Here is a 114285-nt window from a genome sequence, read left to right as displayed (position 1 = left end):
TTTTTTTTTTTTTTTTTTTTTTTTTTTTTTTGAGACGGAGTCTCGCTGTGCTCCCAGGCTGGAGTGCAGTGGCGTGATCTCGGCTCACTGCAAGCTCCGCCTCCCGGGTTCACGCCATTCTCCCGCCTCAGCCTCCCAAGTAGCTGAGACTACAGGCGCCCGCCACCACGCCCGGCTAGTTTTTTTGTATTTTTAGTAGAGACGGGGTTTCACCATGTTAGCCAGGATAGTCTCGATCTCCTGACCTCGTGATCCACCCGCCTCGGCCTCCCAAAGTGCTGGGATTACAGGCTTGAGCCACCGCGCCCGGCCGCCAAGCCCACTTTCTAAGCAGGAAAACTATCACATCAGGGTGAATTTAGGCCACTTCGGAGGAGTTGCCTATAAACATCCAAACAGACCTTCTTAGGCAGCAGAACTGGTCCAATTCCTCTCAAAGCAGTTTGACACAGCCTTAACCACATCAACCCAAAGCTTGAAGTTAAGTCAAAAGAGCATATTGGAGCAAAAGTGAACAGATGTGTAAACTCTAGCACATGCTTATTGCTGTATTAAGTTTGAAGATGAGCACGTCCTACCCACAACAGTATTGCTCCAGGAAGCAGGGTAGGAGTAGTGGTAAATTAGAAAATAGACTATTAATTGCACAATTAATAGAAAAGTAAAAACATGTTCAAAATCTGGCCGGGCGCGGTGGCTCAAGCCTGTAATCCCAGCACTTTGGGAGGCCGAGACGGGTGGATCACAAGGTCAGGAGATCGAGACCATCCTGGCAAACACGGTGAAACCCCGTCTCTACTAAAAAATACAAAAAACTAGCCGGGCGAGGTGGCGGGCGCCTGTAGTCCCAGCTACTACTCGGAGGCTGAGGCAGGAGAATGGTGTAAACCCGGGAGGCAGAGCTTGCAGTGAGCTGAGATCTGGCCACTGCACTCCAGCCTGGGCGACAGAGTGAGACTCCGTCTCAAAAAAAAAAAAAAAAAACATGTTCAAAATCTACAATAAACCCGTATCCAAAGGAGTCCTATACATCAGTGATGTGCTGGACTTTGAATTCTGTGGTACAGCTTTGCACTGGACTGCCTCCGGCCTACTGGTCTGTGTATGGCTTGCTTCCTGCCTGTTAAAGGGTGAATACGCTACACAGAGCTATGATGGTTTCTACTGAGTGGTAAAATTCACAGAAGTTCCAGGTTCATCATGTCAGGATCATTCCTTGTGCAAAGTTTGATGTAGATGAAGATAAAGTAGTTTCTTGGTCAATAATTGTAATTTGTTTCTTTTAAAGTCAGTGGGTTTCTTGTATAGTTCTATTACCATTGACCCAGGTTTAATTTCATCCATCTCCATGAAAGCAAAACACTTGGTGCTGGTGAACCATTTTTTAGGCTTGTAGTGTTTGAGTTCAAAGAAGAGAGCTGCACCTTTGATTAATTTTTCAACATGTTTCTGGAGCTCAATGTCCACATTAAAATGAATGTATGTGTCTTCTTTTCTTGAAGCCACAGGAGTATCTTGCACAGGAGTTAAGTCTATGCCATTCAGATCCTTTATACTAACTGTAATATAGGGATCGATGCACTGCCCAGCATCTTTCAAACCAATTTTCTCAATTCTGATAGTGAGTAATGTCATTCCTGGTTCCAATGGCAACCTTGGTAATAAAGTACTGGGAACTCTAGCAGGAAAAGAATCAGGAGACCCTGCTCCAGCACCACCCTCTTCTTCATCTTCTTCAAATTCCAAATTCTCTTCTTCACCAGGTGCCAAAATTCTTCTTAATGGGACAGGCTGAACATCAAATGGGAATTCTTTATTATATGTAAGAATATTCTTTAGGATTGGTTCTAGCTTCTTCGGGTCCTCCGGTTTAAATTCTTCTTGAGACTGTGTGGACTGTAAAGCTGCACTTCGCAATTCCAAGCATGTTGCAATTTTGCCTATGGTTTTCTTTTGTTCTTCTGTAAATTCAGAATTATTGTGTTGAGCTTCGGCCTCTTTTTGTAGATGTCTTGTGAATATCTGATCCCATCTATCGCCTCCACCAGTTAGCCCCAAGAGTCGAAGTCCGCGCCTCTCCTAAAACTGGTGCCCCATTGCTGCAGCAGACTCCAAGTCACCTCCGACATGGCCGGTCCCCACCCCGTCCCCTCCCACGCCTACCCCAGTAAGGCCGGGTTCTAGGGTGCCATCCTCCCCGGGCCTGGCGTCCACATTGACAGGGCCAGGAGGAACCACTAGGGCCACCACCACTGCCCGCTGAGGAGCTGCCCAAGCCCATTGTCAAGGCTATCTTGGGTGGTAAGGGCGTCTCTCTATAGACCCAACCAAGTAGCTTTGGCTTCCAGTGCAAAAACTCATATATGTGGATCAAGTCCTTTGAAGAACCATCATGGTTGTAGAGCTATTTTCTATGCACTATTCTACTTTCAAATACTCATGATGGAAAGTTTAATAACCAAACATTTCACATGTTCACACACTATGACTAAAGGGTATTATCACAATATACATTACTATTTTTTATATCTATATCTGCATCTGCATCATTATCTAGGATATCTGTAACACATTTTTAATATCTGTGTTCTTAGTATTCATTTCTAGGCAAAGGCAGATTATTACTACTTAAAGCAATCAGTTCTGCTTTGCAGTTCTTTCCCTTTCTCATCACATTGCCGTAGAGGGACAGGCCTGTATGGGCAAAGGGGTTTTTTTGTCACCATGGGAAGGGAACCTCAAAAACTGAAACCCTGAAGGCTACATGGGAGCAGGACAGCTCCCCCTCCTCTCCAGAAAGACAAAGAGAAACCCTATCTCCCTAATGTGAACAAATGCCTTTTGGGAAGAGAAAGGGAAGGTGTCTAATTTCTTGCCCATTGGAATCAAAAGAAATGCCTCGGGGTTGGGAAGGGAGATAAAATAAGCATTTCAGAGTTTATAATCCAGAATTTTGCATTTATATGTAATCAAATGAATAGCTTCAAGCGTTGCCCAGGTGGGAAGAACATGTTTGGGATTGGAAGGAAGGTCCAACAGACAGGATTCTAGGCCTTTTACACTGCACTTGCAACTATTGGGTCTGTGTTTTTATCTGCTGAAAAAAAGTTCAGAGCCACACATTTACACCCCAACCCCAGGTCCACGGACCAGTACCAGTCCATGGCTGTTAGGAACCAGGCTGCACAGCAGGAGGTGAGTGGCAGGTGATCCAGTGAAGCTTCATCTGTATTTATAGCCACTCCCCATTGCTCACATTACCGCTTGAGCTCCGCCTCCTGTCAGATCAGGGGTGGCATTAGAGTCTCATAGGAGGGCAAACCCTACTGTGAACTGCGCATGTGAGGGATCTAGGTTGTGTGTTCCTTATGAAAATCTAATGCTTGATGATCTTTCACTGTCTCCCATTACCCCCAGGTAAATAAGCTCAGGGGTCCCATTGATTCTATATTATGGTGAGTTGTATAATTATTTCATTATATATTACATATATAATAATAATAGAAATGATAATAATAATAGTAATAATAATAGAAACAAAGAAACAAAGTACACATCAAATGTAATGCACTTGAATCATCCCCAAACCATCCCCCCTGCCACATCCCCAGACTGTAGAAAAATCGTCTTCCACAAAAGTAATCCTTGGTGCCAAAAAGGTTGGGAACCATTGCTCTAGACGAGAAGTCAGCCTAAAACCTCTGTGGCAGTTGGAACCCCTCTGTGATACAAAGGGGCATACTGTCTTTATACTGTGGCTTTCCCCATCATTTACACAAGCCATTTTCATTTCTGAAAGCCAGTTTCCTCCTTTACAAGTTAGTTCTTGCTGAACATAACTTACAGGACTGTTGTGAGGATTAAATAACATAAGGTAGATGAATGCTTTCTGTAAAAAAATACAACCAACCAACCACTGTATTAACATTGCAGGATATTACTAATAGCAAAAATCTGAAGGTTGAAACTCAGGTCTGTTTTTGCTATACCTTTTTCTCTTCACTTCTCTTTCAATTTCTCATGCAGTAAGCTTTGTGACTTTAGATTTTACTCTTCTAAAAATGCCCCTTGATTAGGGTCATCTCAGGTGATAGGATAGACACAATTGCTGTTCTTCAGGGCAAGTTTGGTGATTATAAATACTGGAATAATTCTCAGTCCTAAAAAAATATTTGTTTTAGGAAGTTGTGCTTCACTTTGTCATTTACCTGGTGAATTTATTATTCTATTAATCCATTCCTGTTTGAGAACTCTGTATTACAGTTCTTACTGACTTTGAAGGAAAAGTAGATTCAAATTCAACCTGCTCTGGCCTTTTTGTGACATTCAGGGATCCATTAAACGTGATCTGGAGCAACATGAGTGAAGTTTTAAATGAGTAAGTCATTTTTGGGTTACTGGTGCCACCAACCTTATTCTCAGGATTGAAAACAAAATGGCTCTCTCATTCTTCCAACCTACCATCACACCCCTTTATTTCATCAGTAAATTCACAGGAAGAAAAATGTTATAGAATCCTTGAGTTGGATTTTCTTGTATGGTTCCATAATTCTAATGAGAGGGACTCAAGATCCAGAGTTGCTAAGTGATTTTACCAAGACTGAGCTCTTTTAATCAAAATGGGGTCTAAATAAAATAACCTAGATAATTTTAAATCAGTGTTTTCCAAACATGTCCCATTGCTACTTTGACAGAATGTTCCTTCCAGGATAGTGTACTTGGTTGATATTATCTTTCCAAATTCCCAGTACTAATAACAGAAAGTTTTATCAAATAAAAAAATGAGTTATGTGTATTTCAAAACACAAAAAAGTACCATGACTTAAAATTAAAAAATATTTTATGATGCATCATAGAGAGTATCCTCCAATGGCTTTGCATGAAGAAAAATTTCATACTTCTGTAGGTGTGAGTGGCTGCTCCTCTGCTGATTCTCATTTCTTAGTTTCCACTAAAGTCATTGTTTGCCACATATCACTAGTTTGGTCGATTCCTACTGGGCAGATTTCATCCTAATTATTCTGTTCTCTATATCCTTGCCTAGTGTAATCCACCCCTAGCCTGAGGCATTTGCACCTTGAATATTGACAGTGGGAGGCTGAAGCCTACTCAGTTGGGAGCTCTCCCAGCCATTTTCAAAGATCTTGCTTCTTTTTGGAGGCTTACTCTGCTGTTGATAAGATAGTTATCTTCTGCTCATAGAGTTTCTTGCCTCTATGCCAGCCACTGATTTGTTTTTTGTTTTGTTTTGTTTTGTTTTTGTTTTTTGAGACAGAGTTTCGCTCTTGTCACCCAGGCTGGAATGCAATGGCACAATCTTGGCTCACCACAACCTCCACCTCCTGGGTTCAAGCGATTCTCCTGCCTCAGCCTCCTGAGTAGCTGGGATTACAGGCATACTCCACCACGCCTGTCTAATTTTGTATTTTTAATTGATATGGAGTTTCTCCATGTTGGTCAGGCTGGTCTCAAACTCCCGACCTCAGGTGATTTGCCCGCCTTGGCCTCACAAAGTGCTGGGATTACAGGTGTGAGCCACCGGGCTTGGCCCTGGATTCTTAATTATTAGTTAATACAACAAAGGCTTTAAAAAGAAGATGTTCCCATTTACAAACTGAAGAAATCCAAAGGCATGGTTTGGGTGTCGGAGCTGGTGGCAAAGGTGTTTTAGCAGCTGCAGAAGTGGGAGGAAATAGTAAGAGAGACCATTATTAGTTACAGCTTGGAAGAATGTTTCCACATGAAAATGATAAATGTTTTTTACCTGTGACTTTGAAATGTAAAAAATGCCTTTCCTTTGGTGCCTTAGTCATTTCCATGTCTCTCTCCTTGTCTCTTCTTAATAAAAGTAATGAAGGAGCAGGAACAAAGCATTACACATATACTATGAATATAAATATACCTGAATCCTCTCCTGCAGCTCCTACAAAACTCCTTTAAAATACTCTTCTCCATCTTCATAATCCTATAATCAGTGGGAATATTTCCACATGCTGTCAAAATTTCAGAGATTCTTCTCTTAGGCTGACAGAGTAGTAGCAGCTGCAGAGAAATGGGCAGTTTTAGTAGTAACTGACATCAGTGGGAAGACTATCATGAGATGGTAGACAAAATTTGACTTTTATTTCTTTGAGGGTACAGTAGGGATATAGCCAAAGATAAACTCATGGCAAGGGAAAATAAAATTAATGAACTAACATTTATTGAATAATTACTAACAGCCAGGTAATGTGAAGTAGCTATTTTTATCAATTCTTGACCATGTCATCAAAAAGCACACCAAAAACCACAAAGGGAGAGAGATAAGTCTGCCTTTTGAGAGCTACGCAACACAATTGAAAAAATAATCCTAAAAAGAATAGGCCTACAAGACTTGATTGTAAAATAATTGAAAGTTATATGCCTTTATTCTGAGCAAACTATCACAAGGACAGAAAACCAAACACCGCATGTTCTCACTCATAGGTGGGAATTGAACAATGAGAACACTTGGACACAGCGTGGGGAATATCGCACACTGGGGCCTGTCGTGGGGTTGGCGGAGAGGGGAGGGATAGCATTAGGAGAAATACTTAGTGTAAATGACAAGTTAATGAGTGCAGCACACCAACATGGCACATGTATATATATGTAACAAACCTGCATGTTGTGCACATGTACCCTAGAACTTAAAGTATAATTTTAAAAATAATAATAATTTAAAAATTAAAAAAAGAAAAGCTGAGGAATTTCAAACTACTGTTAATTAAAACTGTAATCATTTCCTAAATAGGCATAAATAAAAGGGATGTTCTTGATGTTAAATAAAAGAAAATTATATGCCTTTCTTCAAATATTGTGTCCATCAATAGGGAAGCTCATAAAAGTAGGGGCTTAGAGAAAGACAAAACATAGAGGCAAATATCGAGAATGCCCATCTAATACTCTTAAGCAGGAGCCCTCCAGACTGGCCAGAGTATTATGTCTATATGACAAATGTAGCTATGTGGAGAAAGCTAGAGTTATGTTATACACCTAAGTAAATAACCAACTTTCCTTTTCAAATTCCTCACTCAACAAGAACCTTTCTGTTCAGTTGGCTTTCCATATAGCGCATCTTCAGGGAGAGATTGCAGCAGACAAGTTCACATGGCAGAAAGCTCTCCTTAAAATTAATGCATAGCATGGTGACTATAGTTGATAATACTGTATTACATACTTGAAATTTGATAAGAGAGTAGATCTTAAATGTTCTCACCACACACACACACATACACACACACACAAATGGTAACAATATGAGGTGATGTATATGTTATTAGGTTGGTGCAAAAGTAGTTGTAGTTTTGCCATTACTTTTGATTAATGGCATTAAGTACATTGCAAATTACAGTTACATTCAAGGTCTTGAACATGACTGCACAGTGCCTTGCATTACTTCTAATAATGATGCTTCCAGTGTTCAACCAGATCCTCAGCTATAACTTTTTCATATCAAAGATAGAGAACAGTAAGATTTAGTAAATTGTCAAAGCAACATTCTAAATTGAGTCCAAGGATCATTTGCATTCTGACTAGTTAGTTCCTCAGGAATTTGAAACATCACCACAACATGGACTATTTCAATGGTTTTACCTATTAATTAGCTTGATGGCAGTAATAATTTCACCATGTGTACCTATATCAAAACAGTACTATGTATACCTTAAATATGTATAATTTTTATTTGTCAATGATATATCAATAAAGCTGAAAAGATTAATATTAAAAGGGGAAAAAACCTTAATGTACAACAACGTATACTTGTCTACTGTGTTTTGATAGCTTGATTCAGGATTGCTGAGGCCAGTCTACTCTGGGGCCCCGGTGATTTTTCCTTTCTGAGCTTCCAGGACTGAAGGTCAGAACTTGAGTATAGCAGAATCATTGAGGTCAAAGCCACTTGCGGATACCTAAGGGGGAAGTTGGTGAGGATTGACCTGGTGATGACTCCTTTTGTCTTATTTCACTCTTTCTTTGAACTTCTATAGGCATGACTTTCTCCATTTTACAGACAAAGAAGACATTGAAGCTCGGAACTATAACGTGGCAAAGTCTACCCAGATAACAAGTGGCAGAGCTGGAGTTTAACCCATGTCTATAAAATGTGAGAGCCTATTCTTATCAGTCACTACACTGTGCACCCTTCCATAAATGGTACTGAGGTATCCAGAAGCAGGAAACGGCTTTACATCACTCCAAAGTATTATTCAATGTGGTCAACTTTGTCATACCTTATTAATCCTTATCGAGTATAAGAAAAGCCCAGTTACTATATATTATAAACAAATCGAAGTGAATATTCATCAGAGAAAATATAATATAAAAAATCCTAAGCAATACAAACACAGATGCTACGGCTTCATGCTTAATCCCAATACATGCAGCAAAGATAGAACATTGCTTAGAGTAACCATTAAGTTGTGCTACTTACGTTTATATTTTCTAGGATAATGAAGTAAGTAAAGCCTCTCTCCTAAGTACACTTGATTAGAGCAATGAGCACACACTAATGAGTGCTCGATGCTACAGCACATTAATTAACATAACAATGCTTTCATTTGCATTATTTCCCTTGTTACTCCAAATAATCCTGGGTGCTAGGCAGGGCTGGTATTTTTCATTTTCATTTTACATTGTAAAAACTGTTTTAAAGTGTCAGAAATTGTTCTCAGACCCTTTAAAGAAACCCGGATGTGGAATATGGCACAAGGCAGTCTGAAAAATTTTTTTGAGTACTGACAAGTACATCGTCTTTCTTCTGTTGTGACTTTAACATGCATTCGACATATTTTTATCATTTCAGCTGTTGCTTTTGCTTTGTTCCTGCAATGCAGTTTACCCAATTTGGGATCTGGCCTTTTGTCTTCTGGGATCCCAGCTTAAGCACTCATCTTCTGCCTGTTTATATGAAAAGTCTCTGGAACTTTCCCATTCTCCTTTTTGTTCTTTTCAGCTGTCTGGCAAATACGGCACCTTCATAATAGATGAAGAACCCAAGGCTGAAAGAGGTTAATTAAATTATCTAGTGACACACTACTAATAGGTGAGAGGATTGAGACTTTAGCTTTTGTTTCTCTGACACTGAACCCTGTGTTCTTCTCATTAACTACACTGCAAATTATAGTGGTGTTCAAGGTCTTGAACATGACTGTCTGCATGGTGCCTTGTATTAGTTCTAATAGTGATGCTTCCAGAGTTCAACCAAATCCTCAGCTGTAACTTTTTCATGTCAAAGACAGAGAACAGTAAGATTTAGTACATCATCAAAGCAACATTCTAAATTGAGTCCAAGGATCATTTGCTTTCTCGCTAGTTGGTTCCTCAGGAGTTTGAAATATCACCACAACATGGAGTAGTTCAAGGTTTTTGCCTAATACAGATGAACGCAGAACATACAGCGTAGGCAACCCTATTGCTAAAGGAAGATGTACTTACAGTGAAACAAGATGTCTGCAAATAAGTGCTATTAATTAATTTCCCCTGACACTTAATTTTTCTTTTTCTTTTTGTAAATCTTTTAAGTGTTCAAAATGTTAGCAGTACTGCTTTTGGAATTACATATTACAGAAACATAGTTCTCTTTTCAAATATTTTTTCTACTCCGAAGAAGTTTGATCCCCATTCGAGAACTTTGATTTTCCTTGTGGTTGGCTTCATATTGAGTCAAGTTTGTGCAGATTAGTTTTGTGCTTTGGAAAACTATAGAGCAAAAGGGTCAGTCAGTATAATCTACTCACTAAACACACATTTCACATGAGAAAGTGACATAGCTTTAATAAAACAATCTCCTGAGAGCAAAGCTTTGAAATATTTATCAAACACAACTTTCATAAATCCTGCAGAGAAAAACTACTTGAGCAGGACAGATACCACAAAGCACTGCTGCTATTTGCCTCACCCAGTAGAAGTTAAAGGCTGTTCTTTGTAAAAAGCTGTCAGTCTTTCAGGCTTATGTTCTGTGAAGAAAAGTGCTATAGCGAATGATCTGATCACTAGTTCTATTCGTGTGTGGGTTGACTTTCTTTCCCTTTTTTTCTTTTCAGAGACAGGGCCTGGCTCTGTGCAGTGGCACCATCATGGCTCACTGTAGCCTTGACCTCCTGGACTCATGCGATCCTCCTGTCTCAGCCTCCTGAGTATCTTAGACTACAGGTGCGTGCCATCATGCCCGGCTAATTTTAAAATTTTTTGAAGAGACAGAGTTGGTTTGCCCTTTATTAAAGGCATTTTGGGCAATAGCGTATTTGATTTTATTAAGTATGATAGATATTGTGTATCCATAACGCCTATATGCCAAGAGCAATATAAGGGTAAAAGCATAGACTTTGGAGCCAGGCTAGCTGGCTCTGGGCTTTATTAGCTGTATGTGCCCAGGCAACTTACCTTTTTGTGCCTCAATTTTTAATCTGTAAAATGGAGAAGATGAAAGTAGCTATGTCATAGGCTTATTGTGAAGATTGTATTAATAAGAGAAAAGCATTTGAGACACACCCTGGCACATTTGTAAGCACTCAAAATGTTCATTACTATTATAGTGAATGTGCCAGGTTGATATGGTCACAGAAATTAAGAAATAACAAAGATATATTGAGTATACCCTGTATGTATCCTGAGCTGGCCTCACACCATGTAGTTTGTCCCTTGATTGTGTTGTTTTTTCCTCTTGCTTATGGATTTAGTAGGACAGGAATGAAGCCCTGTTATGGCATATGACTAGGGGAGCTGCATCAGAGGATGATACAAGGGACAAGCTCCATACAGTGTCCAACACCAAATCCCAAAGCTATTCATCTTAGTCGTTTTTAAAAATAACTTTTAGTCAGTTCTTTGAATAAAAGACTCATATTTCTGATTTTATATTTTTCTTTTTTAAAGAGGGGTCTTATATTATTGGCCACACAGTTTTCACTAACAATCCTTTACTAGGAAGAGTGAGAAATGGGGTGGGGCTAGCCACAGAGGAAGTTGGAAACATCTCTGCTCTTTGCCACAGAAGGACAAAAATGGTGCAGATGTGTCATCTTTGTTTTATCTGATCAAATTCTTAATCCAGAGAAGCGGACTGCTGAGCAAAGTCAGAACAGGGAATAATTACCGAATGAGGACCATGAGCTTTCTCTCTGAGCCATGTCCATCTTTTGCTGAAGATATCTTCTCTCTCTGAAAAAGAAACAACAAAAGATGAAAAGAGACAACCCACTAGGACAGGAACACAGCAGATTTAATTGAAAAGGATTCTGAGATTCCTAGAATTAAAACTGGAAAAGGATTCTGAGATTCCTAGAATTAAAACTGTAAATTACTAGTCCCAGTGCTTCCCCTACAATGTTTTTGAGCTCACTCTATACTCAAACATAATATTCAGTTTCTTGTGAACTCTAGATGCTATAAAACAACAGAAAAGAACCATAGTGAGTAAAGGCTAAGAATACACATAAATGGAATAATTTTGTAAACCAGAGAGTTAGGCAATCTTAGTTTTAAATATCATTTCCCAGTAAAAGGAACTAGTCCTTTGAAGAAAGAATTGATTAAATGTTGGGGTGAGAGAATGTACAAAATGAGTAAATGTAAAAGAAAGCCAGGAAGTGCATAAAGACTAATGGAGGCATTAAGGGGCTTCTACTGTTCAAATCTGAGAAATTAAAATATATTTAAAAATGAATTACAATGGATTTTAACACATTGAACATCATCGTCAAATGGTTTCCACAAGTCTCTGGGAAAGGAGAGGGCAGACAGAAGGAAAAACTTATTTTTACAGAAAAATGCTGGATAATAAATATACAATTAGTGATAGATGTACAAGATCACATTTTTGCAACTACTGAAAAAATAATTTATCAGACAAGAATCATCAGTGGGTGCTAAAGCCACTGGGTGAAAGCTGGTTGGGGAATAGGATATTAGTATGCTCTCAAAGTATTTTTTAATAATGAATGAATCTGGTAGAAATCACCTTAATCAAATTATCAAACTCAGTATCACCAGTAATGGTATCAATGCGACATATACCTCTTGATGTGATACAATGTGAAGTATACAACAATTCAGGAAATATTAACCTACAGATAAAATTGAAAAAAGTTTGGTTTAAAGGATGTGAAAAAGGCAATGAACAAAGTTAATTTAATGGGTATGTGCTAAGTTTAATAATCTAAGAAAACTTAAGATAATCTTATTTCTAAGCTTCCATTAAACATTTGTAGAAATTTATATTAGTGCACAAAAGCTGCTATAATATATAAATCAAAATTATAGGATATTTTATAAGACAACAGGTCTGAATTCTACTTTTAAAATTCCAGTATCATTAGAGACAAAAAATTTAAAAAGACAGGTATTGAAGGAACAACTAAAAAACTGTGATAACAAAATTCAATGTATTAAGTCTTGAATTGATCCTGGATCAAAAAGATAAACAGCTAGAAAGGACATTATGTTAACAACTAAGTTAATTTAAATAGACTACCAATTAGGTATCCATTGCTGTTTGATACACTCAAATTCAGTGGCTTAAAATAAATAATTTATTGCTTCTCTGGAAACAATAAATTGCAACAGGTGCTGATGGGTTTCTCTTCTGGTTTCACCTGCACTTAACCATGCAGCTGGAGGGATGGCTGAATGGCTGGGTTTCCCTGTTTGTGTGCTCTTATAATCTCAAGGAGACTGGCCCAGGTGTCCTCTGGTAAGAGCATTCTTATGATCTCAAGGAGACTGGCCCAGATGTCCTCTGGTAAGAGCATAGGCTTCAATATGCATAGGTTTATCTAGTCTCTACTTGAAGCATGTTCCTTTGTTTATAGTGGGTTGGATAGTGGGACGAGATATTCATCAAGGCCATTAATGTAGCAACCAACTATAGAGAGTATATTAGATAATAGTTTTGAATCAATATTAAGTTTCTTGTATGTAATAATGACATTGTGATTGTGAAGGGGAGCGTATCCTTATCTTAAGCAATAAATGCTGAAATAGGTAAAGGTAATGTGTCATGATGGGTAGATTTACTTTCAGGTTATCTCAGGGAGAGTGGGGAGGAGTGAGAAAGGGCAGAAGGGAGGAAAGAAGGGAGAGAGAGATAGGAGGGAGAGGGAGACGAATAAAGGAAGCAAAATGCTACCAGTTGATACAATGTTTATTTACTGCTTTTTCAACTTTTCAAACCTGGGTTTGTGCACAAAATTTTAATAGGTTTAAAATTTTACAAAATAAAACTTGATGGGGTTCAAAAGATCCTCTGGCAACGTTGTTAAAGAGCAACTCTATGTCTTCTCTACCTCTGAGATACTGATTTAGTAGTGGGTCCAAGATCTACTTGTGTAACATGAGCTAAAAGTGACTCTATTCATCCATCATTCACACTTTTAGAAATACTACATTATAAACATTAAGATAAGCTCATACACTTTCCATTTTAAAAAAAAAATACGTGAGACAGATGGCTAGAAAACACAGGTCAAATTTAAAAAGAAGGAGAAAAGGAAATGGTTAAAAATTAAAAGACAAAATAAGATGGAGGAATTGAAATCAAACATACTGTTGATAAGGATAAGTATAAATAAGAAAAATTCATTTATTAAATAAATAGACTCTTATATTAGATCAAAAACCAAAACTAAGCTATTTACTGCTAACAAGAAAATCATCTAAAGTTAAGTGGGAAAAAAAGGTATGACAATGGACAAAGAGTGGAACTTTATAACGATAAATTTTGCCCTCTCTATTGAAGATCTAATTGGAATGAATCTTTCTAGACTAAGTAATATAATATAAAAATTCAAGAAGCAAACCTACAGGGAATACAAAAGTAAATTTAAAAATTCAGGAAATATTAACTGACAGATTAAATTGAAAAAAGTTTGGTTTAAAGCATGTGAAAAAGACAATGAACAAAGTTAAACGGTGTGTGCTAAGTTTAATAACCTAAGAACACTTAAGATAACTTTACTTCTAAGCTTCCATTAAACATTTGTAGAAACTTATCTTAGTGCACAAAAGCTGCTTCAATAAATTTAAATAAATAAAAATATATTAATGATACAAAAAATAGAAATTCTAAAAATAAAAATTTAAAATCTCCAGCCACCGGGAATTTTTAAATGCTATCTTAATTATTCTTGTGTAAAGCAGGATATTAAAAGTAATAATGCAGATATTATCTAGAATATATATCTAGAAAACGAATATATATATATATATATAGAAAATGAAAATAAACTCTAGACACCAAAACTAATAACATGTCTGAAACTATATTTGTAGAAAAATTAATAGACCTAAGTACTCACATTTACTAAAATATGGAATAAAATATTGAATTAAGGACTTAACCCAGGTAGATCAAAAATGAAAAAAAAGAAGTCCCAAGACCAATAGAGAAAATCAATAAAAAGTTGGTTCTTTGAAAAGATCAATAATTTTGATAGGTGGCTAGCCATGTTAATTATGAAAAAGAGGACACAATATTCAAAATAAAAGAGAGGTCATAACTACAGAGCCTATGGACATTACAATGATACCAAGGAATATAATATGAACAACTCTTATGACCACAAATTTGATAACCTAGATGAAATAGCTAATTCCTTGAAATATATAATCTGCCACAACTCACACGAGAAGAAATAGATATGAATATTTGAATATCCCTTTGATATATTTGAATATGTTATATATGTATTTAATAGGCCTGAATAGGTCTGTATATATTTTAAAGAAATTGAATTAATAAATAATAACTTTCCAAAACAGAAAGCACCAGGCCCAAGAGAATACACTGGTGAATTTTACCAAACATTTAAGGTAGAAATTATACCAATTCTCTACAATCTCTTTTAGATATAGAAGCAGGAGGAATAGTTCTTAACTTATTCTGTAGGGCCAGCATTACCCTAATACCAAAATCAGAGAAGAAATGACAAGAACAGAAAATCACAGGTCAGTATCTCTCATGAACATAGATGCAATAATCCTCAACACAATGTTAACAAATTGAATCCAACAATGTACAAAAAGAATTACATACCATAACGAAGTGGGATTTATCCCAGATATGCAAGGCTGGTTCACCCATGAAAATCAATTAATGTAATCTATCAGATTGACAGGCTAAAACAGAAAAATTACAAAATCATATCAATAGATGAAAGCATGAATCCAAAACCCATTCATGATAAAAACTCTCAGTAAGCTAGGAATCAAGGGGAGCTTCATAAACTTGATAAAGAATATTCACAGAAACCCTACAGCTCACATAATAATCATGAGAAACAAATTTTTCTGCTGAGATCAGGAACAAAGTATGCTTTTTCTGCACTGCTCTTCAACAAAGCTAGACCTATAGGAAGGTCTAGCTAATGAAATAACACAAGACAAGGAAATAAACAATATGCTGATTAGAAAGAAAGAAATAAAACTGTTTTTGTTTGCAAATGATATGATCACTTATGCAGAGAATCCAAAAGAATCAACAAAAACAAACTCCTGGAATTAATAAGTGATAATAGCAAGGTTGCAGGATATAAAAATCAATATTCAAAAGTCAACCACTTTTCTGTTCCATTGATCTATTTGCTTATTATTTTGCCAGTACCACACTGTCTTGATTACTATAGCTTTATAGCAAAAGTTTATTGCCAGCAATAAACAAGTGGAATTTGAAATTATAAAAACAGTAAAATTTACATTAATGCCTTCCCCCACGCCACAGAAAGTGAAATACTTAGGTATAAATCTAACAAAATATGTATAAAATCTATATGAGGAAAACTACAAAACTCTGAAGAAATAAAAATCAAATAAATAAATGAAGAGATATTCCATGTTCATCAGTAGAAAGGTCAATAATATTATGGCGTCAGTTCTTAACTTCATCTATAGATTCAATGCAGTCCCAGCCCAAATCCCAGCAATTTAGTTTGTGGATGGTGACAAATGGCTTCTAAAGTTTATACGGAGAAGCAAAAGACCCAGAATAGTCAATGCAATAAAGAAGGAAAGAACAAAGTTGGAGGACTGACACTACCTGATATCAAGACTTACTAAAAAGCTATAGTAATCAAGACAGTGTGGTACTGGCAAAATAATAAGCAAATAGATCAATGGAACAGAATAGAGAGTCCCCAAATAGACCCACTTAAATGTAGTCCAATGATTTTTGACAAAGACACAAAATCAATACCATGGTGAAAAGATGATCTTTTCAACAAATCATGCTGGAACAACTAGATATCCATAAAATAATTGAATCTAGATACAGACCTTACCCTTCACAAATACTAACTCAAAATGGATCATAGACTATTTTGCAAATGTAAAATGCAAAACTAAAGCTCCTAGCAGATAACATAGAAGTCCAAATGGCCTGGCATTTGGTGATGACATTTTAGAAACAACACCAAAAGTATGAACCACGAAAGGAACAATTGACAAGTTGGACTTTATTATAATTAAAAATTTCTGTTTTGCAAAAGACACTGTCAAGAGAATGAAAGGACAAATCAAAGACTGGAAGAATATTTGCAGTGGACATAATTGACAAAGAATGGCTATCCAAAATATATAAAGAAATATTAAAAACTCAACAAGAAAATAAATGACACAATTAAAATATGGGCCAAACACCTGAACAAACACCTCACAAAATAAGATATATAGATTGCAAGTAAGCATATGAAAAGATGCTCCACAGCAAATGTTATCAGGGAAAAGCAAATAAAGACAACAATGTGATATATCACCACACACCTATTAAAATGGCCAAAATCCACAACACTGACAACACCAGATACCAATGAGGATGTGGAGTAACAGGAACTCTCATTCATTGTTGGTGGGAATGCCAAATGGAACAGCCACTTTGGAAGACAGTTTGGCAGTTTCTAACAGAACTAAACATACTCTTACCATGTGATCTAGCAATCACACTACATGATATTTACCCAAATGAGTTAAAAAGTTATGTTCACACAAAAACCTGCACTTGGATATGTATTGCAGATGTATTCATAATTGCCAAAAATGTCCTTTAATAAGTGAGTGGATAAATAAACTGTGGTATAATGGAATATTATTCAGCACTTATAAAAAGAGCTATCAAGTCATAAAAAGACAAGGAGAAAACTTATATACATATTACCAAGTGAAAAAAGGCAATCTGCAAAGACTACATACTATTCTATTCCAATGATATGACATTCTGGAAAAAACAAAGCTATAAAGTTAGTGATGGGTGGTTTCTTGGGGTGACGGGGTGTGAGGCAGGGAAGGGGATGAATAGACAGAGCACAGAGGATTCTTAGGGCAGTGAAACTACTCTCTGTATTATGGTGGATACATGTCATTATAACTTTGCCCAAACATATAGAATGTACTACATCGAAGAGTGAACCCTAACGTAAACTATGGACTTTGGGGGATTAGGATTTGGTAATGTAGGTTCACCAATTAATTGTAACAAATTTAACACTGGTGAGAGATGTTGGCAATGGGAGAGGATACACATATGTGAGAATGAAAGTATATGGGAAATCTCTGTAGCCTCTGTTCAATTTTGCTGTGAACCTAAAACTGCTCTAAAAAAATAGTCTTTCCAAAAATGGGAGTAATTACAGTACTGAGTTTCAAGTATCAAATGAGACACCAAAATGGTAATCATGTATATGCTGTAAAATGACAGAGAAATATTGGTATGGGTATTGGAACTTCGTGATTTTCTCTGGGATAAGTGTTGCAAGCAAAAGAGATAGGATTGAGGTAACCAGATCCCTTTTACCAGGAAGACCTTCCCTGCCAGATGTGAATATTCTCACATCTGAACCCTACAGCCTATTTTACACACTTCTCCAACTCATTTGCATGAAAGACATTTCTCTTCCTGTGACATTGTTAGACTGAAAGACAGGGAAGAGGATTTTTTAGCATTAACCACGATGTGCCAAGAACTGCATTGACTATTTTAAATATATTACCTTAGAAAAATCCCCATATTTTTGTTAGAAAATTTGTATATGACTTTGAAATGGAAAGAAAAAGAGATGATGTTGGGTGTCCTTTCTAGTGCACTCTGCAGTTTATCTGATTCTGTTGTATCAGGGGAACCAGCCCCCAATATTTCAACTTAGGTTCTTTCTATTTTCCCTAAGTGTCAGCTGGTCTGAGAAATACAGAGAAAGAGTACAAAGAGAGGAATTTTACAGCTGGGCCTCCGGGGGTAACATCACATATTGGTAGGTCCATGATGTCCCCTGAGCTGCAAACCAGCAAGTTTTTATTAGGGATTTTAAAAGGTGAGGAGGTGTACCAACAGGGAGTAGGTCACAAAGATCACATGCTTCAAAGAGTAATGAAGATCACAAGGCAAGGGCAAAATTAGAATTACAGATGAGGGTCTATGTCCCACTGTGCATATATTGTCTTGATAAACATCTTAAAAGAAAACAGAGTTCGAGAGCAGAGAACCAGTCTGACCAAAATTTACCAGGCTGGAATTTCCCAATCCTAGTAAGCCTGAGGGTACTGCAGGAGACCAGGGTGTTTTTAAATCGTTATCTCAACCACATAAGACAGACACTCCCAGAGCGGCCATTTATAGACCTCCCCCCAGGAATGCATTCCTTCCCCAGGGTATTCCTTGCTGGGAAAAGAATTTAGCGATATCTCTCTTACTTGCATGTCTGTTTATAGGCTCTTTGCAAAAAGAAAACTATGGCTCTATTCTGCCCGACCGTGCAGGCAGTCAGACCTTACGATTATCTTCCCTTGTTCCCTGAAAATTGCTGTTATTCTTTTTTTTTTTCAAGGTGCACTGATTTCATATTGTTCAAACACCCATGTTTTACAATCAGGTTGTATAATAGTGGTCCTGAGGTGACATATGTTCTCAGCTTATGAAGATAATGGGATTAAGAGATTAAAGACAGGCATAAAAAATTATAAGAGTATTATTAGAGAAGTGATAAATGTCCATGAAATTGTCACAATTTATGTTCAGAGATTGCAATAAAGACAGGCATAAGAAATTATAAAAGTATTAATTTTGGGAACTGATAAATGTCCATGAAATCTTCACAATTTATGTTCTTCCATGGTTCCAGCCGGTCCCTCCATTCGGGGTCCCTGACTTCCTGCAACACTTTTGGGGCCTGTGCTTTTCATGGTCTTTGAGCTGAAGTGGTCTTTTATAGCTCTGTAAGTTGCAGAAAACTGATATTAACACAAATGATTCTTATCTTTAGAGATGCAAGTAAAGTGCATCTGGTGGAAATGTAGTTGATTATTGCCCAATGATTATTGATCAATTTTGCTGCTAAGGTATGTATACATTTATATCAGTTTTCCTTTTTCTATATATGTTAACTCTTTGAATTGTCACCGTCAACTGGATCTTCCTGGTTTCTTCATCAGCTAAGGAGTTCAATGAACCCTTTCACATGACAATTAAAACAGAAATATAAAAATTCGATAAACAGTTGCACTGACAAATGAAATCAAGAACTGACGTTTTCAAACAATGGTAATAATATAATAGAAAACTATGTGATAGTATAATGAAAAAAACTAACAAAAATGTGGAAAGATATTGAGTATTTTTGAATAGGAAGACTCAGTAATTGAAAGATGTCAGTTGTCCCTAAGTTAAATTTGCAAATTCAGATGATGTCCTGTCAAAAAACCAACAGATGTTCAGTTGCTCTTATGTTTGTCTGTTTGAAATGTAATTGTCTTATTTTAAATTCATCTGGAAAAGCAAAGAAATAGTAGCCTAGAATAACCTGAAATAGAAGAATAACGATAGTGGAAGAGGTAAACAATTTTAAGACATTATTAAGACACAATAGGCGCCGAATACAGTGGCTTGCACCTGTAATCCTAGCTACTCAGGATGCTGAGGTGATTCCTTGGGGTCACAAGTTCAAGAGCATCCTTGGCAACAAAGTGAGACACTAATCTCTTAAAATAAAAATTAGCCATGTGTGGTGGTGTGTGCCTACAGTCCCAATTACTTGGGAGGTGGAGGCAGGAGGATCACTTGAGCCCAGGAGTTTGAGGCTGCAGTGAGCTATGGTCATGCCACTGTACTTTATATTGGGGTGACAGAGCAAGATGCCTCTTAAAAAAAAGAGAGAAAGAGAATATTTATAACTGTATGATTTTAGCACAAAAGAAATTACACAGTCCAGAAACTGATTCAAGTACCTATTATAATTTGAAATACATTAAAAACATTTTTTACAACACTGAAAAAAAGCGAGTTATTCAATAAATGGTGCTTGGTTAACTGACTAGGAGTTTGGAAAAATAATAAAGGTAAACTTTTATTCCTTATTCTAAAATTAACTCCACATGGATTAAATATTTAAATATAAAACATGAAAATAAAAGTATTTGAACAAAATAATAGAGATTAAAAACATAATTATCTCCAGAGTGTGATCAAAACCTGTTAAAAAGGAACATTTGATACATTTTACCATATAAGAACTAAATGCATGGTAATCATCAATAGAACCAAAATAAAAAATGAACTGGGAGAATATTTGCAAAAAATCATATCAGAGGTAAAGGAATAATTATTTTTAATATACAAAGAGATCTTACAAATTATAAGTGTACATTCCAGAACTTTCTAGAAAAAAATTTTGAGATGACCCAAAAAGTTACAAAAAAAGGAAATACAAGGACCTGATACACATAGGAAGAATTGATGATTCTGCTCACAAATTAACATATAGACACACTGAGGTGCTCAGATGCCATTTAAATCACATCACTTTGGGAAATAATTTTTAAAAATCATTTTGGCAAGTGTGTGAAGAATCTGTTAGCAGAACAAAAATTTAGTTACAACTTTTTGCAGGGCATTTTGGCAATACCTATCAAAATTTAAAATGTGTATCATTTTGTGACACAACAATTTTACTTCTAACAAGTTACCTTGTAAATATATACATGTATATAATATATATATGCAAAGATGTTAATGGCAGCATTTAGTTTATTTTTTAAATTGACAAATATTGTACATATTCATGGGGCACACGGTAATGTTTCAATACTCATATGATGTATAAGCATTTTTAATTTTGGTAATGAAATATAGAAAACAATCTCTAAGACCAAGCGTGCGTGTGTGTGTGTGTGTGTGTGTAAGAAAGAGAAATTGAGAGAGACTGGAAGAGAATAACTGTGGTGTTTAATTTTTAGTTTTATTTTTGTTTTTGTCATTGTTTTTTAAAACAAACTTGTTTCACTGATAAACAATAAACAAAACTACTTTAAAAATCTATGTGCTTTTCTAAAACGCTCAATAAATTCGGTATTGATGGAACGTACCTCAAAATAATAAGAGCTATTTATGACAAACCCACAGCCAATATCATACTGAATGGGCAAAAACTGGAAAAATTCCCTTTGAAAACTGGCACAAGACAGGGATGCCCTCTCTCACCACTCCTATTCAACATAGTGTTGGAAGTTCTGGCTAGGGCAATCAGGCAAGAGAAAGAAATCAAGGGTATTCAGTTAGGAAAAGAAGAAGTCAAATTGTCCCTCTTTGCAGATGACATGATTGTATATTTAGAAAACCCCATTGTCTCAGCCCAAAATCTCCTTAAGCTGATAAGCAACTTCAGCAAAGTCTCAGGATACAAAATTAATGTGCAAAAATCACAAGCATTCTTATATACCAGTAACAGACAAACAGAGAGCCAAATCATGAATGAACTTCCATTCACAATTGCTTCAAAGAGAATCAAATACCTAGGAATCCAACTTACAAGGGATGTAAAGGACCTCTTCAAAGAGAACTACAAACCAGTGCTCAGTGAAATAAAAGAGGACACAAACAAATGGAAGAACATACCATGCTCATGAATGGGAAGAATCAATATCGTGAAAATGGCCATACTGCCCAGGGTTATTTATAGATTCAATGCCATCCCCATCAAGCTACCAATGACTTTCTTCACAGAATTGGAAAAAACTGCTTTAAAGTTCATATGGAACCAAAAAAGAGCCTGCATTTCCAAGACAATCCTAAGTCAAAAGAACAAAGCTGGAGGCATCACGCTACCTGACTTCAAACTATACTACAAGGCTACAGTAACCAAAACAGCATGGTACTGGTACCAAAACAGAGATATAGACCAATGGAAAAGAACAGAGTCCTCAAAAATAATACCACACATCTACAGCCATCTGATCTTTGACAAACCTGAGAGAAACAAGAAATGAGGAAAGGATTCCCTATTTAATAAATGGTGCTGGGAAAATTGGCTAGCCATAAGTAGGAAGCTGAAACTGGATCCTTTCCTTACTCCTTATACGAAAATTAATTCAAGATGGATTAGAGACTTAAATGTTAGACCTAATACCATAAAAACCCTAGAGGAAAACCTAGGTAGTACCATTCAGGACATAGGCATGGGCAAAGACTTCATGTCTAAAACACCAAAAGCAATGGCAGCAAAAGCCAAAATTGACAAATGGGATCTCATTAAGCTAAAGAGCTTCTGCACAGCAAAAGAAACTACCATCAGAGTGAACAGGCAACCTACAGAATGGGAGAAAATTTTTGCAATCTACTCATCTGACAAAGGGCTAATATCCAGAACCTACAAAGAACTCAAACAAATTTACAAGAAAAAAACAAACAACCCCATCAAAAAGTGGGCAAAGGACATGAACAGACATTTCTCAAAAGAAGACATTCATACAGCCAACAGACACATGAAAAAATGCTCATCATCACTGGCCATCAGAGAAATGCAAATCAAAACCACAATGAGATACCATCTCACACCAGTTAGAATGGCAATCATTAAAAAGTCAGGAAACAACAGGTGCTGGAGAGGATGTGGAGAAATAGGAACACTTTTACACTGTTGGTGGGATTGTAAACTAGTTCAATCATTATGGAAAACAGTATGGCGCTTCCTCAAGGATCTAGAACTAGATGTACCATATGACCCAGCCATCCCATTACTGGGAATATACCCAAAGGATTATAGATCATGCTGCTATAAAGACACATGCACACGTATGTTTATTGCGGCACTATTCACAATAGCAAAGACTTGGAATCAACCCAAATGTCCATCAGTGACAGATTGGATTAAGAAAATGTGGCACATATACACCATGGAATACTATGCAGCCATAAAAAAGGATGAGTTTGTGTCCTTTGTAGGGACATGGATGCAGCTGGAAACCATCATTCTTAGCAAACTATCACAAGAACAGAAAACCAAACACCACATGTTCTCACTCATAGGTGGGAACTGAACAATGAGATCACTTAGACTCGGGAAGGGGAACATCACACACCGGGGCCTATCATGGGGAGGGGGGAGGGGGGAGGGATTGCATTGGGAGTTATACCTGATGTAAATGACGAGTTGATGGGTGCTGACGAGTTGATGGGTGCAGCACAGCAACATGGCACAAGTATACATATGTAACAAACCTGCACGTTATGCACATGTACCCTAGAACTTAAAGTATAATAATAATAATAAATAAATAAATAAAAAAGAAAAAAAAATCTATGTGCATTCTAGAGAGAATTTGGATGGAGAACATAAATTAACAATAAAAAATTAAAAAGCGCTAGCATCTTGTTCTCTAAGGAACTTTCTTTTAATGTAATTTTGAACTTCGACCAATATGAATGCATTTTTGTTGATGTGCTTTTCTGTATCATGGACAAGTAAATTGCATAAGAATAGGCCATTTAGGCCCTGCTGGATTTCCCATAGCCTTTTCTGAAAAGTTTGCCTAAATGAATAGTAAGTCAAACAGCGGGGGCTGCAGAATACAGGAAAACCACACAAAAACTGAGGAAAATGACATTTTCTTCCTTTTATTTATGATCTTGAATCATCTTTGTGGGGGATAAATTAATCTTATAAAGCATTGAAGTTAAGCAGTGATTAGATATTTAGAATTTTTGCAATAGCCATAGAAAAGGTATATATTTACATAAAATAGTACAGCATGTAGAGTCTGGTTTCTGAAAAAAAATCCCTCATATGAAAGTGTCCAATACCAAGTTGCTTTCCCGTCTCTCTACTCCTCATACACAAAAAATATATTAAAATATATTGTGAGATTTAGTTTTACATATTTTCTGACCTCGTATTTAATATGTCACATTCCCATATTAAAGTTGATGGTTTTATTACTAATACAGCACATACATAATATGATTTTGAATTTCAGACTTCAGATCCTCAATAAGAAGCATCGGGAGTAAGATGATATAAGTGAGGGGACAGGATTCTAAATGATCTTTAGTGTATAAATAAAGAGAAATAAAAATTCTGCAAAATATCTCAGCTTATGATTTGAACATGTTAGACATGTCCAATTTTCCTATTTTTGTGGAATTTATCTCATAGTGATTTTCCATTAGGCATTTCAGAGCTGAAATAAACAACAGGCTCATGTGCTATCCCACTTTATGTCAAAACTTTAATGTAGTAAAACATCATTCTGTGCTCAAAAAATAGGAATGCATCTTCCTCAATCCAGTCTACAAGTGATGGCAAATTCTGTAAGAATCTGTATTCAGTGAACATCCAATTACCACAGATGATTGACATAGTAGGCTATTGGGAAAACATTTCTGCCTTGTGCTTGCAAAAGGTCTTCAAAAATAACAGGGCAAATAGTTCCAGGTCTCTGTGACCTAAGAAGTCTAACGAAGCCAAAGAATTACTAGAGCATCTTAGAGAAACCCGAGGCCATTCAGCCTAATGATTTAGTGATGATGTCTTTGTTTTTAGGTCAGAGAATAATGTGGCTTCTAGCTTAATATTTATTGAGCAACACTCACTAATGTTGGTAGCACTGGCTGTGAGCCTTCTTCTATGTCCTGAATATTCTAGGGCAAGAACAGACTCTTCTGTTTAAATAATTCTAAAAATCGAATTGTTTTGTAATGTCTTCAACTTCTAGGAAATGATAAAGTCCAAATATAATAATAAAGTAAAAGAGTGTTGAAAACTCAGTGACTGAAAAGCAGACGTCACATTGACAATTAGACTGATAGCACAGGAAATAGCAAATAGGTTTCTTTTTTGTAGTTCAGATTTAAAAAATCTATAAATGGCAAAATATGGTCATATAAGAGGAGAGATACAGGAGAGAGAGAAGAAGGGAGGGAGGGGAGGAGAGGGAGAGAGTCCAAACTTAAAAAAAGTTTACATTTTATAATATAGACCACCACAGATTATCATAATTAACCCTATACTTCCCTCTGGTGGTCAAATTTGAAAATGTATTTACAGATGAATTAAATGAAAGATTAATAAGCAGTAATAACTAAAGGTAAGACAACCAGATACCTCATTTTGTGTGAACATTCCATTTTAACCAACTACCTCACTCCAACATTTCCCCTAGTTATTAAAGTTGAATGACTCTTCTGTGGAGAGGTCCCAATTCTCATAAACTTTCCTAACCTATGGCAGGGACTATACATAGCAAGTTGTATTGCATGGCACTAATTATATACTTAGGATGTGGATATTCATTTATGCTATAATTTATGCAAAAATAATAGGAAATAATATTTTCCTGGATTTCTTAAACTACTTAAATTTTAAGAAAGTAGTCTATGAATTATTTCATGCTGTATTGTGTCATGCGCATTAAAATAAAAATTTTAGGAACATAGAGACATACATTATTATCAGAATATCAGATTTTAGAATCTTAACCCAGCAACCAAACCTGGTGTTTTTGGGTAGTTACTGTTTGTGAATGTCAGATACATCTTACAGGTACTGATTTTTTTTTTTTTTTTTTCCTTAAGGGAGCAATGTATACTTAATTACAGCTTTAATAAATTTAATATTTTAAATTTCAAAATTACTTAGAATATTAATTTTTCTATTTAGAGAAAAACTAAAGCCTGCACCGACATGTTTTTCTTGGCTGTTTAGTTTTAATGTCATCCCTGATAATTTCATATGGGAGCCAATACAATTTATTTTCGTGAATGTACTCCTTGAGTCTCGAAGAAAAAAAGAAAAATGTCACTAATTTTATTTGGCTCCTTTTTTTATTCTAACCATAAAATATTCTTTTAACTGAGTAAGATGTGACAGGAATTACAAGTTTTACTTTTGTTCTTTTTGACAACTGAAGAGTATTTAAAAGGGTTTCCCATTATACTTTTTAAGCTTTATCCACTGTATTAATTGGATGTGAGCTATTATGAAAATGATTACAGAGTGGAAGTGTAAATTGTCTTGAATTTGAATGTCTTTTAATTAAGCAGTTTCTCAAACTGCTTTTTTCAGTGTGAAACCTAAATAGGAGACACAGGATAATTTTAGAACCAAATGAGGCCTTTAGGATTTAGCTTACTTTCATTTATTCAGTAAATACTCATTGTACTTATTTTGCAAAAATGTTATTTTGGTTACCTAAATCAGTGAAGGGAAACTACAAAGGTAAATCAGAAATGTACTGTGAGATCAAGAAGCCTGTAGCACTGAGGAGAGAAAAACGTGTTTAAAATAACAAGAGTGTGAAGTGGAGAAATGGGCTAGTATTGTAGGAGATAGACAAGAGGAGGAGAAGTTTAATCAAGGAAATGACATCATAAGCTGAATGTAGGCTCCTTTTGAGGGGTAGCGTAGAGCACTGTCTCTGTAGTTCTCTATCCCCCATGCCTCACACATGGTTGACATTTCATGAATATTAAATGATTAGAGTAGAAAATCCTGACTGATTTTGTCACATACTTGCAGCATGGCTAAAAATAAGGCACTGCAATTTCTTGAGGCTCAGTTCCTTTACCTACAAAATAATATGGATTTTAAAATGAATATCAAATGCATTTACACATGTGAAATACTTGAACACCTTTATAACACAGGTGATACTGTTGAATTAAGGTAAGTGTATGTGGATTTTATCAGTCCATATGTGAGTAGGGAACCCACACAAAAAAGTGTGGACCTACTTTGAGAGTTACATGTTAAAATGAGACTTTTCTTATTTTATCAGTATTGGGGTCTTCAATTTAAAGGGTTGTAAGTGCCCACACTTAGGATTTCAAAAAAGAGAGTGCCAGACTACCTTATCAGTTTGCAAAGGGGTGACTCTAGTCAATGTCTGGTGGGTCCCATCCCATTATGTACTTCAGGAGTGGGATACAAATATATAAGGCGAACCTTGAAGCAACTTGGGATACTATTAAATTATACCACTAGAATGTGTCCATAGTAACAACGTTTTATGTTTGCATAAATTTAGAATCCTTTAGTTGAAAACAACCATTTTACAAATATGAGGAAGTTAAAATACCTCACAAAGTGATGTTACCTACCAAGGACAGGAGGATCATCGAATTTTTTTGGCTCTCAGATCAGTAATCTCATTATCATATCCAATCCATCTCTATTTGCAAATTTGAAACCTTCTAAGACTCTAAGAGTGGGAATAATATGAGAAAACACCAAGTTTGTTTCTCTGTAGAAATCCAGAACAAAAGTTGTATTCCTTCTAACGTGCCCAAAGAAGAGGAAAAAGAGGGGTAGGGATGAGATAAATAAGTCATATGTGGAGTTTGAAACTTTCTAAGTTTCTATAAGATGTAAAAATATTACATTTACATTGAAAATTGTTATTAAAAAAGTCATGTAACTCTGTATTTCCATTGCTAGTGCAACAAATTATCACAAATTTAGTGGCTTAAAACAACACAAATTTTGTTTCTTATAGTTCTGTAGGTTAGGAGTCTGACATGAGCTAACACCAAGGGACTGGCAAGGCTGTGCCTTTCTGGAGGCTACAGGGGTAAGTCTATTTCCTTGTCTTTTCCAGCTTCCAGAAGCTGCCCACATTTCTTGGCCTGTGGTCCCTTCCCTCATCTTGAAAGTCAACAATGCATGGGTTTAGTCCTTCTCATATGACATCACTCTGACCTCCGCTTCCATCATCATCTCTCCTTCTCGATTCTGATTCTTCTCTTCCACTTTCAAGGACCCTGAGATTACACTGTGACCACCTGGATAATCCAGAGTCTTCCCATCTCAAGGTCCTTATTGACACATGCAAAGTCCCTTTTGCCAAGTGAGGTAAACCCTTCTCTTTGTGTATGTGATGAATATTTTATATAATATAAATATAACATTATATATATATACACACACACATATATATATATACACTAGTCTATTTTATCATTTACTACCATAAAATTTACATAAATCTATTATAAAATCTCCTGTTGCTATTGTGGTGAGCTCTAGTGTTGCAACTATCCACTTAAAGCACCATGTGATGCTAATCATCTTCAGATGAGCTGACCATCTCTCCGGTCAATTGACTCTGGTGGTTATGATCTCTTGCAGTTCTTGTATATTTTTCATCATTTTTATTGTGATAAAATTAAACCTTGTAAACCTTGGATAACACCATGGTACCCATACGGAGCTCGACTAGTGATGCTGGAAGTGCTCCTAAGAAGCAGAGAAAAGTCATGACATTATTAGGAAAAGTTGAATTGCTTGTGGTCTACAGATGCCGTTGCCCAACATTTCAGAAGATTCTTCTTGTAATCAGATGATGCAAACTTACAGTACTGAAAAATATAGTACAGTACTGTAAGTGTACTTTTTCTTCCCTATAATTTTCTTAACAATATTTTCTTTTCTCTAGATCACTCTACTGTAAAAATATAGTATGTAATACATATAACATACAAAACGTGCTGTTTATGTTACAGGTAAGGTTTCTGGTCAACAGTAGACTATTAGTACTAAATTCCTTTTTTTTTAAACATAAACACGTATTTATAGAAAATATTTATTACTTTGGTTACTAAAAATTTACCTAAATGTTATCATGCTATGCACATGGTTCTACAACTTACCTTTTTGCGATCAATGTGTTTTTTAGTTCTATCGATATTGAGACATAGAAGTCTAGTAGTTAGTAATTCTGAATATAAATAAATCAGTATAATAGGAATAAGAGGAGATTTGGTAGCTCAGGGAGATGCTGTACTATTAATCCTTCAAAATTTATTAGGATTTTCTGTTCCTATGGTAGAAAATTCCCATAATCTGATACCAGCCTTTTTGGCTGCTACTTCTACTGAATGTAGTGCCATCTCTGTACACAAGATGGCAGGATCTGTTTAGTACAGATGGGGTTGCCATTTGACAGAAAGCCATGCCAGAAAAAGGTAAAATAAACACTAGAATTTAGCCACACTAGATTAGGAAAAATAAAGCCTAAAAACCTCAAGGGAGTTAGGCATTCGCTTCCTAAGGTGAGCAAATAATTGCTCATTTAGATGAACCTCTAAATAATAAGTGGCTTTTTTGGTACCATTTTGAAAAAGCTTGTCTGGTACCAGAAACTATATACAGGTAATACGATTGATTTTTCATTTTTCTTCTGCAACTGCTTTACTTCACATTTAAAAGTTTGCATATGAATTGGAAATCCCAACTAAAGAATAAATAAAAGTTATCCAATGTAAAATTCTAAAATATATTTAAATAAGAACAATAGCTTTTGTATCACGATTTATTCAGTTTATCAGCATAATTTAATGACATTTCAGATTAAAATTGAAATGAGTATAAGAAGTTATAATCAAATATTTATTTGTATTAGCAAGTCAATAAACAAACATAAGCTCCATCACTTTTAAGTAGTATTCATTTAGAGGAGTAATAATTGTTTGGATGGGAAGGTGGTGAGCTCAGTAGCTCTTAAGTGGTATTCTACAATCTACAAAAACTTTTTTCCCCCTTCAAACAGCACATAGTAGAAGCTAACAATTACATAGTGTTTGCAAAGTATCAGATACTCATCAACATACTTTACAGATTTTAACTAACTTTAACAACACAATAACCATGTGAGGTAGATGCCATCATAAACTCTATTTTGTAAATGAGGGGCCTGACACAGAGGGCTTAGGAACTTGTCCAAAGTCACACAAATAAAATGAAGCAGAGGTGGGATTTAACCCATGCACATTGACTGCAGGGTATACACACAAATAGAATGCTGTTTTGTTTCTCCTGCATAGCAAAGTAATAAACAGTACTATCAGGTGGGAATGGGTAAAATTTACATTTGAATAGGGGTTATGTTATTTCAAAGTTTTAGAAATAATTGCAGCAAACATTGTACTAGCAGTTCTGTTTCAGTTTTCTTTTTTCTTACAAATTTAAATTAAATTTATTTTTCAGAGATGGGACCTTGCTATGTTGCCCAGGCTGGCAGATTTGCACTCTTGGGCTAAGTGACCCTCCTGCTTCAGCCTCCCCAGTAGCTGGGATTATAGGCGTGTGCCACCCTGTCTGGCTTAATTTCAGTTTTCTTAAAAAACAAACAAACAAAGAATACTAGCATGCCTGTCATTTTATTTTGCCTACTGGAAACCACCAGTTAAAACAAGAAGAAAACAGGAAAACCTCCAGTTAAGAGGGTTTTAGAAAAGTGTATTTCAGAAAAAAAATAATTGTACATTCAAAAGAGTGGTTGGTTCCTTTAAATTGTTACTGATAACCTAGAATCTCATTTTAGCAACATATCTGTGTGTATTTATGTACGTGCATATACTTGTGTATGAATGTATTATGTTATGCACATATTCTCAATGATGAAAAATTTTTGTTCTCTGAGAATGAACTTTATCTGGCGATAATCAAAAGCATTATGAGCTAAAATGGGTAGATGATGTAGAGTTGGGCAATATTAACTTGAAATAAACGTAAGTAGTTACCAACTATGCATTTACTTTATGAAACAAAGGATCCAAATATCTATGGAATCTACTTCTATTAGAAGGTAAGGCTCTCCCTCCTTGCCCAAGGTATTTCTGCCTCACTTCACTGGGATAATAGGTGAGAAATTTGGACTGTAACTTCTTTGCATATGGACTGTATACTGTGTTCTAGATTATGCAACACGAGATACATATTGTGGTAAAATGAGCATCCTCACATGTAATGCTATAATAATGTAGATGTTTTAGTCACCCAGTAAAGTACTACCTTCATAAACAGTTCATCAGAAGAAATTTTCATTTTTATACTTGAATGAAACTCAGTATTCCTTCATTCTCACATTTTTGGGGAAAAAAATCATTTACCCACTCCAACAGTGGCTGAGATCCGTTTGCTGTATGAAAATGCACTCTTCTCTCAGCATAATCTCTCTGCTGTCCCATAGACAGATTCGCTTAACCACTGCTGCCATCTGCTGGTCTTGTCATTGTTAGATTTTAGAAAAAGCAGTGCATAAGGCTCCAGTCAAGATGATGCAAAATGCAAGAATCATTAATAGGTAGTTTTGTAGACCCTAAATAAGAAAAAAACAGTAACAGTGATGAATAAAGCCTGAATCAACTATACAAAATGGACAGACTCTCAAGATTGCTAGGGACCTGACTAACCATCTGCTCTAGCCACCTGTATGCTTTTTTGCTACCCCTTCCAAGTAATCAGATTCTTACAAAACCCTGCAGAGCCTTATGAATTCACCCATTCGGTAAATAAATGTGGGCACACACTAAGCTTCAACATGTACCTTTATGCAGCCGATCATATAATATGGGAGACAGGAAGTAATCACAGAAAAGAATGTTACTATGTGACAGGGGTGTTAATAATAAAGCAATCCACCATGGTTGTTTGAGAGTGCGTTGCAGGAATCTTAAGGATGCTGGTTTGGAGGGTGGGAAGTAGAGCTTCTAACTACAAGTATCAGTGAATTGGCCAGGGGAATAAGGCAGCAAGTAGAGATTCCAGGTAGAAGGAATTTTATGTGCACAGTACATAAAATTTTCTTACAACAGAAAATTTTGTAAGAAAAAGCAAAATATTTCCCAGGGACTGAAGGGAGGTCAGTGTGACTGGAGTAATGAAAGTTAAGTGGAGCACGATGAGGTTGGAAGACCATGGACCTGAACACTTGTTATGCTTTGGGTCTTTTGGGTCCTTTTTTTTTTTGGAGACAGAGTCTCGCTCCATTGCCCAGGCTGGAGTTCAGTGGCACAATCTTGGCTCATTGCAACCTCTGCCTCCTGGGTTCAGGTGATTCTCCTGTCTCAGCCTCCCAAGTAGCTGGGATTACAGGCCTGTACCACCATGCCCAGCGAATTTTTGTATTTTTATTAGAGGCAGGGTTTTACCATGTTGGCTAGGCTGGTATTGAACTCCTGACCTCAAGTGATCTGCCCACCACTGCCTCTCAAATTTGGGTCCTGTTTTTTCCAAACAAAGAGGAAGACATTAAAAAAACAGGCAGCTGGCTGTGTTAAAATTTCAGACTTGCACTGTGTAAAGCTCACACTTTTCTGCAGGGTGGCAGACAGATTGGAGGGGACAGAATGGATGCAAGGAGACCAATTAGGAGGTGACTGTAGTCTTCCAGGGAAAAGATGATGAAGGGCAGATGGAGAGGTGGAGATGGATCTCAAGGGTGAGGAAGAAACGCAGAGAGGGTGTGAAGAATGACTTAGTTGGACTTGCCCGGTTATGTATGGGGTCACTGTTCTTAAAGATGGGAACCACTTCCCTGTGTTGCCCAGCCCATCTTTGAATTAACAAAGAAATATCTTCCTGTGTTAAGTAGAAATATTTCATTTCCTATAAGTTCCATCACTAGGAGTACAGATAGATCGATTTTAATATCTCTCCCACAAGATAAATCCTCAATCATTGAAAAATAACTCTTGTATATCCCCGGAGGCATCTCTTTTCCTGGTCAATATTTCAGCTCTTTGACCATTTTTCATATGGAATGGTTTCAAGCTTCCTTACTCTCCTGGCTGCTCCCCTCTGAATGACTGCCATTTTGTCTATATCCTTCTTTATGTTTAAAGAGTCCAATTTATTTATTTTTTTTTAGTGAAAGTACAGAGACTTGTTGCAAAGTGAAAAGTACACACTTGAGAAAGGGGAACATGGACATACTCAAGAGAGAATCATACAAGGGGGTTGTGGTTCCTATTTTCATGATTTCTTTAACCGACAGGTGGAATATTCATGAAGATTCCTGGATAAAGGTAACAACTTCTCAGAACTGTGGTGTCACTAATTTTTACAGCAAATATGGGTGTTCCCGGAATTGTCATGGTGCTGGTGGGTGTGTGATTTGTATGTTAATGAGTGTATAATGAGGTCCTACGTCAAACCTAGGGCAAATCCAGCACCACGTTGGGCTCAGTTGGTCTTAGCCAGCTTGATCCATACCCTGTTTTTCAGGGTGTTATCAGCCCATGGCCTCTGCAGCTATTTCAAGTTTCCTTTGGCTAGTCATGTGAAACTGCTGCCTGGAATTTTCCTAATCCGTGACCACCCTGTATTATTTCTGTCTCATCTCCCCGCCACTTAAAGATTTCCATCCCTATCCTTAAGGCTTGATGTGGGAGGAAGTCAGTCTTCTGCCTCTACTTCCTGCTGATTAAGGGTAATGGCTCTGCCATTGAGGGCATGGCAATCTCTGGCTGCCTGGTCTAAGGGTCCCAAGCATGAGTCATCAGGAGAGTCTGAATCCAAGGCAGAAGACTCCAGTATTCTAAGGGAAAGTTTGAACATTACAAGGTAAAACAAGACTAGCACCTCTCTAATTTTAGATATATCTAAGATTACAATCAGATAATCTAATTTATTTAATAATACTATTAGATCCTTTTAAGAAGGAAAAATAACAATGGTTTATGGGTAAGTCATTGTAGAAGACACATAAGGGCTCTGGAAAAAGTCAAAAGGAATGGAGAGGAGGCAACTCTAGGCAGCAGTTGGCATCCTGCCTGCTTCAGATCTGCAAGGAACAGGGCTGGTGGCCTCCCTCTCTGGTGAAAATTCTGGCCACTGGGGTCCGACAGGTTAACAGCCTCACACTACCCAAATTTGGGCAAAACTTCAGGAAAGGTAGTGGGAAGAGAATGCTGTGTCTTTGGGGCAAGAGTTGACTGACTTGTTGGGAGGAGTGGGTTCAATAAAGCAGGACCCTGGGCTCTGTTAGAGGCTAATCCTCAGGGCTAATCTGGATTCATGAGTATCTCTCCTAATGCTCATTCAAGGACTCAGTGAAGAACATGCGCCAAAACTTGGGTTCCTACAGCCAGGCCATGCAAAGTGTAGGCTTAGGGAGACTCATTTCCCCCTGCAGAGATGCAAGCGCTTAGAGGGTGGGGGGCGGTTCTGTCTTTGCTGCCTTGCAGCCAGATCAGCTTTGAGGGAAACCCAGAAAGGGAAGCTCTGAGTGGGCTCCCGCAGGAGACAGGGTTGGGGCAGGATAGACAGATTGACAACAGGAACACATGACTCTCCTGGCTCCACAATGAAATTCTCCCTTCAAAGAATGGACTTTTGTCTGGTTTCATTTTGTCTACTTCTCTCACACTTCCTTAAAGGTCTTGTGTTTCTAGTTTACTGGAAGAATGCAGAGATCAGAGGTAAATTTGTATAATAAATCTGAACAGAACAGAAACAAAGTCCAGGATGGAGGGAATGTGAAAACTGTCAAGGAAAGTTCTCTTGTATTATTAGTTCGTAAGATTAATGCTAACTAATATGTAACATACATGTATGTTATGTATTAATTAACAAAATTAAATAATTGTGTTACTAACTAAATAATATTTTATACGTGTGTGTGTGTGTGTATATATATATTCCCTTTCTTCGACTTAAAGAATCAGAGTAGATTAATTTGCCTCTGTTTGATGACCAGAGATAGGTCTTCGTAAGTTAGGTTGGGGTCAGTTGAATTGTCTGATTCAGTGTGACCCTTAGCACTAACAGAAGCCACTGAAATCCCAAATTCTACAAGAAGTACCCTAAAACCTTGCCAAGTGCAGAACAGCTTATTTAAACACACACACAGACACACACACACACCCCTGACAGGAGGCTTTGGATTTCCCAGCACCTTTTTTTTCTTAGTTTTTAAGACTGCAATTCTCACCTAGATCCTGGTACTAATGCAGAATAGGTATTCATAAATATTTGTTCAAACAATAAACACACTAAGGGGATTTTCAGATACACTTTGTGAATTTGAAATTGATGCAATTACTTAAATTTAAAAAATGGGTCTTCAATTACAAGCACTCTACAATCTAATTACATGAATACATTGCTAAGTGCTATTTTATTACCTATGTAGACAGAAGAATAATGTTTTCAGGGAACGAAAAATTTTTTTCCCCTTCAATGTTAAGATTCTGCCCAAACTGCCCAGTCTCCTCGAGAAAAAGACTGATTGTAGTTGGGCCACAGCAATGCTTTTCCTTCATCAAAGGTGGATGTTAACTCTTGGAAAGAGCATGCTAACATTCTTCCCAAAGCAGAAAGGTTTTCAACTTGGATTTCTGAAGTAGCTACTAAGATAATAGACCATCTCATTCTTCACTGGGGAGTAGCTTACTGACCTATACATTGTTGTGGTAATAACTGCCTGTGTTGGCATTACTGTAGACATACTGACTAAAGTGTGTTAGTAAAAATAGAATTTATATCTAGCTTAAAGATGTAACAATCTAAAATGAATTTCCCAATGAGTACTGGGAGATCAGATATAAAAGAATATCAGGGCCGGGTGCAGCCAACACTGTGAAACCCTGTCTCTACTAAAAATATAAAAATTAGCTGGGTGTGGTGGCGGGCACCTGTAATCCCAGCTACTTGGGAGGCTGAGGCAGGAGAATTGCTTGAATCCAAGAGGTGGAGGTTGCAGTGAGCCGAGATCGCGTCACTCCACTCCAGCCTGGGCAACAGAGCAAGACTCCGTCTCAAAAAACAAACAAACAAACAAAAAAACAACAAAAAAGAGTATCAGAAGTATGAAAACATTCAACTGAAGCACTGATGGCATTAAAACTAAATGGAATCAGTAAAGTTCTTCACACAAAAGGTGCTTGGCGCTCAGCTTTATTCCTCGCAGCTGTAGGTCGTAGATTCTTAAATATGCATCTTCAAGGACTGCTTTCAGATATATAACTGACAGCACCTATAAGTCCTGCAGATAACAGGTTTGCTTTTGTTTTCTTCTTTAGAGTTTAGGGGTTTTGTCTGGTTTCTACAAAAATACTTTAAAAATTATTCCTATGAGATTTACTGTTTAGTTGATGATGCTTTTCTAAACTGATTGGCATGTAAGCATTTACAATTTTTCTTTAAATCAGCTGTCAAGAGGCAATTAGGTGTCTGCAGTGAATGTTAAGTACCACTAGACATCCTTTAAATTTTGTTTGTAGATGACATATAAGATTTTTTATTTATTTATTTATTTAGTTAGTTAGTTAGTTAGTTAGTTAGTTAGTTATTTTGAGACAGAGTCTAGCCCTGTCGCCCAGGCCAGGGTGCAATCTTGGCTCAGTGCAATCTCCACTTCCCAGGTTCAAGCCATCTTCCCATCTCAGCCTCCCAAACAGCTGGGACTAGAGGCACACACGACCACAGCAGGTTAATTTTTGTATTTTTGTAAAGACAGAGTTTTGCCATATCGCCCAGGCTGGTCTTGAAATCCTGAGCTCAAGTGATCTGGCCACCTTAGCCTCCCAAAAGTGCTGGAACTACAGACATAAGTCACCATGTCTGGCCCCAGGTTTTTTTTTGTTTTTTTTTTTAACTCTTTGCTTTCATCTTGGCTCTCTCTCTTCTTTTAATACTTGTAATCTTATCTTAGTCATTTTTTTAAATAGAAAAGAGCAAACAGTCATTTTCTTAGGTTTAGAAATCCTTATTTTATAAGAAAACTGGCCTAACTAATCTAAATTGCACATTTCAGAAATATGGTACATGTGCTGTCGTGCTTCTTTTTTTTTTTTTTTTTGCCTATTTTTACATAAATAATTAGCCAAACTTTAGAACCTACTCTAAAAAATCTACACAGAGCTTCACTGGGATTTTACAGGAATTATACTGAAGGTAATTGGAGAGAACTGCCTAATTATAACAGTGAGGTGTTCCATCAGAAATGTGGTGAGTCTCCCATATTTTTCTGATCTTCTATGTCCTCTAGTAAATGTTTGTAGCAAAGTAAAATACAGCATTTTAAAAATCTGGCACATTACTTGTTAATTCTTTAATTAGATTTATGTAATTTTTGTGGTTACTATTAATAGCATTTATTTTCCTCTTTTTAACTGGTTTTTGGTGACAATATTGGAAGGCAATTGATTTCATATTTATTTTATATCTCAAGCCTTACTGAATGATCTTATTGGATCTTAAATTTTTCAGTTGATTCTTTAAAATTTTTATTTTAATTTTTAATTTTTGTCACCAATAAATTGAAATCACAATGCTTACATTTTTAAAAAATGTAATCTGCAAATGATAATCTTCTCATTCCTTTTCCTATATTTATTCATTTCATTTCTTATTCATGTGTTTCCAAACTAGCTAGATCTACAGAAAATATTGTATAATAGTATGGAGAAATCCTTGACTTCCAATATACAGAGAACTCTTACGTTTCACGAAACTCAGGTATATAATTGCTATTTTGTTTTGATAGACATACTGTATAAAAAAACAGCATGGTAACAGGCGGCTATTGCCATTTCCTTTTCAAATGCAAATGATGGGAATTTAAAATTGCATTCATCAAATAGTTCTAGTATAAAAAAACTTCCTTTTATTTCTAGCTTATTAAGGGGTTAGTATAGTATTATCATGTCCTTTTCTTATTTGATATGGTAGAGTAAATGAGATTAATTAATTTACATATTATGAACAATCCTTGCATTCCTGAATTAAACCCTATTGGGTCATAGTATATTAATCTTAAAACTTACTTTCCTATTTGATCTGAGGTGTCTTTTTAAAGATGTCTTTACCAAAAATAAAACAAAACATTCCTCACTGTTTTTCAGTACTCCTTTAAATAAAGGACTGTAAATAATTAATACTAGACTTTTTGGTTAGGGATTCTCTCTTTGAACAGGGTTCTTATATGTAGTTAACAGGATTTTCAATTCAGTATTATCATTGTAGTCAAGACCAAAATAATTTTCAAATGCTTTAATATAAGTCTGTACTTATATTACAGATTTATAAAATATGTACTTCTTTATACCTATAATTACTGATAAACTGTGATCACTAATTTGTGATTTTCTAAGGCTTCAGCATCTTACATGAGATAATAACCAATTCGTTAAAGTAAACAAATCATTTTTTGTGAGGTAGATGAAATATGTGTAGAGAGATTTACAACATATTTTGGGCACAGAGTTACTTTTTGTAGAACGAAACTCCGACTACAATAAATGAGAAATGTTCATGAAAGTAACTTACAGGTTTATAAATGTTTCAAGTTGTTCTTAGGTATTTAAAAAAATAAAAATTCTGATCACAGTCCACATATTTTTGAAACAAATTTATTTTTTAAATCTGCGAATGTTAATTGTATTATCAAATAATGGATTTTAAATCAAAATATTTCATTTACAATGATTGAAATGATGTTTTAAATCTAAAATTGAATAATCATTTTAAAGATCAGGTAGAAGTACATTCACTTTATGGTTCTTAGAGATTAGCAACATTAATCTCCTTAGAACCAGGAATTATTTGCTACTACAACTGCATATTAAGACAAGTCTATGATGCCTTGACAGGGGGAGAGGTCTTTGGATCAATATTGTCTTTAATAAAAATTCTTAGAAAAGAATAACAGAATTTTATTTGCATATATTCCTCAACTGAAGACTTTTTCTACAAGTAAAGGTAACTGGGAAAAGTTCTAAAGCAATTTTTTAGAAAAAGTTTAAACATTTTAAAATATTTACATTGTTAAGGAGACAGGGTCTCACTATGTTGCCCAGGCTGGATTTGAACTCCTAGGCTCAAGTGATCCTCCTACATAGTTGGACTACAGGTAGATGCCACCATGCCTGGCTAGAAGGGGAGAAGTTCTCTGATTTTGTGTTTTCTTATTATTTCTTTCTTTTTCTTTTTTTGAAGAGACAGGGTTTCACTCAGCTGTCCAGATTGCAGTGTAGTGGTATGATCATGGCTTGCTGCAGCCTTGACCTCCTGAACCCAAGCAATCCTCCCTCCTTAGCCTCCTGAGTGGCTGTGACTACAAGTGTTCACCACCACACCTGGCTAATTTTTAAATCATTTATGTAGAGATAGGGGTTTCGCTATGTTGCCTAGGCTGGTTTCAAACTCCTGGGCTCAAGCAATCCTCCCACAAGTGCTGGGATTACAGGTATGAGCCACTGCTCCTAACCTGTTTTATTTTTCTATCGACAGTTTGGGCTAGGTTATATGACCCTCACCCCCAAAATTAACTGAGCATTTATTGTGTTCTTGGTAGTGTTCTTAGCACTTTACTCATATTCTCACAGCTCTCTTGATTGGTTATCCCCATTTTCAGATAACGACTATATGCACAGAGAGGTTAAGAAACTTGGCCAAGGTCACACAGCTAGTATGTGACAGAGCCAGGATTTGAACCCAGTTGGACTCCTGAGACTATACCTTTTGTTGTTTTTGTTGTTATTTCCCAGACTGGCCTCAAACTCCTGGGCTCAAGTGATGCTGCTGCCTCAGCCTCCTGAGTAGTTGGGACTATAGATGCATGTCACCATGCTTGGCAAAGTGATTTTTAAAGAAAACACACACACACACACACACGCACGCACACACACACACACACTTTTACTAGAACTATTTGATGAATGCAATTTTAAATTCCCATCATTTGCATTTGAAAAGGAAATGGCAATAGCTGCCTGTTACCATGCTGTTTTCTTACAAAATTGCTGGTTTGACATGGAGGCCTTTGGGAGAGTAGGAACCAATATAAACATCTATTCCCAAGGACGATCTACCTCAGGGGATACTTTAACCTTTAGGATAAAAAAAAAAAATCTTTCATCTTGTTTATCTACCGTATTTTAAACAAATTTCCCACTCTCATATTTCATTGGGTTATTTAAAATCACTTCAGGGAAATTTAAGTCGACGACAGCATTTTTCCATTGGAGATGGGGTGGAGAGAGACACGATGTTATAATGATAATTATAATTATCATAGCTCTAGTATTTTCTTTCCTAATTAGGCATTATCACATTCTGAACGTTTTACCTGTCAGATCCATTCATGGGCTGTCTGCCCTGGACCTGGGTACCACAGGCAGTTTTCAGAAAATAATGCAAACATAATATTAAATACTTTACTTACCTGGATGCATTCCCATTTTCTTTTCTTTTTTGAGATGGAGTTTTGCTCTGTTGCCCAGACTGGAGTGCAGTGGTGCGATCTTGGCTCACTGCAACCTCTGCCTCCTGGGTTCAAGTGATTCTCCTGCCTCAACCTCCCAAGTAGCTATGATTACAGGCACACACCACCACACCCAGCTAATTTTTTGTATTTTTAGTAGAGACAGGATTTCACCATCTTGGCCAGGCTGGTCTTGAACTCCTAACCTCGTGATCCACCTGCCTCAGCCTCCCAAAGTGGCAGGATTACAGGCGTGAGCCACCGCGCCTGGCCTACCCCATTCCCATTTTCTAAGTCTGCCCTTTCTCGTACATACCTTTATTTCCTTAAACATGAAGACGCCCCACATTGCAGCTATAAATCCTGGACCCTTAAATAAAAATATAAACTTTAATTAAATTGGATATTTACCTATGACTAGATTCTATATAAATATAGTAAGTTAAAGACAATATAAAAATGTTTTCAGGGAAATCTACCCATAATATCAACCCTAACTCCACACTAAGCTAAACATTAGGTGATACTAAGTAAAAAAATGAAGACTTTTTTTCATTTCCTTTTCTTCATGGTCTTCATTTTTATTATTTTGATGATACTATAATATTTTGTGCCACATAATACTTTAATATGTTTGACATAAATTATTTTTATAAGCACATAGCTTATTTTTTCCATTGGCCTAGTTCCTTAGGATAGTAGAAATGGGATTAATAAGAAAAAGTGTGCACAAACTTCTAACTTTCTTTGGCATGAGATAATCTCGTAACTGAAGAAATTTTGGCATATTATTTTTGGCCTAACAAATAATGTACATGTGGAAGTAGCTCGTGCTTTAAAAAAAATTTTAACTGATATTACTGCAGAGCAATCAAGTCTGGCTAGCATTAAACACCAACGAATGCTAAAGAAAAGGTTTATGGGAAGGTTAAAATAAACATGTAAGGAAAAACAACAGGAGTTTCTGGGCAGGAGACAAAGAAAAGAATGAAATAACATAGGACAGAGGAAGTGAGAACAAACAGGTAAAGAGAAGGAATGATTCTGCAATTTATAAACTTTAAGCTATTCAAGTTTAGTGGTAATTCTTCTTAGCTGAGAAGAAGAAAATTGGAATGTGGGTTAATTGTGGTCTTTGTAGAGAAGGTGTATTGTATTAGCATTTTTATGGTTGCTCTTCAAACCCCGAGAAACTCTGGAAGAGTTTCAAATATATTCCAAAATGTTTTTCCCCTATCACTACTCCAACTGTCTAAAGAACTGAGTCAACGAAGTTTGATTCCACTCTCGGTATGTAAGTGAAGCAAAAGAATACACTCCTCTCTGTTTATCAGTATCTGGAAAGTCAACACCAAAAGAGCCAGAGAAATAGGTCAAAGGAACTGCCTTTTATCAATGATATAAGTTCCTAAGCCTCAAAATCCAAATCAAACAAGAAGCATATGGGTCTTTTGGGCAACCCCACACTAACTTTCAGCAGAATAGGAGGAAACAATAGAACAGGATACCATATGAATGTTATGCTAATCAATCAATAATTTTTAATCTGAAAATCCATTTCCCTTCAGAGAACATGGTACAGGACAATACCAGGGGGTATCATTCACCTTTGAAGATTCTTGTCTGATTGTTTTCTAAATATGAGTTTAGGCACGGCCTAAGAGTTATTGTGAGTAATGTGGTTATAGGAAGGGTGCTTTGGTAAAAGTAATGCAAGCGTAGGTCAAGGTATGTACTGACTCTTTGATTCAGGCCACGGAGAGCCAAATAGGAAGGATATCTTAATAGGAGATACAACAGTTGGTAATTTGGATTGTATATTTTCCTTTTGTAAATTAATGTATGTTAGGTGTAAATCAGCTTTTGAAAACAAAGTGAACTCGCTCCTATCTTGAGAAGAAGCTGATTCAGTTTAGAATTTTCAAGGAAGACGTGGAGCAGCTCCTGCTAGGTTACTTTTTTCTTTCTTTCTTTTTTCTTTTGGCTTTTTAATGGAATGTTATTTGCTAATAAAGAAAATGGATACTACTTTCAGGAAACTCAGTTCTAGTTACCACCGGATATATAACTATGGGAATATGTATACCTGGGAAGAAAAGCACTGCTGGGATATTAAAAATGTATTCTGATAAAATTGATTGACCATATTCATAATCGTTGAAACTAGGTGATAGGTTAGTTTGACATTTTATGTTTAAAAAAGTTTTAAAAATCTAGCCCTTCCAAAAAATAAAATGATGAAGACTGTAAGATTGTTGAGGGTAGGGACTAAATCTTTTCTGTCTGTAGATAAGGTTGTTCTTAGATAAAGTGACTAAAATAAAACCAAGCAAAGGCCTGGTAGCAATAGGGACCTACTCCCTCACCAACTCCAAATACCTGTCCTTCCCAGATAACAAGCACCAAGCGCACAAGGTAAGAAAGTTACACGTGGTGAGTGAGAAGGCTCTGCTTCCATTACAGTTTTTCAAGAATAATCTCTGTGATGGGCAGTTCGCCGAAAGCCACAGTGACCACTCTCACTGATCCTCTGCCCACACCCACCTACTTCAGTGGTTTATTTCCTTTGAATTAGCCTTTCATTTTGTCCTTAGTCTTTATACTAACTCAAAACAAGAAACAATGGTAGAAAAACCAACTCTCTGTCTACTATAAAAGTTTTGTGACGGATATCGTTTATTTGTTTTTCAATGTTGCCTTTAAGAGATCCCATATGATACATTCTACTAAGAATTCAATGCAAAAAAGAAATAATTGTTCTGTTCTGAGGACATAATATGCTGCTAATAATAAGAATTACTTACCCCATTGCATTATCCTTTTGAAAACACTAAGTAAAGTTTAATGTTTAATCACAGCAACTATTTGCTGTTTACACTATTTGCTCCCTTTCTTGTCTTTACCACGGTTTTATTTTTTATTTGTGTTTGTATTTCTATTTGTCTGTGTGGCTTAATTGCATCTGTGTATTTTAGAAAAAATTGCCTCAAAACCTTCTTGGAGAACTCACATCTGCTCAATACTATAATTTGAGTAAAAGAAAAAAAATCACTATCATATGATAAAGATAAAAGTTTACATTTGATGTAAATAATGGCTTGTTCTATTTTAATAAATATTATTCCCCCTTATGTGGTGGAATTTAATATTTTCAAATAACATTTGCATCTATAGCCAAGGGACACATCATACTGTATACTTTTCTCTACAAATTTGCTTTTGTGCATTTAACAGGTAAACTTTATACCCACTGCCTGTCACTTCTAACATTAAGTGTCCTTGAAATAAGGAGGAACACGTCCCTTGTTGGAAAGAATTTGGGTCCTTTGCCATTTCAATTGTGAAGAGTTTAGACCTACAGAAATTCTTCATAACTTGCTAGATTTTCCCTCAGCAGGATTAAAAATGTTAAAATGTAGGTTCTTTAAATTTTAAAGAAAAAACCCTTTATTATTTGAATTTAGTTGCATTTGAAAGTTAACTATTTTACAGAGTAGAACTGTCAAAATATACTGTTTGATACCCAGGGTTTATATCAAATTTTATCAATGGTTTTTAGACTAGATATTATTTCTAAAAATCAGTTTTCTAGCTTTACACAGGTATGCAAACACTAAAATGTTTTAGATAAATTTTGTTAGTGATGATGATTTTGGAAGCAGGGGATGCAGTTGAATGCTGGTTAGCAATCTACAATATCTAGGGTAGACCTAAGAGCCCAACATGAAAGCAGTTCCTATATGTATATATCAGTCCTAGTACCTTAGTGAACCTGAAACAAATTCTAAATTAGATTCCATGCTGATGGCAGAAAGTAGCACTGTGTACTGGGAACCCTGGACTTAAAAGTCTTCAGATTTTCCCTAGCTATGTGACTTCAGATATATTCTTAGCTATTGCCTCAATTTTCTCATCTTCAAAATGGGAATAATCTTATGAGTACTTATTTTGCCTATGTAAAAAAAAGTTTTTCTATTATCTATTTTTATATAATTGGCAGCTAAAAAAATGGATGAAGCAAATTGTATTAAGTATGCTGTAATAAGTGGTATCATCCAGAGACAACACCTTGCTTTAGCACTTTCAGAAAGTTTTACTTAAAAACAGTGACGTATCAGGAGGCTGAGGCAGGAGAATGGCATGAACCCAGGAGGCAGAGCTTGCAGTGAACCGAGATTGTGCCACTGCACTCCAGCGTGGGCAAAACAAAACAAAACAAACAAACAAAAAAACACACACGCACACACACACACACACACACAAAACAAAAGAAAAACACAGTGAAGTACCATAGGAAGAGGTGTCTGAAGTACTTTCAATCTCACAAAATTGTCAAGACATTGATGTGGTAATAGGCATAAAATCATTTTTTATATTTATAAACTTTTATATAAGGAGAGAATAATAGTTACAAATAGCAAATTACAATGTCTCTAACATGATATTAGATAAACCAATCAAACCAAAAACTGCAAGGATATTAAAGATTAAGGATTAATAGCCCTGCTAAAATGAGGTGAGAAATATTCCTTAGCAATCAAGCACATGAAGATTCAATAGGGTCACTTTGTCTGTCCGAATCCATTAATTGCACTCCTAAAAAATCAAACTCCATGACAGTCTTTAGTGATGCCCTAACAGTGCTTCAGAAAAATCAGGATTACATTTATAAAATGAAAATTTGGAGAAACAGTTCAGCTACTTACAGCAGTGATTATTGGAAAACTGACCACAGCACTCAGAGAGTGATTTGCTATGAACCAACAGCAGGTAGCTATTGCCCAAAGTACTCCTGACAGGAATCCTGAAATACAAAGACAACACACATTTGCAGACCATGTTCCCCTCCTGAAGAACTCACACTTAAACTACAACAGGAATATCAAAGTGCACATATAAATACATTCCGATCAATGTTGTTGGCCAATATGGAATTTTGAGCTGTGTTTTATTGTTATTTTAGAACCAGGTAATTTCTCTACTCTTGCCTACTATGGGTAGAGTGATTGATGCTTTCACATTATCGGCATTAAAGTATCCATAGTAGTCAAAGAGGTAGAGATTGGGTGGTGAAAAGGGGCCTAGGGGACATATTGAACCCAAACATTCTCTGCAAATATCATTTACTATAAACCATAGATATTAATAAAGTGAATCAGAGTGATGCTACAGCCAAGAAAACAAAACAAAACAAAACAAACAAACAAAAACCCTATAGTATTTAAGTAAAAATACCAGCTAAAACTTTCACAGTACTTTAGCTAGGCATTCGGTAAAGTATTCTAGCATTTTCCAAATGGTGGCATTCTTTAGCATAAATCTGTTAGGCATTCAGAATAAGTCTCAGACTTATGCTTTATTTTTGCCTTTAAAAAATTTTACTTGTGGACCTACATTCCAAATTGAATTATAATAAACTCCTAAATGAGATTTTTTTAAAAAAAAGATCAATGCCTAATGAATTAAGTCCAAAAGCATGTATGTTTAACATATGTCTTTTTTGAAGTCATCACAATCTCTTCTTACATTTTGTAGAAACTGTTTTCCCAAGTTACTGCATATTCCTATTTGTTGATATATGAACCCTTAGATAGTGAAAAAGAAATAGTAAAGAACGATGATCAATACAGAAGATATTTGGCACAGGAAAATATCTTATTAATAAACTTATTGTTTAAGTTTTAGGTTCTGTAATAATGGCCAACATTTCATATTCAGTTTCAAGGATTTAAAATACTTCATATTTGGTGGTGAACTGGGCAAAAGTAATTAGGGGGAATGAACACACACACACACACACACACACACACACACACACACACCACACATACACACAGAGGATGGCTTTGTTTCCAGAAGAAACGTATTCAAGTTAAATGAGTTGTAGATGATACTTTCACATAGTAAGATCTGTAGTACATATTCTTACCTGGTAGCACTGCTTCAGGATATAGTTTAGGACTATTTTTCATGGCTATGCAGTAGGCCAGAAAGTAGACAGAACTTGTAAGAAAGATGCCACTGAAGTGTGCAAAAACATAGTCTAAATCTGAAAATAGAGATTAAAACCTCTCAAACACCATTTTCATCATTCCAGATATATTTAGATTTCTGAAAATAAACTCACCAAAATTAACCTTAAAGGTAAAGAAACCATTAATCAGGCTGGGCGCAGTGGCTCACACCTGTAATCCTAGCCCTTTGGGAGGCTGAGGTGTGCAGATCATGAGGTCAGGAGATCAAGACCATCCTGGTTAACTCGGTGAAACCCCACCTCTACTAAAAACACAAAAAATTAGCCTTGTGTGGTGGTGGGAGCCTGTAGTCCCAGCTACTCGGGAGGCTGAGGCAGAAGAATGGTGTAAACCCAGGAGGTGGAGCTTGCAGTGAGGGGAGATCATGCCACTGCACTCCAGCCTGGGTGACAGAGCAAGGCTCTGTCTCAAAAAAAAAAAAAAACAACCAAAAAAACCCCCCCCAAAAAACCATTAATTATATTTACTCATCTTAGTTTTCTACATGCTGTTCATATAGAATTTTAATTAATATATTTAAAATCTAGATACATTAAGTAGTAAATTTGTTCCTATAATCAAAACTAAAGGCTAGTTTTTATGATCATCTGGTAAAGCTAAATAAGAAACAATGAATTATGTAACTATGATGTTAATACCTCCCTTTTAAAATAGGCATTCAGGCCTAATTTTACTAATGACAATAGAAATTATAGCAAATCCTCAGGTTGACCACAGTGAGGATGTGAATGAAAAAAACTGGGGGTGCTAATTTTATAGGATCCATTGATCAATCTGGAGACCAGCATCTCTGTTGCAGATGACAGCTGTACAGAAGGCTATTCAGGAAGTTAATCCAGACAGGGTTTTATTCAATTGTTGATTATAAACCTAAGTACATGAGGGAGTTAATATCACATGATGGTAGCCCAATCTCGGAAAAATTCCAACTCCACTGACTGTTTAAGCAGATGGGACTGTGGCCACACAGATGGGTGCACTACAGGTTCTTGGCTGGGAAAGCCATGTTGGACTCAATGTTTCTGTCCCCTAAAATTTTGACAAAGATGAGTGGCCATGTTTAGGAAGTAAAGCTTAACAGACAGGGAGTTTGTCTGTTGCTCTAAGTCTTAAATCCTACTTCTGGATCATGTAAGGGCAATACATCTGTATACGGACCACCACAAAGGAAAGCAAAATACAATTATTAAAAGCATGGGCCATCTGGGTACAAATCCTCATTTCAATACTCACTAACTTTGGGGCTTGGACAAATCATCTCATGTCTCTGTCTTAATTTTCTCCATTGTAAAACTAAGATAATAAGGGTATTAGTTGCTATGAGAATTAACCGAGTATTTATAAAATACTTAGGACAGACCACATACTACATATATGTTGTTAAATAAATGAAATAAAAAATAATCCCCCCTAATTTTTTTTGAATAAACTGGGATAAAGTGTCCCCATCACATTACATTCAGAGTTGTCACAAGCAAGACCCCTAAGAAGCCATTGTTCTCTTTGTGTAGAGATTGTTGAGGACATTGTTTATTATGTCCCTGTACCAAGAACATCTGTGCTCCTGAACAATTAGTTTTTTTTTATCTTGTGCTCATTGAATCATGAGGCTGATCTGATTTCCCTTGTGCCTACAAGGACTCTAAGAGCCAAATTTACGCCTCCTTTCTAGCAAGTATGCAAATATAGTACAAGGATTTTAGACTCATTTCTGGTTCCTTTTATACACCCACTCTTGTTTTTCTTTCTTTAGTGAGACCTTATTTTAATTTGTCCTATGTTATTCTATTTTTGTTAGTTTTTATCTTTTTGTAAAAATGCAAAAAAGGATTTGTGTAAAATTTTAACAAGAGAAAGAAATCAATAAAAGGTTTGAATGATATACATGGAGATAACTACAAAAAGGAAGATGGAAACTATGGCATCTACTCAGTCTATCTTTTCTGTTAAAGTTGAGTTCAAATCTGAACTTCTTTAATAATTATTCCCCCATGAATTTTGCCCTCCAAATTCTCCTTTATCTGAACAGAGGTCACATTAATTTTCTGTGCCATCTGATTTAGAACTTTATGAATAATCTTATTCTCTTATCATTTCATGGGTGTAAGTCATGCTGCAACATAATCAGAGGATCCCCAAAGTAAACACTCATTCATCTCCTTTTGAACCTGTACAAGGCTATTGCATATAGTATTGAGTTTACTCCTGGAGATTAATTCTATCAATGGAAACTCAGAGATTAACAGGAAACATTACGCTGGGCCTTCCAGTGCACGACTTTGTGCTTGAAAAATAATATCCTCTGACCATATAGGCTATACATTAACCTTTACCTGATTTTAAAGTACTATGCACTATACTTTAGCCTTTTTAAAAGAGCAGAAGTGTACATATTTTCCCAGAGATCATCTAACTGAAACATAATTTCCAAATCTTACTGGAAAGTCAGAAGCCATGTGTTAAGATCCAAGTAGTTGAAAAGAGTCCTGACTAAAGTTGGTTGCATTTGTATGTTAAAGATCATATGAAAATACTCAATCCTTTATTATTTTTGGTCTTCAGTGCCTTTCTAATTCATCACTTACAATGACAAAGAAAGATCGAATCGACCCATCAATATTTACTATTATCACAATTCTTTTTATATTCATACAAATATATATTAATAAAGTAAGATAACTTTTTATTCTCACCATATTGGCTTGCCCCTGCATATATACTATCATTTCTTTTGCTGTGGTCCTTGATATAGATGATTGGCACAAATGTAGATCCATAGAGTACTCCAGATATCACTGCAAGACTGCAGCCCCTTACAAAACAAACAAATCACTATTAATCTTGGCCCAAAGCAATATTTCTCACGAACGCACAAACGGAATCATAAACATGCTTCAAAAGGCAAATCACAAACAGGCAAAAAGCACCCATTTATCTCAAGCTCTGTGACTGACAGAAGTCACAGAAATACCCTGCACTATTAAAGTGGCATCAGGACTAGGAGGACAGCTTTAGTCCACCAGTGTCTAATTTTAGAAGTACATGATTTATAGAAATTAAAATGGATTATAAATTGTTATTACATGGATGAGAATATTGCTACAGTTATATTGTACGATCTACATAAATAAACTTGGCACTCTAATTAAATTGAGATATCTATATACTGACACCATGCTTTATGCTTTTTTAAAAATTTTAACAGGCCATACTATCCAGCACAGAACTAGGACAGACTAAGTACTAAATGCATGTTTGTTGAAAACAGCTATTGAAATCCATGAACTTGCCTATGCCTTAGTTGACAATGCCATGGTCAAGAGGAAGTGCCGATTTAATTAAATAATCTGGGTATTTCAGACAAAACATTCCTTTTTATAAAAAGAAAATGTTTCATTTTCAGCACTGGAGTTAGAATTGGGCCGTATCTGCATGAAGCAAGCATTTCCAATGATTGTAGGGGGAGGTGATTCATATTTTGGAACAGTTCCTTGAATTTAACACAAAGGACGATGACAGAAGACAGAAAACAGGCCAGGCGTGGTGGCTTTCGCCTGTAATCCCAGCACTTTGCCACTGCACTCCAGCCCAGACGACAGAGTGAGACCTTGTCTCTAAAAAAAAAAAAAAAAATTCACACAAAAAACCCTCCAAACCAGAAAACAGTTGTAGGCAAAAACAATTCCCTCCAAAGCTTAAAAACTAACTTAGTCAATTTAAACAGTACTATAAGTAATATGAGCCTGTACAAACTCACAAGACCACCTTGGCAACATGTTCTACTCATAGTGGAAATCCTTGTGTCACGTGAGGTCTAGACTTCATAGCCGTGGAGCATCCCAAACACAGAGAAGACTTTAGGCCTAGCTAATTACAAGACAACTAACAATATTTTTCTTAACAAATATCTTAATGAAGGGGAGGCTTTGTGAAAAAAATTTGAAAAAATTTTTTGTTTTAAAGATTGGTTTTATTCTGATGCAAAACCAGCAACATATTTATTTCTTCCAAAGGTGGTTACTCTTTCATTCATTCAAATTATTCAAATATGTATTATCTACTATGTGTCAGGTGCTGCTCTTTCCCCCTGTAAAAATAGTATATACACTATCAAAAAGAAGGTTTTCTATTCTTGAGTCAAAAGGTGCCACCACATGAAGTTTAAAGCAGCCATCAAATGTAAAATGCAAGCTATAGACTAGTGTGTATTTTCATATTTATTTGGAAGTCCAAAAACCAAAACAGAACAATGACCCAAAAAAAAAAAAAACACACACACACACACTATAAAGTAGAGGGGCTGATGTTGAGACCAACTCTCTGAGTCCTTATGGAGATAGGGGGAGTAGGACTCACACGGACACAGAATATTCCACTATGTTTGACAATGAATGTCTGGAATTATGTAACTGTCTAAATACAGGAGTGTGGGGATTCCCAGAGCAGGGTGGACATCCCGGGTGGTGCAGTGCTAGACAAGCTTATTGCCTAATCTGACTGTGACTGCTGAGAGCGGGTTGGTCACAATACTACTTCTTTTACTTTAGCTACACAAGTCATGCAAAATTAGGTTGCTTTTATTATCTACTTATCATTTGGAGAGAAATGCAATGATTTAGTAATTACTCAAAGCAGTTGAGCTCAAGGGCATCTGTACCTAAAATTCAGCAGGGGACAAACAAAACCTCGTCGCATGGAGATAGAAGTCAAAGCTTGCATTACTATTTTCTTCTTGAACTGAGATGAACATTACTTCATGCTGGTAATCACTGCTTTAACCAAATATGAAGCAGAATAATAGAGCAAAGAAGTAACTTCTCCTTACACTATGCGGTGGTGTACTGTAGAAAGTTTATCCACCCAGGAACAGGGGTCTTGAGTTTTGTTGATCACCTATGGAAAACATTGACCCAAATTACAACAAAAAGAGCATTCAATTGATAATCACACTGGTAATAATATTTCTAGTGTTTTTCTCTTCTCTTTCAAACATGCTTTAAAATATAATACACATGTCACCTATGTATTCTGATATCTCTAAACTCAACTATTTATAATTCTTTCCTCTTTCATTTAGGATGACTTGGCAGTTGGCAAATCCTCCATTTCAAATTCTCACATTTAATATGTGACTGTTGTGATACACCTATAAAAACTAATAAAACTTATTCACTCATGTTTCATTTGCATATTTTAATGGTCTGTATAATCTGTAAGGAAATTAGACTGTCCTCCTATGGAACGCTTAAGATCAATGAGCATTTCTTATACTGATTTTTTTTTACCTAATTAGTTAATAAAATATTCCAAGCCATGTTTCAATATGAGGCTGATATTCTAAGTCAGGAAAAATTATGAGCAAATTCATATTTCTACTATGGAATTACAGTATCCCTCCCTTATCTGTAGTTTCGCTTTCTGTGGTTTCAGTTACCCGCTGTCAACAGTAGTCCAAAGATATTAAATGAAAAATTCTGGAAATGAATATTTCGTAAGTTTTCAATTGCACACTGTTCTGAATAGTGTGATGAAACCCTGCATCGTCCCTCTCCATCTCACCTGGAATGTGAAGGAGTCCTATGTCCAGCCTATCCATACTGTATACACTGCCTGCCCCCCAGTCACTTAGTAGCTGTCTTAGTGATCAGATACAAAGAAATAGTATGTATAGGGTTTGGTACTATCTGTGGTTTCAGGCATTCCTTGGGTGTCTTGGAACATATCCCCTGTGGATAAGGGGAGTATATTATAATACTGCCTCTTAGCTTAAGTGTTCTTTTTTTCTTTTCTTTTCTTTTTTTTTTTTGAGATGGAGTTTCACTCCTGTTGCCCAGGCTGGAGTGCGGTGGTGTGATCTTGACTCACTGCAACCTCCTTCTTTCAGGTTCAAGTGATTCTCCTGCCTCAGCCTCTCAAGTAGCTGGGATTACAGGTGTATGCCACCACACCCAGCTCTTTTTTTTTTTTTTTTTTTTTTTTTTTTTTTTTTGTATTTTTAGTAGAGATAGAGTTTCACCATGTTGGACAGGCTGGTCTTGAACTCCTGACCTCAGGTGATCTGCCCACCTTGGCCTCCCACAGTGCTGGGATTATGGGCATAAGCCACCACGCCTGGCCAGCTGAAGTATTCTTGATAATATACTCTTACTGTTTTTGTAAGAGACAAGAAAGTAGGTTTGAATTCTTTGTTATGTGCTAAGTCAAGTTTTCCTTTGGCAATAACGGTTTCTTTCACCGTAAGGAGCTCATGATACGTGTTTGCGTACCCATCAATCATGCTGTTTATGGATCTTTAAACTTATTGCCTAGAAAAATCTCAGGCAGTTAACCTACCGTGTATCTTTTACCAAAATGCATTTGTTTTATTATTTTCTTCCATTGTTTTGGAGGATAGTTGGGCAGGAGGTGTCTGGATCCCTGAAGCAGGCAAGGAACCCTTTCCCAAAGCCAAATCCTCCCTTCTCCCTGAAACATTTCCCTGATTAGAGATGCCTGTGGATTAATAAGCCTCTTCTCTTTATACTTAAGCTAATTACTATTCAACTTTAGCATCAATTTAACTAAGGCTTTAGTTGATAAAAGTTTTGATAGGGGAAGAAGGAAAGGAGAAAAGATTAATTTTGAAGATAAGCACCTTGTGAAGGGGCAATACCCCATTGGGGGTGAGAAGCGCTGGATTCAGAGGGCAGCTGGATAGCACTGGCCCAGGGCAGACAGGAGAGATTTCTTGAGATGAGAAGGATTAGGGCCTGGGTTCATGGCAATGGGGCTTTGCCCTGAAGTCACTTTTGTATATGCAGCTGCTGACACTTGTGCTTTATCAGGTCCCTTTAAAAAGTTGCTCCTATTTCACTCAGATTTACTATTCCAGACTAATTTAGATTCTTCAAGGTCAAAACAGTGACTCCTATCATATTTTCTGTTTTTCACTTTGGGTGGAATGGGATACCAATTCCTACTCTCATACGACTTCACTTACCTTTCATGGGCTTCCTATGCTCTATTCTGCCCTGGACCAACTTCCAAACCTCCTTCCTCCTCCTTTCTAAAGTTACTTTCACATTCCTCTGCAGTATTTAGGGTTCCTCTATTGTATGAATCTTTAAATTATTACAAAACATGGGGAGATATATATATATATATCACCTAGTAGAGATCTGTTAATCAAAATAAATAAACCTGTGTGCTAGCTGAGACGCTCAACTGTGGAAATACTGATTGATTGCTACATAGACCTAGCCACAATAAATAAGCTTAGATATTTTACATAGCCAGGAGTGATGAGAAAATACCACTTTTTCATCTGTGTTTAAAATTTATGTATTTTCCATTTATCTTAATTTTATGTTTCAAATCAAGTTGTCTCTCATACTATACTCACAGGCTCTGTTATTAATGGAGTGGTATCCACGGAACACGTGTTATTTGGTATTTCACTTTTGATGAACAAAAATATGAAAGCACTGCAAGGAAAATAAAGTTTAGTGATATTTGTCATAATACTGGTTTATATCAAGCTGCTTGATTTTTAAGAAAAAAACACACATCTTAAATAATCGGATCCTAATGATACAATGATTACTTTCAAATTGCCCCTTCAGTGGTCCTGCTGTTTTGCCAGAACGCCTATTCTCTCAGATGTTTCTCATTTTCCTTAATTACAACGGGCTAAAGGCTAAACTCATAAGCTTTCCTTCCACATCAGATCTTTCCCTTAACTTTGAAATCACATTGTAAAAGAAACGCAAATGAAAACTACATTGTGTCCTTTGTAGGGACATGGATGCAGCTGGAAACCATCATTCTCAGCAAACTATCGCAAGAACAGAAAACCAAACACCGCATGTTCTCACTCATAGGTGGGAACTGAACAATGAGATCACTTGGACTCGGGAAGGGGAACATCATACACCGGGGCCTATCATGGGGAGGGGGGAGGGGGGAGGGATTGCACTGGGAGTTATACCTGATGTAAATGACGAGTTGATGGGTGCTGACGAGTTGATGGGTGCAGCACAGCAACATGGCACAAGTATACATATGTAACAAACCTGCACGTTATGCACATGTACCCTAGAACTTAAAGTATAATAATAATATAAAAAAACACCAAAAAGTAAAAAAAAAAAAAAAGAAAAAAGAAAGAAAACTACATTGAAATAATATTTCTTAGCTATTATATTGACCAACTTCAAAAGTTGAACATCCTCAGTTGGACAAACGCTAGGGGACAGATACTCTTAGATACTGCTGGTAGAAGTGCAGAACTGTATGACTCCCACAGAGGAGAATCTGGGGTGATCTACTGAGGCCACCAGTGTGTCCACTCTTCACCTTACCAATCCTGCCCCAGGACCACTCACACAGGTACACGCAAACTCAGGTGAGGTGGCCTACATGGTCATACAATGGAATACTATGCAGCTGTAAAAATGGAATGATGATGATATCTATGCTCTGATATGGAAAGATCTCCAGGATATAGTTTAAGAGATAAAAACATACATTTAAGTCTAGTGACATTTTTCCCTTTAACATCTCTCTCATAATATGCTATTGATGTCCTGTATCTTTGAAACAAATGCCTCACTTACTCTTGGCTTTTAAGCCTTGCAAATTTGTTAAAATGCGTCAAAAGATTAAATTAACTTGAGAAGATGAACAACGTTGGGATACTTTTAACATCTCTTTTGAAATACTTTTAAAATACATTTGCATGGTTCAACATTTCAAACAAAATAAGCTTTCAAAGCATATATGACACTGAAATAGGGTAGGTAGCTCGGTACAGAAGAGTGTCTATCATGTGCTATCTTTTGTGTAAAAATTAAAATGTTCTAGTTAGGTTTCTTTGTTCAATCTCCTACTTGCTTTAAAACATGAATAGTTTCCTATTCCTTTCCATATGAGATTTAACTTTCCTTTTTGATTTTTATGGCTCTCTGCATTATGTTCCACTCAACGTATCTCAACATAAATTCTCGTATGGGCTTCTATGCCTGACCACTGCCTGCTCCAAGCTCTCTACCAACCCCCTCCCCAATTTTTCACAATGACTTGCACCTGCTTCTCTTTCTTCCCTAGCTGGACACCCTACATACTCTGTGTCCTATCCAAACTAAACAAGAGTTGAAGTGTTGAATGTGGTTTAAAAAAAAAAAAACTCCCTTGGGCCAGTCCTCACTGAATCTTCCTTTTTGAATCCCCACAACACTAAGAATAGTTACCACACAATCTAGACCATTTGCCACAATGTAATCTTTTTTCTCTAAAGATTTTCTAATTCAACAGAAGCCAGTGTTGGGGTCCAAAAATGATACCCCAAATTACGGCACTTTGGCATGCTGAGTGCTTTGAACTATAGGAGATTGGAAGGCCTTAGAAGCAACCTCAGAAGGCAAGTCTCTCTCTGACTTCCTCGCGCCTTGATGGCTTCCACTCACCTTTCTCCCACAAAGCAGACCACAGAAATTAGAATTCCTCTTCTCCAAGATAAGTCATGGACACTAGAATCCCTCTTTCTCAAAGCCGGCCATGAAACCTAGATCAGTTACTCTAACAACTCCCAACCTTCCACTTTCTGTGTAGGAGCTGGCTATACAGAAATTCTCTGACCTACCTTGTCTAGATCATAAGACTCTCATTCCAGAGGGGTCCTGCTGCCTATCAAGGAGGAAGAAATACTACACAAAGAGACCAAGAAGAATCTGAACAGGCAGGTTTCGCTGTGTTTCTCCCCTCAGTCTGTTACCATTAGATCACACCCTTTGTGTAATTACATTTCTACATGGCTGTCAAATCTTCACATCTAAGCAGAAAAACAGATGTTTTTTTCCCTGCGTCTTTGGGTCTTCAGGTTCCCATGTCATGCAGAACTTTGATTAAATTTTGTTATGTTTTTGTCTCATCAACCTGTCTTTTGTTATAGGAGTGTCAGCCATGACCTTTGTGATAGGGAAGAAAGGTATCACGCCTTTCCAGTCCTACAGTGGAAACCACATATCTCCTTCAGGGTCCTCAAGATATTTAACACGTAGTAAAATTGAATGCATAAAGCCTAATTATATCAGTATATTTAAATGAGTTATATATGTGTGTGTTTTATACGTATTCTATATATATATATATATATTTGCACACATATATTTGTGTAAATATGTGTGTATTTCTGTGCGTGCATATTATATATATATATATTTGTAAGGTTAATATTATACATTAACTGGCATTTTGTTCTCAAAATTATACAATGAAAATCCTCTACTCTGTATAGACCTGTGCATTTTTCTAATAAACAATACAGAATGATATGTTAGAAAATACTTGAAAGCCACAGATAGGGTAGGTGGGACCAAGATGGCCAACTAGCAACAGCAGCAATCAGAGGGTCACATCAAAAAGAATGATAATCAGTGTGTGAATCCTTCACTGGCAACCAAGGTATCCAGATTCTCTCATCAGAACTGACTAGGTGGCTGACGTAATAACGGTCAGGAAGGAAAAGCAGTGTGGTCTAGTGGCCCACCTGAGAGCCACACAGGGCTGCAGGGCCCCCACCCCGCAGCCAAGGAATTGGTGAGTGAGCATGCTACCCAGCTGGGGAAACCATGCTTTTCCATGGAACTGTGCAGCCCACAGATTGGAAGATCCTACTTGCAAACCTACGCCACTGGGGCCTAGGGTCCCAACACTGGAGCCATGCGGATTCTCAACAGCCTCTCTGCTGGAATCTGCCTAAGCCTGCTGAGCTCCTGAAGGGAGAGGTGACCAGTATCACAGCTGCAGCTACCTGCTGCTTAAACCAACTGAGCTCCTTGGGGAAGCAGCCAGCACTGGGACTCATTACTGTCTAACACACTAAGCTCCCTGGGTGGGGGAAGGGTAGCATCCAGCTCTATAGCTCCAGGCCATGCTTTTTCACTGCTGTAGCCAGGGAGGCTGGAGAGCTTGGTCCCCAAGAAGTGTTCCCCAAAGCCCAGTACACTGGCTGTGGCAGACTGTGGCCAGAGCACCTGTTCAGGCCTCACCCTGACCCATCCTTTCTCACTGGACGGGGCCTCCCTGCAGGAACTCCAACAACTCTAACCCGAGGCTCAGGAACAGAACCCGAGCCTCCCTGGGCCTCCCTTAGGGGAAGGGTTGGCCACAGTCTCTGCGGACCAGCAGAGTTAGCCTTCCCTCCAGTAGTTCTGAGGAATCTGCATAGACCAGATGAGTGGGTTTCCCCCCAGCGAAGCTCACCCCCTCCAAAAAGGACAGTCAAAGCGCTTCCGTAAATGGATCCTGTTCCCCATGCCACCCAACTGGGTGAAATCCTCTGACAGGGGTTGTCAGACACCCTATATAGGAATGATCCTACTGGCATCGGGTTGGTGCCCCTTCGGGTCAGAGATCCCAGATGAAGGAGACGGCACCCATCTTTGCTGTTCTTCAGCCTCCTCCAGTGACACCTCTAAGCGCGGGAGCGAACCAGATGAACGGGGCATGAAGTGAACCCCCCAGCAAACCACAGCAGCCCTACAGATGAGTGACCTTGAGAGAAGAGAGACAGGCCCTCTCATATTGTTTTATATTGATTTATACTCAGAAAAGGAAAGAGGAGCAAAGCTAAAGGCAGTAGCCCGGCGCCTAGGAACCAGACCCGAAACCAAGGAACCAGACCTGAAACCAGGCCTGGGCCTGCCTGACCTAAGCCTGGCAGTTAAAGATCGACCCCCAGCCTAACTGGTTATGTTGTCTATAGATTCCAGACATTGTATGGAAAGGCATTGTAAAAAATCCCTGTCCTGTTCTGTTTTGTTCTGATTACTGGTGCCTGCAGCCCCCAGTCACACACTCCCTGCTTGCCCAATCGATCATGACCCTCTCACGCGGACCCCCTTAGAGTCGTGAGCCCGTCAAAGGGACAGGAATTGTGCACTTGGGGAGCTCAGCTCTTAAGACAGGAGTCTTGCCTGATGCCCCCGGCTGAATAACCACTTCCTTCTTTAACTTGGTGTCTGAGGAGTTTTGTCTGCAGCTCCTCCTGCTACATTTTTTGGTTCCCTGACCGGGAGGCGAGGTGATTGGCAAAAGGTGGAGGCAGCTCCTTAGGTGGCTTAAGCCTGCCCTGTGGAACATCCCTGCGGGGGACTCTGACCAGCCCAAGCAAGGCGGATCCTGAGAGCGCTCCCGGGTAGGCATTTGCCCCGGTGGTACGCCTCACCAGAGCAGTGTGTGGCAGGCCCCCGTGGAGGATCAACGCAGTGGCCGAACACCGGGAAGGAACTGGTACTTGGGGTCCGGACATCTAAAACTTGGTAAGACTGGTCTTTGGAACTTGCCTACTCCGTTTGGGTGGAAGTGTGGCCTGATCACCCATGGCGTGCCTTTATCGGTACTTTGGTTTAGTTTTGGTTTTGGTTTTGACTTGGTTTGAATTGCTTGATAGGACTGGTCTTGGGAACTTGCCCACTCCATTTGAGCGGAAGCATGGCCTGATCACCCACGGAGTGCCTTTATCAGCACTTTGGTATTGGTTTTGACTTGGTTTGAATTGCTTGACAGGGCTGGTCTTGGGAACTTGCCTACTCCATTTGAGTGCAAGCGTGGCCTGATCACCCATGGTGTGCCTGTATTGGCACTTTGGTTTTTGTTTTTGACTTGACTTGGATTGCTTGATACTTTGTTTTGGTTTTGACCTGGCTTGGATTTCTGGATACTCTGGTTTTGGTTTTGATTTTGGTTTGGTGTAAACTGCAAAAGTGTGTGTGTGTCCTCTTTACCCGTTCTTTGTTTTGTGGTGTGCGTGTGGTGTGAGCGTGATGTTTTGTCTCGAAGAAGCATGGGTCAGGCACAAATAAGCCCACCCTACTAGGAACTATGTTGAAAAATTTCAAGAAAGGATTTAAAGGAGACTATGGAGTATTATGACACCAGGAAAACTTAAAACTTTGTGCAAAGTAGACTGGCCAGCATTAAAGGTAGGCTGGCCATCAGAAGGAAGCCTGGACAGATCCCTTGTTTCAAAGGTATGGCACAAGGTAACCTGTAAATCCAGGGCACCCAGACCAGTTTCTGTACATAGATGCTTGGTTACAGCTGGTTTTAGATCTCTCCACAGTGGTTGAGAGAGGTCCAGCATAAGTGAGAAGAGAGAGAGGAAGAGACAAAGGCAAAAGGAAAGTCAAAGAAAGAGAGACAAAGTCGAAGAGAGAAAGAGAGATATATACAAGTAGTTAAGAAAAAAAAGTGTACCCTATTCCTTTAAAAGCCAAAGTAAATTTAAAACCTGTAATTGATAATTGAAAGTATTCTCTATAACCCTATACTGCTCCAATACCACTTTGTTGTCAGTATAAACAAGGGCGTATCCTGAAAGCACTGAGGCCTTCCTATCAAAAATCCTTAACCCAGTAACCCGCGGATGGCCCAAAAGCATTCAATCTGTAGTGGCAACTGCTTTGTTAACAGAAAAAAAATAAAAATAAATAACTTTTAGGAGAAACCTCATTGTGAGCACACCTCACTAGTTCAGTTCAGAACTATCCTAAATCAAAAAAGCAAAAAAGTAACTTATTAACTCAAAAATCTTAAGGTATGAGGCTATTCTGTTAGGAAAAATAAAAAGCTATCTATACCAATTCTAAATTAATTTGGACAAAACAAGGTCTTATTAATAGCAAAGGACAATTAAAATCCCAAACTTACAAGGTTTTCAACAAAAGTAAGGTTTGCTAAAAGTTAACAGTGTAACATGTATTATACTAACTTCTATTCTTGTGGCCTTAGGCAATCTAGCTCATAGACATAAAAGAAGCTCACTTTAGAAGAGAACAGTTATCATCTCCAAAAAAATAAAAAAAAAAAAAAAAAAGGAAAAGAAAAAAAGTGGGGGCGGAATTTATGTAAAAAGAGTATTATATGGTAAATTCTTGTCCTGAAATAAATTAACTGGTTGTTTAAAGAAAAAAATATTTGTAATAAGTCAGAAAGTTAAAGCATGTCAAAGAATTGTCTGTGAAAGTCGTGAAAGAGAAAAATGTTACAAAAAAGAATTTATGCAAGAAATGTAGTATAATTTAAAAGTAACTAGGCCTCCTGAATGTTAAACTAAAAAAAATAAAAGTTTATGTGCAAGGTGTATAAAGAAAATAAAATATACTTTTGATAAAAGAATAAGGAGGCATAATAATATAAATGTTTATCTACATTAAAAGGTTAAAAAATATGTATATTTTGTTTTAAAGGTTTAATCACATTTTAAAATATTAGAGAGAAAATTCTGTGTGTAAACATTGGCTAAAGTTATAGAGGTATCATCCAGTTTTTCTGTAAACTGGACATTAAAATAAAAGCATAGCAGGCTTTTTTTAAAGCACCAATCTGCTCTTTGCAAAAATTATAAAAGGTTAAAAAAAGTCTATAAAATCTTACTTTATGGTCAAACATTAAAAATTGGATAAATATGTCTACAAGATTTTATTAAAATTAAGTTTAACATTAATGACACACTAATATAAAGGTAAGATTTAGCTTATCTGGTATAAAAATCATACATGCATTTTGCTAGAGGATCATAGAAGTTAAAGACTTAAACTTTAGCAATTAAGACAGGATACCAAGATGCAAATGCCTGGTTAAAATGGATCAAATATTCCGTCTGCACATTAAACAAAAGCAATTGTTATGCTTGTACACATGGCAGGCCAGAGGCCCAGATTGTCCCCCTCTCCACTAAGGTGGTCCTCCAGTCAACCAGGCATAGGCTGCATGGTAGCTCTTTTCCAGGATTCTATAGCCTGGAGTAATAAGTCATGGCAAGCTCTCTCTGCTATATCCCGAAGTCTGGCACCCTGCGGGTCAGCCCCTGAGGGCCATCCAGCTTCCATCTCCCAACACTAAGTTCACTTCGTGTCTCTCATGACAGGCAGGAAACTTAGCATTCCTTGGAGACCTGAAGGGATGCTATGAGCTTAAGAATTTTCAAGAGCTTATCCATCAGTCAGCCCTTGTTCATCCCCGAGCAGACGTGTGGTGGTATTGTGGTGGACCTTTACTGGGCACTCTGCCAAATAACTAGACTGGCACTTGTGCTTTAGTCCATTTGGCTATCCCTTTCACCCTGGCATTTCATCAACCAGAAGGAGAAAAAATAAGACATTGTAAAGTGAGAGAAGCCCCTTATAGGTCTTTCAACTCTCACATCTATTTAGATGCAATTGGGGCCCCACAAAGAATACCAGATCAATTTAAAGCTTAAAATCAGATAGCTACAGGATTTAAGTCAATATTTTAGTAGATGACAGTTAATAAAAATGTAGATTAGATAAACTACATCTATTACAACCAACAGCAACAAGCTTTTCATGAGTTAAAAGAAAAACTCATGTTGGCCCCAGCCCTGGGGCTACCTGGCTTGACAAAACCCTTTACACCCCATGTGTCAGAAAAAAAAATGGCAGTTGGAGTTTTAACCCAGACTGTAGGGTCCTAGCCAAGGCCAGTGGCCTATCTTGCAAAACAACTAGATGGGGTTTCCAAAGGCTGGCCCCCATGTCTAAGGGCCCTGGCATCAACAGCCCTGTTAGCACAAGAAGCAGATAAGCTAACTCTTAGGCAAAACCTAAACATAAAGTCCCCCCATGCTATGGTGACTTTAATAAATACCAAAGGACATCATTAGCCAACAAATGCTAGACTAACTAGATACCAAAGCTTGCTCTGTGAAAATCCCCACATAACCATTGAAGTTTACAATACCCTAAACCCCGTCACCTTGCTCCCAGTATCAGAGAGCCCAGTTGAACATAACTGTATAGAGGTATTAGACTCAGTTTATTCTAGTAGGCCCAACCTCCGAGACCACCCTTAAACATCAGTAGACTGGGAGCCGTACGTGGATGAGAGCAGCTTCACCAATCCCTGCCAAGTGACTCTGAAGAAGACGACAAGCCCTGCTCTAGTCACACTTGGAGGCTGACTGGTCCACGCACGGCTGAAGCATGAGGAAACTCATTGCAGGACTCATTTTCCTTAATATTTGAACTTGTACAGTAAGGACTTCAACTGACCTTCCTCAAACTGAAGGCTATTCCCAGTGTATACATCAAGTCACTGAGGTAGGACAAAAGGTTGCTACGGTCCTATTATTTTATGGTTATTATAGTGTACTGAAACTCTAAAATAACTTGTTTGCATAATATTATTCTATACAAGGTATGTAGCCCGAGAAATGACCAACCTGATATGTGTTATGACCCATTTGAGCCTCGCATGACCAGTTTTTAAAATAAGATTAAAAACTGAAGACTAGTGAAGGCTCCTAAACGATACAAGTAAAGTGTTAGCCAAACCAGAAAAAAAGAGAGGTGCTCAAACAAGTCACCTTAAAATTTGATGCCTGTGCTGTCATTAATAATAATAAGTTAAAAATAAGATGTAGTTCTCTTAATTAAGAGGCTATATGATAGAAAATAAGTACATTTATCATAAATTAAGACTGTGTAAAAATAAATGTACATACTGGTCTTGTGTCATTTAGGCTACTTAAATAAAAAATGAAAAAAAATCCTGTCCACCTTCAAAAAAGAGAAAAGTGGCCATTCCTGTACCAGTAGTCAGTGGAACCCCTTAGAACCAGTAATAACTAACCCCGTTAATCCTCGCTGGAAAAAAGGGGAAGATGTAACCCTAAAAATTGATGAGGCTGGACTGGATCTTCAAGTAAATATTACAGTTTGAAGAAAAGTTTATAAACGCTGTCCTGAGCCAGTATTTCAAACCTTCTATGATGAACTGAATGTGCCAGTACCAGAAATTCCAGGAAAAACAAGAAATTTGTTTTTGCAATTAGCCGAGCATGTAGCCCAGTCTCTCAATGTCACTTCATGCTATATATGTGGAGACACTGTAATGGGACATCAATGGCCATAGGAAGCCCAATAGTTAGTACCTACAGACCCAGTTTCTGATAAATTCCTGGCTCAAAAAAAAATCACCCTGAGAGCTTCTAAGACCTAAAAGCCTCAATCATTAGACAATACTATACAGCAAAAGTGGGGAAGGACTTCACCCTTCCTATAGAAAGATTCAGCTGCCTTAGGCAAAAACTGTATAATAGTACTACAAAAACAGCTACCTAGTACAATTCAAACCATACTAAGAAAATCCATTTAGTAAATTCCCAAAGTTGCAGACCATTTAGGCCCACCCAGTATCCCTCCGGGACTGGACAGCCCCCACTAGGTTATACTAGACATGCAGACATAAGGCCTATGCTAAGCTACCTGAGCGGTGGACAGGTAGTTGTGTTATAGGCACTATTAAAACATCTTTCTTCCTAATGCTCATAACAACAGGCAAACCTCTAAGCTTCTCTGTCTATGCTTCCCGCGAAAAGCGAAGTATAGCCATAGATAATTAAAAAGATGATAAACGGCCTCCTGAAAAAAATTATACAATACTATAGGCCTGCCACTTAGGCACAAGATGATATGTGAGGATACTGGACCCCCATTTACTTGCTCAACCAAATCATATGGTTGCAAGCTGTCTTGAAGATCATCACTAATAAAACCGGTAAAACCTTGACTGTGCTCGCCCGGCAAGAAACTCAGATGAGAAATGCTATCTGTCAAAATAGATTGACTCTCAACTACTTGCTAGCAGCTGAAAGATAATTTTGTAGAAAATTTAACCTTACTAATTGCTGTCTACACACAGATGATCAAGGGCAAGTAGTTGAAGACATAGTTAAAGATATAACGAAACTGGCACATGTGCCCGTGCAAGTGTGGCATAGATTTGATCCTGAGACCATGTTTAGAAATTAGTTCCCAGCACTAAGAGGATTTAAAACTCTTATAATAGGAGTTATAATAGTAATAAGAACCTGCTTACTTCTCCCTTGTTTGCTACCTGTACTTCTAAATGATAAAAAGCTTCATCACTACCTTAGTTCACCAAAATGCTTCAGCACAAATGTACTATATGAATCACTATCAATCTATTGCACAGGAAGACATAAGAAGCAAAAATAAGAGTGAGAATTCCACTAATAAAAAGTGAGAGTCTTAAAGGGAGGAAACGAGAGAAGAGAGACAGACCCTCTCATATTGTTTTATATTGTTTTATATTCAGAAAAGGAAAGAGAAGCAAAACTAAAGGCAGGGTAGCCCAGCACCTAAGAACCAGACCCAAAACCAAGGAACCAGACCTGAAACCAGGCCTGGGCCTGCCTGACCTAAGCCTGGCAGTTAAAGATCGACCCCCGGCCTAACTGATTATGTTATCTATAGATTCCGGACATTGTATGGAAAGGCATTGTAAAAATCCCTGTCTTGTTCTGTTTCGTTCTGATTATCGGTGCCTGCAGCCCCCAGTCACATACTCCTTGCTTGCTCAATTGATCACGACCCTCTCATGCGAACCTCCTTAGAGTTGTGAGCCCTTGAAAGAGACAGGAATTGCTCACTCAGGGAGCTTGGCTCTTAAGACAGGAGTCTTGCCCAATGCTCCAGGCCGAATAAACCACTTCCTTCTTTAACTCGGTGTCTGAGGAGTTTTGTCTGCAGCTCGTCCTGCTACAACCTTACCATTGAAAGAAAAAATAACAGAAAGCAACAACAACAGCATCAACAACAACAAAATGTCCCCACAAAAAAACCCATTCAAGGGTCAGCAGCCTCAAAGATCGAAACTAAACAAACTCATGAAGATGAGAAAGAATTGATGAAAAAATGGTCAAAACCCCAAAGGCCAGAGTGCCTCTTCCCCTCCAAATGATCACAATGCCTCTCCAGCAAGGGTGCAGAATTGGATGGAGGATAAGATGGATGAACTGACAGAAGTAGGCTTCAGAAGATGGGTAATAAAAAACTCTGCTGAGCTAAAGGAACATGTTCTAATCCAATGCAAAGAAGCCAAGAACCTTGATAAAAAGTTGGGGGAGCTGCTAAGAAGAATAACCAGTTTAGAGAGAAACATAAATGACCTGATGGAGCTGAAAAACATTGCATGAGAACTTCGTGAATCATACACAAGTATCAGTAGCCAAATCAAACAAGCAAAAGAAAGGATAGCAGGGTTTGAAGACCACCTTGCTGAAATAAAGCATGCAGACAAGATTAGAGGAAGAAAGAATCAACAAAGTCTCTAAGAAATACAACACTATGTAAAAAGACTGAGCCTATGATTGATTGGAGTACCTGAAAGAGATGGGGAGAATGGAAACGAGCTGGAAAACACACTTCAGGATTTTATCCAGGAGAACTTCCCTAACCCAGCAAGACAGGCCAACATGCGAATTTAGGAAATACGGAGCACACCACTAAGATACTCCATGAGAAATCAACCCCAAAACACATACTTATCAGATTCTCCAAAGTTGAAATGAAGGAAAAAATGTTATGGGCAGCTCAGCTAAGAGAAAGGCCAGGTCACCTACAAAGGGAAGCCCATCTGAGTAATAGCAGATCTCTCAGAAGAAAATCCATAAGCCAGAAGAGATTGGGAGCCAATATTCAATATTCTTAAAGAAAAGTATTTTCAATCCAGAATCGCATATCCAGCCAAACGAAACTTCAAAGTGAAGGAGAAATAAAATCCTTTCTAGACAAGCAAATGCTGAGAGATTTCGTTACCACCAGGCCTGCTTTCCAAGAGCTCCTGAAAGAAGCACTACATCTGGAAAAGAAAAACCGGTACCAGCCACTGCAAAAACACACCAAAATATAAAGACCAATGACACTATGAAGAAACTGCATCAACAAGTGTGCAGAATAACCAGATAGCATCAGGATGACAGGATCAAATTCACATATAACAATATTAACCTTAAATGTAAATGGGATAAATGCCCCAAATAAAAGGCACAGACTATCAAATTGGAGAGTCAAGACCTATCAGTGTGCTGTATTCAGGAGACTCATTTCACATGCAAAGACACATAGAGACTTAAAATAAAGGGATGGAGGAAAATTTACCAAGCAAATGGAAAGCAAAAAACAGCAGGGATTGCAATCCTTGTCTCTGACAAAACAGACTTTAAGCCAACAAAGATCAAAAAAGATGAAGGGGATTACATAATGGTAAAGGGAACAATTCAACAAGAAGAGTTAACTATTCTAAATATATATTCACCCAATACAGGAGCACTCAGATTCATAAAACAATTTCTTAGAGACCTACAGAGAGACTTAGACTCCCACACAATAATAATGGGAGGTGTTAACACCCCACTGTCGATATTAGACAGATCAACAAAACAGAAAATTAACAGGATATTAACAGGGATATTCAGGACTTGAACCCAGTTCTGGATCAAGTGGATTTAATGGACATTTGCAGAACTCTCTACCCTAAATCAACAGAATATACATTCTTCTCAGTGCCACATAGCATTTATTCTAAAATTGATCACATAATTGGAAGTAAAACACTCCTCAGCAAATGCAAAATAAGTGAAATCATAGACAGTCTCTTAGACCACAGTGCAATCAATTAGAACTCAGGATTAAGAAATTCACTCAAAACCACAAGATTACATGGAAATTGAACAACCTGCTCCTGAATGACTCCTGGGTAAAAAAACGAAATTAAGGCAGAAATAAAGAAGTTCTTTGAAACCAATAAGGACAAAGAGACAATGTACCAGAATTTCTGGGACACAGCTAAAGCAGTGTTAAGAGGGAAATTTATAGTACTAAATGCCCACATCAGAAAACTAGAAAGATCTCCAATTGACACCCTAACGTCACAATTAAAATAGCAACAGAGGCAAGAGCAAACTAACCCAAAAGCTAGCAGAAAACAAGAAATAACTACAATCAGAGCAGAACTGAAGGAGATAGAGACACACACACACACACACACAAATCCCCCAAAAAATCGATGAATCCAGGAGCTGGTTTTTTGAAAAATTTAACAAAATATATACACTGCTAGCTAGACTAATGAAGGAGAAAAGAGAGAAGAATCAAATAGACACAATAAAAAATGATAAAGGGGATATCGCCATTGACCCCACAGAAATACAAACTACCATCAGAGAATACTATAAACACTTCTATGCAGGCTGGGTGCAGTGGCTCACACCTGTAATCCCTGCACTTTGTGGAGGGTGCTAAGGGGGGTGGATTACTTGAGTTTGAGATCAGCCTGGCCAACATGGTGAAACCCCATCGCTACTAAAAATACAAAAGTTAGCCAGGCATGGTTGCAGGTGCCTGTAATCCCAGCTACTCAGGAGGCTGAGGCAGGAGAATCATTTAACCCAGGAGGCAGAGGTTGCAGTGAGCTGAGATTGCACCACTGCACTCCAGCCTGGGCAACAGAGTGAGACTCCATCTCAAAACAAAACAAAACAAACAAAAAACTCCACTTCTATGCAAATAAACTAGAAAATCTAGAAGAAATTGATAAATTACTGGACTCATACACCCTCCCAAGACTAAACCAGGAAGAAGTTGAATCCCTGAATAAACCAATACCAAGTTCTGAAATTGAGGCAGTAATTAATAGCCTACCAACCAAAAAAAAAAAAAAAAATCCCAGGACCAGATGGATTCACAGCCAAATTCTACTAGAGGTACACAGAGGAGCTGCTACCAGTACTTCTGAAACTACTCCAAACAATTGAAAAGGAAGGACTCTTCACTCACTCATTTTATGAAGCCGGCATCATCGTGATACTAAAACCAAGCAGAGACACAGTGAAAAGAGAAAACTTCAAGCCAATATCCCTAATGAACATTGATGTGAAAATCCTCAATAATGGCAAACTGAATCGGAATACTGGCAAACTGAATCCAGCAGCACATCAAAAAACTTATGCACCATGATCAAGTCAGCTTCATCCCTGGAATGCAAGGCTGTTTCCACATATACAAATCAGTATACATCATCCATCACATAAACAGAACCAAAGACAAAAACCACATGATTATGCCAATAGATGCAGAAAAGACCTTTGATAAAATTCAACATTCCTTCATGTTAAAAACTTTCAATAGACTAGGTATTGATGGAACATATCTCAAAATAATAAAAGCTATTTATGACAAACCCACAGCCAATATCATATTGAATGGGCAAAAGTTGGAAGCATTCCCTTTGAAGACTGAGAAGGATTTCTTTGAACAAGACAAGGATGCCTTCTCTCATCACTTCTATTCAACATAGTATTGGAAGTTCCAGCCAGGGCAATCAGGCGAGAGAGAAATAAAGGGTATTCAAATAGGAAGAGAGGAAGTCAGATTGTCTCTGTTTCCAGATGACATGACTTTATATTTAGAAAACGCCATCATCTCAGCCCCAAAACTCCTTAAGCTGATAAGCAACTTCAGCAAAGTCTCAGGTACAAAAATCAATGTGCAAAAATCACAAACACTCCTTTACATCAACAGTAGACAAGCAGGGAGCCAAATCATGAATGAACTCCCATTAACAATTGCTATAAAGAGAATAAAATACCAGAGAATACAGCTAACAAGGGATGTGAAGGACCTCTTCAAGGAGAACTGCAAACCCCTGCTTAAGGAAATAAGAGAGGACACAAACAAATGGAAAAACATTCCATCCTCACGGACAGGAAGAACTGATATCATGAAAATGTCCACACTGCCCAAAGTAATTTATAGATTCAATGCTATTCCCATCAAACTACCATTGACATTCTTCACAGAATTAGAAAAAAAACTACTTTAAATTTCATATGGAATCAAAGAAGACTCCATATAGCCAAGACAATCCTAAACAAAAAAGAACAAAGCTAGAGGCATCATGCTACCTGACTTCAAACTATACTACAAGGCTACAGTAACCAAAACTGTACCAAAACAGACATATAGACCAATGGAACAGAACAGAGAACACAGAAACAACACCACATATCTACAACCATCTGATCTTTGACAAACCTGACAAAAACAAGCAATGGGGAATGGATCTTCTATTCAATAAATGGTGCCAGGAAAACTGGCTAGCCATATGCAGAAAATGGAAACTAGATCCCTTCCTCACACCTTATACAAAAATTAACTCGAGATGGATTAAAGACTTAAATGTAAAATCCAAGACCATAAAAACCCTAAAAGAAAATCTAGGAAATACCATTCAGGACATAGGCATGGGCAAATACTTCATGACAAAGATGCCAAAAGCAATGGCAACAAAAGCCAAAATTGACAAATGGGATCTAATTAAACTAAAAAGCTTCTGCACAGCAAAAGAAACTATCATCAGAGTGAACAGGCAACTTACAGAATGGGAGAAATTTTTTGCAATCTGCCTGTCTAACAAAGGTTTAATATCCAGAATTTACAAGGAACTTAAACAAATTTACAAGAGAAAAACAACTCCATCAAAAAGTGGGCAAAGGATATGAACAGAGAAATGCAAATCAAAACCACAATGAGATACCATCTCACACCAGTTAGAATGGCAATCATTAAAAAGTCAGGAAACAACAGGTGCTGGAGAGGATGTGGAGAAATAGGAACACTTTTACACTGTTGGTGGGATTGTAAACTAGTTCAACCATTGTGGAAAACAGTATGGCGATTCCTCAAGGATCTAGAACTAGAAGTACCATATGACCCAGCCATCCCATTACTGGGTATATACCCAAAGGATTATATATCATGCTGCTATAAAGACACATGCACACGTATGTTCATTGCGGCACTATTCACAATAGCAAAGACTTGGAATCAACCCAAATGTCCATCAGTGACAGACTGGATTAAGAAAATGTGGTACATATACACCATGGAATACTATGTGGCCATAAAAAAGGATGAGTTTGTGTCCTTTGTAGGGACATGGATGCAGCTGGAAACCATAGTTCTCTGCAAACTATCACAAGAACAGAAAACGAAACACCACATGTTCTCACTCATAGGTGGGAACTGAACAATGAGATCACTTAGACTCGGGAAGGGGAACATCACACACTGGGGCCTATCATGGGGAGGGGGGAAAGGGGAGGGATTGCATTGGGAGTTATACCTGATGTAAATGACGAGTTGATGGGTGCTGATGAGTTGATGGGTGCAGCACACCAACATGGCACAAGTATACATATGTAACAAACCTGCACGTTATGCACATGTACCCTAGAACTTAAAGTATAATAATAATTAAAAAAAAAAAAAGAAATAAGGGCGGTGGCTTGAGGAAAGGTGATAGCTAGAAACAATGATTTGAGTTTCCTCACAATGTAAAATAATAGATGAAGCTGTAGAGTAAACATAACCCTCCAGGGAAGGCACGTAAAATGAGAAGACAAAAGAATGGAGAGCAGATCCTTAAAGATAATCCAAATCATATTATTATTATTTGAATTGAAAGGGACATTGGTCTTGTTATAGACCTCTGGCTCCTGGATCTTCAAGGAAGCAAATGTTTAACAGAGTGTCCTGAATATTATTTCTTGGTGTCAGCTCTGCTCTCACCCTACGCACTCTCTCCTGAACCATGGAACATGGAAGACTGAAAATTACATTTCCCAAACTTTATTGACAGCTAGGTTGTGCCAGTGGGACGCACTTGCATCATTTGAGAAGATGGGAGAAGACATTATGTTTTGGTGGTGCCTCCAGTAGTTTCAGCAGGAGCAGTCGGTCAGGCAGAGGCAATTCAGCAGTATTGTGTGGGCTTCAGGGTTATGGGTGACACCGCCTTTCTTCTTCTTATTTAATTGGGTCTTGTAAACAGTTCCCCGTGTTAAATCCTCTCCTATTTAAAATACCTGGAGTGGTTTTGGTATACTGACTGACAGACACTTTGTATATCACATAAAGAAAATGTAAGGCTAGAAATTAACCAACCTTTAAAAATTAGACTGGCCAGGCGCAATGGCTCACGCCTGTAATCCCAGCACTTTGGGAAGCCAAGACGGGCGGATCATGAGGTCAGGAGATCGAGACCATCCTGGCTAACACGGTGAAACCCCCGTCTCTACTGAAAATACAAAAAATTAGCCAGCTGTGGCAGCGGGTGCCTGTAGTCCCAGCTACTCGGGAGGCGGAGCTTGCAGTGAGCCGAGATCGCTCCACTGCACTCCAGCCTGAGTGACAGAGCAAGATTCCACCTCTAAAAAACAAAACAAAACAAAACAAAACAAAAAAATTAGACTATACAGGGGATAGAAGCAATAATTTTAATTTTAAAAAGAAAAGCAATATCCTAAACGGATGCAACCGTATTTCAAGTGTCTTTACATGGACCATGAAGCTCCAAGTTTATTCAGTGAATACCCTTCAGAACAAACTGATTTAACCGAGTTAAAATAATGAAATGACATATTCCAGAAACTCCTCTTAGCAGAGAAACATAGAAGGGAGCCTAGATGCACTACAGGAAGAGTTCTTGAATTTCCTTGCTACAGACCAAGTTCAAATTGAGCTACAGGGTTCCTTAGGGGCACTGCCTAGTGGAACATAAAGCGGGGCAACAAATACCCAACAGGGAAACAGTAATTGAACATAAATGTTATTAATAAAATAATTGTAATGGCAACTAATACGTAGAGCATTAACCATGTAATCAGCACTATATGAAGCACTAAACATATTTTATTTCATTTAACCCTCAAAATACTTTATGAGGTTGGTGCTATTATTATCCCTCTTTACAAATGGAGAAACCAAAGCTTGGAGAACTGAAGTTATTTGCCCATGGCCACATAGGTGGAAGTGGTAGAACATGAATCATTGATTTGCAATTTTGGAGAATGTATTTTTCTAAATAAAGAAGAAATGTGGAGGAAAACAATGCCTGATAGACTGGGTAAACTGACCTTAAGTTGTCATTAAGTCAAAACTAAGCCATGCTATGTTACAGTTTTGGTGTGTAAAGAAATTGTTTTTGAGAGAGCTATTCAGAGTTAGAATTCTGTGTGAATTGTACAAAATACATAAAATTGCCTCTAACCAAAAAAAGTCAGGAATCTGCTATTTTAGAATAATTTATGTGTTTTTTTTCTCCAATTGGCCTGGGACTACTCTCTCTAAGGCAACATTTCAATGACAAAGAGATTGTTCCTGAATGTGGCTGGGGAAAAGCCATCATTGTTGAAGGAAGGCAAATATACTGTTCTTTCCCTGAAGAATAAAAAAGTACTAAAATCTTTCTAGACAGTACTATCCATTATGCGAAGAACTGACAGGGAATATAAATGGAATCCAGAGGGGAAAGAAGACTAAATTTAAGGTGACCCAGTTCCTGTTAAGTTTTATGGACTGAACACTGCCATATAGAGATTTAAAGACATTTTCACCCTTATTCATAGAGTGCATACCGCTAGACACAAATGCAACCAAACATGGGCATTCAAAAGAGTATGTGTTCTCACAGGTGAAAGAGTGGCTGTCTAGCTAGGTTGAGAAGAGTGAGTGAGGAGACAGGGAAGTGGAAACTAGGTGAGACAGGAAATGAGTTGTACGTAGAAGAGAGAATCGGTGACTACTCCAGGGGCATCAGGAAGCCAGCAGAATGCTTTTTTTGAATAGCATGTTTTAGTTTGCAAAATATTTGATTCTCATTGATAAGATATGTGTTATGATTTTCTACATATTACAGATGATAAAACTAAGCTTAAGAGCAGTTAAATGATTTTCCAGGTTCTCAGAGTTTTGGAGAGCTAAAGCTGGGGCTCCTGCCCCCCAAATCTGGCACTTTTTGTCCTCTAAAACCAGTCATTGTAAATGACGAATCTGAGGAACAAGCGTGTGGATTTTATGAAATGTAGGTTTAAAAAATGTAAACATATCAGGATCCTTAAAAAAGCACTCTCCATGTTTTAAAGAACAGCAAAATCACTAGAAATGACTGTGTACCTTACTACTGAGAGCCCGGCTCCAATGTAATTTAGCAGTGGATTTGACACTTCTTCTGCATCCAATCCAAACCAACCAAACCTGAAAATCCAGAAAGTCACATCAAATTAAATATTGTTAAGATGTTTCACCATAATGTTTAAGGGCATGGACTCGGGGCCAGATTCCTGGTTCAAATCCCAGCTCTCTTACTTATTAGCTGTGACTTTGGGTAAGTTATTTATTTTCACTGTACCTCAATTTCCAATTTTTTTATTTTTTATTTTTTTTTGAGATGGAGGCTTACTCTGTCACCCAGGTTGGAGTACAGTGGTATGATCTTGGCTCATTGCAACCTCTGCCTCCTGAATTCAATCTATTGTCCTGCCTCAGTCTCCCAAGTAGCTGGGACTACAGGTGCCTGTCACCAAGCCTGGCTAATTTTCGTATTTTTAGTAGGGATAGGGTTTTGCCGGTCTGGAACTCCTGAAATCAAGTGATCCACCCACCTCGGCCTCCCAAAGTGCTGGGATTACAGGCGTTAGCCAACGTGCCCAGCTTCCCATGTTTAAAATAGGATAATTATTGTACCTACCTTATAAGTTTGTTACAAAGATTAAATGAGTTAGTATACATAAAAGTACTTGTGAGTGTCTCTTTACTAAGACTAAAAAAGAAGAAGTAGGAGAAAATAGTTCACCTGACTCATGGAAGGTTAATTAATTGGTTACAATATTGTATTGTATATAATTGGTTACAATATTGTATTGTATACGATATTGTATAGTGTTTGGAGTAGACTTTTAAAAAACTTCTAGGTTAAATATCCCTACTCTGTCATTACCACAGATTTTTTTTTCCTACCTTGACATTGCTGTGATCATCACCAAGAATCACTGAGAACCATCCAGGGGCAAGAGGAAAGGAGAAAAGAAGGAAAAGAAAAAGAAAATAGCAGGAGGTGGGGAATGGGGAAAGGATGGGAGACAATGTATTGGAAGTTAGTAAGTTGGTTTGTTTTGTTGTTTTGAGGTGGTTATAATGCTTTGAGTGGAAAGGGAGTCCAAAAGGTAAGATGAGAATAACACCCTACATTCTACTCATTTTTCCAAAATTGATTTGAATGTTAATCTTAATGCTGACCAAGGGCACCAGTCTGATAGAACTTTGTGTAATTATGGGACTGTTCTCTATCTTCACTGCACAAAAGAGTAGCCCCTCCCCATATGTAGCTACTGAATACACCCAAGTGGCTAGTGCAACCCAGAAACTGGAGGTTTAATTTTATCAATTTAAATTAATTTAAATTTAAATATAAACGGCCTCCTGTGGTTTCTGGCTACTCTATTGGACAGCGCAACGCTAGAGCTGGGGCTGGCAAACTTTTTCTCAAGGGCCAGACTGTAAATAATTTAAGCTTTGAGGGTCAGTTATTCCCTTGCTGCTCAACTCTACCATTGTGATAGAAAAACAGCCATAGACAGTCCTTAAATGGATGGGTTTGGCTGTGTTCTGATAAAACGTAATTTATAGAAATGGCTGGGAAACCAGACCATGGTTTGCCAACCCTGCTCTAGAGGGAAGAATATGTGCTCTGGAACTAGAAGACCTGGGTTTGAATCCTAGCTTCTTAGTTCTGTGACCTACAGTAAATTACTTAACCTCTTTGGGTATCTACTCTAAGATAGTGCTTACTTCATGTATTTGTGAAAGTGAGATGATAATGATGCATAGAACATGTCCAGCAAACTGTGACACAATAGAAAGGGACAATAAACATCAGTTTCCTTTTTCTCTCTCTACCTCTGTTTCCCAGATTTAATGCTACACTATATCTTGATCAAATATCTAGATTATTTATTTATTTATTTATTTATTTATTTATTTATTTATTTTGAGACAGAGTCTCGCTCTGTTGCCCAGGCTGGAATGCAGTGGCGTGATCTTGTCTCACTGCAAGCTCCGCCTCTGGGGATCACGCCATTCTTCTGCCTCAGCCTCCCCAGCAGCTGGGACTACAGGTGCCCGCCACCATGTCCGGCTAATTTTTTGTATTTTCAGTAGAGACGGGGTTTCACCGTGTTAGCCAGGATGGTCTCAATCTCCTGACATTGTGATCTGCCCACCTTGGCCTCCCAAAGTGCTAGGATTACAGGCGTGAGCCTGTAAATATATTTAATTTCTACATATTCTAAATATTAAGAATTTGGGGCAAATAGCAATAGAAGGTGGCATATTTGATGTGTATGTTTTACCAGCTATAAACTCTGTGAGAATAAGAATCACATGTTATTCCTCTCAGTAAGCACTTGCCTTACGAAGAATATGGGTGCGGGAAATCTTAGTTGAACTAATTTGACTTGAATTACCTTGAGCTTGCCCAGCCAGTTAAGGCATTAAATGATCCCCAGATTAAGATTCCAAGGCCTAATCCAATGGTTTTGATAATTGGGACAACAGCAATGTTCCCTGTAGATGTAATATACAGAAGAAACATGTTACTTCCAATATAGAAAATACATTTATAAATAGAATTAGTTTTTATTCTAACTTCAACTGAAGTGTATGGGATTTGGACAAATTTAGTAAAGCACAGTTCCTTATTTTTTAAGTAAAATAACCATATTTTTGGCATTAAATTTATGATTATGATTGCTAAAAGAACTAGGCTCAGGGAAAAAGTCTACAAAGAAAAATGTTGAACTCCTAATTGTACAGAGGTTTCTCACCCTTAGCATAGCTCTCTATTCTGTGACTCTTCATGGAAGCTGTCAGTGATAAATTATCAGTGACCATCCTCTGAGACTTGAACTAGGGCCAATTACTGGCAGAAGTCTTTGGCCATAAAACAGGCTCAGAATTTGCTCTTCCATGATTGCTGATTTGTCTTCTGGATTTCTGGATTTCCACATTAATTTTTTTATGTTTTGAGGGTCACTGAGGGCCAAATCCATATACATATATATTTTTGGTCTGTCCTACAATCTCTTCTTGAAAGGTTACCTCTTTAGGATTCCATGACGTCCTCATCACTTGATTCTCCTCCTGTTTCTCTCTTTAGCTCTTTCTCTAGCTGCTATTTTTCATCATTCCTTCTGGAATAAGGTACCTCCTAAAGATTTTCCCTTGAGCGTATTTGTCCCCTTGCTTTATTGTCCTTTGGGTACTTGACCTAATTTCATGTTTTCAGCTACCAGCTAAAGGTGCATGTTCCCAGTGCTACAGCTCTAACCTGGACCTACTTTAGAGTTTTAATATTATTCTCCAAACCATCAAGAAGAAATCTCCAACCAGATGTTTTCTATGGTGGAAACATCAGGATGTTCATGCTCAGAAAGGGCCAAGCTGAACCCATCCTTTTCCCTTTCAAACATGTTCTTTTTCCTTTCCTCACATGTGTCAATACCACCACCCTCCTAATCACCTATAATCAAATCTCTACGCTATCATTGGCCCCTCCCATTCTGCTATGTCCTATATGCTATCAGTTGCTCCAACCTATGGCATCCACATTTGCAACATATCTCAAATTGGACTCTTTCCCCACGGAAACTCAGTGGAATCTGCTGGGTGAACAGAAATGCTCTCGTGGCTATAAAGATCTGCAGGATGGATGGATGTTTCGTCTGTTCCTGTCCCTCTATTAGATATGACAAGCAATCATACTGAGGTATAAGTGAGGTATAATAATGTAAATCTTGGTGGAAATCTAAAAGCTAACTCTTTTGTCTTCTAACTTATGAACTTCACTAAATCATTTAACTCCTCAGAGACTCAAATTAAGTGGGTAATAAATAAATTTTAATTTTAATTTTTTAAATAAATTTTTAACATTTTCACATGTATTTGCTCTTAATGAAATTATTTCTAAAGATCATTGATACTTGGAATTCTCTTTGCTGAAGAAAAAAAGACCTCCTGGGGTGTATTTATATTAATTGAAGGGAAACACTTGATTGACCAAGCCAAGTTACGAATTCTAATTATATAGTTTCAGGTACTGATAAGGCAACAGAAAGATTTTTGTTTACTTTGCTTTTCTGTTAACAAGCCCTTTTGAAATGAAGTATCTTCACATTGGCCTAATTAGGTTAAGCCCTAAAAATGATATTAGTAGAGATTACTATTTAATAAATATTTTCTGATAAACATCCTGGAAAAAAGGGGCAGAACACACTAAAATAATAAATAAGTTATGCTTGAATAGATGGAGAATAATTAAAATGTTTTTACTGTAATAATTTTCTACCACGAACTTAGAAGTAAATCATTTAGAGGAATAAATCAGGTGGAACAAATCAGGTAAAGCACTAAAAATATTCATTGAGCATGTGAAGGCAAGAAAGTAGTTAATTTCTAGTATTTATGACTAAGGGTTATTCAGAATCACTGTTTGTGCTATTTCCTCCTACTGTGAGCGAGAATTATTTTGATCATTATGTTACATAATAAAAGTATAAATTATATCAGACATTACCTGTTGCCCAAATGCAGCCTCCAAGCATTGCAAAAGGCCAAAACTTTGGGCAATGCAATATCAGATTGACCACCAAGGCAACCAACCATATGGCAGCACAAAGGACCCACTGGAGAAACATTCCTGGAAATAAACAAACTCGGTGTTAGTGGTTCAAATTGAATTGAATAAATTTGTGCTCAGGAATATCTATGAGGTGGTATTATAGGAATGGTCACAATTTATTGAATGCCATATGCCATGGACTTTGCACATTTCATTCTTATGACTACTCTGCATCATAATTAACCCCAGCTCAAAGATAGAGAAAATGAATCTGCAATTAAGCAATGTGTCCAAACAGGTAGTAGTTTGTTGAGCTGGAATTTAAACCCAGGTTGACTCCAAGGCTTAGACACAGTGTGCTCTGGCTTAATATTATTTTTTTCTATTAGACAAATCAAGAATTTTCAGCCAAAGAGTGATGGCAAGACCAAGTGCATATTCTCATTCAGATGCCACACTGAGTACTCTTGCATCCCCAAAACCTGGTAGTAAGTACTTCAGAATAGCATGACAGTAATTTAAACCTTCAGTGACCATTTATGCCAGCTCTGGGATAAAAATAAAATCATTTATGGTCATACATAGGCCTCATACAGTTAGAGTTCAATGCCTATGATGAGTCAGGCATTATAAACCTGAGAATTAGCTTTCTAGGTCAAGGTTACTCTACTTTCTATACTTTGAGTTGCCATTTTCCAGTTATCTGAAGATAAGCTGGTGATGAGGTGTATCTGTACCTTTTTGAGGCTTCTGCATCACTAAGGATTTAAAGATTAAAAGGATGAGCAAATAGTTGACATTGAAAGAAATACTGAGGCAGTTAAAACTCAATGGATTACTTCTGGCACTAACTTTGGAAGATTGTTGCCCTTCTTGGATTCAATCTCATGGTGGAGGAGAGAGAAAAAATGGCTGCTAATCTCTATGACAAAAGAGTAGAATCAGCCAGGCGTGGTGACTCCCGTCTGCAATCCTAACACTTTGGGAGGCCGAAGTGGGTGGACTGCCTGAGCTCAGGAGTTCGAGACCAGCCTGCACAACATGGTGAGACTCCATCTCTACTAAAACTACAAGAAATTAGCCGAGTGTGGTAGTGTGTGCCTGTAGTTCCAGCTACTTGGCAGGCTGAGACATGAGAATCACTTGAACCCTAAAGGCGGAGGTTGCAGTGAGCCAAGATTATGATACTTCACTCCATCCTCGGTGCAAGAGTGAGACTCTGTCCCCTCAAAAAAATGAAAAATAAAAAATAAAAAGAGTAGAATCACAGAGATGAAAAGAAACTTCATTTTATAAGTTGTTCGCTTTACAAATGAGAAACTGAAAACAGCAGAGCTGGTAATATTTGCCCAGGATCACAAAGCTACTTGTGGAAGACTAAAAGCTAGATCCTCTACCCATTTTTTTTTTGTTCTTCAGGTAGTTCCTATTCTTGTCCTAACTCCAGAGGAAAAGAGAAGAAAGGCCCTGGAGCAAAACAATTTGTAATCGTATTTTCTAAGTGCACGAAGACAAAGAATTGGGGAAATAACACAACTGTGGTCAGGTAATAAATACTACCAAAGAAGTAATCCCAACATGTGTTCACCATCAATCTCAATTCCTTCTCCCGGCTTCAATATGGAAGTCAGGTAAATACAAATAACTCTTGCTTCTCCTTCTCCAAAACTCACATTAGTCAGTTCTGCTATGATGTAACATGTGCATTCCTTGAAATCACTGCACTATGCAAAATCATGCAGTAAAAACTACAGAGCATATGGGGAAAATGGGACTAGGGGAACAACACTCAACCCAATTAAAATGGTAGTACAGTTTTAACTGGTTAACTGGTTAATTACATGAATGCTGTAATAAATAGGGCATTTTAATTGAAAAAGTCCAGAAGTTTGCTCCTGGAAGTGGGTGTCCAAAGGGTTGCGGCTTAAAAGTTACTGTGAAGGTGTTGGGTGAGGAGTTCTGATAGCAGATGTGGTTGGATGGAATACTTCATAACCACATGTGGTGAGCTAAGAGAGCTGGTCGATATTTGAAGGACGTGCGGGTATATGCGTGCATTGTGTGCATTATCACACATCTTTATTCATCTAGGTGCAGTTTTCTGTGTTTATCTAGAGCTTTCTCACACACAAAATTGCACATAAGCCAGCCAAAAATCTGTTATGCTTAAATTGTTCTCCAATATATCAATCATGTTGAAGATTCATGTTTTCAAAACAAGTGTTATTAGTAGAACTGACTATAAATTTCTTCCATTCATATAATGGCCCAAGAGCTTTCCTGACAGTAACCTCCCTAGCTTTACCATGAAACAACCTTAGTGGTTCTCCTATTCTGACTTGCAGACAAACTGGTATGGGCACTGTCAAATGATTAATTTTAAGCTCTATTCATTAGGTATCAAGATCAACATGATTTATTTTTGTAGCTGTACTTTTAAAAGACCAAAAAAGGAACTTCATTTTTAAAAATAATATAACGTTAACAATCAAGGAAAAATAATTACCATCACCAGTATCAAATTTTTTAAGTGGCACAAAATTTGAGCCAAACAAAAGGATAGCTACAAAACAGGAGATGTAACCAAAGGTTAGGTCTGCTCCATTATTGCTCATGGTTCCAGTCTTGATGAGTTTAGCTGGTTCACTTTAGACTTGATGTACTTTTCAGGAGCTTCTGAAATTAAAAAAAAAAAAAAAAAAGAAAGAAACAATTGAGATGTGACTCTGTGAACAAATTGTGATTCACATATTTATCAAATTTTTCAAAAGTATGCTAAGACTCCTTTCTGTGGATAGTTAGGACATGACAGAAGTATATATTATGCTTGTACTTCATGCTCATTTATTCTATCAGCAAATATTTTTGATCACTAGCCTACAATTTAAAAAGAACAACTTTGTCTTCAGGGCTTGAAAGCCTAACTTCTTCTAAGATCTGAAGACAATTTTTAGTACATTACAAAAAAAAAAAAAAAATTCTCCTGTGTAGATTCCACCACTGCAGAAAGTTTTAGTGAACAACACAGCTAAACTTATTTAACAGCTCTAGCTCCTCTATGAAGAAAAGGACTAAAACCACAAATAACCAAGAATTAGACATTTTTTCATAAAGTTAGCATTTAGAAAAGGCCACTGAATACAATTCAGATTTTTAGTTTCCTGAGATACAGGAGAAAAAAACACCACCAAAGTAATTTTATCACAGGGTGCAGAGTCTTTCCACAATGCCATCTTGGATTCTTTCATATTTAGCACACTGGCCCTTTGGAATAAGCCCCCTGGAATAGAATCAGAATAATCCAGTGGTTTCTTTTTCCCTGCAAATTTAATGTTATATTAATAACTTCTTGTATATATGTATTGAATAAAGTACACCTGAAATCAAATCACCTTTCCTTGTTATTTTATTTCACAATGACAAACATTTAAAGGTCCATGTATTGTTCCTTATGTGTTCTTGCAGAGAATATTAAATATACAACAACCTACAAAATATATTATTTACCATTCTTAAAGATAGTTTAACTGAAAACAAGGATCACTTCAAAACTGGTCATAAACTTTAGTAAAGAAAATGTGTATTTGAAATTGTGTGGACTTTCTTAAAACAAAAACAAAAACAAAAACACATTGCTATTAAGAAAACATCCTCTATAGGGATGTGGTTGAGGAAGAGACACTGAGGCACATTTCAACATTGACACAATAATGCTATTCAATAAATATAAGAATAATTCTACTGTTAGGCTCAAAGAGAGGTTCAGCCCTGCAGAGACTTACATGGGTTATGACTCAAGGGTCAGCTGAAGCAGGTGCTTGCTGCTAAGATAACAGAGGTGCCAAGATAACAGAGGTGCAACAGGTCAGAGATGCAGGAAGTGTCTTGAAAAGCTAACCTATGACTAAAAAGACACATGATTGGGTTATAACGCATTATTTTCTCCTCATTTTAATTAACAACAAGCAAAGCAAAGCAAAACCTTTATGTGTACATTCATAAAAAGAGAATGTCTAACCTTCAAGAGTGGCAAATTATTTATTGAAAAGAAGGCTCCACAAAGGCCCTACACCTCTGAAACGGAGAGAATAATTTGACATGCTAATTAGAGTGCATGAGCTGCATTTTGACTACTGAATAAACATCAATCAGTTATTACCTACAGATAAATGAAGTTTATTGCATGCAGCTCTTGTACATTTCAGGGCATGTGATCTTATTTCATTGTGAATTGGCAATAACTTACTGTCTTTAAAAAGGCTCTACCTCGCTCTAAAACAATGACATTTTTGTGGAAAAGAAAAGGAGTATCACTCCATCCAGCACATTTTTTCCAATTCTTCCTGCACAAAACCTAAAAAGTCTCAAACATTATTTTAATGTTTTCTTTTCAGAGTCCGCTGATATTTTGTCAAACTATATTAATTCATTTTTATTTTATTACTTTTGTTTCATTTATTAGTAAATACTTCTCCTTTACATTTTTCCTAGTAATTTAAACTTCTACGCAGACTTGGAAAAAATTCGTATTTGGTATGTTCTGATCAATACTGTTTGCTCCACTCCAACTAAAATTTCCTTTTTTGTTTCATGTTGATTTCCCCAAATCTCCCGGCAAGTACCGCCTGTCTTTGGGCTAAAATTAACAGTGCTTGAATGTATTTATTCTGAGCCTTGATTTTTCTTTTTAACCATGAGCACATTTTTGAAAAATCATGAGACGCTCCCCTGCAAAGCGACTTTGCTTTCCTTTGAGTGGCTGTACTCACTGCGTTCCGGGCTGGCGGCTGAAGCTCCTTCCTACTCAGCGCCGGCGCGATCCGCCCCTACATGCCTGCGTGGAGCCGGAGCCTGACTCATTCCCTCTACGTGCTGGGGGCGGTCTGGCCAGCGTTTACTTTCTGCGGGAACAATTTCCCACACACCGACCGGGAGGAGAGGGGAGGGCTCTCGCACCCGTGACCCAAAGTCCCATTCCCAGGGTGCTCGCGAAGAGCGCCAATCCAGCCTTGACTTCCTGCTGGGACGTTTACCTCCCTAAGGAGGGTGGAGAGGGGAGGGCTTTAGCACCGGTGACCCAGAGGCCTTCATAGGACAGCAGGTTGGGGAACGCCTTCCTTCAGTTGCTGTCCTGGAGTGAATTGTCAGGTGGCTCATGAGGAGTCGTCAACCCTGGGTGGGTCAACCAGGAAACTAGAAGAGTTTTGTGTATTTCAAGAGGTGATTATTCAGGGAACTCTCAGCATGTCACCCTCTCTAAGTATCACAGAGGGAGGTATTATTTGTGCAGTTTATGGATAAAACAAAAGGTTGAGGAATTTCACACCACTGTAAAAGATTATCTCAAGTGAATTTTTCCACTTGGTATTAAGAAATTCATTTGCACCACTGATGTCAGTAACATCTCTCATGACATCACAAGATTTCACTTGTAATCACTAACTATAGATGCAACCAAGCCATTTATCTGTACAGGCCATTTATCTGTTTTGTTTTGTTTTGTTTTGTTTTTGTAGACGGAGTCTCGCTCTGTTGTCCAAGCTGGAGTGCAGTGGCGCGATCTCGGCTCACTGCAATCTCCACCTCCTGGATTCAAGCAATTCTCCTGCCTCAGCCTCCTGAGTAACTGGACTACAGGCGCCCACCACCACAACCGGCTAATTTTTTGTATTTTTAGTAGAGACGGGGTTTCACCGTGTTAGCCAGGATGGTCTGGATCTCCTGACCTTGTGATCTGCCCACCTCGGCCTCCCAAAGTACTGGGATTACAAGCGTGAGCCGCTGCTCCAGGCCTGTATTTTTATCTAATATGTACTTAGTGTCACATGAGAATATATGTTCTAGGTTTCTCAAGCTTGACTGCACATAATGGCCGAGGGAAGTGGCTTTAAAAAACAAAATAAAACAAAACTAATATCTGGATCCAATACCAAAGCAATTAAAATAGAATCTCTGAGTATGTGACTCAGGAATCATTTCCTTTCAAAAGTCTTCCCGGGCTGACTCTAATGTGAAGCTAGGCTCAAGAATCATATTCTAATCAATACTTGTCAAACTGTATTGCCAGTAAGAATAACCTGAGGAATGGGTTAAAATGCAGGTTCCCAACATCTTTATTTAGATTTTGAGGAACATTGTTCTAGTTCTGTACTGTCCAATATGTAGCCACTAGCAGCATGTGGTTATTTAAAATTAAATCACAATAAAATATTTAGTAGTTCGCTTGCACTGGATACCTTTCAAGTGCTCAGTAGCCAGATATGCAGATTATAGAACATTTCTGTCATTGCAGAAAGTTCTACTGGAAAACACTGCTCTAGACTGTTAGCCATGGAAGTACAAAGGTTACCCAGATAAAATCATCTCTTCAGTTGGAAGAGATGTATACAGGCTCGCCTGTAATACCAGCACTTTGGGAGGCTGAGGCCGGGGGCTCATGAGGTCAGGCATTGGAGATCAGCTTGGCCAACATGGTGAAACCCTGTCTCTTCTAAAAATACAAAAATTAGCCGGGCGTGGTGGTGCATGCCTGTAATCCCAGCTACTTGGGAAGCTGAGGCAGGAGAATCACTTGAACCCGGAGGCGGAGGTTGCAATGAGCCAAGATAACACCACTGCTCTCTAGCCTGGACGACAGAGCAAGCCCCAAAAAAAAAAAAAAAAAAAAAAAGAAATCATCTCTTCATGTGGGTTCACATATACCAAAGGAAGCAAACTTTAAGTTGGAAAGGGGAAGTGCAGGTTCTGTGCTAGTCTGAGTTCAAAGAAAGCTTCTCTGAGGAAGTCATATTTAACTGGAGACCATCCAGTGGTTGGTAATGGGTGTAGCATTCACAGGAAGGAGAAAACACAAGGACTGTTAAAAGATGACATTTCCTAAAAGGAAGTTCTGCCTTAAACATTAATCACATTCATAAACTATCATGTCAGCTGAGCAGATGGGAAGGCAAAATAACATTTCATTTAAAGAATTAAAGCAGCAAAACTTTTTCACTTAAGGAAGAGGATTAATTTAGCAGTTCAGAAAGATTTTGAAGAAATCAGTTCCCCTTTTCACATATGCACACTTAAGACATACACACATATACAAACTCACTTCCAAAAATATAGGGCCTAAATCCAACCTAGAATTGTTTCACTTCATCGTCACAAGATCATGTGATTTATTCTTGCTTCAAACTCACATGAAGAAGTTAAAGCTTGTGTCAGCATTTGTTGAGAATTTCTGAAGTCTAAAAGTGAGTTGGGGGCTGAATTAGGCCTGAGAAGATTCATTATGGGATATGCCAAGCCATTGCTTTTTACATTATGCCACAGAGCAAATCCAAACATGGATGACTCTATTCTTAAACTGAAATTTTTCTTTCAAATTGTTTCATATACATTAATGCCTAAACATAATGGTCAGTATTGGAAGAGTCCTGGCAGACACTAGAAGATCCAGGTTCTGATTTTAGCTTCATCTGTTAGCAATATTTCTCACGGAAACTCATTTAGTCTTTTTAAACCTCAATTTCTTAACATGTAAAATGATAATAATAAGACCTGTGCACCTCCCCATTTTATATGGTCAGAAGATATATATATATATGTATATATATAACATTATGTATATATAACATTATGTATATATAACATTATTACTAGGACTTCTGGTTTCTGCTCTGACATTTGAAAGGTGTGAAAGTCTCCACTCCCATCATCACAACAAGAAAAAAATGAGCAAATCAAAAATCAACAACTCTTTTTAGATCTGCAGAGAATTGATGTCATAGGACATGCCACCTCTTTGCAAACTGAACAGATAGATGAATACAGAGAATTACAGCTTATCAGGACAGCAAAAACTACTGGAGCCATTAAAGGGTAGGGGGGCATTTATACAGTATTTGGTATGTTGCTGAAGGCTGAGTGTGACTAACTTGAGAGTTGAAAACTCAGAGACAGAGGGAATCATTCATATAGGAGCATCCACACATTAATGAGTTTTACTTTCAGAAGATAGGACAAAACTTTTCTCTTTTTTCCTGGCATGTGGGAGGAAAAAAATAACTACTTGAAATATATTCAGAAACAAAAGCCTGCCCTCAAGGTAAACTTTACCCCAGAGCTTTATCTGAATTAGAGAAAAGGCAACTAGACAGTCTGAACACCTTCTACATTTTCTTTCTCACATAAGGAGAAAAACAAAAGAAGAAACTCTTATGAAGTAAGTTCACAACTCAGGGATTTTGGACAACTAGAAAACAAAGTTTTAGATGTTGGTGAAGATACAGAGAAAAGGGAATGCATATACACTGTTGATGACGATGTAAACTAGCACAACCCTTATGGAAAACAGTATAGGGATTTCTCAAATAACTGAAAATAGAAGTACCATTCAGCCCAGCAATCCTACTATTGGGTATCCACTCCAAGGAAAAGAAATTGTTATATCAATGACACTTGCACTCATATATTTATTGGGGTACTATTTACAATAGCAAAGTCATGGAGTCATCCTAAGTGTCCATCAATAGTTGATTGGATAAAGAAAATGTGGTATATATAAACTATGGAATATTATGCAGCCATAAAAAGCAGTGAAATCATGTCCTTTGCAGCAACATGAATAGAGCTAGAGGCCATTGTCCTAAGTGAAATAACTCAGACAGAAAATAAAGTGCGGCACGCTCTCGCTTATAAGTGGGAGCTAAACAATGGGTACACATGGATATAAAGGTGAAATAATAGATACTAGGGACTCCAAAACAGAGAAAGGTGGGAGAGGAGAGCAGGTTGAAAAATTATCTATTGGCTCTAATGTTTACTGTTTGGGTGATGGGTTTACTAGAAGCCAAAACCTCACCATTACAGAATATATCCATGTAGGAAACCTGCACATGTGCCTTCTGAATCTAAAATTTTTAAAAAAGAAATAATAAAAAAATAGAGATTTTTATCATAACATTATAGAATGTATCAACTCTCCAATATCTTACGACCACATAAATAGTGCTCTGGTATAATAACTGTGGATCACAACTAGAGAGAGTTGCAAGACACAGACTCTGCTTAAGAATGAGTCTCTAAGAAAACCCAAAAACAACAAATAGGGGAGACAAAAATAAAGATATTAGAGAAAATAGAAGCCTCCGATCCTTACAGCTACAACCACCATTAAGCACAGTCTAACTTCTGGCCTGATAAACAAAAACTAAAGGTCTACTTATCTTGTTTTCTATTATCTGATACATCATGCCTTGCTTTCAATGAACAATTATAAGGCATGCTAAAAGGCAAGAGAAAACACAGCTCTGAAAAGACAAAGCAAGCATCAGAACCAGATTCAGATATGGCAGGGATGTGGGAATTATGAGACTGGATATTTAAAATATGCTATGACTAATATGCTAAGAGATCAACTGGGAAAAGTGCAAGAACAAATGTGTAATATAAACAGAAAGATGAAAACTCAAAGAATCAAAAGGAAATGTTAGAGAACAAAAAACATTATAATAGAAATGAGAAATGCTTTTGACAACTGCAAAAGAATCAGTGAGCTTGAAGGTATGTCAATGGAAACTTCCCAAACTTAAATGGAAACAGAAAACAGAATATGAAAAAAAAAACCCACAAAATTTCCAAGAACTGTACGAAAATTACAAAGGACATAAAATACAGGTAATAGGAATACCAGAAGGAAAAGAAAGAAAGCAGTGGAAGATACATAAATAATAGATATCTAGGTACCTAATAATAGTGGACAACTTTCTAAAATGAATAACAGACATCAAACCACAGATCCAGGAAGATCAGTTAACACCAAGCAAGATAAATTTTTTAAAAAACTACATGTAGGCATATTGTATACAAATTGTGGAAAATTAAACAAAGAGAAAATATTGAAAGGAGTCAGAGGAAAAACTATCACCTTACTTATAGAGGAACAAGGATGAGAATTACATCAGATTTCTCAGAAACCATGCAAGCAAAAAGAGGGTAGAGTGAAATATTTAGAGTGTTGAAAGAAAAATCCACCAACCTAGAATTTTTTTCCTATTCTTAATTGATCGCATAGATAACTGTTCAAAATAATAATATCAGTAATATATTGGGTCATATTAGTTTATGAATAAATGAAATAAATAACTGCAATGCTTTAAGGGACAGGAGTGAGGCACGGGAATAATCTTTCATACAGTACCTGCACTAACTGTGAAATGGTATAGTGTTATTGAAAAGTGGACTTAGTTGTAAATGTGTACTGCAAACTCTAGGGCAATTCCTAAAAACATATTTTTAAGTATAATTGATATGCTAAGAGAGGATAGAAAATATAATCATATAAAATGCTCAATTAAAACTAGAAAAGGGAGCAAAAGAGGTATATTAGTCTATTTGCACACTGCTGTAAAGATACTACCTGAAGCTGGGTAATTTATAAAGGAAAGAGGTTTAATTGACTCACAGCTCTGCATGGCTGGGGAGACCTCAGGAAACTTACAATCACGGCAGAAGGCGAAGGAGAAGAAAAGGCATGTCGTACATGGCAGCAGGTGAGAAGAAGCGAAGGGAAAGAGCTCCTTATAAAACCGTCAGATCTCGTGAGAACTCACTATCATGAGCACAGCATGGGGGGAAACCACCCACATGACCCAATCACCTCCTACCAAGTCCCTCTCTCAACAGGTGGGGATTATGGGGATTACAATTCCACTCAAGATTTGGGTGGGGGCACAGAGCCAAACCATATGAAGAGGGGAAAACAAAAAAGGGAAATAATTACAAGGGCAACAAACAGAAAACGGTATATGGGAGATATTAATCCAACTCTATCAAGAATCACTTTAAATATAAATGGCCTACCAATTAAAAGACAAAGACTGACAGAATGAATAAAATACAGGCATTAACTCTATGTTGTTTACCAGAAATCCATGTTAATTATAAAGACACAAAAGGAATGGAGAAAGATATATTTTTCTCTTCTTTTCTTTTCTTTTTTTTACCTTTGAAACGGGATCTCACTCTATCACCTGGGCTGGAGTGCAGTGGCGTAGTCATGGCTCACTGCAGTCTCGAACTCCCGAGCTCCAGTGATCCTCCCACCCCAGTCTCTTGAGTAGCTGGGACTGCAGGCATATGCCACCACAACAATCTAATTTTTAATTTTTTGTAGAGATGAGGTCTCACTATGTTGCCCAGGCTGGTCTTGAACTCCTGAACTCAAGAGACCCTCCTCCCTCAGCCTCCCCAAGTGCTGAGATTACAGCATGAGCCACCATGCCCAACAAGATATATTTTTCAAACACTAATCAAAGGAAAGTTAGAATAACTATTTTAACTTCAGACAAAGCAAACTTCAGAAAGGAAATTATTAGGAATAAAGAAGGCAATTACATAATGATAAAGGAGCCAACTGTCCAATAAGCCATAACAATCCTGTGTATGCACCTCACAACAGAGTGTCAAAATACATAAGGTAAAATCTGGTAAAACTGCAAGGAGAAATAGACACAAATAGACTATTGCAGTTGCGGTCTTCAATATTCCTCTATTAGTAACTGGCAAATCGAACAAGCAGAAAATCAGTAAGAATGTAATAGAGTGAATAATACTATCGCCACCTGGGTTTAATTGATGGTTATATCTCATTCAACTGCAGCAAAATACACGTTCTTCTCAACCTCGTATAGAACATTAACCTAGATACACTACATTTGCGGCCTTTCACATATGCCAGAACCTATAGAGCTACTATACAACATACAGAGTGCACTCTAATGTAAACGATGGAGTTTAGTTAATAATAATGTACCAATACTGGTTCATCAACTGTGAGAAATGTACAACTCAAACGCAGATGTTACTAATAGGGGAACTGTGAGAGAGTAGAGATGGATTATATGGGAACTCTTCTCTTATCTGCTCAATTTTTTTTCATAAATCTAAAACTGCTCTGAAAACAGTATGCGAAAGTATTATAATTTTAAGTTTGTGATTATTTTATGGCAGTTAAACTATTTTCTAAGCCTAGTGAAGGAAACCAGTCCCCTAAATGATCTCATCATATTTGCACATATATTTATATATTTAATATATATCAACATATTAAATATTAAATATATTAATGCAGAATATTAATATATATTAAATATATATTTAAATACGATGAGATTAGTGATGGGGTTGGCTTACTTCACCAGGCTGAGAAATACATATATATATTTAGATATGATGAAGTAATTGATGGGGTTGATAATTGATAATTGATGATATATATTTGCCCATTGATTTAAATGTATATTTAATTCATTTGACTATGTTTTTAGCCATTCACCAAATACAAGATTACTTATAAAGTGAGAAATCTACTGTCAAGTGGCATTTTATTCTTGTCTATAGAATCAAAACCAATACCAATATTTTCCGTATTTAATCTCTGAACACTTGTTTATCTTTTTATGATCTTTTAGGATGTTTAGATTTGGGAACTTTAAAAAAATCTAGGCTACTTACTCTCCTTCCTCCAGTTGCTAAATGATCCTATAGACTGAATGTATCTGCTCCTCGTTTTGAGGATCTCTGTGTATAATGAGAAATGATGACTGGTGAAGGCAGAAAAAAAAACCTGCTGACTCATTGGATAACATAATCAACCACTTTATTGTTTAAAATAACCCTTCCTCTGTTTTTTGGAAATGGAGAAGGAATCAATTTAACACATAATTTTCAAGTAGAATTTTATTATATCATAGAAGCAAACAAAAATTTCCAAGAATAATCTGAAATTAGGAAAAATGTGCCAGTTTACTAAGAAATAACGATGCTGTGTTGAAATGTTTCTCTCCTGATTCAAAGTATATTTTCCATGTAAAATGTTTTACAGTAAGAATACCCCAGGCTAGGCACAGTGGCTCACGCCTGTAATCCCAGCACTTTGGGAGGCCGAGGTGGGTAGATCACTTGAGGTCAGGAGTTCAAGATCAGCCTGACCAACATGGTGAAACCCCACGTCTACTAAAAATACAAAAAATTAGCCAGATGCGGTGGCGGCGCCTGTAATCCCAGCTACTTGGGAGGCTGAGGCAGGAGAATCACTTGAAACTGGGAGGTGAGCTGAGATTGAGCCACTGCACTCCAGCCTGGGTGACAAAGCGATACTCTGTCTCAAAAAAGCAAAAAAAAAAAAAAAAGCAAAAAAAAAGCATACCCCAATAACTAATAAAAATATTATCTTTGTTGATTTTAAAAGGAGAGTTCACAAAAATTAAAGATTTATTCCTTGAAAAGTTTATAATTCTGTAATTATAATAAACTGAATCAAAGATAACTATAATAATCTATTGTGAGCTTAAGAAAACACTAGTATACTTACTTATATTTGTATTTATAATCGACTTAATTTCATAAAGTCTTTGAAGCAATATGGAATAAAAACAATAAAATAATAGGAACAAAGGGAAAAACCTAGGAAATTAAGAAAGTCAAGATGAAACAAAACAGAGTTTAGATGCCAAGAACACATAGTTACTATAGATGACTTTCAATTTTGGTCTGAGTTTCACAAGAGAAAAGGCAAACAGTGGGTTAGGTTAGCTTCCTATTTAACTGCTATTTTTGTGAGACAGTTCTTCAGGAAAGAAAAGGTTTTTCTAGTAGTAAATTTTAGAACTGGCTAAAGTGGCGGTAGATCTAAAGATAAAGATAAATCAAAAGATTTATCTCTGAGGCATTTTTGAAGGTACTATTACACTCTTATACTCTTAACACTGGTGTATTCATTTGACAAATTTCATGGAGTATCTACTGTAAACCAGACACTCTTTTAGACATTGGGAACAGATAAAAACCCCTGCACCAACTTAACTTACATCTAAGAAAGGGAAACCAGATAATAGATGACATATATGGTATATGAAATAGTGATATGTCCTAAGGAAAAAAAAAAATTAAGGAGCCAGGAAGACTAGAGACTGTGTGCGTGTGTGTGTGTGTGAGTGTGTGTGTGGGTGTGTGGGTGTGAAGGTTGGGGGTACTGCATTTTAGGAAAGGAAGTCCTCACTGAGAGGGAGACATTTGAGTGAAGGCCTGGAGGAGGGAGTGGGAGTTGGGAGTGTGTCCAGTACAGAGGCCCTGAGGCAGATTTGAGGAAGGGCAAAGAAGTCACTGTAGCTGAGGTTGAGAGGTGGTAAGAAGGAGAGGGGTAGAAAATGGAGTTAGAGAGATAATGGGGGATGGGAAGAATGTGAGGGGCCTCATGGGCCTTATGGACTTTGGATATTTCTCTGGGAGAAATGGCGAACCTCTGAAGTGTTTTGATCACAGGAGCTGTATTAGTCATTTGTTACTGGGTAATAAATATAGCCATCCAAAATGTAGTGGCTTAAAAGAACACTAAACATGTATTATCTCTCATAGTTTCTGGGGATCAGTAATGTGGGAGCAGTTCAAGCAGGGCTTCCTACTCAGGGTTTCTCATCAAGTTGCAGTCAGAGCTGGGCTAGGGCTCTGGCCACCTGAAAAGGTGGTTGAGTCGAGAGGATCCACGTCCCAGGTGGTTTACTCACATGACTGACGAATTGGCTGTAGTTGATGTTGGGAGATCTCAGGCCTTCTTGACATGGGCCTCACCACAGGACTGCTTGTCTCATGGAATGTTACTGCCTTTCCACAGAGTGAGAAATCCAAGAAGGGGGCAGTGTCCTTGTCCTCTGTGACCTAGCATCTGAAGTCACACATCATCCCTTCTGCAGTGTTCTATTAGTCACACGGTTCATCCCTGATTTAGAGTGTAAGCAGATTGCATCATGGTGTGGATACCAGGAGGGTGGGGATCACTGGGAGCCATCCTGGAAGCTGACTCAGGCAGAAGAAAGGAGATAATTACTGGAACAATGTCTCCTCATAGGCATGAGTACATAGAATTTAGTGCAAAAGGAGAGGAAATAGCCTTTGTTAGGGACACAGAGGAGCATTTGATAGTAACAGTATAGAGGTGCAGTTAGAGGAAGGTAGGAAGATCTTATGGTAGGAGCTTGTGCACATTCTCGTCTAATTTTTTCTCTGTTTCTCAGTGAAATAGGAAACAAGGTCTTAGGTCAAGAGTGAGGATTGGGAAGAAGGTGTTTGCTAGACATTCATCAGTATTTCAAGTTTTTCAGTATCTTTTAAGTGATGCAGTGCTCATTGCCACTAACCCTTGTTTGGTCATATTATAAAGGAGGAAAAAAAGTTCTATTTTTTGATCATTGTTCTATTGTAAGAAGCACAGCCCGAGCTTTAGTAAAGTGAAAAAGCCCCAACTCTGTGTATATATATATTTTTCATTTTAAGGACAGTAATTTTTTCTTTTTGATTTCAAGAACTTTCTATGTTTACAGCATAGAAAGTTTTACGCTATAAGCATCTTTTGGTGCAATTAGACAACTTTGTTACTTCTGCTGATAGAATAGAGTAAAATACAGATAATAACATTTGCTTAAAGGAGACATTTAAAAAATAAGACATGGTTTGTCTTAGCCCGATCAGCCTAAAACCACCAGGGACAACCTGTAAACAAACCAATCGAGTTTACTGACTCATTGCAGTGTGGGGACTGCACAACAGAGCAACTGTGAGGTATCTCATCAAACAAAGGAAAATATAGAGTTAACATAGGATTTTGCTGAAGAGTGGAATTTAGGTGTGATGTAAATGAGGTGATGTTCTATGGGCTCTAAGCAAGTATGGTTGTGTATAAAAGGGGTCAACCTCAGCTCTGTACTGTGAAATGGACCTATGGTCCTTGTCTTAGTCCATTTTGTGTTGCTATAAAGGAATATTTGAGGCTGGGCAATCTCTAAGGAAAAGAGGTTTATTTGGCTCTCTGTTCTGCAGGCTGTACAAGAAGCATGGCACCAGTATCTGCTCCTGGCGAGAGGCTCAGGCTGCTTCCACTCATGGTAGAAGGTGAGGGGAGGTGTTGTATGCTGAGATCATATGGTGAGAGAGGAAGCAACGAGGGAGGAGGGAGGTTCCAAGCTCTGTTTAACAGCCAGCTCTCTTGAGAACGAATAAAGTAAGAACTCACTCACTGCTCCCTACCCCAGGGAGGGCATTAATCTATTCATGAGGCATCCACCCTGATAACCCAAATACCTCTCGTTAGGCTCCACCTCCAACACATTGGTTTGGGGGAGACAAACATTCAAACCATAGCAGTCCTGTTTTCTTGGAAATGAAGTTAAAAAAGATGTCAAATGTTGTGTCCTGAGACCCATTCTTTGAAGCTTTGCACAGGGGCTGTAAATCAAGGCTTCACTGATCACAATGACTTGACTCCTCCAGATAAGAGTGAGATGTTTCATTCTTATTGCAATAATTTTAAACAGCAATGCATCTGATAGTCTATGATTTCAGAGAATAAAATTTCTCAGTAAGTAAGCAGTAGTCCCTCTAAGAACTGGGTTTTTAGGGCATTTTATGACTGCAATATGTATTTGGGAAAAATATTGTTTTCTGATAAATTTGCACCTAGCTTAATGGGCAGCTCTGGTTCCAGACTCACGAATGTCAGGGACATTGCTTTCTTGGTCCAGGTAATTTTCTCAGACTATAGTCTATAACTTACTATGATTCTAAACATTGATGAATAAGTCACTGTCACTTCCTAGGTAATCTGAGTCAAGACATATAAAGAGTTTGTATTTCATATTTTAAATTTATAATACAAGGTGGTTGGAAGAAGTCTTCAACAGAATATGTATATAGAACTAGACAGTTTTTAAATGTTAGTGACTAAATTACAGTGCCTCCCACAGCATGTTTACTGGAACTTAGCATCCAAGTGTCCCACAATTAGGTTTGTCAGTTTCCAACAGGGAGCCTCAAGGTGCTCAGACTCCAACTGTGGCATCTTCAAAACTTTTCTTTCTGGTTCTAGCTTGCTCTAGCTAGCAACCACTATCATCAAAGCTGTCTGAGGAAGACCTCCCGTTGCTGCGACTGACGGGACTCTTGGTGGAAGCCCTATTCCTATGTGCCCATGGCTGCAGCTCCCCAAGGGAGCAGGACATTGTTGGATTCTCTAAGAAGCTCAGAGGAAGTCACTTCTCACTGTGGTGCCATATGGGACTTGAAGTCGTTCTACTCATGCTCTGTTTTTCAGTAAAGCTGCTTTTGCCTCTGTCTTCTGTGCCATGTCTCCTGCAATGAATTCCCAAAACTTAAAGCAAACAAAACCAAAACCCAAAGCAATAAATAAATAAATAAATAAATAAATAAATAAATAAACCGAACAAATCAACTAATTAAAAAAAAAAAAAAGAAGAAGAAGAAATGAAGTCAACATTCTTTGAGATCCAGCTCTGATTCTACCTTACACAATGATCAAACCACAACACTTAACTTCAGCCCACAGGTCACCACAATTTTGTCAAAAACAAAAGTGCGTTGAGATTGTATAGTTAAAGACCTCATCTGTTGATTTTCTTAAAAAGAAAACAGGAAACAGCCTGTCCAGGTAATTCAAAATATCTGTCTTAGAGACCAAAAACTGCTCATAGGGTTACATTTAAATAAAAGTTTCTACTTGATTTTACTCATCAACAATTTTAAAACTCTTGAGTCCAATCTTAGCCAGGACATCCTTTTGCATAAGTAATCTTACAAATCTTACAAATGGCCCCCCTCTCCCCCAGTAAATGCACATGGTCGTTTCTACCTTGCTTGTTGACACAGCTGTGTGATTTTCTTAAGCAGTGTTCCCCAGTCAGTAGATTCACAGGGTGAGAGTTGGCGTAATACCTGTGATGAAAAGACAGAGGAGAAGGCTCATTGAAGGTGCTGATGAGAGTATCATTGATGAGATTCATCAAGGGCCCTAATAGGGCTGGAGAAATAAGTAAGAAAAAAAGAAGGTACTGATGGAAAAGGCTTCTAAAGAAAGACTTCTCAATGATATATAATAACACTAACCATAACTACTAATAATTATTGAGCCTTTATTTGGGAAGGCACTGCAAAAAGAGCCTTATCTGCATTATCTTGTTCAATTCTTAGAACAGCTTGCTGAGTTACATACTATTATTTCCTCCATTTTATGAATGAGGATTCTGTATCTCAAAGAGTAACTTCCTCAGATCCATGTGGCTAAAAAGTGGTACTGCTAGTTCTTAAACCAAATTTTCTCCGATTTCAGTGCTTGTGTTATTAGTTCTTAATATGCTTTCCAAAATATTGTGAGATATGCACCTTATTCTGAAACTTTTAATTAGATCTGAAATACACATGCAAATAATTATCTACAGAAGGTGAAAACTGTAACGTGTCTTTTTACACACACTTTCAAAAACTATCTAAGCCTGCTTCATCCACTACCCCTTCGCTCTCTCTCTCTCTCTCCCTCTCTCTTTTTTGTTTCTAGCTCCTGAGTCCTCTCATTTTGACTCTCTTCCCATTATTCTTCCACTTTTCAGGTGGATGACCCATTTTCAAACTTATCCTGATTTTTACCTTTAGGATTTTACCTGGATGTTATTCAATTTCATGAACTAAAATCACCAGTAAGATACAGCTTAACAATTGCCAAATATTAACAATTGTAAGAAAAAATCAGATATGCTTGAAAAAATTATCAAGCATAAGCTATGAATTGATATGGGAAGTTTACTAGTGAAAACATAATAAAAATTTGACCCACATGAGGGTCAAAGATTTAACACAGGTAACACATCCAACATGAGGATAAAATGTAGTTTTATTAGTTTTGTCATAGTTGATTTGTTCTTTCTCTACACCTGCTGGTAAGAAGAAAAAATATTAACTTTGATTTAAAGCTTAGTTTGAACTGTTAATTTAGGCAGAAGCTTTATCAAAAGTCTGCCTTGGCAAAAAGTAAAACACAAACAATGCTCAGTTATTACACAGCCCTCCAACCCCCGAGTTCTCTCCCTCAGGTGGTGTCCCTGTGTCTGAGGGAAGGGTTGGGGCTTACAGAACATTATGAACATAGATGAGTCAGAGTCCTAAGATGTTAGATGCTGTGTCTCATAAATACTCTAGTTTCCAGGACAATGACCCATCTAATTTCTGCCTTGTCTGCTGGCATTTGTGGCTAAAGTGTAACTCTCGCCTTTTGCTCTTATTACTGCATAGAAACTGTCAAAATCACCAATGGCAGCCAGTTTGCTAAATCCAATGGTTAATTCTCTGTCATTATTTGTGTCACTCTTCAGCAGCATCTGTCACAATTGATTTTTCCCTTCTCTTTCATGTTTTGCATTCACATGGCTGCTAGAACACCATATTATCTTGGTTATTCTCCTTTACTCTCAAAGCTTCTTCATTAGTCTCCTTGGAGGGCTCTTCCTTTTATTCCTAACCTTTTAATTTTGGAGTTCCCAGATCACTCTTCTGAAATCCAGTCCCATATATCTAATCTCTTACTCAGTATCTCCACTTGGATGTCTGAGAGACAACTCGAACTTACTCCAAACCTGCCTTAGACGTATCTTCCCTTTCTCAGTTGCAATACTACAGGTTCTCAGACCAAAAATCTTGGGGTCCTTAGGCTCTGCTAGTCCATAGCTTTGTCTCTTCCCTCATAGGGGAGAAACATAGATCAGGATTTTTTTTTCTCCTAAGGTCTTGCCTCTGTGATTCACAACCCGTTCTCTTAATTGACAATGTCCACTGTATTACAGGGCATAATCATTTCACGTGTGCAAAGTTGTTTTGAAAACTAGAGACCTAGGTAAATTTGGGGTAAAGCCATATACGGAATTTGAAATTTATAATCTGAAATAATCTCTTTGATCAAAATCAGCCAAATGCATAAATTGTCTCTTGCAGGCTTGAGTAATAATTTCAACTGGTCACATTTCCTTGACCTCCTTTTGACCCTCCAGGGGTCTCAAATTCAACATGTTTAAAATACCATCTTTCCTACAAGAGGCTCTTATAGCTATATTTGCCTTTCTTCTGGAAATAGAACCTCTGTTCTTAGAATAGTTTCTCTTCCTGGTCTAATTTTACAGCTTCCATGAGCATTGCCATTTTCTTACATGAGCCCACCACCCCGGCTCCCATTTGATTGGTTCAGGAATGTCAACCTGGCCCAAGCTAAGCCAATCATAGTATTTTAAGACCCTAGTTACAATTGGTTGATCCATTATGTGACATAAGGTGGGTCAGTTACAATCCTTCCTTAGAATATTTGACCTTGGAAGCACAGAAAATGAAAGGCAGTTCCCTTCAGAGATGAAACCTATCAGAAGTAAAACTTGGCATTTGTTTATAATCACATTTGCAACTACAAGAAGGAGAACAGTCTGCAGTGAGAAAGAATAAAACTGACATCCAGAGAGAGGTACAAATGAAAAGTAGAGAACTAGATTCTGGTGATGTTCCAGTGGCTAGATCTAGTTTTTCCTGGGGCCCAATAGGCTATCCTTTCAACAGGTATTAATGAAGAATCTTGTACTTTATATTATGGATACCCTTGCTAACTATACTAAGAAGGAAAAAAGTATTCATTTTCTTATCTAATTGGGAAGGACATCGAAGTAGCTAACATAATCAAATAGCTGCAGTAACCAGGTCTCTATTTATGCTTCTGGCACTTCAGGACTGCTAGCTTTCTCTTTTTATATATCTCCCATTTCTGCTTATTTTAGCTTTTGCATCAGTCTCAACTGGACTTCATGCAGTTATGTTTTTTCTAGGGCACTGAGGAAGATGGCTGCAAGCTGCTCCAGTGTCTTTTCATCCCTCCTAAACGATGACCCCAAAGACAAACACTCTAGGGGAAGTCTAATGAAGCCTCCTGATTGGTGTAGCTTAGGTCTCATGACCACCTTTGAACCAATCACTCTGGCTAGACCCAGCTCATATGCTACTTCTGTGTCTGTGGATAGGTCAGAGTCAGATAGAGCTTTGCAGAAAACATGGGGAGAGGAGGATACAGTTACTATAAAGCATATTATAATACATTCTGAGAAGACAACACTATAGCTACCACAGTCCACTATACCATTGTTTGTTGGTTTAATTCTTTCTTGGATTCAGTGCAGCAATAAAAGCCATTTTTTGCTAAGGCAGCTGGGTTTTCTCTCATTTGCAATCAAGAGTCCTGATGAACATACATTTTCCCATTTCTCTTTTTCTTCTTACATTCCTATCTCCCTGAATGACACTGCTTACTGAATCATTCTAGTTAAAAATATGGGAATCCTCCTCAAGTTTTCTCTATCTTTCACTTTCCACAGTCAAAAATGGGGGAATTATTCTTAATTTCTGCCTATTCCTTCTATATTAATAGATATCCATATCCAGATATCCTGCTATGTCAGTTCTAACTCTAAAATAGCTCTATAATCAGCCTCACTATTCCATTCCTATTGGCACAGCCATTGTTCACACCCTCATCATCTTTTGCATGATGTGCCCCTTAATTAGTTCACTTACTTTCAGTCTTGCTTATTTGCATTCTATCTTCCACACTACTGTAAAAGTAAATCATCATGTCATTTCCCTGAATGGTATTTTCTCTTGACATCCATTGCCTTTAGAATAAACCTAAAAAATTTCTTGGTGATGTGTACAGGACCCTTTCTGAATTTTTGTTAAGCATGCTTAACTTCTCTCTTGGTGTTTAGGTCTCAGCATCAGTTCTCACCTATGTATCCCACCTATGTATGTCACTGCTGTGTCATCTTTATCCCATTCTTTTCAGTCAGTGCTGTTCTGACCCTAAACTCTACTCTCATCATTAGGTGTCCTTTATTTGCTCTTGGGACTCCTTGATATCCTGAATCCTTCTGCCTTTGGTACTTACCAGGTTCCCAAACCTTATATTATACATAAATCACTTATGGAGCTTTTCCTTGACCTATCCTGGACACACTGCATTGGAAACATTTTAAAAATTTCCTCCTGGATCAGCTGTTTTGTAGGAGCAGTCATTTAGTAAACACTTGAGTGTTTCTGCTACTGCCTGATATTGGAGTTCTCAAATGCTTCCTTTCATCACTGATTGGAGCAATAAAATTCATTTTTGCACCTTTACCTACTTCTGAGACTTCTTCTGATTGGTTGACCTGACTTTAAATTAATCTCTTCAGATTCCATTATAGTCATCTCTGCTCCCTACCCTCATGACATTAACGCAGAATCGGCTATTTCAATCATTTCGCTCTCCTGTAGTTATGCAGCCCCTCCATTATTCCATCTCTTTGAATTTGTTCTGTCTATACTTTCTTTATCATACATAATTAAAACTCTAGTTCAAGCCTAAATTATTTTTCCCAGCTACCTTGGCTATGTCTCCAACTATAAATTCTCCTTCTCACTTGAGAGCCCTGACATACCATTTCTAGATATTAACCAGGGCTTTAAAATCATTGTAGTGGCTCCAGTCATTGGCACACTACAGCAGAGGGCAGATAGCATGCACCTTTTCCAACGTCCATTTTCAATAACATCATGGCAGTTGTGTAAAATCAGCTATGGTGTGAATATTTACGCCACCCAAATCAGCAAATACTCAGCAAATGCTAGTTTTTTTTTTCCCCCTGGAGGGCTAGTTGTTATGCATTTACCAGCATATCACTAGCTTCAGTGGACGACCAAGCTGTGGGACCCCTGATGCCAGCCTGGAGTACCTGATATAACACTACAGCTAAGAAGTATACACCATGGACTAATATCAGCTGAAAGCAAAAGTGGACTGAGCCTGGACAGGTGGGTTGTCAGTAGTCTCTAGACCTTAAAAAGTCTAAAAGTAAACTCCTAGTTCTGCTCCAAATCTGTTCTACTCATGTACTGATTCATCTCAATTACTGGCAACAGCATTCACTGGGAACTTGCACAAATCATTTAGGGAATCTGTGCATCAAGTTTGGGCCCACTAGTAGCATGTATCTCATAGGTTGTTTTGAGGATTAAATGAATTGTGATTGGTAAAGTGCTTAGAATTGTGTCTGGCACAATCACGATTTCCGGAAATACTATGTAAGTTTTAAAATATTTGCTCGGACCCAAACCTTTAGAGTCAGCTTTGCCTCCATCATTTCTCTCATACCCCATATCCAATCTGTCAGAAAATCCTTTTCCCTCAATTTTCAAAATATATATCTGGGTCTGACCTCATCTTGCTACTTCTACTGTGACAACTTGGATCAAGCCTCCATCATGTCAATCTGAATTGTTGTGTTGGATTTCCTACTTTCCCTCTTGCTCCCTCTGCTGTTGATTTCTAACATAACAACCAGAGTGATCCCTATTCATTATTTTTAGACCATGTCCACTCCTCAGCTGAAAAACCTCTAAAGCAGGGGCTTCCAATCTTTTGGCTTCCCTGGGTCACAGTGGAAGAAGAAGAATTGTCTTGGATCACACATAAAATATACTAACACTAACAATAGCTGATGAGCTAAAAAAATTGCAGAAAAATCTCATAATGTTTTAGAAAGTTTACGAATTTGTGTGAAGCTGTGCTGAAATCCGTCCTGGGCCACAGGTTGGACAAGCTTGCTCTAATGGTTTCCCATTTTTCTAAAAGTAATAGCCAAAGTCCTTCCAAAGGCTTACAAGGCTTTGGCCCAGCTCTGAGCTTTCCTCTGACGTCATCTTTTATAATACTGCTTCACTCAGATCTATTCCCCCTGGAATTCTACCGCGGAGTGAGTGAGGGGAGTGTGGTGGGCTTGTCAAAACAAGAATGAGTGAGAGGCCGGGCGTGGTGGCTCAAGCCTGTAATCCCAGCACTTTGGGAGGCCGAGACGGGCGGATCACGAGGTCAGGAGATCGAGACCATCCTGGTTAATACGGTGAAACCCCGTCTCTACTAAAAAGTACAAAAAACTAGCCGGGCGTGATGGCGGGCGCCTGTAATCCCAGCTACTTGGGAGGCTGAGGCAGGAGAATGGCGTGAACCCGGGAGGCGGAGCTTGCAGTGAGCTGAGATCTGGCCACTGCACTCCAGCCTGGGCGACAGAGCGAGACTCCATCTCAAAAAAAAAAAAAAAAAAAAAGAATGAGTGAGAAAGCAAGAATGGGCACAGTGAGGGCAAGTGGTGCAGGGTGGGGTGTATGGTTTAAGTGGTACAGATCAAAAAGGAAGAGTCCACGTAGGAGCAGTTCAAGAATTTTGTTCAAAACAAAACAAGTGAAAACAAGATCTATACCCAGCCCCTTGGAAATAGGCCTAGTATGAAGAAGGCAAGAAAGCAACTCCAAGTGCCTGGCATAGATCTTGCCAGCCTTGAATACCCTTGAGTCCTAAAATTAGGCCAAATGTGGTCTGGCTTTGTTGTAGTGGTATTTGATGTTAGGAAGCCTGTGCATGTTTTGACAAAAAAAATATTTCTAAACCTGGTGGTATGTAGAACCAACTCCTGTAATAACACTGACCTGATTTTCTCCTAGAAAAGTGATGGGATGGCTCCTATAACTATAACTGAAAGTTCCTTGGGAAAAGCTGGGATGTGGCTGACATGAAGGCAAGCAAAAATTAAAAAAAAAAAAAAAAAAAAAAAGGAGCAGCCAGGACAGCTGGGAGAATCGGCTGTGATCTAGTTCAAGGATAATCTTCCTTTTATTCAGAGACCAAGAACACATAGACCAAGAGCAGACATACTGATTGTTATCTTTTAAAATACAGTCTTGACAGGGCCATATTGTAAACCAAACAATCAGATAATAAAAAATGAAACAAAACCAAAAAGAAGACTTTTGTTTGCCCAGTTTACAACATTGTACTGGTAAAAATCTACTGCAACAAAATCTACTGGGTAGGATCCCAACTTACAGCCCAGCCTCATCAACTGCCTCGTCCCTTTTTCTGATACTGATCTCAGTTTATGAATCCTTTTCCAGTCTGTACACGTACCTTTCCAGCTTTGTTTCTGGCATATTAGCTCATTGCTACCTGCTTGTTTCTAGGATTCAATACTGCTTCTATGATTACTTGGCTGTAGCTCTTCTACTCATTAGATCTGTTTTGCTTGGGTCCCTGTGCTTTAGGTCCCTGTGGGCATAGTTGGCCTTAGTATTATAACCTTCTCCGATCCCAACTCCCCTGGCCCCTTTGTCATCTGTATCTGCCTTATCCTGGCTTCTTCTAGACCATGTCCTTGGGTTAACAGGCTATCCTCAGAGATACACAGGCTACTCTATGCAAACATCTCATGACATGATAGAAAATTTCATCATAGCACATCCAGCCACCAAATAAAATATTCCAGCATGCTGACAAGGTTAAAAGTTGTTCTATTTAAATTTGTCCTAGCTGAGATTTTAGGACCTGGTCCTAGACCCTCCTGTAACTAGACCCTCTTTTGAATCATTTCCATAAAGGCCTGATGAAGGTGATAAAAAATTTGGTGATGAATCCTTTATACTTATACGTAATTGATGCTGTTGGTTTACTACAGAGTTGCTCATGTAGCCAATATACATTTCCCCCAGCTGCTGAAAGTGCGGAAGCTGAGGCCTAGACCAGACTTTCTCCAAAGGGTCTCCCTTGGCTGACAGAGCTACCTCATCCAGAGATGCTTGGGAAGTTACTCCCTCCCCCTACATCCATTCTACCTGGATTAGACTTCAAATCCAGTTTTTTTGTATAGGGTGGACTTGAGGGAAACGAGGCTTCTTCCCACATAATCACCATATAGGGCTCTCTGAGAAACGCTACTAGTCTGTGACTTGGTGCTGTATGAGTGGTGCCAATTAAAATTATTCTTCCTCCCACCTTTAAATAAAATCTACCTTGTGACTTCACATTTTTAGTGAATTCAAGCATTAAAACCTTTCTCTTACACTGATTAGGGCATTATTTCCAGATGAGAGCTCTGATACATCTTTTTGGACAAGTTGTCAAATCCATGCATCATCAAGTATGCTTTACTCCAGTAATGACTTGCATCTTTTTGAGGCAATAGATCTTCACACGTATAAAATACAGGTACGAGAGAGTGTGTTAGTTCCTCTCATCAAATTGCATTGATGTGAGGCTTTAGAAAGAGGCACTGGATTCTGTTTCCATGACAACCGCTTCACTGCTCAAGGGGAAAACAGGACAGTGATTGAAATCTGTGTTAATGGCAGCTCTAAAAATAATCGGCAATGTATTGAAATCAAATGAAAGAGCCAGGAAGCAATTAATAAAAATTGTAACCATGGAGAGTGAGATTATTACAGTTATAATATTCTTTAAGAATTATAGAAATGGCTGGTGACAAAAATAGTTTTGGGGAGAATCAATTATTATTTTGTTTGTCCATTCTTTCAGGTGGCTGTCGATATTCATTATATGCCAGCCATAGATTAGGACCTGAAGATAAAGGGGTGAATCAACAGTGTCTCCATCTTCCAGGACCTCATGGTTTTATCTTCTAGGATCTCACAGTTTTATAAAAAGAGAATCCACCGTGATTATGATGGACATTTTGTTTGCATACCCAACGTTTAACCATTTCCCACTGTGTAGCAGCCAGGAGATTACATATTTGTGTGGGATCAATTCCATAGCTAAGTCCAGGGACAATTCGAAATCATTTAGTATAGTTATTGGTTCTTCGGTGAGCATGCAACCAAGGCATAAACCTATATGACACTCTTTTATTAAGACTGGCTTCTGCACAAAGCTCAGAAATGTTGAGTGGCGATGGGATGCTTATAATCTTTTTTACTTAAACATAAAAGAGGGGGCATGTAAGGTCTGTTGCTTCAGGCAGCTACTTTGTGATTAGGGGAAAATCAGCCTGAGGATGAAACCAGCCCTTGGACAAGGGCAATGCCAGGAGAATCACAGAGAAACACAGCCAGACCTGATTGAACTGCAGGAAACTACTCTACCTCTATATGTTCTAGAGATCACAGCCCACCAAATTTCTTTTTGTGGATGCTTGAGTTGGGTTTTCATGTTTTTTTCACCTGAAAATAAAAAAAAAGCATACAGCTAATAACAAATGTCAATGTCATGAAATAAGTGTAATATTGCAAATAAGCAGAGGTAACTATTGAATGTACAGGGAGAGAATAAATCAGAGGGAGAAAGAGGAGGTAACAATGAACTCAATCTCAGAGAAAGGAGAGCAGAGAAGATCATGAAGCATCTTATACTGTGAAGGTAGAAAATTCGGCTTTGTTGTCAGCATAGTTCCTGACTGCCGATCAATGGCAAAATGGGCCTATCTTAGTCCAAGCTCTATGCAGAGGTGGATGTATCCCGAACCTAAAGAAGCTTAAGCTCATGTGCTTGTTACTTACACTGCCCCTTTGGGGAGGAAGTAGCAGCCATGGCTGCACATTAGCAAATGGGCTCCCCCAGCTTGAAGGTTATACTCTTAGGCCTGGTGGTGTTTTTGCATTGTGGATGGAGTTTTTGAAATTGTGATGTTTATGGTATTTATCAACTTTTAAAATGTTGTAACTTGGTTTTATGTATTTTCTAAGTAAATATTCTCTTTAGTATGTAAATTTGTATTCTTTTAGTTAAATAGAGTGCACAAAAGTGTACCATTGTCAGACCCACAAACCCTACATCTGACACCTGTTTTATGAGTCGAATATTCTCAGTCTTCTTCAGATGAGTCGGTTTTAACTAAAGCTTATTTCTCTCCAGCATCTTCCAGCAATCTATAAGAAGTACGAACATGGTGAAGTACTGCCTATTTTTCTTTTTCCTAAAATTTCAGACACAGCAGGCATGTTGTCTGAATCCTAAATGCAATCGGCAATGATTTAACCAACTGTTTTGTTATTACATGTACCAGTTTCCTGGAACTGCCATAACAAATTACCACAAACTGGGTGGCTAAAAACAACAGAATTTTATTCTGCCGCAGTTCTAGAGGTTAAAATCTTTTGCTATCAGTATCAGCGAGGTATGCTCCTGGTGAAGACTCTAGGGAAGAATACTTCCTTGCCTCTTCCTAGCTTCTGGCGGCTTTTGCAATCCTTGACTTCCTTGGTTTGTAGCTGCATCACTCCAGTCTCTGCCTCCATCTTCACATGGCCTTCTTCCTTGTGTCTCTGTGTGCCCTCTCCTCTTCTTATACAGTCATTTGATTTAGGACCCACTGTTATTCAGTATGACCTCAACTTAATTACATCTGCAAAGGCCCCATTTCCAATTAAGGTCATACTTTGAGGTTTCAGGTGGATACGAATTTTTGGAAGGCACTACTCAAACCACTCAACTACATAACAGGCATATCGTACTCCCAGATGGGGATGGAGTGATTTGCATTGTCCCCATCCCATCTTGTTTCATCAAGTTCCACATTTTAAAGACTGTAATTGACAAGGTTTCAGTTCTAAGTATAAATACTCCTAGACTTACCTCTTTGATAAATCCATTATATACTCATAATATTCTAAATCAAAAATGCATTTAATACACCTAACCTACCAAATATCATAGCTTAGCCTACCCTACTTTAAATATGCTCGGAAAACTTACATTAGCCTATGGTCAGGTAAAATCATCTAACCTTAAGATTATTATATAATAAAGTGTTGAATATACCATGTAATTTATTGAATGTAGTACATGATAGAGTACAGTATCATTTTTCAGTCCTTGTGGTCATATGACTTGGAGCTGTGGCTCACTACTGCTGCCCCACATCATGGGATATTATCATCTCATAGCCATAGCCTTGGAAAAGATCAAAATTCAAAGTATGGTTTCTACTGAATGTAGGTATCTTTTGCATCATTGTAAAGTTGAAAAATTTTAAGTTGAGCCATAACTTGGGGACCATCTGTACAAATCTCTGCATCAATAAAAAATCTTTGAAATGAAAGTGATTGAAACTCAATTTGAGCTTGTTAGGCAAAAGGGTGAATTTATTGGCACATTAATTATGGTGAGGACAGGGAAGATGGAACATCGAACTGGAGGCTCTAATCTGTATTATTCTCTTCCTTCTCTTTCTGTGGTTCTTTCTAAACAGTGACTTCATTTTCTCAAGCTGGCTGAAATGATGTGCACTATCCCTCTTCCTGGGATCATTAACTCATCACTTCATGACTAGACAGTAAATGTTCTTAATTTAAAAGTCCTGGAAGAAGGCTAATATTCCAAGCTTGAGTAAAGTTCTCAACCCTAGACCAACTGCTGTCCTAACAGGGAGATAAACTGTTTTTGCCACAGCTTAGCCATGTATTCATTCTTACATGCAGGACAGTGACGGGGTCTATTCCTAGAAGAAATGAGGAAAGAAATGGTAGGTAGAGAAAAGGTAGATGTCTATTATAATTATAGTTCCTTTTTCCATTGTCTCTTGTAGTCCTCCACCCCCCTTTCACATAGTACAGATAATTGTATTAGAAATTGTATGGATCAGTCGGGCACCGTGGCTCACATCTGTAATCCCAGCACTTCGGGAGGCCGAGGCAGGCAGATCACCTGAGGTCAGGAGTTCCAGCCCAGCCTGCTCAACATGGCGAAACTCTGTCTCTACTAAAAATACAAAAAATTAGCGGGGTGAGGTGGCGGGCACCTGTAATCCCAGTTACTTGGGAGGCTGAGGCAGGAGAATTCATTGAACCCAGGAGGCAGAGGTTGCACTGAGCCGAGATTGTGCCACGGCACTCCAACCTGGATGACAAGAGCAAAACTTCGTCTCAAAAAAGAAAAAAAAAAAAATTGTATGGATCACACAACAAATAATAGCTAAAGCTAAACATGAAGGCAAAAGAACAGCAGTTTTCGGTTTCAGTTGCAGTGCTCAAATGCCATCTAAAAAAAAAAAAATACATGTGAAAAACACTCTGAGCTTGAAAGTTCAGAGACTTGAATTTTAGTCCCTGATCTGCCTCTAACATGTGATCTTGAACAAGTGACTGACATTACCCTTTCTCACTATCAATATGCCAACATTATGAAAGTCAACAAGAAAGATTTAAAAAGTAGTTTAGGAAAATCCATATTTAAAATGATAGTATGCTCTATATCTTCTGATAATGCTGTTGATTTAATTTAAGAAAATTAGATAGGAAAGTCTTATATAGTGAAAATATCACTTAATTTGAATTTAAGAGTTCTGATTCTGTCTGACTCTCAAGTTATTTACTGGTAGGCCCCTCAAGCTGCTGCTTCTATAAAATCAGTGGGTTATATTTATTTTATCTCTTAGGCATCTTCCAGTTCTAATATTCCAAAAAAATACAATGCAACCTCAATTATCCAAACTTTATATTGCTTACTTCTTATAAAATGGAGATGTGCTTATCCTTCTGCAGGTTTGTAGCATTTATTAAATCTGAAAAATTCTTGGCTGTTTTCTCTTCAAACACTGTTTAAGTCCCATTTTCTTCTCCCTTCTTCTGTACCTTCAGTAAACCTTTTAATCATGTCTGGTAAGTTTCTCACGCCCTTTCCGGATTCTCCATCCTCTTAACTGTCTGTGTGTCAGTTTGGGTATCTTCTTCTGACCTACCTTTTAGTTTACAAATTCTCTTTTCAATTGTATATATTTTGTTTTTTAATGAGTGAACTATGAGGTGTTTATTGATAATTCCCTTGTACATGCATTGAATTCAATGATTTTACTTAATCTTTGGATTGATGTGTTTTTTGAGTTTGAAAATTCTATCATTATCTTTTAAAATATTGTTTCTGCCACCATGTCTTTCTCTTTTCTTTGGGACATCCAGTTACACCTATGTTTGATTTTTTAACTGTGTCCAATACATATTTTAAACACTCTGCTTTGATTTTTTTTCCTATTTATTTTTCTAATACTTTGCTTTTATATTTAATATTTTCTAGGGACCTGTTTTTGATTTCATAAACCTTGTGTTCTGCTTTGTTCTATCTGCCTTTAAAATCAAATTTTTTTTTAAATTTCAGATTTCTAAAAAATTTCAGACTAAGAATATCCACTTAATTTTTTTTTTTTTTTTTTTTTTTGAGACAGAGTCTCACTCTGTCACCCAGGCTGGAGTACAGTGGCATGATCTCAGCTCACTGCAACCTCCACCTCCTGGGTTCAAGCAATTCTCCTGCCTCAGCCTCTTGAGTAGCTTGGATTACAGGAGCGCACCACCACACGTGGCTAATTTTTGTATTTTTAGTAGAGATGGGGTTTCACCATGTTGGTCAGGCTGGTCCCAAACTTCTGACCTTGTGATCCACCCGCCTCGGCCTCCCAAAGTGCTGGGATTACAGGCATGAGCCACTGCGCCTGGCCCCACTGATTTTTTTATAGCTTCTAATTTTCTGTTGAAATTCTCACACTCCTTATCTTTTGCTTTACTTTGTTTTATCGATCAATCTAAGTATTTTAAAGTCTGAGTCTCCTGTAGAACTCTCTCTAAGTCATTATCTCTGTCTTATAGGTAGGGAAACTAAAAAATTTCATGAAGAATAAAATCCATTGTACAATGCATAATATAGTCAAAGATCTTGAAAAAGAATTGGTGTCTAAACCATTATTTTTTACCTTTAGTCAATAAACATTACTCCTCTTTAGAGGAGGTAAAAAAAATTACCCATATAAAATACACTGAAAATAAGTGTCATTAAACATTAAACGATGAATAGTTTTAAATTGCTCTATTTTCTTTGCATGCATTAACTAGCACTTCAGAGAAAAAATAATGATAGCTTTTGTTATGGCTTCATATTTCTTTAAAATATTGACTTAAAATAGATTTCCCATCTGGGAAATAGATAAGAACTAATGCTGTTTGGTTTTAAACAGAATTGTGTTGTAATCCTCAAGCTAAAGGCACAGCAAAATAAAAAAATGACAACATCACTGGAAATTTGCCTCAGTCTACTTACTGTTCACCATTTAATCAGACACTTTTTAATTCTGGCAGAAAGTCTAAGGAATTCATGGATCCACCTCCTAAGCACATCAAGAAGTGCTAATGCACTGGACAGCTAGAACAATCGCAATAGAACATCTTATTTAAACTTTTGACATAATAAAATAATAATTTTTTTCTTGTTTGGGTAACAATAGCATTAATACTTTATAGTTGTGGCATACTATAAAGTTAAAGATTAAATTAAGCAAGAGAACACTGTTATACACTTTAAATAAGACTGCTACAACTTTCACAGGCACAGTTTCAAACAAGACTAGTTAACCCTCATTATTCATTAGGACTACTTCATATAAGTCAGCTACCAATAAGTAGCACTTTACAAAAGCCTCTTATCTACCGACTTACCACACAGGTCTTAGGAAAAATGTTTTATTTTTGAATAGTTATATGGATACTATAAAGATGGTGACTGTTTATCACTATGTTGTGAAATTTCTTGCCCTCCTTCAATTTTTTTTTTTTTTTTTTTTAGTGGAGAAATGATTTTCGAAAAAGTCTGAGTCTTCTAAGCATAGTTCACCTCCTGGTAAAAATTGCAGTGCCCCATTAGTTAATAATGCCATCGCAAGGCATCCTTTTCTCTCTTCTAATGTACGATACAAATAAAATTTGTGCAAGTCAAAGAGCAGGGCAAAGTTTTCATACTTCATAGAGCTTTAAGTAAGTTTATTTCATAGAACTGTGGGAGTGCCAGCCAAAAGAGCTTCCAGTATGAAACTTTCAGTTGCTTTTATGGAGATGGCCACTGGCAGCTTACCACCTTGGTCATGCTCGGGTGGGCAGGCAGGGAGAAGGCAGCTCGCGCAAACAGCACAGGAAAAAGGCCTTTGGATGCATGCGGCCTCCCAGGCTCGTGAACTGCAAGAGCCAGGGACTCCAATAGCACAGAGCCCGCAAATCGGGCGCGCAGTCAGGGCGCACCTGCAGGCACAGGAAGTGACGCAGAGCTTATGCCTCAGGCTTAGGCTCAGGCTTCAGTGGCAGCAGCTGCATGCCTGCCTCCTCGATATTCCTGAAGGATGGAGCCTGGAAGTTTTTTATTTTCTTTCTTTCTAAATTTCCCGCCTTTTCCCTCTGTGTTGGTTATTTGCTGTTGTTATTTTTGGCATGTTTTATAATTTTCAGTCGGTTTTCAGAATATAGATGGCATACTGTACATTCCCTATATGATGTTCCCACAAAAGTGTTGCTTTTGTTTTTTAGTTATAAAGCACTTCAGTGAATGACTTTGATCCAGTTGAGACTTAGTTTTAAGCTTTGTCATACATGACCTTTTTAATTTGTTACTTACAGGATGTGACTATTAATCTTAAAAAGTAGCTTTGCCCGAGTCGGGTGCGGTGGCTCACGTCTGTAATCTCAGCACTGTGGGAGGCCGAGGTGGGTGGATCACGAGGTCAGGAGTTCGAGACCAGCCTGGTCAACATGGTGAAATCCCATCTCTACCAAAAATACAAAAATTAGCTGGGCATTGTGGCACGTGCCTGTAATCCCAGCTACTCAGGAGGTTGAGGCAGGAGAACTACCTGAACCTCCGGGAGGCGGAGGTTGCAGTGAGCCGAGATCACGCCATTGCACTCCAGCCTGGGCAACAAGAGTGAAACTCTGACTCAAAAAAAAAAAAAAAAAAAAAAAGAAAATTTAAAAAAGTAGTTCTACTCAAGTCCTAGACCTGAGTTTAGCACGGTCCCTCTGGATTTCATTTTAATCTTTAACTCCTCAGTGCTGTTCAACTGCTGAAATCTGTGCTTAGCACTCCAGCTTTCTGTTTGCTGTTTCCTGGTATGTATCTTGAAGGCTTGCCTTACACATGCACAAGTCAGAAATTTACCCACAATTTGAGGGAAACTAGGGTGCAGATTTGCAGACACTCTCTTAGCTTCCTGTCTTTTTCAATAGTTTGCTCCTCAAATCAGAGCTCCTTTGGCATCCTGAAACACCAGACTTTGTCTCCTCTGGTGTGTGAGACTCCTGCTTTCTTCTTGCGCTCCTTTCGCCTTCACCACAACTTGGAAAATGCCTCCAGGAAAATTCCGAGGTGAATGTTGAATACATCTTGTGTGCTTCCCTTTCTCAAGGATTCTAGCTGCTCAATATTACTTGCACTGGCTCTCCAATGCTTTCAGAGGATTGTTTTCTAGATATATGTTTTTCCAATTTTTAAACTTATTTTTGGTAGAAGATTTAGTTAAATGTAAGCTACACAGTTGACTCCAGGGGCCAACATTTTATTCAGTGAATTTTAATTTGAACAGTTTTATCATTTCTAAATGTTATTTAAATTTTTTTTGATGTGTACCCAATCATTTTTAAATCCTTTTGTTGCATGTTCCCTTACTCTTCCTTTAAACAGTTTATGTTTATCTATCTATATTTATGTTTGGATTCAAATAATTCCAAAAATTCTCTCTCTCTCTCTCTTTGTGTTTTTTTTTCTTTGTATGCTTGTGATTTCTAATATTAACCACAGATAACTTGATGTCATTTATGGAAGTTTTAAATTTGAGAATCTTTCATTTTTAGGAAATTTGTAAACAATGGATTATATGCGTTTTTTCCTTATTTATTCTAGGTTTTAGGTAAGAGGGCCTTTGAGAGTTTCCAGCCTGACAATATATACTGCTTGAAACAGAAAGTTATACATTTTAATTTTGAATTGTTATCTTCATGGAAAACTTGAAAATAAATAAAAATATTTCGTGATGAACTTTTGTTCACCAAGCCTCTCAGACACTTATATGTTTGGCTGCAGAAATTCCAAACTCAACTTATTAAACTTTTTTATTTCACAAAGCTATATATTTTAGAAAGAAATCTATCCACCTGTTAGCTGAAATTCAATTAATTGTAAAGCATTTTTTTCTTATTTAACAAAAAGAAGAATGTCTTTTTTTTTTTCCATGATTCAATAATAGAATAAGTGAAAATAAGCTTTGGGTCAGTTTGAAACTTATGACAGATTGGTAAGTGAATTATTTATCAATGAAAATGAATTATCTATAAAACTACCGAAAGCAATCCAATACTGTCACTTGGTAGACAAATTTAGTATGATTAGAATGGACATATTTGAGGTATGTAGGCATGATCTACTTAATTATATTGAGACAGATAGAATGGGAAGAATTGAGAGCTGAAACTAGACATTTCTGCTCAGTTTGGGCAGGTTCTCAGGGTGGTAGATGAGGAAGAAGGTGGAGAACAGGATAGAGATGAAATTTTGAGAAGGAAGTCCAGCCTAGAAGGTAGGATCCTATAAGTCCCTTGACTGCTAGACCATTGTATATCATTTTAACTGCTACTTCCAAAGTGATTTCACAACGCCTATCACATGGTAGTTGCTCCAAAAATATTTTAAATGAAAAAATAAAAGCATAATAGAGGAGTCTAAGGATATGACAACAAATACTTCAGTCTCTAATAAGCGATTACAGGTTTCTCCATAATAAGGAGATACCTGTCAGGAGAACTGACTAAATCCATCCAATAATTGGGTGACCTCTCCCTTGATCAAAGTATAAATGGGCGTGACCAACTCTGAATCTCATTTTGACCGTAATAAATGAATATTTCTAAGGTCTGTCTTTCCCCACCTGATAATAACAAAGCTGACTTTTTTTTGATATTGTAAGGGCTTGCATGTATTAATTCATCTAATCCTCACACCAGCTCTATGAGATGGATGCCATTATTAAGAAAAGTAAAACAAGTATTGAATTATGATACCTCCCTATTTCAATTATATTGCTATGAATCACCTCACTATAGCCTCATATAGGTTACCATAGACTAGTTCTAAATTTCAAATGCAAAAATGGGCAAAGATTTGCATCCAAAGTAGCATGCAGAATATATTCCTGATTATCTTTTAAGTCTTTTGTTAAGTATAAAAGGAGACAGTTGAAGCAAATTCTGGATAATTTGCTGCATTAGTAACTTAATAATACAACTGTTTCTTGAACCTGAAATCATGTATTGATCAATGAATCTTACCAACAGTGTCTTACATCTCTTTAGAGAGTGACTAACCATTAGTATCATCCTTGCAAAAAAAGAGAAAATAATGAATGAGCAATTCCATCTTAGAGTGTATCAAGCACTGTGCTAAGTGCTTTACATATAACATGCAATTTAATGATTAGAACCATTCTGTGTACTAGATATAATGATCTTAGCTTTTCAGATGAGGAAACTAAGCTAAATTAATTATCTTGCCAAAAGCACCTACCTGAGATAGGAATCTTTTTGTTCACAAATTTGTTAACTCAGGTAAATGCAGATTTATTGTCATAAATTATATTGTCTGGTTATTTCTCTAAGCAATTAGTGCAAAGATAAAACAAGGAGTTGCCTCTGAACTGATGATTACCTCAGTCAAGGGTGGCTTCATTCCCCAAAGAACTGCAATATAATATGCATTCTTAACCAAAGCACTGGTCATTTCCTGTGGAAAAATAATTGGAGTGTGTTATATTTAGAGAACGACATGTTCATTCTTATAAAAATATTCAATTTTTTTTTCTCTGTGTTATACTCCTTGGTATCTTTTCATCTTTTTATTTCAGAACCCATTCCAAGCTTCTAACCAAAGCTTTTAGGCTTATAATTTTTGGCTATGCTACATGTTACATGACCATGGGAACCCGATGACTGCCCTTTGGAAAACAGTGTGATTTTACTATAAAAGGAGTCTTTATGGATTCATAACTGGTGATGGGCTGTCAAGGATTGATTTTTCTCTGGCATTTTTCCCTAGGCAGTCCCTCCACACCCAGCCATGAGTGCTCCTGGTTTTCATTCCATGGGCTGTGAACTGTAGTCTCTCTCAAATTTCTTCTTTTTCCAGTTTCTACATGCTGTGAAC

The 114285-nt window shown here is 37.5% G+C and overlaps 1 protein-coding gene and 1 pseudogene across 2 annotated transcripts; both read right to left on the bottom strand.

Moving 5' to 3' along the window:
* Positions 1-992: 992 nt before the first annotated feature.
* On the bottom strand, positions 993-2129 carry LOC112624839 (annotated as a pseudogene). Its single transcript, XR_003119480.1, has one exon. The product of XR_003119480.1 is annotated as an axin interactor, dorsalization-associated protein pseudogene (transcript).
* A 27430-nt stretch (positions 2130-29559) lies between these two features.
* TMEM144 (transmembrane protein 144) lies at positions 29560-92264 on the bottom strand. The gene is made up of 14 exons (XM_025385995.1): positions 92162-92264; positions 90111-90176; positions 81392-81513; positions 80116-80285; positions 77565-77687; positions 75457-75556; positions 73109-73189; positions 53671-53752; positions 51115-51182; positions 48983-49101; positions 46184-46303; positions 44961-45058; positions 40571-40624; positions 29560-31365 (listed from the first exon to the last, which is right to left on the bottom strand). Exons 4-14 carry the CDS (start codon positions 80222-80224, stop codon positions 31282-31284), a joined length of 1038 nt encoding a protein of 345 aa, XP_025241780.1. The 5' UTR covers positions 80225-80285; positions 81392-81513; positions 90111-90176; positions 92162-92264; the 3' UTR covers positions 29560-31281.
* Positions 92265-114285: the final 22021 nt, after the last annotated feature.

This window comes from Theropithecus gelada, chromosome 5 (assembly GCF_003255815.1).
Source record: "Theropithecus gelada isolate Dixy chromosome 5, Tgel_1.0, whole genome shotgun sequence".
In the NCBI taxonomy this organism is placed as follows: Eukaryota; Metazoa; Chordata; class Mammalia; order Primates; family Cercopithecidae; genus Theropithecus; species Theropithecus gelada.
The sequence above is the reverse complement of the archived record's forward strand: the minus strand, read 5'-3'. Positions and strand labels throughout refer to the sequence as shown.

What these genes read in the sequence shown, in the direction of transcription:
- TMEM144 (XM_025385995.1), bottom strand. Translation starts at nt 80,224, where the DNA reads ATGAGCAATAATGGAGCAGACCTAACCTTTGGTTACATCTCCTGTTTT. An exon ending in CTCCATTAATAACAGAGCCT is followed by an intron (nt 51,183 to 53,670) that starts GTGAGTATAGTA and finishes TGTTTTCCATAG; the next exon opens with GTGATCAACAAAACTCAAGA. An exon ending in TCCTGAAGCAGTGCTACCAG is followed by an intron (nt 45,059 to 46,183) that starts GTAAGAATATGT and finishes TTTGTATTTCAG; the next exon opens with GATTCCTGTCAGGAGTACTT.